This window comes from Pogoniulus pusillus, chromosome 4, assembly GCF_015220805.1.
Source record: "Pogoniulus pusillus isolate bPogPus1 chromosome 4, bPogPus1.pri, whole genome shotgun sequence".
Lineage (NCBI taxonomy): Eukaryota > Metazoa > Chordata > Aves > Piciformes > Lybiidae > Pogoniulus > Pogoniulus pusillus.
Genome location: NC_087267.1, coordinates 48,122,061 through 48,262,357, shown reverse-complemented (window position 1 = coordinate 48,262,357; position 140,297 = coordinate 48,122,061). Strand labels below are relative to the sequence as shown.

The 140,297-nt window shown below is 50.0% G+C and overlaps 1 protein-coding gene across 3 annotated transcripts; it reads left to right on the top strand.

Annotated features, from left to right (window-relative positions):
• Positions 1-19,230: 19,230 nt before the first annotated feature.
• ATXN10 (ataxin 10) lies at positions 19,231-132,167 on the top strand. Of its 3 annotated transcripts, XR_010302180.1 has the most exons (14): positions 19,231-19,335; positions 22,501-22,692; positions 24,364-24,446; positions 49,462-49,558; positions 50,811-50,975; positions 62,528-62,608; positions 64,342-64,507; positions 69,582-69,690; positions 71,244-71,413; positions 84,547-84,658; positions 99,458-99,539; positions 104,134-104,299; positions 115,756-115,911; positions 132,080-132,167. XR_010302180.1 is itself a non-coding variant. In XM_064142826.1 (11 exons), exons 1-11 carry the CDS (start codon positions 19,244-19,246, stop codon positions 96,777-96,779), a joined length of 1,407 nt encoding a protein of 468 aa, XP_063998896.1. In that variant the 5' UTR covers positions 19,231-19,243; the 3' UTR covers positions 96,780-97,124. The 3 variants fall into 3 exon arrangements, 2 of the variants coding, with proteins under 2 accessions (XP_063998896.1, XP_063998897.1); XM_064142826.1 differs by lacking the exons at positions 99,458-99,539; positions 104,134-104,299; positions 115,756-115,911; positions 132,080-132,167 and adding an exon at positions 96,592-97,124 and having other exon boundaries at positions 84,547-84,610; XM_064142827.1 differs by lacking the exons at positions 24,364-24,446; positions 49,462-49,558; positions 99,458-99,539; ... (1 more) ...; positions 115,756-115,911; positions 132,080-132,167 and adding an exon at positions 96,592-97,124 and having other exon boundaries at positions 84,547-84,610.
• Positions 132,168-140,297: the final 8,130 nt, after the last annotated feature.

The following is a 140,297-nucleotide window of genomic DNA, read 5'->3' as shown; positions in this document are numbered from 1 at the left end:
CTACAGCCTCCCTGCAGGCAGCTGCAGGCAGCAATGAGCTCTGCCCTGAGCCTCCTCTGCTGCAGGCTGCACCCCCCCAGCTCCCTCAGCCTCTCCTCACAGGGCTCTGCTCCAGGCCCCTCACAGCTTTGTCGCCCTCCTGTGGACACCTTCCAGCACTGCAACATCTCTGCAATGGAGGAGCCCAGAACTGGACACAGCACTCCAGGGGTGGCCTGAGCAGTGCTGAGCACAGGGGCAGAAGAACCTCCCTTGTCCTGCTGCCCACACTGCTCCTGAGCCAGCCCAGGATGCCACTGGCTCTGCTGCCCACCTCTTGGCCTTTTTGAAACTCATCCCATTAATGCTGGACATTGATCTAGGACTATTCAAGTCCCTTTGCAGAGCCTCTCTACCCTCATTTGAATCAACTCTGCTACCTGACTTGGTACCATCTGCAAGCTCACTGCTGACACTCTCTGTGCCTGAATCACAGTGATCAGTAAAGATGATAAAAAGAAGTGGTCCCAACCCAGATCCCTGAGGAGCACCACTAGTGACCAGCCACCTGCTGGATTTAACTCCATTGCCCACCAGCCTCTGGGCCCTCCTGTCCAGCCAGTGCCATGTAGCTACCCATGCCCATCTTGGGAGCTGTATGAGTACAGCACTGAGCTTTGCCTCAGCTCATGCTGAGATAACGTTTGGGAACGACCAGAAGTGGGTCTTAAGGGTAGGAGGGGCTTGGTGCTGTTCTGCTAACTGGCTGCACCACCCAGCCCTTTCCACCTTCATTACAGAGCTGCTAGTGGCTCCTCCAGCTTCATAGCTTCCACTGAGCCCCCAGCCACGGGGAGCAAGGAGACAGGAACCAGGAGTTCCTCTGCTCTGCAGAGAGAGGAGCAATTGAGACCCTGGACTGGGTTGCCCAGGGAGGTGTTTGAGGCCAGGCTGGCTGAGGCTGTGTGCAGCCTGCTCTAGGGTAGGGTGTCCCTGGGCATGGCAGGGGGTTGGCACTGGCTGCTCCCTGGGGTCCCTTCCAGCCCTGACTGATGCTATGAATTCACCGGCCTGTGTGTGGTGCCTCCCGGGGGTGCACGGTGGGAGCTAACAGCACTCACAGCATCTGAGCTCCCCTAAGGGCACATGTTTAGCTCTGGCTTTGGCATTACTCTGAGGGACTGGATTCCATTGCCCGATTTAAATGAAAAAGGAACCAAATCAAGTCAAACCAGCTGCATCCAAGGGTGGCAAGTGCCTTGCCCTAGCAATTCTCACAGAGGGCCATTTGCAGACCGACCCCAAGGAGAAGATGATTAGCTCTTAGCTGATTGCTCTCACCTGAGTGAGCAGTGGTGTACATCATGCAGTGATGATGGGGGACAGCTGGTGAAAGAGAAACGCTTTTGGCTTTCTCTGCTCAGGCTGCTCTTGGCGAAAGGAAGAGCAACTTTCTCTGAGCCTGCCCTAGCAGTGACCTCAGCTCTCACCAGAGGGACCCCCCGGGCTCTGGATGTGGGGTAAGTGAAATTGCATGCTGCTGAATTGGCCTAATACTGCAAACCTTTTGGGCAGAGGTGGTAAGAGTGATAAAAAGCCCTGCTGTAATGGATACCATCACAGCTCTGCAACTGCACTTTGGGTTTGGGAGTTACCAATATGTGTTTGACTCAGGCTGACCAGAAAGCACTGGATGCTGCCTGCACTGTGGCCAGCTCTCTAGGATTTAGGCATTAGAAGAGAATGCTTTGTTTTGTTTTGTTTTTCCTCCCAAAGTGGAAAAATTGCTCTATGTTTGTATGTACTGAGCTGGTGACTGAGAGGAGAGGGAGCTGGGGGTGTGCAGCCTGCAGCAGAGGAGGCTCAGGGCAGAGCTCATTGCTGCCTGCAGGGAGGCTGTAGCCAGGTGGGGTTGGGCTCTGCTGCCAGGCAGCCAGCGACAGAAGAAGGGGACCCAGGCTGAAGCTGTGCCAGGGCAGGTCTAGGCTGGATGTTAGGAGGAAGTTGTTGGCAGAGAGAGTGATTGGCATTGGAATGGGCTGCCCAGGGAACACATTGACTTTCTAGAGAGGTCTGTAACTGAATTGTGATGGTTTGGGAGTTACCTGCCCACCCCCACCTCCTTTAAAATCACCCAGACTAGACTCAGCCAGCTGCAAGCTAAGGAATGAAGCTTTATATTCACAGCTTAGCACAAGACACAAGCAGAGAGCTACAACATTTACAGCTATAGACAGAAACAGACAAGTTAAAGGTAATACAGAAACACAACAGCCCTGACAGCAACCAGAGTCCCCATGAGGGGCTCCCAACCACCCTGCCACCCCTCTCCCTTATCCCAGAGTTTGCCTTAAGTGCAAGGTGAGTTTGGAGGATCAGTAAGGGGGGGGTTAGGAAGCAGAAGGATTAGTTACACAGACAGCAGGGTAGGGAGAGAAGTCCAGACAGCAGCTGCAACAGAGAGCCATGGTGACTGTTATCTGTGTTAGCTTTTATCCATCTCAGCAAGCCTAAGAGTGCAGCAGATGTCACCATTGGTTCCTTTTCACAGCCCATCACCCAATTTCTCTCCCTAAAATATCCCAGCTAGCCTCCACCTAGCACATGCATCCTCCTAGAGAGGCTGGTGAGTTGGACTGGCTCTGGGTCCCTCCATGGAAGCAGTGTGAGCACCAATGCAAGCCTCTGAGCCGCCCTGTTCTGCTCCATTTCACTGGAATTTGAGGCCTTCGGTAAAAAAATAACGCCCCAGGAACCTGAAAGAAACAAACCCAACCTGCCTGCTGGCAGGTCCCCAGGCTGGGAGGGAGGCTGCAGTCGTGATTGGACAGGAGCAGAGGGAGTTATAAACACCTCCTTCCCTTCACTGCTGCTCCCAGCCGTGGAGGTAAATGCAGAGAGTGCAGTGCTCCTTCTGGGAGAAGAGCTCATAACAACAAGCAGACCTAAACCGCAGCTATGACCCAGCTAACCAGGACTCATCTCCACTGCTGTGCTGGGGACTGTCAGATACAGACAGGCTGAGCAGATCAGCTTCAAACTGCAGGTGCCACACACATGGGTTTATGTCCCACAGGTACCAGATTAAAGGAAATCACAGTATCAGTCAGGGTTGGAAGGGAGCACAAGGAGCAGGCAGTGCCAACCCCCTGCCATGCCCAGGGACACCCTACCCTAGAGCAGGCTGCACACAGCCTCAGCCAGCCTGGCCTCAAACACCTCCAGCCATGGGGCCTCAACCACCTCCCTGGGCAACCCATTCCAGCCTCTCACCACTCTCCTGCTCAACAACTTCCTCCTCACCTCCAGCCTCACTCTCCCCACCTCCAGCTTTGCTCCATTCCCCCCAGGCCTGCTACTCGCTGACAGCCTCAAAAGTCCCTCCCCAGCTTTTTTGTAGCCTACTTCAGATCCTGGAAGGTCACAAGAAGGTACCCTGGGAGCCTCCTCTTTTCCAGCCCCAACTCTTTCAGTCTGTGCTCACAGCAGAGCTGCTGCAGCCTCTGAGCATCCTCCTGGCCCAAGGCAATCCAAGCATGTAGTTATTTGCAGTATGTTAACAGAGTTTAAGACAGATTTTTTGATGGAGGACTTCATAAAAGCAGCTTTACAGGCTAAACACAACCTGGTAATTATCTTCTGCTTATTTAATTCCCTTTGCTACTCTGATTGCACACAGAAGTTATCCTTGTCCCTGCCCTCTACAGCTGTTCTGTACCTACCCTGCTGTTGGAATCGCCTGTAAGCCACTCTGGTGCTGCACACAGGCACTGCCCTCTTCTGCAGTTAATAAATGCTAGAAGAAACTTCATTTGCTCTCGGATAAGGAGCACTCAGGTAGCTGCAGCCCTGGGTCTGCGACGTGGTGGAATAACATGAGCCAGCAGTGTGCCCAGGTGGGCAGCAGAGCCAATGGCCACAACAGCCCCAAGCAGCACCACAGGCTGGGGACAGAGTGTCTGAGAGCAGCCAGGTAAAGAGTGCCCTGGAGGTGCTGACAGAGAGGAGCTGAAGCTGAGGCAGCAGTGCCCAGGTGGGCAGCAGAGCCAGTGGCATCCTGGGCTGGCTCAGGAGCAGTGTGGGCAGCAGGACAAGGGAGGTTCTTGTGCCCCTGTGCTCAGCACTGCTCAGGCCACCCCTGGAGTGCTGTGTCCAGTTCTGGGCTCCTCCATTGCAGAGAGATGTTGAGGTGCTGGAAGGTGTTTGGAGCAGGGCAGCAAGGCTGGGGAGGGGCCTGGAGCAGAGCCCTCTGAGCTGCTCTGCCAAGCTACACTCTGGGACTCAGGAAAGGGCATTTACTTCTGTAAAATATCCTGAACCCAAGGCAATTTTCAGTCTCAAGGTTGCCAGGTCATTGTGGTATGGCAGTCAAGCTGCTCTGTTCCAAGAGCCTATCTTCAGCTGTGTTGCTTGAGGAAGATTAAAGGTGTCCTATCTAGCTGCAGCAGCAGGGGCTGTGACAATCACTCTGTGGTTACTGCAGCTTAAGTGATTATATTCTGCAATTGGAATAATGAGCTGGAGAAAGGTTTGTGGTGACTTTAATAGCTTAGTTCCAGCTGTGTAACTGGATTAAAATGGCACTGCAGAATAGTAGCTCTGTGCCTGACACCCCCAATTTTCTTTCTTAAAAGGGTTTTCTATGCCCTGAGCTGCTTAGTGTTCTTTGCAGTAAGATATACCCAGCCCCTCTGGATGGGCTGGGCATGTGTTTCAGCAGCACCAACAGTGCTTTGTCTTTGCTGAGGTTTTTGTTGTAACAGAATAGCAGGGGTTGGGAGAGACCTCTGGGGATCACCTAGGCCAACTCCCTCTGCTAAAGCAGGGGCTCCCAGAATAAGTTGCCCAGGAATACATCCAGGTAGGTTTTGACAGTCTCTAGAGAAGGAAACTCCACAACCTCTCTGGAGGATGGAGCATCTGTTCTGGTTACTGCAATGCTGTACGTTTGCCTGGATCAAGCCTGATGATATGTAAATTTAGACCCATAGAATCACAGAATCAGCCAGGGCTGGAAGGGACCCCAAGGAGCAGCCAGTGCCAACCCCATTGCCATGCCCAGGGACACCCTACCCTAGAGCAGGCTGCACACAGCTTCAGCCAGCCTGGCCTCAAACACCTCCAGCCATGGGGCCTCAACCACCTCCCTGGGCAACCCATTCCAGCCTCTCACCACTCTCCTGCTCAACAACTTCCTCCTCATGTCCAGTCTGATCATGTACTGTGGTGCTGCACATCTGTGTTCAGGGACCTGAAGGGTTCCCCTCAGGAGCTCCCCTGCAGCCTGTACTCAGAGACAATTATGGTCAGGCAGCAGTGGATTTTCAGCACTGGGCAGCCCAACACTGTGCAAGGAAGAAAAGAATCCTAGTGGATTGCAGAGGGCTTGCCTGGCTAAAACGCTTCCAGCTGTGCACAGAAGCGGGGAGTTTGATTACTGCCAGCAGCAAGGGGAGTAAAATGCCCACTTTGTTAGTTGAGGAGCAGCCAATTTGTAAAGTTGAGCTATAATTTGGGCCAAAGTCCAGGCTTATTGTGATCAAAGCAGTGAGCATAGCTTGATGCAGAGACAAACAATAGCCAGACTGGACGGGCAGAGAGCGAGCTGAAGCTTTCACCCACCAGTTCCTCACTTCTTGGAGAACTCAGCCTGGGATACAGCTGTCCAGGGGTGAATCAGAGCACAAATAAACTGAACTGGGGAGTGCTGAGGCTCTGTTAGGTAGATAAAACACTAAGGAACAGAGCAGACTGCAGCAAGCCAAGGGAACATCTGTTGTGGGGACAGCAGGAGAAACAGAGAGGGGGAAATGTGCACAGGTTTGTTACAGGATTGTCAATGATTTGAACTACTGAATCTCCAGCCAAGTTCTCTCTGTTCAGCCAATGGTCCTTCCTGCTGCTCACTGCTGGCATGGAGCTGTGCCACGGCAGAAGGTGCAAGGAGCATGCACACAATGGGGTCTGCAGTGGAGAAGGCCCAGTTCAGTGGCCACACTTGAAATGGGGAGCTGAGCCAAAGACAGCACTGATGATATTGTAAGGGAAGCATTTGCATTGCTCTGAGTCTTCACTGAATCACTCACCAGCAAAATGAGTTCAACTATGCAAACCTCTCTCGATCATAGAATCAGTCAGGTTGGAAGAGACCTCCAAGCTCATCCAGTCCAACCTAGCACCCAGCCCTGGCCAATCAACTTGATCATCTCATTTATCTCTCTGCTTAGGGAAGCTATAGAGTCTGGAGGTCTTTAAACAAGGGTGCATAGACATCCTTGAGAGATGGCTTACTGGGCATGGTGGTGTTAGGTTGGCAGTCAGGACTGGAGCACTGCCTTATGAGGAGAGGCTGAGAGCCCTGGAGGTTTTTAGTCTGGAGAGGAGAAGGCTGAGAGGACATATAATCAATGTCTGTAAATATCTGAGGGCTGGGGGTCAGGCAGGAAGGGACAGAGCCTCTGCTCACCTGTGCCCTGGGATAGGACAAGGAGAAATGGATGGAAACTACAGCTCAGGAAGTTCCACCTCAACATAAGGAAGAATTTCTTTACTCTAAGGGTCACAGAGCACTGGAACAGGCTCCCCAAGGAGGCTGTGGATGCTCCTTCTCTAGAGACTTTCAAGATCCACCTGGATGCCTTCCCGTGCAACCTGCAATAGATTCTATGGTCCTGCTCTGGCAGGGCAGTTGGACACAAAGATCATAGAACCAACCACATTGGAAGAGACCTGCAAGCTCACCCAGACCATGGCACTAAGTGCCCCAGCCAGGCTTTGCTTCAACACCTCCAGGGACGGTGACTCCACCACCTCCCTGGGCAGCCCATTCCAATGCCAATCACTCTCTCTGCCAGGAACTTCCTCCTCACATCCAGCCTAGACCTGCCCTGGCACAGCTTGAGGCAGTGTCCCCTTGTTCTGTTAATGGTTTGCAGACGTCCCTTCTAACCCCTACCATCCTGTGATTCTCTAACAATTGCACTTGATGGTCTCTGAGGTCTTTTCCAACCTTAATGGTTCTGATTCTCTGTACTTGTGTTCTGAAAGGGAAAAAGAATACAACAACAACAACAACAAACCTTCCCCCCCACCTGGTCCTGACAACCACAGTCATTTAAGGAGATGAAAATGCTCAGCAGCAGACAGCATTTTTGCACTTAGGGTTGCAGAGGCTGCAGAGAGCTCCAAGTGCTGCCTTCCCACTGGGGCTAACATCACCGAGCTACTTCCTAATTTCACCTGCCTCTCACTGACAGATGGGTGCTTACTCTGCTCCCTGCAAAACAGCTCCACACAATAACATAGGTGCAATGAATGCTCCAAAGGTCAAGCAGCTTGAGCATGGGAAAATATTTGTGAATGAGGCCTGAAAAAAAGCCAGTGAAAGAGGTGATCTCTGTCTCGAAGATTAGTCTTCATTTAGAGACTGAGAATTTATTGCTGCCCCAGCCGGCGTTATCAGCTCTCTGTCAGCAGCAATCATCGGGAGTTCCTTTCCCAGTCACCGTGAGCTGCGACCCCATCGCTGCAGAGGTGAAGCCCTGACAGGGATTAAAGGCTAGCAGAGAGAAATGAGGCAGCAGGGCTGAACAAAGGGCAGATTGTGGCGGGGCAGGAGCCGGCGCGGGCAGAGCGCTGCAGCTGAAACGTGACCCACCGAGGCGCAGGGGGGAGACGCAGAGCCTCCGAAAGAGCCTGAGCGGGGCCGCGCTCGGTCTGGCAGCGGAGAAGAACGGCAGCCTGCCCTCCGCGCCTCCAGAGGGGCTGAGGCGCAGGCAGCACAGCCCCCTGGCTTGGCAAGCGGCTGAGTGCAGCTCCGCGGGGGCGCAGCAGCTCCGCGGGGGCGCAGCAGCTCCGCGGGGGCGCAGCAGCTCCGCGGGGGCGCAGCAGCTCCGCGGGGGCGCAGCAGCTCCGCGGGGGCGCAGCAGCTCCGCGGGGGCGCAGCCTGCCGGCGCTGCAAACCCAGCGCGCAGTTGTGCCCCACGCCGCTCCTGTGCTCGCACGCGTTTGGTGCTCTGAAACGGATGCTGAGCCTGGGGAGAGGCTGAGAACATGCGGAGTGGCGAAAGGCAAACCCGTGTCTGAGAGCCACGGAAGCAATTTAACCCATGGCTGCAGAGGGAGAAGAGGTAAAAGTGATTTTATGGTGTTGAGCTCTAAGTGATCAATTTTTTCCCATTCATCCCTTCACTTTCTGGAACCAACAAGAAGTGAGGATAGTTTTTTTTCCCTCGGGGGATTCTTCTCTCTTGAAGGTCATTCTTGGCTGCAGCAATATCTTCACAGACTCACAGAAACATTCCAGTTGGAAAAGACCCCCAGGATCATCCAGTCAAATTGCATCCCTACTCTGCCGAGTTCACCCTTATACCGTGTCCCCAAGCACCACAGCCAAACGACCTCTAACACATCCAGGGGTGGTGACTCAGCCACCTCCCTGAGCAGCCCATTCCAGTGCCTGACCACTCTTGCTGGGTTATAAATCTTCCTAATGCCCAGGCTAAACCCACGCAGTCACAGCTGGAGGCCACTCCCTCTTTTTCTATAGCTCTTTACCTGTGAGATGAGGCCAGCAGCAGCCCCACCACAACATCCTTTCAGGAAGCATCTTAAAGCTTACCACAGGCTTCTTTCAAGTCCCAGTGGCCTCTGGATCAGCCCCTTTGGCAGACTCCAACATACCTCTGTTTTTTCCAGCAAGGTAGACTTGTGAGGTAGCCCAGGTCCAGGTGTTTTGGACATTCATGGCATCTAGGCTGCTTTCTGCACGTTTCTACTACCTTCAGCCCACCAGTGCGAGCTGGCATTCCCTCCTCCTGGGTACTGCATCCCCTTTAAAATCAATGTCAGCTACAGATACAAGGGGAGTCCTCCTCTAGGAAAGCAGCAATTAACTCAAGCAAACTCTTTGATCCTCAGCTCCCAAAAGGTGGAGCTGCAGGAACAGCCTTCAGCTGCTTTTGAGCCTTTCTAAAGCTTGCTCCAAATTTCGAAGTCACATCCAGCCAATCCCCAGCCCAGAGGGGAACACTGAGGTGTAAGGTTCCTATCTGTGCAAGGGAGCTCAGCTGAAGTCTGGTTCCTGATGACAAAAGCCTGCAGCAGCTTTTGGGGACTGGGCATAGCCAGGGCACTTTCTAGGCTGAATTTTGAGTTTGTGGTAGGGCTGAAATGTTTCATTTGAGCACCAAGACATTGGACTGTAAGAAAGCCTGGATGGGGCACTTAGTGCCGTGGTCTGGTTGATTGGGTAGGGTCGGGTGACAGGTTGGGCTGGATGAGCTTGGAGCTATCTTCCAACCTGGCTGATGCAATTCCATGCACCAATCCAGGCTGGGCAGTGCCAGGCTGGAGAGCAGTCCTGAGAGGAGGGACTTGGGGGTGCTGCTGGAGGAGAAGCTCAGCAGGAGCCAGCAGTGTGCACTTGCAGCCCAGAAAGCCAAGCAGAGCCTGGGCTGCAGCAGCAGAAGTTTGGCCAGCAGGGCCAGGGAGGGGATTCTGCCCCTCTGCTGTGCTCTGCTCAGACCCCAGCTGGAGTCCTGCATCCAGCTCTGGAGCCCCTGGGCCAAGAGGGCTGTGGAGATGCTGGAGAGTGTCCAGAGCAGGGCCAGGAGGATGCTGAGAGGCTGCAGCAGCTCTGCTGTGAGCCCAGCCTGAAAGAGTTGGGGCTGTGCAGGCTGCAGCAGAGGAGGCTCCCAGGTGACCTTCTTGTGGCTTCCAGGATCTGAAGGGGGCCACAAAAAGCTGGGGAGACACTTTTGACAAGGTCTTGTAATGACAGGAGGAGGAGGAATGGGTTTAAAGTGGCAGAGGGGAGATTGAAACTGGATGTTAGGAAAGGGTTCTTTGCAGTGAGGGTGGTGAGACACTGGCACAGGTTGAGGGTAGTGACACTCTGGCACAGGTTGCCCAGGGAGGCTGTGGGGCACAGAATCACCCAATGTCATCAAAGATCACATTGGGTGATTCTGTGCTCCACAACCTCCCTGGAGATGTTCAAGACCAGGCTGGGTGAGGCCCTGAGTGACCTGTTTTAGTGAGAGCTGTCCCTGCCTATGGCAGGGGTTGGAACCGGCTGATCCTTGGGGTCCTCTCCAACCTAAACCATTCTATGATCTTGATGTTGCACCAAGAGCCAAAAAGAGGCCTTAACGTTAAGGAGGGCTGAAATATGCCCCAGTAAAATACCAGCAGAGCAGAGCAGAGCTACATTGCTCTTGTTTAAAGCAACATGTGAGAAGCCAGACTGTTGAGAATGAAAGCATTCTCTCAAATAGGGTGAGGAATGACTTAGAAAGGCTCTTTGTGGCCCGTCAGTGTGTACTGATAGGGGAGTAAAGCAACTCCACTCATTTAAGACTGGGAATGTTGTTAAACAGTGAGCACAGTGGCTGAATGTGCCATCATGTTTAAATCTCAGCTACCTCTAATGGGATGGGAACAGGGAGGAAGAATAGACAAAAATGGCCCATTCACAACACAACCAGCCATTATTTGTCACTTTGCAGAGGAGGGGGAGGGAGGGAAGAGTGCTCTTCTCTATGAATTTCCTGAAGAGGGTGTGCTTTAGGTGGAGAATAAACTAAATTCTGTGCGATATTCGGGTTACCAAGGTAACAACGCAGCCTTCTGAACACAAAAGCAAACAGATGTATGACCCAAAGTCAATCATTAATGTGCATCAGTACTGTTGAGAGGGGCTGGAGTGACTTGCATATTGTAGTCCCTCTCTATTCAATATTTCAAAAGTGTTCTTTGATTTAAAAGCAAACACTCAATAAGCCTCTTCTCAGACAATTTACTCCATTTTCAACACAGCACTCCTGGAAGAGACTGGTTATTGATACCCTCTACTAGAACAAACACACAAAGCTGATGGAGCCAAACAGCACAGGGCTCTGGGTGCTGTGGGCAATAAGATTAAGTGTGGGCATCATTTTAAGGTTGCTAATCACCCCAAGGCTGCTCAGCTTCATGCAGCCTTGCATTGGTTTCATCACCCTGCTCAACTCAGGTTCAGTTGGACAACCTGCATGATGGTTTGCTGCAAACCATTTTTGGTAGCAATATCTGTAGCTAAGTTTGTCTATACCAACAAATGAAAGAGCTGGATGTGAAGCATTGGGTGTAAGCATTTCCCAAGCAATGAGCTGGTTTTCCAGGCACTGTTTACCTTGTTTAGTAGAATTAATTCAGTCCAGGAGACCTGTTCATAGCTGCATGATGTGTAACTCCTGAATGGTCAACTGAAGCCATTTCTTACAGGTTCATGACTTAGCCTTGACAGGTACTGAACCTGACTTGTTAATGGTTGCTAATAACGAGGTGGTGGAGTTGCTGTCCCTGGAGGTGGTCAAGCAAAATCTGGATGGGGCACTTAGTGCCATGGTCTGGTTGACTGGACAAGGCTGGGTGCTAGGTTGGACTGCATGAGCTCGGAGGTCTCTTCCAACCTGCTTGATTCTATGGTTCCAGACATAGAGGCCAGGTTACTACTGGGAGAAAGTGGTTTTCCTGCAAAAGCACCACATCAGCCTCTTCCAATCTGATTGATTCTCTGATCAGGATGTGGGACATGGAGCTGACTGTGCTGTGAATCAGTGTGCACATACAGCACAGAGATGGGGACGAGTAGCTGCACAGCTAAGGCTCGGCACAAGCAGGAGAGGGAACCCTGCTGACCTCCACTGGGAAGCTCCCAGCTAGATGATGATGCCACACCACACTGCTGCTGACAGTTCTCTGAGCAGATTCCTTCCATGGGTAATTAGTCTTGGTGAAGCATGAACGGACTAGTTCTCTACTGGGAGACTGAATTTTAGCTGACAAATTAGATGGATTCCCTGAGGCCAGAGTTATGCAGCTTTACCAGTTGCACTAAAGATGTGATTTATAGCAGATTCCTGGGCAGAGGCACTCCTTGCTTCAGGAATGAAGGTGCACACCACACTAAAACATTCTGCCTAACACAATGGCCTTATAAAGCTTTGTCCTCTGCTAGAAAAATATGACTCTGTCACCAGCTTTTGACTTCTCAAGTGACTCCTCTTTCAGCCAGATGAGCATGACAGCTGAGCTGCCCAGGGAAGTGGTGGAGTCACCCACCCTGCTTGTGTTTAAGGGTCGCTTGGATGTGGTGCTCAGGGATATGGTTTGAAGTGACTCTTGTAGAGTAGGGTCACAGGTTGAACTTGGTGATCCTGAGGGGCTTTGCCAGCCTGCATGTTTCTGTGATTTCTGTGATGTGACTTAATGATCTTAAAGGTCTTTTTCAGCCTTAGTGACTTAGGGAGTCTGTAGCCAGGTGGGGTTGGGCTCTGCTGCCAGGCAAGCAGCATCAGAACAAGGGGACACAGCCCCAAGCTGTGCCAGGGCAGGTCTAGACTGGATGTTAGGAGGAAGTTGTTGGCAGAGAGAGTGATTGGCATTGGAATGGGCTGCCCAGGGAGGTGGTGGAGTCTCTGTGCCTGGAGGTGTTCAAGTACAGTCTGGCTGGGGCACTTAGTGCCATGGTCTGGGTGCTTGGACAGGGTACTAGGTTGGGCTGGGTGAGCTTGGAGGGCTCTTCCAACCTGGTTGATTCTATGATTCTATATTCAGAAGTCAGGCATGTGCAGGGGTAAATAACAGGAGGCAAGGTGCACATTAGTTTGGGAAGCTATACCACATGAGCTGGATGGAGCTTCCATCTAGGAAAAAATACCCTCAGTGGGTTTTGTCTGAAACACATCTTTGCCTTTTAGTGACACTGGCATAAAACAGAAGCAGAGAGGAACAGACAGTGGGCTGCAGAGTTCAAGTCTCACATGAGAAACAGCTCATCTTGCAAGTTCCCAGGCAATGAACACTCTGAATCCTGCCGCTTGCTATTGCTGAGCGCAGCCCCCGGGGCTTGTGGTGCCTGCTGTGCCGATTGGCCCTGCAGGCAAGGATGGGCCCTGCAGGCAAGGATGGGCCCTGCAGGCAAGGATGGCCATTTCATCAGTGTGGGCTGAACAGGGGTAAAAGACAAAAAGAAGCCTAGCAGACACAAATGCCAGGTCCTGCTTTACTTCCTTCCTCGGTATACCTCTAAGCCAGACCACACAGCAAGGGAGCCAAACGCTTCCCCAGGACTAATGGGAAGCCCCAGAGTCTTGTGCAGTTGCAGAGTCCGAGGTAACAAAAGTGATGGACAAGCAGAAAGAGAGAAGTCAGGAGGGGCTTCAGACTAACACAATCCCAGAGCCAGTTCTTGCCAACCGAGCTCCACCTCCGACTCAGCACTGGGTTTTCTCCTTATTTACCCCTCCAGTGAAACTGGCATTTGTAGTTGGTGAGTATCAGCAGCTTGCTCAGATCAAAAGGCAGGCTTGCCCATCCCCGACAGTGTCTTGAACATGCCTGTGTCTGCATGCTATTAACTACTAATACTTATTTGAATCACTAATTTATACTGCTGGATAACCACATGTGGTGGTGCTGAGGTGCCAGGCGCATCAGCGGGGAGAGGCTGCTAAAGCACACGTGGTCTGGGGCTAGCAAGTGGGTGATGTGTGGCAGACAGATGCAGGCACAGATTTCGGGCTTAAGGAAGACATTACACAGGTGAGCAGATGAGCAACCCTCTCCTTCAACATTTGCTTTTAGCTCCATCTGTTTTGGGGAACTTAGAGCTCCATAGCATTATTACTGCCAGTGTGATGGTTTGGGTGTTACCTGTCCCCTCACTCTTATGAAATCACCCAGACTAGACTCAGCTGAGCTGGAAGGTAAGGAATGAAGCTTTACATTCACAGCTTAGCACAAGATACAAGCAAATAGTTAACAGTATTTACAGCTACAGACAGAAATAGACAAGTTAAAGGTAACAGAGAATCACAGCAGCCCTGCCAGAAACCAGAGTGCCCAGGAGGGTTTCCAACCACCCTTCCACCTTCTTCCCACCCCTCTACCTCATGGAATCATAGAATCAACCAGATTAGAAGAGACCTCCAAGATCATCCAGTCCAATCTATCACCCAGCCCCATCCAATCAACTAGACCATGTACCTCACCATCCAGCCTGAATAATATTCACCTAAATAATATAGAACACTTATTTTCATGTGAGAATAATGACAGAATCGTGGAATCATACAATTGAGCAGGTAGGAAGAGATCTCCAAGCTCATCCAGCCCAACCTATCACCCTGCCCTGTCCAAACAACGAGACATGTTAGGGCTCAGGGGGTGACAGGATTGGGGGAATGGGGAGAATGAGGCTGGAGGTGAGGAGGAAGTTGTTGAGCAGGAGAGTGGTGAGAGGCTGGACTGGGTTGCCCAGGGAGGTGGTTGAGGCCCTATGGCTGGAGGTGTTTGAGGCCAGGCTGGTTGAGGCTGTGTGCAGCCTGCTCTAGGGTAGGGTGTCCCTGGGCATGGCAGGGGGGTTGGAACTGGCTGCTCCTTGGGGTCCCTTCCAACCCTGACTGATTCTATGGGTCTAAATTTACCTATTATCAGGCCTGATCCAGGCAAATGTACAGCACCATTCAGGTTTGATGCAGCTCTGGGCAACCTCCCCTTGTTGGGTACACCCTTGTCCCTCCCAGCCCGGTGTACTCTGTGATTCCACAATCTCCTGTGATTGCAGCTGACAACAGTTTCACTGATTCAATCTGAAATGATTTCGTAGTTCACAAATGGAACGGAAAAGTTAAACGATCTGAACCTCTGCAGTGAATAATACAAACTGGACACAGTCGAAGAGGATCCCAGGTAGAGCTCTGCAGCCCACGATTTTCCTCCACTAGATGTCAGGCTGCGGACAGGGCTGCAACCATCTCATCTCCCTGGTAAGGAGCATGGTCAGGATCCCAGCCAGCAGTTTTCTTCCAGTTGCCAGTGGTTACCCAAAATAAGAGATACTCTGAGTCACTACACTGATTTCCCTTCTTTGCTCTTCTAGACCCTGTCTCTTCCCTCTACAAAAGTTCTCATCATTGACAAGGTCCACCAGTGCTGATAAATAGGAGCAGTGCGTGGGATTCCTTGTGAGCACTTCCCTTCACCATCCACTCTCAAGAGGCCAGGATGGACACATCTACTCATGAGGGCTACTTAATTTGTGAGTCACACAGTGTCCTGGAGGGCCAATAGGTGCTGGTCGACAGGCGACTGAACACGAGCCAGCAGTGTGCCCAGGTGGCCAAGAAGACCAATGGCATCCTGGCCTGGATCAGGAACAGTGTGGCCAGCAGGACAAGGGAGGTTATTCTGTCCCTGTACTTGGTGCTGGTGAGGCCACACCTTGAATGCTGTGTCCAATTCTGGGCTCCTCCATTCAATAAGGATGTTGAGGTGCTGGAAGGTGTCTGGAGAAGGGCAGCAAGGCTGGGGAAGGGCAACTCCACCTCCCTGGGCAGCCCATTCCAATGCCAATCACTCTCTCTGACAACAACTTCCTCCTCACATCCAGCCTAGACCTGCCCTGGCACAGCTTCAGCCTCTGTCCCCTTCTTCTGGCCCTGGCTGCCTGGCAGCAGAGCCCAACCCCACCTGGCTACAGCCTCCCTGCAGGCAGCTGCAGGCAGCAATGAGCTCTGCCCTGAGCCTCCTCTGCTGCAGGCTGCACCCCCCCAGCTCCCTCAGCCTCTCCTCACAGGGCTCTGCTCCAGGCCCCTCCCCAGCTTTGTCGCCCTCCTGTGGACACCTTCCAGTACTGCAACATCTCTGCAACAGAGGAGCCCAGAACTGGACACGGCACTCCAGGGGTGGCCTGAGCAGTGCTGAGCACAGGGGCACAAGAACCTCCCTTGTCCTGCTGCCCACACTGCTCCTGAGCCAGCCCAGGATGCCATTCGCTCTGCTGCCCACCTGGGCACTGCTGTCTCAGCTTCAGCTCCTCTCTGCCAGTACCCTCAGGTCCCTCCCTGCCTGGCTGCTCTCAGCCACTCTCTTAGCCTGAGGCTGCCGCAGCTGCTCTTTGGGGTTAAGACAGTGTGCAGTATCTGTTTCTTCCTTGCTCTTGAAAAGCTCAAACGTTAGGAGCTGTTTTGAATTCCACCTCTGGTGATCAAGAACATAATAGTGCCCCTCTCGCATTCTAAACACAAGGTGTTTAGAATTCCTTGGCCAATTACTCTACTTGGCTTGGTGTAAATGGGAAGCTGAGGACCGACAGGAGGGTACTATGTGCTCCACAGCTCAGTGCATCTGCTGTGGGACTCACTGCTCAGCAACAAAGGCTAATCAAAAGCACTTTCCCAAGTGCATCAATCAATTTCACTGGGTCCTATTAAATACTGGACCAAAAATAGAAGCTTTGGTCTACAGCTTCAAAGCTCTGTGGTCCAAGTCCTAGTTAATCTAATACAGGTCCAAAATAAGAGACAGAAAACTAATATTTGCCCCGGAAATGCAGCGTGCTATGGGACTTGCTGCCATGGTGTAAAGTGACTTTTTACAGAGCCCAAATTATAGCCTCTGATAGAAGTCACCCCGAATAAAAAAAGGGCAAGGATCAGACCAAGCAGCCAGCTCAGCATCTGAGATGTGAGGGACTCAAACTCCCTCACCTACTTGGTCCCCCTGCAGAGCCAGGATTAGCTGAAATAGGACAACTGTCTGCCTCTGGAGTCTGAGGTGGGCTGGATCTGTTTCTGCATGCAGCTTCAAACACCAGTGCCTCACACAACTGGTCTACCTCTTAATCTGATGCAGAACCCTTAAAAGCAGGTTCTGCATCATTTTATTTATAGTAGTTGACTCTAGGTGAATTGTTTCTATTCTTGTAGCTCTCTAAATCTGCACTAAGAAACCCCAAAGTTACCTAGACAGTAACCTGTTCTGGGGGAACATGGATCTTCCAGGAACCTGTCTGTGCTTACAGAATCTCAGAGTTACAGAATGTCAGGCGCTGGAAGGGACCTCAAAAGCTCCTCCAGCCCAACGCCCCTGCAAGAGCAGGATCTCCTAGACCAGATCACATATAGAATCAACCAGGTTGGAAGAGACAGCTCATCCAACTTAGCACCCAGTCCTAGCCAATCAACCAGACCATGGCACTAAGTGCCCCAGCCAGGCTATTCTTGAATGCCTCCAGGGATGGCGACCCCAGCACCTGCCTGGGCAGCACATTCCAATGCACTGGCAGCAGTGCTCTCTCTGGCAGCAGTGCCCAGGTGGGCAGCAGAGCCAATGGCATCCTGGGCTGGCTCAGGAGCAGTGTGGGCAGCAGGACAAGGGAGGTTCTTGTGCCCCTGTGCTCAGCACTGCTCAGGCCACCCCTGCAGTGCTGTGTCCAGTTCTGGGCTCCTCCATTGCAGAGATGTTGCAGTACTGGAAGGTGTCCACAGGAGGGCGACAAAGCTGTGAGGGGCCTGGAGCAGAGTCCTGTGAGGAGAGGCTGAGGGAGCTGGGGGGGTGCAGCCTGCAGCAGAGGAGGCTCAGGGCAGAGCTCATTGCTGCCTGCAGCTGCCTGCAGGGAGGCTGTAGCCAGGTGGGGTTGGGCTCTGCTGCCAGGCAAGCAGCAACAGAAGAATGGGACAGAGGCTGAAGCTGTCCCAGGGGAGGTCTAAGCTGGATGTGAGGAGGAAGTCGTTGTCAGAGAGAGTGATTGGCATTGGAATGGGCTGCCCAGGGAGGTGGTGGAGTGGCTGTGGCTGGAGGTGTTGCAGCCAAGCCTGTCTGGGGCACTGAGTGCCATGGTCTGGGTGAGTTGATAGTGTTGGAGGATAGGTTGGAGCTTGGAGGTCTCTTCCAACCTAGTTGATTCTATGGTTCTCTGAGGACAAACTAATCACAAGTTGGGTTTTCTGCCACACACTTGCTGTTGGAGGTATTGATTTCATCTTTCTTCAGGTGCCTTTGGTAACTCAGTTTAGCTCCAGCTTAATAAAGCTTCCTGTAGTATTTGGCTACAATCAGTCACCTGTAGGAAACTTTTATCCTCCCTTTCCCTGTCCATGTGTTAATTTTGTATCCATGTGTTTAGCATATACTGCAATGACTGACTGGGGAATGGCTGAGAGCAGCCCTGAGGAACAGGCCCTGGGGGTCTGGGCTGATGCAAAGCTCCACAGGAGCCTGCAGGGTGAGTGCAGCCCAGACACAACCCTGTGCTGGGTGCAGCAAGAGCAGTGTGGGCACAGGGCAAGGGAGGGGATTCTGCCCCTTGGCTCTGCTCTCCTCACACCCCACCTGCAGTCCTGGGGGCAGTTCTGGAGCCCCCAGCACAAGCAGCACATGGAAGTGTTGGAGCCAGCCCAGAGGAGGCCACCAAGATACTGAGAGGGCTGCAGCAGCTCTGCTCTGAGCACAGGCTGAGAGAGCTGGGGCTGTGCAGCCTGGAGAAGAGAAGGCTTGGAGGAGACCTTGGAGTGGCCTTGCAGTGTCTGAAGGGGGCTCCAGGAAGGCTGGGGAGGGACTATTGACATGGTCTGGGAATGGCAGGAGGAGGAGGAATGGGTTTGAAGTGGCAGAGGAGCAATCCAAACCAGATGTTAGGGAAGGATTGTTTGCAGTGAGGGTGGTGAGACACTGGCACAGGTTGCCCAGGGAGGTTGTGGAGCACAGAATCACCCAATGTCATCAAAGATCACATTGGTTGCTTCTGTGCTCCACAACCTCCCTGGAGGTGTTCAAGGCCAGGTTGGATGTGGTCTTGAGTGACCTGTTCTAGTGGGAGATGTCCCTGCCTGTGGCAGGGGGTTGGAACTGGCTGATCCTTGAGGTCCCTTCCAACCCAAACCCTTCTGTGATGCACTCCTATGATTGTTTAGGTAATTTTCCGGCATGCATCACCAGAAGCGATGAAGGGAAAGGGCCTTAAGCTGCACCAGGGCAGGTCTAGGTCGGTTAGGAGAAGAAAGCTCCACAGTGGCACAGGATCCGTGGGGAGGTGGTTGAGTGCCCATGCCTGGAGGTACTTGAAAGCGGCCGAGCCGTCGTGCTGAGAGGCGTGGTTCAGTGCCAGCCTTGGCAGAGACAGGTAACGGTCGGACTGGGTGATGACCTTAAAGGTCTTCTCCAACAGAAACGATCCCGCCTGGACAAGGCTGGCAATCTGCCACGCTCCGCCAGCGTTCACCCAGCGCTCCCGGCTGGAGGCGAGGGGCAGCCCCACCAACCGAGAGAGCCCCGAAGCTGTCCCCTCGGCCGGCTTCTGCGAGGAAAGCAGGCAGCTTTTCCTCCCGTGGATCGGCTCAGGACGGGACTCCTCAGCAGCGCCAGCCCCGCACACCCACCCTGCCGCCATGGCCGCGCCGCGGGGCGGGGCGAGGGCTGCGCCTGCGCCGAGGCGGCCATGGCGGCGGCCGGGGAGCTGCCCGCGGCGGCGGGGGCCCGCCTGGAGAGCGTGCGGGCGCTGGCGGGCCTGCTGCGGGAGGCGCAGCCCAGGTAGAGGGGAGGAGCGGCCGCCCGCCGCCACCTGGGCCGGGGTGTCGGCCGCGGGCAGCGGCGGTGCCGGGAGGGTTGGGCGGCCTGGGAGCCGGTGCCTGCTCTCGCCTGCCGTCTGCCCCCCACGGGGTCCGTCGGCTGCGGGCCGGGGTCTCCACCGTGGCAGGGAACCTCAGTGTCGAGAGGGGGCTAGAGTATAGAAAAGGACCCTCAGTGTAGAGAGGAGGCTACAGTATAGAGGAGAGGGCTAGAGTGTCGGGAGGGCCCTTCAGTACAGAGGAGAGAGTGTAGAGGGGCACCCTCAGTATGGAATGGAGGTCTCCATCCCTGCTGTCGAATCACTGTGTCCTGTCCCGTACCGTCCCCGCCTGAGGCCGTGTGAGTCCTGAGAGTCACCCGTGGGGCTTGATGCGAGTGCGGGGCCCTGTCCGTGCTCTCCTCTCCTCCGTGGGGCAGGCGGTGTGGCCGCGCCGCTGCGGCAGGCTGCAGGCGGGGAGGAGAGCTTCGCGCCCCAGCCGGAGCTGGCGGCGGTTTCTCTCCCAGGCAGGTACGCTCAGCTGGGCTGGAGCTGTGGGAGCAGCCGCTGTGGGGCAGAAAGCCGCAGTGAGCCCCGCGGGATCGCTAAGATGTGCTGAGCGAGAGTTTAATGCCCAGCCGAGGCCTGGGGACTGCTGTGTTGATTGTAGGCAGGACTTGCCTAGGGCATCCTTTGTGCCGCAGGATGGGCTGCAGTGCCTTTGGAGAGGAAAGTTTCAATGCCCCTGAGCCGATTTCAGATAGAGAGAGGAGGCCCAGGCTTGCTGGAGCAGGTAGGAGGCCTGTGCTGGGCTGTGGCTCTGGTGGTGAGGCCGGGGGGACCTGTGTGATACCCCGGCTGAGGCTGGCGTGCAGAGATTCAGCTGCATGGCTGGGTTAGCAGCAGCAGTGTTCCTGGAAGGTCAGAGGCAGCATAGGTAGGTGTGAAGCTTGTCCTCGCACTTCCAAACAGTAGCTGTTTGGAGGTTGTTACATGTAAGAATGAAGGCATCAAACCTTTTTACCCTGTGGTAAATCCCTGGTGGTACTTTGTTCTCTAAAGTGGTGTTCATCTCGGTTTGCCTCACAAGAGAGGAGGCCCTGTGCAGGCCTGCACTGTAGGTGCTTGCGCCACCTGGTTCCTGCCTTCTTCCCCCAAGCCTCTGCCTCTGTCTTTGGCACAGGAGCAGATATTTCCTGAAATATCAGGCCCAGCCTTCATGGCTTTAGGAAGGGCAGGTCCTGCCTGCCCAGCCTGAGCTCCTTTTATGATCAGGTTCCTGCCTGCTGAATGTGGGGCAGGCTGTGGCTGGAGTCTGCCTGGGCTGCAGCAAAGCCTTTGGCACCTCTGCCACAAGCAGCTCCTGGCACAGCTGGCAGCTCCTGGGCAGATGCACTCTGATGTGAGTCACTAATTGGCTGCAGGGCTGGGCCCAGAGAGTGGTGGTGAATGGTGCCACATCCAGTTGGCAGCTGTGGTGTCCTGCAGGGGTCAGTGCTGGGCACAGTCCTGTTCAATATCTTTATTGATGATTGGAGCAGGGGATTGAGTCCAGCATCAGTAGGTTTGCAGATGGCACCAAGCTAGGAGCAGCTATGGAGCTGTTGGAGGGTAGGAGAGCCCTGCGGAGGGACCTGGCCAGGCTGGATGGGTGGGCAGAGGCCAAGGGGATGAGACTGAGCAAGGCCAAGTGCAGGGCTCTGTGCTTTGAAGTTGGAGTTCACTGTGACCTGTCCTCTTTACCATCTTTATCAATGATCTGGCTGAGGGGATTGAGTGCACCCTCAGTAAGTTTGCAGATGGCACCAAGACAAATGGCTGTGCTGATGTGCTAGAGGGTAGGGAGGCTTTACAGTGGGATCTGGAGAGCTTAGGCTGATGAGCTGAGGCTAACTATATGACATTCAGCAAGGCCAAGTCCCAGGCCCTTCACCTGGGTCACAATAACCCCATGCTAAACTGCATATTTGGGGTTGTATGGTGGAAAAGCTGCAACTTGGAGAGAGACTTGGTGATGCTGGTTGATTGTTGACTGTACATGAGTCAGCAGTGTGTCCAGGTGGCCAAGAAAGCCAGTGGTGTCCTGGCTTGTAATAGAAACACTTTGGCCAGCAAAAGTAAAGGGGGATCCCTTTACTCATTGCTGCTCAGGCAACACCTTGAATATTGTGTTCAGTTCTGGGCCCCTCACTTGAGGAATCATATGGAGGTGTTGAAATGTGCCCAGAGAAGGACAGCAAGGCTGGTGAAGGGCCTGGAGCACATGGCCTGTGAGGAGCATCTGAGGGAGCTGGGCTTGTTCAACCTGGAGGAGACTGGAGAGAGACATCATGGCTCTCTGCAACTCCCTGAAGGGGGTTTGGAATGAGGAAGGGGCAGCTTCTTCTTGATGTCAAGCAACAGGACTACGGGAAATGGTTCCAAGCTGGGAACATCCACAACCTCCCTGGGCAACCTGTGCCAGTGTCTCACCACCCTCACTGCAAACAACCCTTTCCTAACATCTGGTTTGGATTGCTCCTCTGCCACTTCAAACCCATTCCTCCTCCTCCTCCTCCTCCTCCTCCTCCTGTCATTCCCAGACCTTGTCAATAGTCCCTCTCCAGCCTTCCTGGAGCCCCCTTCAGACACTGGAAGGCCACTCCAAGGTCTCCTCCAAGCCTTCTCTTCTCCAGGCTGCACAGCCCCAACTCTCTCAGCCTGTGCTCAGAGCAGAGCTGCTGCAGCCCTCTCAGTATCTTGGTGGCCTCCTCTGGGCTGGCTCCAACACTTCCATGTGCTGCTTGTGCTGGGGGCTCCAGAACTGCCCCCAGGACTGCAGGTGGGGTCTGAGGAGAGCAGAGCCAAGGGGCAGAATCCCCTCCCTTGCCCTGTGCCCACACTGCTCTTGCTGCAGCCCAGCACAGGGTTGTGTCTGGGCTGCACTCACACTGCAGGCTCCTGTGGAGCTTTGCATTAGCCCAGATCCCCAGGTCCTATTCCTGAGGGCTGCTCTCAACCATTCCCCAGCCAGCCTGGAGCTGTGCTTGGGAGCACAACAAATGTTGCAGGGGTATTTCCAAGTTTCCAGTAGGAAGGGTAATTGTCATGATAGAAGCTCCTGATAGCATTTTGATGTTTTTTTTTCACTAGACATGTATTTATTTCAGAGCAATGGCAGAAGAAAGTACATTTCGAGGTCTCCTGGAAATCCTGACAAGTGCCTCGGGTGAAATCGAGCAGGCCTGCAAGGACTCTCATGAACTGGTAGATCTAGATGCCTGCCTGCTGCTGCTAACAGAGTGTTTCAGATGTTTGAGGAATGCTTGTGTTGAGTGTGCCAAGAATCAACACCTCCTGAGGTATAGTTGTGATCTGCTTTAACCCATGCGAAAATACAACCTTGTGACATCTGTATGGCTTGGTGTAGGGGTTCTGTGTTCCTTGAATTATTGACTGGTATTTCCTGCTTGATGCAGTCACTCGAAGTGAGATACACAAGAAACTGAAATAATTGACCTCTTTGTAGCTCAGAGTCTGGGGCACTGCTGAGTAATAGGACATAGTGTTTGTCCCCATACTATGAGTTTGTTATGCAAGTTATTTAAGCCTTTTGGAAGTCTGGCTGGAGAACTATTCTTTTTTATCTTTCATTTCTTGAATTTTTTGAATCACATAATGAATAAGTTAATTAGCTCTTCACCATGAGAGTGGGAGAGCCTGGAATGGGTTGCCAGGGAGGTGGTTGAGGCCCCATGGCTGGAGGTGTTTAAGGGCAGGCTGGCTGAGGCTGTGGGCATCCCACTCTAGGGTAGGGTGTCCCTTCCAACTCTGACTGATTCTGTGATAATAAGTAGTCTTAATTATCAGTAATGGGATTAGTATACACTTTTAGACCAGTCTGGCACTCATGTCAAAGTATTGCTTGTGATATTGTGCATATCACAGATCTGTGATATACACATATATGTGTACAGGTAAGCAGATACTAATGGATAGTAACAACTCTGTCTCCTTAAGTGATATATCCTCATTTTGCTTTTTGCTTTGCTGTGTTACAGCGTTGATGGCAGCTGGATATGACCAGCTGTCCTTTCAGTTAGCCTACCTGCTGTTGGTTTTGTTCATTTGATCTTAAAAAACCAAACCAGCTAACAAGAAGAAGCATGTCCAAACAAAACCCCCGAAACTGACCTAACTGATCATTAAGAGCGGCTGTGGAGTACATTAGCTTGGACTGGATGATCTTGGAGGTCTCTTCCAACCTGATTCATTCTATGACATTCTTAACATTTGTTTTCTTGAAACTTGTCAGATTTGCTTTGTGGAACTAAAATTGTGCAGCTGGGAGTTGTTAGGATTTCCCTTTTCAGTGGCATGACAGGTAGAACGTAGTTAGGGATATGTGTGTTCCTCTGGAACTTAATGAAGTTCCACTCAGACATCCAGCCTGCTTCTGAATTAAAATGTGCTCTGGTTGTGTACATTTTTACACAAATAAAGCTTTTTAAATTACAGGAGTAGCCTACTGATTGCTAACATCTAGTATAGAAGAACAGCAAAAAGAGGTGAAGGGATACTGTGCTCTAGAGATACTGTGTCCAGGATTGTTATTGTACAGGCTAACACAGTAAACTTGTTTAGTTTGCTGCTGGTGGTTGTAATCACAGAATCAAAGAATGTTACAGGCTGGGAAGGACCTCCAGAGATCCAGTCCAACCCACCAGCCAAAGCAGGATCACCTATTGTAGTCCAAACAGGAATGCATCCAGGCTGGTCTTGAAAGTCTCCAGAGGAGACTCCACACCTGCCCTGGGCAGCCTGTTCCAGTGTTCCATCACTCTCACTGTGCAGAAGTTTCTCCTGATGTTGAAGTAATGTGGGTAGTCAGCTGAGTAGAAGAAACTGGGTTTTATTTCAGTTTCTGAAGACAGTAGGTGCTTGCTCTTAACTTCACTGAAAAGTCTTCTCATTTTATTTAAGTGTATTTCATGTCAAGTGTCTGTTGTGCTTTCTTTCCAATCTGATAATAGGAACTTGGGTCTCATCTCTGCCTCTGTCCATTTGATCAAATTGCTTCATGGAATTAAAATCAAAGAAGAGCTGTTGCTGACTGGTAAGGCTGTGCATTGTGGTGAAGTACATAGCCTGTGCTGTGGTTTTTGACATGAGAACTCTCTTGGTGCTGTGATGTCACCTCACTCGTGTTTTTTTGTCATAAATAATCTTAAATTGTTTCTTGGATTGCTGTTAGGATTTGGGGAGACCTTTGCTTACACTGCCTGAAAAAAAATCTCAGCTGTTGCCTATGGATTGTTAAGAAAGATGTGTGGAAACTTCTTTAATTAGTCAGAGTGTTTGAATTGCAAAAAGAAGTTGTTCCTGTAATACCTCTACTCAAAATATCCTCTGCTGCTTTGCTGGTTGTTCATATTTGATCTGCAAACATAATCACAGACTCACAGAACTTCTTAGATTGGAAAAGACCTCCAAGATCATGGAGTCCAGTCATTAGCTTCACACTGACAAGTCCTTGACTAAGCCAAATCCCTCAGCACAACATCTAATCACTATGAATCACTATGGTTGGAAAGGACCACCAGGATCATCCAGTGCAACCTTCATCTCTAGACCACAGCCTCAAGCACCACATCCACTCTCCTTTTAAACACCTCCAGGGATGGTGACTCCACCACCTCCCTGGACAGGCTGTTCCAGTGCCTGACCACCCACTCAGTAAAGAACTCCCTCCCAGCATCCAACCTAAACCACCCCTGATGCAACTTGAGGCCATTTCCTCTTGTCCTATCATTAGTAACTGGGGAGAAGAGACCAGCTCCAGCCTCACTACAACCTCCTTTTAGGTAGTTGTAGAGGGCAATAAGGTTCCCTCTCAGCCTCCTCTTCTCCAGACTAAACATCCCCAGCTCCCTCAGCTGCTCCTCATAGGTCATGTTTGCCAGACCTCTCCCCAGCCTCATCACCCTTCTCTGCACTTGCTCCAGCACCTCAATGTCCTTCCTGCACTGTGGTGACCAAAATGGGACACAGTACTTGAGGTGTGGTCTCATGAGTGCTGAGTACAGGGGCATGATCACCTCCCTACTGTCTGATTCTAGGAAACAAATTTTGGCTGTGGCTTCTTTGAAATTAGTTTTTAATGTTCATTTCTGTGCTGTGGTTGCTGGCCAGTCAGGGCAATACCTGCTAGAGCCAAGTACTCATTTGAGTTGTGTTCACATTTTCCTGATGGAAGAGGCTTTTTCTTTTCAGTTTGTGCAATGAGAGAAAAATCTGACTCTGGTATCCTTCCTCTTTAATGGCAGCTATTGTTACCAGTTCCTCCCAAGCTCATTTCAGAGAACAGGAAGGCATTTTCAGGAATTCTCTTTGCAGATTGTGTTTTGCTGGGTGTGCACATGGAGCTTGGTACATGGTGCTGAGCACGTCTTTACCCTCTGTGGTTGCTGAGAGGAGGGAACATTTGGTTTCTCTTGCTGCTTTTGCTTCTTTTCACTCCTGTTGCTTGGATGAGGTTTTTACTGGGTTCCTGCTACTGCTTTTCTATCATTTTGTGAGAGCAGGGAAACTACTGTCATGCAATAGCTTACCCTCAAACACCTTTATTGAGCTAGGAAAAAGCAGAGAAGTCCAGGATACCCTTTTCTTTTTGCTGCTGTATTTGCCTCAAAATGAAGCCACCATAATGCTTAAGCCACACTGACTCCTTCGCCCGTAGCTGGAATCCTTCTCCCAAGGAAGGATCAGCGATGCTAGCGTAGTCCTTCAGTGTAGGAGGACCCAGAACTAAACCCTGTGGGTGGCAAAAAGGAGACCTGCTTGGTGACTGTAAAGAGGAGGAACTGATAGACACAAGGGATGACTTTCAGGCTGTGTCACAAGGTTGAATGGGGAGAAAAAAGGCGTGGAGGGCAAGAATGTCCTACCCCAGAGTTGAGAACCCCTCCACAGATCAATAAGAGAAAAGGAAAAGCAATGGGGACTGAAGCGTTGCTTTTGTCCAGCCATGCATTGTCCCTGCTAGGGTTCTTGACCGCAGTACGCTTGAAAGGCTGTCCTGGAGAAGTGGGCTTCCCACCCTCAGCTTATTCAAAGCGTCGGGAGCTGCGGTGTGAGAGTAACACCTTTCAGTGGTGGCTCCCAGCATCTGCAGGAGACTGAGCAGCCTGTGCTTCATGTTGGTTGCCTGAGGTTTCCCTTTTAGTTTTGTGGCTGCTAACCCCTCCTAGATGCTTGTCTGCTGTTGTGCTGCTGCTGGGATCTGAAGCAGCAACAGTGACTGTTAGCAGAAAGAAAGCAGAGGGTGAAACCCAGTAATTTGATTAACTTCTTCAGGCTCCTTTTCTTATCCAGAGGATGCTGTAAAACCTCTCTTTTATCAGCACTGAAAATTAGGGGGGTACTTTTACCAAGACATTTTTAATGTCTTTTGACTGCTCTACATAGCTGTTCAACAAATTATTTTGAGTTGTAACTAAAAATTGATGTATTGACCCAGGATAGGTAGTTTGTGTGAGACTGTAGGTAGCATTGATCTCATTGGGAAGCATCTTTGAGCGTGACTTAGGTATTCCATTGATGTTATGAAAGGACTTTTTTCTTCTAAACAAGCAAGTATTGCTCATTCTGTGCTGAGTCATCCAATGAACTTGGTTCTAGCTGAAATTCAGGCTACTGCCAAGAGCCACCAGGTCCTGCAGACTGTACCTCAGAGATTAACAGGTACATTCAACTGTGGATTATTAGCCATGCTTTCAAAAGGGAGGCAGCTTGCTAAACAGAGGGTAGCACTGTTGAAAGAAAAGAAATCCATTAAATTAGCAAAGTTGCTGTGTTTATTAACTATATTTCTAATTCATGATTCTCCTCATAATTCATATGGGAATGGAGTCATGGCTAGAGTAGCATGTGTGTTTTGTTCTAGCAGATAATTAGGTGTTAAGTGGAATATTTCATACAATCAAGCAGGTTGGAAGACTTCCAAGCTCACCCAGCCCAACCTATCACCCATCCCTGCCCAATCAACCAGACCATGGCACTAAGTGCCCCAGCCAGGCTTGGCTTCAACACCTCCAGGCACGGCCACTCCACCACCTCTCTGGGCAGCCCATTCCAATGCCAATCACTCTCTCTGCCAGCAACTTCCTCCTCACATCCAGCCTAGACCTGCCCTGGCACAGCTTCAGCCTCTGTCCCCTTATTCTGTTGCTGCTTGCCTGGCAGCAGAGCCCAACCCCACCTGGCTACAGCCTCCCTGCAGGTAGTTGTAGAGAGCAGTGAGCTCTGCCCTGAGCCTCCTCTTCTGCAGGCTGCACACCCCCAGCTCCCTCAGCCTCTCCTCACTGGGCTGTGCAGTGAGAATGCTTAAGTTAGCAGATGGAAAAGTGCTTCAGTCCTGCCCTATGCTGCAGTTTGACAGCTGCTCTGTCTATAAGTTTTGGTGAGTATTGCTGTAGGTGTTCAGTGAACTGTGTTTACAATACCTACAGCAAGGGTTACAGATGTGCAGGCTTCACCTTTCCTACTGATGTCAAGGGGATGCTGCCTTTAGTGGGCAAAGTTCTCTTGATTCTGTGATTCTCATGTCTCTTCTCATAATTGCTTACAATGCAAAATAGTAATTTCTCTGAAGCAGTTCATGTTCTGTTGTGCTATGTGATGGAAACTTGGTCTGAGGGGGTGCTGTAGGATGGGGAAGATTGGTATGTGGCTGGTCAGGCTTAGGGCAACAGGCCAGTAGTTGCCAGGTTACCAGAGATAAGAACAGAGCCTGTGAGGTCTCAAGTGTTAAATCTGAGGAAAACAAGTGCCTGCAAGTACCATCCCTGTAATCAGAGGCCAGAATGTGGTGTTGGCTAAACAGTATGTGGAGCCAGCAGTGACCTCGAAAGGCTCTGCAGAGGATAACCAGCTGCAGAGGGGGTGAATATGGTGAAGGCTCCCCTCACTAGGGGGTCGTGCAACCACCGAAGGCAGCAGTGTGCATGGGCAGTGGGGAAAGTCGTTATGTAGCAGACTGTGAAATAAGAGAGGAGCTTGGTTCGGCCTGCTGGGTCCTACTGGCCAAGGGCACAGAGTTCTGTGCGCAGGTGGCTGAGCTGCGCGCAGCTCCAGGCTCACCAGCGTGGCAGGCGCTGGCCACGGTGTGGCTGCCTGCCTTCTGGACCGGCAGCTGGGTGCCTCTGCTGCCTGTGCATCCAGGAGCTGTGCCAGTGGCACAGGGTGAGCACAGCCTGCCCTTCCGTCTGTACAGCTACTTGGGATTGCTTGTCGTGTCTTACTCAGCATTGTAGCTTCTCCTTTTATGGCTGTAGCATGTGAGCCATAGGTATTGTGTATATCTTTCTCCCTATGGTTTTGATGCTTAAGCTACAATAAAGTATTGACACTCTACCCATGTGTGAGAGCATTCCCTGGTCCCCAAAGAACTCGCTGGAACAGGTGCACAGAGTAGGCCAACAGCTAGGCGAATGCAGGGCTGTGATGCTCAGTGATGTTTAACAAGAGCTTGGCAGTCTGTAGCCTTTTCTCTGAGTGTCATAAAGACTGGTTTCTGTCAGATGGATCACTCTTACTCCTAAGTGTGTTCTGTTGTCCTGTGACTATAGCAGTCCTACCTCCTCCTCTCTGCAAAAGATAGAACATCCCAGTCATGTGGATGAAAATTCAAGTGCTCCTTGGACACTCTCTGAAAACTGAGTTTCACCTCAGTGTTCTCAAACTACACAAGCCGAAGGTCTGGGGAGTAGATGTTTGTGTAAGGAGGTGCTTAACCTTTTAGATTATGAAGCTTGGGTATTCCTGGTGGGAAGACAGAGAAGATGACAAATGCTTTGCCCCTCTCCCCAGTTCAATTTGAATATGGATTGAAGGTGCAGAAGCTCTGCCGGCTCATGTGGAAATGCTGTGTGCATGAAGGTCTGTTGCATTTCTTTGAGACCACATGTGAGACCACAAATAGCTAATAAGATGCTCAGATTTTTCACTTGGAATCTTAGGAAAGAAATCTGAAGTCTCTGCAGAGTATAGATTTGATCAGTTTTTCATAGTATCCTCTTGGTCACTTTTGGTTTACTTATTTCTTTAACTGAAAACCCCCAAAAGGCCTCTTCGAAGCAAGCTTTGTTTGTTTTCTGCTGTGCCTACCCAGAACACTTGCCAGAGGAGCAGGATAATGAAGCTGCCAGATGAACTCTCACTGAACTTAAAGCACACCCAGATCTCTTCAGAGCAAAAAGGAGCTGAGTATGGTAGGGATTGCTGCAGCAACAGGAAATACCCTTGTCAGAAGCCCAAGTAGAAAATCTCCTTCACTTCATAGCATGTGTCTTGGTTTGATTGTGGGCTTGGTTTGTTGTTTTGGTTTGTCTTTTTTTTTCCCCCCTTTCCTATGGCAAATCTTAAGCTTTCCAGCAGAATATAGCAGACTTTTTGGAAGGTATGTTGAGGTTTCTCGAGAAGATGAATCTAGATTCTAGAGTGTGAGGTCAGGATTTATGAATCATCTATGAAATCTGGAAAAGAGCTGATATATTTGTCTTCAGTAAGTTGCAGCGAGGGCACACCTATTTTGAAGCCACCTGATGTTCAGGCTGTGTCCTATTTCGTCCTTTTATTGATCCCCACCCCCACCTCATCCTGTTTGCAAATCGATCTTCTCAAACCTTTCACCACTTCAGAATATTACTGGTGCTGAAAAACTTGCTTTGAATTCCAACGTAATTGCTGAAAAAGCATTTATCTGCCAAAATACTTTCCTCTAGGATGAAAAGGCATTGAGCACCTGATAATGACCCTGCACGGGACAAGTTGTTGCTCAAGTTCTCTCAATGAGATGTTTGTCCTCTCTGAGAACTTCCCTGGATCAGCTGCAGAGCTGTTTGTGCAGATCTCAGAGGTACTTGAGCATTCCTCGGTTCTAGGCTGCTGTTGGTACTCAAGGTAACCTTAAACCAAGTAGCCCAGGGACTGTGATGCTTTGCTGATGGCAAGCCTCTTCAGTTGATAGCGTGCTGAGCCAGCCGAGTTAGGCTCTGTGAAAATGTGTTAAAGGGAGAATGTTAATGGAATATGTTTGTGTCATGGACACTTCTGAAGATCTTAGTCAAAATCAGATATGCTGCTATGCAAAGGTTCAGTGTTATGATAGCAAGAAATGTTGGAGGAAATATGCTGTGTGTGAGGCTTGAATCCTTGAATAGGAATTTGGCTTTGCTTCTGCAAAGTGTTGAGGTGTAGCTGAACTGCTACAGATAACTCTATTGAGAGCAAGAGGTAGAACATTCCTTTAAAAGCAGTGATGAAAGATGGCTGGAATGTTTTTTTAATAGTAACCAGCGTTTTATGTTACGATGTTCAGGAACATAAATGTCCTGTGTCTCACAGCTGCTCACACCTCCTTTCTTGGGGGAGGATGTTTGAGAAAATATGGACTGGTTGAAATGCTTTTCAGATAGTCCAAATGCCATGTGCTTACAAAGCAGCTACAGAGGAATCTTGCTTTTTTCAAGCAGAAGAGGAAAAAGCCTCTCAAGGTGATCACTGTGGATATGAAACTGATTCAGTGCTTTTTTGGACTTTTATGTTTTGTTTGTTAGCAGGTTTTGGTTTGGGTTGTTTTGTTTTCTTTCCCTACCTGCCAAGAGCATTCATAATAACTTGGATTCAGCTTCAGGCCTTTAAGTTCTCAAACCAATGTGAACCTGATGAGGTATTGTGCCCACTGAAAGTGCTGGAATCTGCCATTGTGGAAGACAAGGCAGAGCCTCTTCTGCCAGGCAGCCAGGGAGAGAAGAAGGGGACACAGCCTGAAGCTGTGGCAGGGCAGGTCTAGGCTGGATGTTAGGAGGAAGTTGTTGGCAGAGAGAGTGATTGGCATTGGAATGGGCTGCCCAGGGAGGTGGTGGAGTGGCTGTGCCTGGAGGTGTTGAAGCCAAGCCTGGCTGGGGCACTTAGTGCCATGGTCTGGGTGATTGGGCAGGGCTGGGTGCTAGGTTGGACTGCATGAGGTAGGAAGTCTCTTTCAACCTGCTTGATTCTATGATTCTATTCTGCACAAGAAAAAGCAGTAAACTTCACTTTTATAGAGTTAAAAAAGCATAAGAGTGTGCATGTGCTTCAAAAAAGAAGAGGAATCCAGGCTATATATAGCTTCCAGAGATACTGTCTCTTGTAAAAGCCAGATGGAGTGGAAGCATTTAACCTTTGATGAAATAACCAGACACACTCCTGGGACCTGCAAAAGGAGACCATCACACAGTTGAGCAAAGAAGGATGCTTCATTGCTTTGTAAACTTCTGAAGGTGAAGGCATGCTGTGTTTAAAAAGCCTCTGGATTGCAAGCTGTAGGACTTCATGTAATCTTAGAAAATCATGTTGACCTTTGGTTATGGAATCCCTGAGAAGAAGTGGAGAATAGCAGATCAGGAGCTCCCAGCAGCTGCATTGTGTAGCTCGCCCATTCCAAAGTGTTGTTAATTCAAGATCATTTTCAAGGGTTTACAGAAAAGATGTTTAATCAGAAGCTTTTGTTTCCCTGAAGAAGAATCTGAAAAATCTAAAACAGGGAGCTTTGAGGTTTTGTTTGCAGAAGTATTCATAGAATCAACCAGGTTGGCAGAGCCCTCCAAGCTCATCCAGTGCAGCCTATCCCCAGCCCTTTCCAGTCAACCAGACCATGGCACTAAGTGCCCCAGCCAGGCTTGGCTTCAACACCTCCAGGCACGGCCACTCCACCACCTCCCTGGGCAGCCCATTCCAATGCCAGTCACTCTCTCTGCTAACAACTAACATCCAGCCTAGACCTGCCCTGGCACAGCTTTTAATTCATGAAAAAAAAAAAGTAAGAAACACTAGTTAGGTGATGAAAGTGATATTTTCTTCTTCCTCAAAAAGGAGAGGAGAAATGAGCCTTACAGTTGTGTTGTCAGAGATGTTTCTTTGCTCAAGCCTCTTTCTAGTTCTGTGCTCAGCCACTTGCAAATTGAAATTGCACTGGAAAGTGGAGACTGGCTAATTCTGAGGGTGTGGGAAAACAGGGAAAGGTGACAGTCTCAAACCTGTCAAAGAATGGATTTAATTTATTGTTTGTTTGGTTGGTTTTGTGAGCAGCCATGTGTCCTTAGCCATTTCTTGATTGTCATCAGTAGTAACTTTTCCCTGCATTGAGTTTTGGGCCCTTCACTACAAGAAGGACATTGAGGTGCTGGAGCGTGTCCAGGAGGGCATTGAAGCTGGTAATGGGTCAAGAGAGCAAGAGTTAAGAGAAGTAGCAGGGGGGACTGGGGTTGTTTAGCCTGTAGGAAAAGAGGCTGAAGGAAGATCTTGAGGAGGTTGTAGTAAGATGGGGGTTGGTCTCTTCTCCCAGGTGACAAGTGATAGGACTCAAGTTGTAGCCACGGAGGTTTAGTTTGGCCATCAGGAAAAATCACCCACAGGGTTGATCAGAGTCTGGGACAGGCTGCCCAGGAAAGTGGTGGAGTCATCATCGCCTAAGGAATCTCACAGACGGTTAGACGTGGTGGCCAGGGACATGGTTTGGTGCTGGACTTGGCAGTGTTGAGTTAGTGTTTGAACTCTATGATCTAAAGGTCTTTTCCAACCAAAATGATTCTGTGATTCTATTTATTTTCTTCCCCGGAAGACAATGGCAAGAGCAGCACTGTTATTTTTGGTGCTTTTAAAAGACTTTATCTTGGCAGTGGGAAAAGGAGCTGTAAGAAAATACCCAGACCTTTTCAGACTGCATCTGAGTAGTATCACAGTACCACCAAGGTTGGAAGAGACCTCATAGATCATCAAGTCCAACTCTTTATCACAGAGCTCAAGGCTAGACCATGGCACCAAGTGCCACATCCAATCCTGCCTTGAACAGCCCCAGGGATGGCGACTCCACCACCTCCCCGGGCAGCCCATTCCAGTGTCCAATGACTCTCTCAGAGAAGAACTTTCTCCTCACCTCCAGCCTAAATCTCCCCTGGTGCAGCCTGAGGCTGTGTCCTCTCGTTCTGGTGCTGGCCACCTGAGAGAAGAGAGCAACCTCCTCCTGGCCACAACCTCCCCTCAGGTAGTTGTAGACAGCAATAAGGTCACCCCTGAGCCTCCTCTTCTCCAGGCTAAAACAATCCCAGCTCCCTCAGCCTGCTCATAGGTATCTTTGCAGAAGCAATTGGCTTGAAAGTCAGGGCATGTAGGGCTTGCGTACTGGCATAGCTGCCCAACTGTCTGTGCCCTATTTTTGATACTTTGGGCTTGTTCTGTGTCTTCTCATTTGGAATGATTGGTTACTGAGCAATGTGTTTTAAATGGCTAGAAAATAGAAACAGAGTTTTCAACTATGGATCCTAAGAAGTCTTTAATGGATGCCAATATTGACCAGAGGAATCTGTCTGGTCTCTTTTGTGCTTCTGTTTTATTTCTTGTTCAGTATTTCCCACATTTTTGTTTTATTAATTTTAAAAACATTTACTGCTTTTTGTAATTCTTTAATCACATTTTAGTGAGTGATTCAATTTCCAAATTACTTCTTGTGTTTTCTGTATAAACCCAAAATATTTTAAAATCATAGAATCACCCAGGATGGAAGAGACCTCCAAGATCATCCAGTCCAATCTAGCACCCAGACTTGGCCAATCAACTACACTATGGCACCAAGTGCCCCAGCCAGGCTTTGCTTGAACACCTCCAGGCACAGTGACTCCACCACCTGCCTGGGCAGCCCATTCCAATGCCAATCACTCTCTCTGCCAACAACTTCCTCCTAACATCCAGCCTAGACCTGCCCTGGCACAGCTTCAGGCTGTGTCCCCTTGTTCTGTTGCTGGATGCCTGGCAGCAGAGCCCAACCCCACCTGGCTACAGCCTCCCTGCAAGTTGTTGTAGACAGCAATGAGCTCTGCTCTGAGCCTTCTCTGCTGCAGGCTGCACACCCCCAGCTCCCTCAGCCTCTCCTCATAGGGTTTGTGCTCCAGGCCTTTCACTGGCTTCGTTGCCCTTCTCTGGACACCTTCCAGCACCTCAGCATTTCTCTTGAATTGAGGAGCCCAGCTCCTCAAGTTATAAAAGTTATAAAACCTTTGCCATTTTTTTTTGTCATGGAGTCAAAATATCCTAAACTCTAAATAAGGTAGCATTTGTCAGTTAAATTTCCTATTCATGTTAGAGTTTCTTACCAGGGAGAGGAAGTGGGAGGGAATAGTTCCTGACTAGACCTACAGTCCATGGGGTTAGTTCCCTAAAAGCAGCATGAAAGATGCACTCCTCTGTTGCCTGAGAGAAAAAATAGTTTTAAATCCACACTTTCCTATGCTTTATTTTTGCATTTGGGGTTTCCTTTTGCTTAAATGCTAACATCATTTAACTACTTAACCTTTTACACCTTAAATAAAGCAGGTTATAATTTGAACAGACTTGGATTTTTTTTATCCTTAAGAATAAGGGACAGCTCTGAGCTTAGAAGCTGGCAGCTTCCATGTGTGAGCTTTGCTTTGCCTGTCCGTGTTGTGGGGCGCATTGGAGCCAGTACTTTGCTGCCACTGTTGAAGTATGAACTGTAATTACATTGTCAAAATAATATTTATAGTATTTTCAGGGAGTGATTGTGGCAGTGTGATGAATATATTATGCTCATCAAACGTTTATAGAAACATGAGCAGGAGGGTTTTTTTAATCTGAGTTATTTGTGTTGGTTTTGGCCTTTGTGTTTTTTCCGATCTGTAAAAATAATATTGGGACTCTTCTGGTCTTTGCAGCGTTTGCAGAGTGCATTCCCTAAGAGTCAGGTCGTGTGCTGCTGGTAGCAGTGAGCTGTTATTTGCACTTGTGTTGGGATTTTGGGTTCACGTTTCCACAGCTAAAGCAAAGCTTGTGTTTTCTTGAGTTTTCTTATCCCCTAATTATTATAGCTCAGTTATTGCCAAACAGGGGAATTTTAAGTAATTGTTTGTTCTCTTGGTACCATTTGGGGTTGTTCAGACTGGCTTTTTGTTTGCTCTGTGTTTAGCAGAGTCTCAGTGCTTTTGAGAAGTGCCTGTGGCCATCTCCCAGTACCACGTGCTGGGAAACGAGGAGGAGGTTTTTTAACGGTAGGCAGTTGCTTCCTTGCAAGTTACTGGCACAGGCAGAACTTAGCATCACCCAGCAGTGAGAATGCTTAAGTTAGTAGATGCAAAAGTGCTTCAGTCCTGCCCTGTGCTGCAGTTTGACAGCTGCTCTGTCTATAAGTTTTGGTGAGTATTGCTGTAGGTGTTCAGTGAACTGTGTTTACAATACCTACAGCAAGGGTTACAGATGTGCAGGCTTCACCTTTCCTACTGATGTCAAGGGGATGCTGCCTTTAGTGGGCAAAGTTCTCTTCATGCTCTTAGTTCATAATCCATTAAGGGCTGTGAAATGACTCTGAATTTTGTGGGCCTTGGTTCAGGTCATTGTTTTAGGTATCTTTGGCCTTCCTTCAGAAACTGCAAACAAGGCAATTTTTACACCTCTGTCAGCTGTCTGCAGAAGGAAAAGATCCAAACCTAGACTGAGATTAGCCAAACTGAGAAATTGTCCTGAATTAGCAAACACTCGATTCTCTGTAGCTCTTGTGTGTTGCAGTGTTGCCCCAGTCTATAGTGGTTGACTCTTGCACTGACCCCACACTTTGAATCTTGCACAGTGCATACAGACACAACTAACTGTGCAGGGTTAGTACAGCAAAGCCTTTGGCATTGTCCCACACCACATCCTGGACTCCAAGATGGTACAATAAGGGTTTGCTGGATGGACAACTTGGTGCATAAAAAACTGTCTTGACAGTGCCCGTCAATGGGTCCATATCCAAATGGAGGCCAGGGACAAGTAGGGTCCCCCAAGGATCAGCACTGGGACCAGTCTTGTTCAACATCTTCATTGGTGACATGGACAGTGTCACCGAGTGCACCCTCAGCAAGTTCCCCAATGACACCAAGCTGTGTGGTGCAGCTGCTTGCTGGAGGGAAGAGATCCATCCAGAGGGGCCCTGACAGGCTGGAGAGATGGACCCATGCCTACCTCATGAGGCTCAACAAGACCAAGTGCAGAGTCCAGGCACTGATCAACATGGGCAGGGCTTGAGAGCAGCCCTGAATAAAAGGATTTGGGGGTGCTGTGAATGAGAAGCTCCATATGAGCTGCCAGTGGACACTTGCAGCCAGAGAGCCACTCAGATCCTGGGCTGCAGCAGCAGAAGTGTGGCCAGCAAGATTGAAATTAGACATTAGGAAGAAGTTCTTCACCATAGGGGTGGTGAGACACTGGCACAGGCTGCCCAGGGAGGTGGTGGAAGCCTCATTTGTGGCAGTTTTTAAGGCCAGTCTGGATGTGGCTCTGGGCAACCTGATCTAGTGTGAAGTATCCCAGCCCATGGCAGGGCGTTTGGAACTGGATGGTCCTTGAGGTCCTTTTCAACCTTGACCATTCTGTGAGCTGAGTGACTTCGTTTGCTCGTTTGCTGTGGACTGTGCGTGTAAAAGTGCCTTAGGACAGCAGCATGTTGAGGTACAGCTTGAACTGCAGAGCAGATCCAGCCTGATGAAGTTCGCCTCTCAGATTCTGGTGATGGGGCTGGCATTGGCAGCAGACTTTGATACAGAAAGCTTCTTAAGTCACCACAGTTCAGTACTGCTTGCACTGATGATCAGAACTGTCATTTCTGTGGTGCTCATGGTCGCTGTACTGGGAGACAGGTGGTGAATGCCTCGGAGCCAGTGTAAACCATTTTGCTCCTTCTAGGAAAGAGACTAACCTGAGCTAATATCCTAGAAGTTAAAACAAGCAGCAGGGCAGTAGGCTTCCCTTTTCTTTTTGCTGATACTGCAGTTAGGCAGTGTGTGCAGTTGTTTTGCTCCCTCTTTCTTTCTTTTGCAGTCTGGATGCTTTCTAGTACAGGCTGCCAAGCTGTTGCTGATTTATGACACATGCATCGTGGTTTTATAATGTGGACTGATACCCACTTGGAGCACAAAGGAAATAGGAGTTTGCTGATGTCTATTTAATTAGAATGGTTTCTGGTTACTTTGGTTGGGGCTTGAAATGAACAGTAATGCCTAGATTTCTGTGGACTTTTAAATAACAGTGTTCTATAAGCTCTTTCCTGCCTGCCTTCCTTCCTTCCTTGCTCTTTGCTGTTCCCTACCAGCGAGTAACATCAACAAGATGCATAATGAGGCAGGTTTCAATTTTGCATACATTTATGTGAATGAAAACCTGTGGAAATACCTGTAGATTTAAGATGACTGTTAAGGTGTGAGGAAGAATAAAATAACTAGTTTGTTATAGCTGGAGGATTAGTTCCCTGCCTTTTCCTTACTCTGGAGAGGCTGTGGTGGGTTTTATTTACCCTGATATTGTGTGCTGAGCTGGCAGCTGCACAGGGCAGTGCTGGTGTGAGCAGAGTCATTATGTTTCTGGCCATCTCACCTTGCAGCAGCTGCTCAGTGTCTTTTTCTAGCTTCCTTCTACATGAAAGGCAGGAAGAGGAACCAGTCTTTACCTCAAGCATTTTTCATAAGGTTGGGCCAGAAAAGGGCAGGCATCAGTAGGGGTTGGTAATTTATTTACTGTCCCAAATAGATTGTGTGGCTATCAGCAACGATGGGCATAGTGCAGGTCTTCCCCCTTATCTTGCGGCTGTGATGGAGGAGAAGATAGAAAAGATACATTTCTTGTAAAGATTAATTTATGTTCTTAAAGGTTGTGACCAAATCTAGGCTGATTTTTTTTTCCCCATCAGGATCATAAGGTCAAAGTAGGAAGAATGAGGCAAACAAACCTATTCATGCAGGGGTCTTACTAAAGACAGAGCATCCTAAATATAGCGTAGAAAGAAGCTTAACTGTTTTCATATGTCCTGAAAGGAAATGCCCTAACTGAATTGTCTCCCCCAGATGTCTGAGTGTGCTATACTCTTTCCTTCAAGGGAAGGGAAAGTGGAAAGGAGCTGGAGGAAGATTCAGGCAAAGAAAACCATGTGAGACAGCTGCTTGTCTTCTGGTAAACTGTCATAGTGTCATAGAATCAACCAGGTTGAAAGAGACCTCCAAGCTCACCCAGCCCTGTCCAGTCACCCAGACCACAGCACTAAGTGCCCCAGCCAGGCTTGGCTTCAACACCTCCAGGCACAGCGGCTGCACCATCTCCCTGGGCAGCCCATTCCAGTGCCAATCACTCTCTGTCACCCCTCTGGATAAAAGTCTGAGTAGTTACACTTACTTAAAGTTACCCATTGCATTCTCTCAACTCTTTGGGTGTCATTGCTGTGTCACCACTTCCATTTATTAGCCAGATGCAAAGCATAAGTGATCCAAGGAAAAAAACTGAGTGACAGAAAAAGACCATTCAGCTTTCCTAGGGAAAACAGAAGCATCCGAGTGGAAATTTTGGGCTGAGTTCAATAACATCCATAGCATGCCATCACAAGTAACTGGAGAAATTCCCTCACGCTATGGGTTAGTGTTTTGCATGGTCTTTTTCTTTAGACCTGTGCAAGGTATGGAGTAGTGTGCCATATGGTTAGACACCACAAATAACACACAGTGGGTGGCCAGTCCTCTTTCTTATTTTTCTTGGTTTCCAGGCATGGTTTAAGTCCAGACTGAGACTCCCCAGTACTTCAAACTTGCTGATTTTGCTAGAGCAGGGTCTTTAAAGAGACATTGTCTGATAGATTTAGGCCTCACTGGTTTTGGTTGATACAAGAAAAAAAAATTACGTCCCTAACACATGCAGGAAGCATATAAATGCAGTTCTCAAGCCTGAAAGCACTTAGATGTGTTTCACTTCACAGAGGAGAGTGATCTCGGGCATGTGTGATGGTTTGGGTGTTACCTGCCCCTTCCCCATTTAAAATCACCCAGACTAGGTGATTCATTAAAGAATGAAACTTTATATTCACAGCTTAGCACAATGTACAAGCACTGTGTGTGTATATATCACAATGTACGAGCAGTGTGTGCATATATATGTATATAAATACATTTATATATGTATACAATATACAGGCAATATATATTTACAATCTATACAGCTATAGACAGTAATAGACAAGTTAAAAAGTGATGCAGAAACACAGCAGCCCTCCCAGAAACCAGAGCCCCCAGAAGGAGCTCCCAACCTCCCTTCCACCGCTCTGCCTTATCCCAGACTTTGCCTGATGTTCAAAGTGATTTTGCAGAATTGGCCAGGGGAGTTAGGAAGCAGAAGGATTAGTTACAGACAGTAGGTTAGAAGGAGAAGTGCAGGCAGACAGAGAGCAACTCTGTTATCTATGGTTTTGTTCTTGTTCTTATCCATCTCAGTAAGCCTGTGAGTGCAGCAGCCATCACCACTGGTTCCTTTTCACAGCCTAGCATCTAATTCCTCTCAGCTAGGTTCAAATTAGCACAGCATGTGCTTTTGCTGCTTGTGGGGATGTAACAGGATCCTACTTGTTATGACTCTGGACCTTAATGTGTGGAAGGAATGAACACACTTAGGTCTTCTTTTTAGAAATAACCCAGTGCAAGTGAAATAGCAGAAGATATTCTCTCCCAGGCACCCACAACAGAGCAAGGGGACACAGTCTCAAGCTGTGCCAGGGCAGGTTCAGGCTGGATGTGAGGAGGAAGTTGTTGTCAGAGAGTGATTGGCACTGGAATGGGCTGCCCAGGGAGGTGGTGGAGTCACTGTGCCTGGAGGTGTTGCAGCCAAGCCTGGCTGGGGCACTTAGTGCCATGGTCTGGCTGGTTGGCTAGGGCTGGGTGCTAGGTTGGGCTGGATGAGCTTGGAGGGCTCTTCCAACCTGCTTGAGGCTATGATTCTATGATTATAAGACAAAGAGAATGGTGTTGTTACTATATTTAATAAGCATTGCTAGTGCTGTGTGAATCTGACCTGTATGAAACTGATCTCAGGTGGTGGACTATCAAACTGACTCTCTGGTAAACAGAAATAATTGATGGATGTTTTTGTTTGGGTTTTTGGTTGTTGTGGTTTTTTTTATCTACCATTATGAGACCTCATTAGAACTTAATTTTCATCAGAGGGTAATTTGATGAGTAGTCTGATGGTTCCTTGCAGCTCCTTTCTATTCCCCTTGTAAGTCCACATTTTTAATTGCACAGTGGGAATTTTGTTGCCTTTTTTGCAAGAACAAAGTGTTGATGTTTATTTTCCAGGAACATTGTGGTTGTTCAGTCAGTGCATGGAATGCTCTGTTAATATTAGAATTGACATTTCTGAAGGGGAAGATAAAATATTGAGGGGCATTACTTGCTTCCAGAGGTGGAGGTGAAGAGTGGAAACAGAAAGTTATTAAACACAGCAGTGGTAAAAGTGGGTTAGTGATCTGCAGTGCAGCAAGTGCAGTGTGAAGGCAGGAACAAAACCAGTAGCTGGAGGCTCATTTTATTTACAGAAGTAAAATGCCAAGCACTATTTTAATAGCTGCAAACAACAGAGCCAGTAGAGGTATTGTCCATTCAGCTTGAGTAGTCTAGACAGACTGTTGTCCAAGGAAAATACATTTTCATCAGTATTTGTGGTATGATTCATGGTGGTGAAGAGGCAAATAACTCTTTTTATGACTGGAAGCTGCTTTAACTTGCAGCCACAAGGAAGCAAGTCAGTGGCCGGATGATGGTGGTGGAAAGCAGCGTTTTGTAGTAAAAGAGGTCTACACCTTGTGCTGAGTTGCAGGTTTTGTTGCCATTCAGAGCTGGCAATCTGGCAGAAAACCTTCTGCTGTTGTTTACAAGCAACCAAAGGTGGTCTGTATCCTGGCTTGCAGTCCGCTCTTTAGATTTGCAAAGCTCACAAGCTTACTTAAAAGCTCACAGCCTCACTTCAAAGCTCTTCAGGCTGTCAGGAAAGTCTGATTTGTTATAAATACTTGTACATCTCTCTCTGTGTCCCCAGGGTAGAGGGGACACAGCAGCTCTGTCATAGAATCAGACAGGTTGAAGAGACCTCGAAGCTCAGCCAGTTCAAATAGCACCCAGCCCTACCCAATCAACTGCAATCAGCAGATGGGACACAACTATCACAGAAGGGGAGAAGGACCCTGGCACATGAGCTGGCTGGGCTTGTTGAGAGGGCTTTAAACTAGAATGGAAGGGTGTGCTAGTTTGAAGCAAGCTGGGATGTTTTGGTAACAGAACTAGATAACGGGCAGTGAAATGAAAAACAATTGATGTCAACTTCTCTCACAGTTACGCTGAGAACTCTGGGAAGAAGAAAGACTTTTTCTCCATTTTTGTTTCTCTCTCTTGCTTTGGCCTTAGACCTGGTCACATCTCATTAACCCTGCTCCTACTAACCCTGCTCCCTAACCTCTTGGCTGCACCTCTCTTCTTCCTGAGAACTGGGGTAAGGTTGAGAGGGCCGGGGGGAGGTGTTGGGGTGGTTTGAGAGCCCCTCCTGGGGACCTTGGTTTCTGGGAGGGGAGTTGTGCTTTTGTATTGTTTATCCTTTGTATATTTCTGTATATAATTGTATATAACTGTATATATTGTAAATAGCTGCTTGTAAATTCTGCTAGCTGTAAATAAATTGCTTCATCTATATTCCCAGGGTCCGTCTGAGTTAGCTGGGGCAAATTCAAAAGTGTGGGAGGGGCGGGGTAACCCCCAAACCATCACATTTTTTTAATTGGCTTTCCCAACGTGGGGCTAGATATTTCAGTGAGTGGAAATTAGCTCTGGGAATTAAGATGAAGCTAATCAAGCAGCTATTGTACTTGGTGGGGATTGCTGTGTGGCCTGTTTTCGGGTTTTTTGTGTACAACTGGATCAAAGATCAAATTGGTTATTTCTTGCTTCATGTAGTTTTTAAGAAGGCTAAAGTTAAGCTTTCAAACATGTTCTGGAGCTGGGGTGATTTCATTCTTGGTTATGCTGGTTTTAGTGTCACTGAGAATATTACTAGTGATATTACAAGAGTTTTTGTCAATAATGTTACAATCAATCGAGAGTCTGCTTTATCTACTGCTCTCATGAGGGTCATCCAGCCCCAAACTGAAATGCCAAATCCATGCAAGGATTTCTACTCGAAACAGAGCATGGCAGGGATGCTGGGCATTATACTGGCTCTTGTAGTTTTAAATTTCATATTAATTTTGGCATTATGTGTGAAAAATTCAAAACCAGCTTCTGTAAGAGCTAGGAAAAATTCTGTGTCTCAGAAGCAGTCTCTTTCACAGCAAAACAAGGGAACACAGTCATCGGCTTCCCCCTTGCCAGCCTCTGCCCCTCCTTCTCCAAGTGCTGGGAACACAGCCAGTGTACCCGCCGCTAACGTAAACAATAACAATGATAACAAAAACAACGGAGCACAGGCAAGTACCCAAAATCAGAATGTCCCTAGCAAAAATGAAAACACCTCAGGGTTGGCAGGCATCCCAGGAGGACAGGCAAACAATCCCACTAGTGCTAGTAACGCTAGCCCAGTCAGTCCAAATCCTAATGACACCAGCTCAGCCAATTCGAACCCCCAGCCAGCAGACCAGAACCAAAATCCTCCTGTTAAAAGCAAGGCAGATTTGAACTCACAAGCTCCAGTTCAGACCCCTAAGGATACAAATGCTCCAAGTCAGACCTGCCAGAGAAATTCAGTTTCTGGGAGTGCGGTGGCAGGATGGTCGCCGTTACATTCCTCAGGATGTGATCAACAAAGTCTCTACCATGGCAGTTCCCACCAGTAAGAAGGACACACTTTCTTTTCTTGGTGTGGTGGGATTTTGGAGACTACACATTCCTGGTTTCAGTCAGATTGTCAAACCTCTGCATGATGTGACTCGTAAGAGAAACAATTTCGAGTGGGGACCTGAACAACAAGCAGCCTTTGATCAGATCAAGCGAGAAGTAGTCCATGCAGTGGGCCTGGGACCTGTGAGATCTGGTCCGGACATTAAAAACATTCTGTACACGGCTGCCAGTGACAATGGTCCAACTTGGAGTCTCTGGCAGAGAGCTCCAAATGAGACACGTGGTCGTCCTCTTGGTTTCTGGGGACGTTGTTACAGAGGTTCAGAGACAAATTACACTGCAACTGAGAAAGAGATACTAGCAGCCTATGAGGGAGTGAAAGCAGCTTCTGAAGTGATTGGAACTGAGTCACAATTGCTTTTAGCTCCTAGACTGCCAGTTCTAAACTGGATGTTCAAGGGCAAAGGTTCATCACCACATCATGCCACAGATGCAACCTGGTCTAAATGGATGGCTTTGATAACCCAACGAGCACGAATGGGTAATCTTGACCGACCTGGTCTGGTGGAGGTGATCACCAACTGGCCGGAAGGCACAGACTGTTCCAAACCTCCAGAGGAGAAAATAACTCGTGCTGAGGAAGCTCCTCCCTATGGTGATCTCTCTGATGAGGAAAAGAACTATGCTTTGTTCACAGATGGTTCCTGTCGTCTTGTTGGGAACAAGCGAATATGGAAGTCAGCAGTCTGGAGTCCAACCAGGAGAGTTACCGAAATGAAAGATGGAGAAGGAGAATCCAGTCAGTTCGCTGAGGTAAAAGCTGTTCAACTTGCTCTTGATGTGGCTGAACGTGAGAATTGGCCTATCCTTTACCTCTACACCGACTCGTGGATGGTAGCCAATGCTCTATGGGGTTGGCTAAAGGACTGGAAGAAGAATGGTTGGCAGAGGAAAGGAAAGCCTATCTGGTGTGCTGATCTATGGCAGGACATTGATGCACGGCTGGAGAAAATTCCAGTGAAGGTGCGGCACGTAGATGCACACATGCCTAAGAGCAGAGCCACTGAGGAACATCAACACAACCAGAAGGCAGATCAAGCTGCTAAGATTGCTCAAGTTGATACCAACTCTGATCTTGACATTGACCTTGATTGGAAACACCGAGGTGAGTTGTTCTTAGCTCGGTGGGCCCATGACTCATCTGGACATCAAGGCAGAGATGGAACATACCGATGGGCTCGTGATAGGTCAATTGACTTGTCCATGGACGCTATCACCCAAGTCATCTATGACTGTGACATTTGTGCTGCTATTAAGCAAGCTAAGCGAATCAAGCCCTTATGGTATGGTGATAGATGGTCAAAGTACAAGTATGGTGAAGCCTGGCAGATTGACTACATCACTTTACCTCGATCTCGTTCTGGCAAGCAGTATGTGCTGACAATGGTAGAAGCCAGCACTGGATGGTTGGAAACTTATCCAGTTCCACATGCTACTGCACGTAACACCATTGTTGGTTTGGAGAGACAGATCCTGTGGAGACATGGAACTCCAGAGAGAATTGAGTCAGACAATGGTACTCATTTCAAGAATAATCTTGTGAAAAACTGGGCCAAAGAGCATGGTATTGAATGGATCTATCACATACCCTACTATGCACCAGCTTCAGGGAAGATTGAACGCTACAATGGTTTGCTGAAAACGACCCTAAAAGCCATGGGGGGTGGAACTCTGAAAAACTGGGACAAACATTTAGCACAAGCTACCTGGTTGGTAAATAGTAGAGGTTCAGTAAACAGAGCAGGACCTGCACAATCAGATTTGGTCCAAACAGTAGACGGTGATAAAGTTCCTGTTGTACATGAGAAGAATCTGTTAGGGAAAACTGTTTGGGTATTTTCTCCTTCGGGCGAAGGGAAACCTGTCCGAGGGGTGGTTTCTGCTGAAGGTCCTGGTCATACATACTGGGTAATGCAGGAGAATGGTGAAATTCAGTGTATTCCACAGAGAAATCTAACTTTAGCTGAGAGAGTTTAAATTCAAGCTGTTAGGAGTTTTCTGTTCTAGGTAACATCGGCGCCCAACACTGAGAAAAATCTACAGTATGTGAGCACGAACCCAACATCACCTGGGAGTCCCTGTTCTGAGCTTTTGAATCACCTACATCTGATTGAAGTGTGAACTGAACTTGTATATATTGTTTTAGTGTAAATATTGGTTTAGATTAGATTGGATAATTCTCAGCGATACTCTGAGCGAAGTAGACAGGGGTGGATTGTGCTAGTTTGAAGCAAGCTGGGATGTTTTGGTAACAGAACTAGATAACGGGCAGTGAAATGAAAAACAATTGATGTCAACTTCTCTCACAGTTACGCTGAGAACTCTGGGAAGAAGAAAGACTTTTTCTCCATTTTTGTTTCTCTCTCTTGCTTTGGCCTTAGACCTGGTCACATCTCATTAACCCTGCTCCTACTAACCCTGCTCCCTAACCTCTTGGCTGCACCTCTCTTCTTCCTGAGAACTGGGGTAAGGTTGAGAGGGCCGGGGGGAGGTGTTGGGGTGGTTTGAGAGCCCCTCCTGGGGACCTTGGTTTCTGGGAGGGGAGTTGTGCTTTTGTATTGTTTATCCTTTGTATATTTCTGTATATAATTGTATATAACTGTATATATTGTAAATAGCTGCTTGTAAATTCTGCTAGCTGTAAATAAATTGCTTCATCTATATTCCCAGGGTCCGTCTGAGTTAGCTGGGGCAAATTCAAAAGTGTGGGGGGGCGGGGTAACCCCCAAACCATCACAAAGGGGGAGGGGGTTAAACATGACAGCACCAGAGATAAATCAAAGGAAACTGAGGATGGTAGGCTAGAGCTAGGGGTAAAAGCAGCAGCCCAGCTGAAGTGCATGTACACTAATGCACGCAGTATGGGTAACAAACAAGAGGAGCTGCAAGCTCTGGTGCTGGAGGAAAACTATGATATTGTTGCCATCACTGAAACGTGGTGGGATAGCTCACATGATTGGTGTGCTGTAATCAATGGCTACAGACTCTTCAGGAGAGACAGGCAAGGGAGAAAGGGCGGGGGAGTGGGTCTGTATATTAGGGATGCTCTGGATGTCGTGGAGGTAGAAATCAAAGATGTTCAAGTTGAGTCATTATGGGTGAGACTTAAGGCGAAGGCCAACAAGGCTGATATCCTGGTTGGAGTCTGTTACAGACCACCCAACCAGGAAGAAGAGGTTGATTTATTACTCTTTAAGCAACTGGAGGCTGCCTCAAGATCACCTGCCCTTGTTCTGGTGGGCGACTTTAACCTACCAGACATCTGCTGGGACTTAAACACTGCAGAGAAGAAGCAGTCTAGAAGGTTTCTGCAATGTGTGGAAGACAACTTCTTATCCCAGCTGTTATGTGAGCCTACCAGGGGGGCAGCCCTGCTTGACCTGCTGCTCACAAACAGAGAGGGGCTGGTAGGGGATGTGGTGGTTGGAGGCTGCCTGGGGTCCAGTGACCATGAAATTATAGAGTTTTCAATACATGGAGAAACCAGGAGGGGCATCAACAGAACCTCCACACTGGACTGCCCAAGGGCAGACTGCAGCCTATTTAAGGAACTAATTCAGAAAGTTCCTTGGGAAATAGCCCTTAGAAACAAAGGGGTCCAGGAAGGTTGGACCTGCTTCAAGAAAGAACTCCTGAAGGCACAGGAGCAGGCAGTGCCACTGAGCCGGCAGAGGAGCCGAGGAGGGAGGCAGCCAGGCTGGATGGGCAGGGAGCTGCTGAAGGAATTAAAGATTAAAAAGAGAGTGTATCACCTTTGGAAAAGAGGGGAGGTGTCCCAGGAGAAGTTCAAGGAGGTTGCTAGGTCTTGTAGAGGAAAAATTAGAGAGGCAAAAGCCCACTTGGAGCTCAGGCTGGCCACGGCTGCCAAGGAAAATAAAAAGTGTTTCTTTAAATATCTGAATGGCAGAGAAGGGCCAAGGACAATCTCCAGTCCTTACTAGATAGAGAAGGGAACATAGAGACAAAGGATGAGGAAAAGGCAGAGGTGCTTAACACCTTCTTTGCCTCAATCTTCACTAGTGGGACAGGTTGTCTCCAGGACAGCTGGGCTCCTGAAGTGGTGGATGGAGTCAGGGACCAGTACAGTCCCCCTCTAATCCATGAGGAAGCAGTAAGGGATCTGCTGAGTCACTTGGATCCTCACAAGTCCATGGGACCGGATGGGATCCACCCTAGGGTGCTGAGAGAGCTGGCAGCTGAGCTGGCCAAGCCACTCTCCATCATTTATCAGCAGTCCTGGCTCACTGGAGAGGTCCCCAGAGACTGGAAGCTGGCCAATGTGATTCCCATACACAAGAAGGGTCGTAAGGAGGAGCCAGAAAACTACAGACCTGTGAGCCTGACCTCAGTGCCAGGCAAGGTCATGGAACAGGTCATCTTGGGTGCCATCACAAAGCACCTACAGGATAGCCAAGGGATCAGGCCCAGCCAGCATGGGTTTAGGAAGGGCAGGTCCTGCCTCACCAACCTGATCTCCTTTTATGATCAGGTTACCTGCCTGGTGAATGTGGGGAAGGCTGTGGATGGAGTCTGCTTGGACTTCAGCAAAGCCTTTGACACTGTCTGCCACAAGAAGCTCCTAGCCAAGCTGGCAGCTCATGGTTTGGACAGATTCACTCTGTGCTGGATCAAGAACTGGCTGGATGGCAGAGCTCAGAGAGTGGTGGTGAATGGTGCCACATCCAGTTGGCAGCCAGTCACAAGTGGTGTTCCCCAAGGATCAGTGCTGGGCCCAGTCCTGTTCAATATCTTTATTGATGACCTGGACGAGGGCATTGAGTCCAGCATCAGTAAGTTTGCAGATGACACCAAGCTAGGAGCAGGTGTTGATCTGTTGGAAGGTAGGAGAGCCCTGCAGAGGGACCTGGACAGGCTGGATGGGTGGGCAGAGGCCAATGGGATGAGATTTAACAAGGCCAAGTGCAGGGTTCTGCACTTCGGCCACAACAACCCCAAGCAGCGCTATAGGCTGGGGACTGAGTGGCTGGAGAGCAGCCAGGAGGAAAGGGACCTGGGGGTACTGATAGATAGTAAGCTGAAGATGAGCCAGCAGTGTGCCCAGGTGGCCAAGAGAGCCAATGGCATCCTGGCCTGCATCAGGAACAGTGTGGCCAGTAGGACAAGGGAGGTTATTCTTCCCCTGTACTCAGCACTGGTCAGGCCACACCTTGAGTACTGTGTCCAGTTCTGGGCCCCTCAATTCAAGAAAGATGTTGAGGTGCTGGAACATGTCCAGAGAAGGGCAACGAAGCTGGTGAGGCCTGGAGCACAAATCCTATGAGGAGAGGTTGAGGGAACTGGGGGTGTGCAGCCTGAAGAAGAGGAGGCTCAGGGGTGATCTTATTACTGTCTACAACTACTTGAAGGGACATTGTAGCCAGGTGGGGGTTGGCCTCTTCTCCCAGGCAACCAGCAATAGAACAAGGGGACACAGTCTCAAGTCGTGCCAGGGTAGGTATAGGCTGGATGTTAGGAAGAAGTTCTTCACAGAGAGAGTGATTGGCATTGGAATGGGCTGCCCAGGGAGGTGGTGGAGGCACCGTCCCTGGGGGTCTTCAAGAAAAGACTGAATGAGGCACTTAGTGCCATGGTCTAGTTGACTGGCTGGGGCTGGGTGCTAGGTTGGACTGGATGATCTTGGAGGTCTCTTCCAACCTGGTTGATTCTATGATTCTATGAACTCTTTTCTTGAACGCCTCCCTGGGCAGCCCATTCCAATGCCAGTCACTCTCTCTGGCAAGAGCTTCCTCCTAAAATCCAGCCTAGACCTCCCCCAGCAACCCACCCGGGGTTGTTTAGCCTGGAGAAGAGCAGGCTCAGGTCAGAGCTCATTGCTGCCTGCAGCTGCCTGCAGGGAGGCTGTAGCCAGGTGGGGTTGGGCTCTGCTGCCAGGCAGCCAGCAACAGAAGAAAGGGACAGAGGCTGAAGCTGTGCCAGGGGAGGTGTAGGCTGGCTGTGAGGAGGAAGTTGTTGGCAGAGAGAGTGATTGGCACTGGAATGAGCTGCCCAGGGAGGTGGTGGAGTCACTGTGCCTGGAGGTGTTGAAGCCAATCCTGGCTGGGGCACTTAGTGCCATGGTCTGGGTGATTAGGCAGGGATGGGTGCTAGGTTGGGCTGGCTGAGCTTGGAGGTCTCTTCCAGCCTGCTTGATTCTATGGTTCTAATACTTTGTAAAACTAATTGTGTCAGAAGAGAGAACACAACTCTCAATGTCCAGCACACCTAAAGCTTAATCAGGACAGGTTCCATAATGTGTATCTCTAATGCTGAAGTTTGTCATTTATATGAAGTTTATTACTGTTTATTTGAATTCTTGTTAATGTATTTTCTGTTTGTTTTTTTTTGTCCCAGCTCTTCGTTGCAGTCTCCAGTTTCTTGGCAACATTGCAGCAGGAAATAAGGATTCCCAGCACAGCATTTGGAAGTGTGCTTTCCCAGATCTCTTCTTGTAAGAATGGATGCAAGTTCTTCTTCCAGTGTAACTTCTGTGGTTGTGTTCAGATCCTTAGAACGTTGTAGCTGTGCCTTTTGGTGGGAATGGGACAGTTGAGGCCATCTCCTCTGGATGTGTTTGATTTCTTTGTCAGGACTCAGGACCTTTAAAACACTGCTTGTTCTCAACTAACAGCAAATTGATTTCATTTAATAGAAACCAGAAGAAAGCTTTCAGATTCTGAGCTTGAAATATCAGCTTTGTTTCCGTAGTGTTTTCAAGTGGTTACACTCATTTTGAAGAACGTGGCTCTCTCTTCATTCACTCTGCTGCTGTGCAGACCTCTCACTATCTGTGGGTTGGAATCTACAAAAGCATCTTAGTCTTTGTGACTTCCCTTACCTGTGTCCCCCTCCTAACGTCACCAGCCTGTTTTCCTGGAAGTTTGATGCCCTATGTGTAAGGAAATGCTGCACAATCGATTTTGTGCAAGCACATGACAGTGTTGTTTCACAGAATCACACAACATCGTCTCCAATTCCCCTGCCAAGGCAGAATCCCCTAGGGCAGTTTGCACAGGAATGCATCCAGGCAGGTTTTGAAAGCCTCCAAAGAAGGAGGCTCCACAGCCTCTCTGGGCAGCCTCTTCCATTGCTCCATCACTCTCATGGTAAAGAATTTCTCCACGTGTAGAGTTGAAACCTTCTGTTTTCCCCTTTGTCCCCTTTGCTTCTTGTCATACTGCTGCTGGCCACTGAAAAGAGATTGGCCCCATCCCCTTGACACCCACCCCTCAGATATTTGTAGACCCGATAGCATCTCCTCCCAGTCTTCTCCAGACTAAACAGCCCCAGGGCTCTCAGTCTCTCTCCACACTGAACATAGTCTTTCCTTTCCTGGTGAGCTTAGTAACAAAGGCACATTCCTTCACCTTGATAGTCATTCCAGGTGTGGTTTTGGAGCCTTCTTGAGAGCACTAGATGCAGAAAGGCCTTATGATAATAGAAGCAGGTGGCTGTGATGGTTTCATCCAACTTCTGGGTCTCCATTTAGCTCCACCTTAGCTTTAGTTTCCTAAATTGCCTGCTAAGTTTGACACTCCCCTAGGAACGGGCTGGTTTCCTTTGCAAGTGACATCTGTCCCTCTTAGTGACAAACTCATGGTTCTCTTCAAAGACAGCAAGGATGAACAATTCCAGGAGATGAATTAGCCACTAGCCTATTTTTCTGGGGCCAAGTTTAACTTCCTCTTTGTTTTCTCTTGAAGGACATGCCTAACATACAGTGACAAGAAGGTTGTTGCCTACTGTTGTATGGTCCTGTTCACCTGCCTTGATCCAGAGAAAGTGAGAGAATTCCTGGATCCGGGAAACTTGACTGTGGCTCTTCGTGTCCTGAAAGTCTACAAAGAGCAGTTGGAGTCTGAGTGGTCGTATGTAGCTTTATTTTTCCCCTTCTTCTTTAGGTGCCTTCCAAGTGCAAATCTCTGTGTTAAAATATATCTGTGTTTAGTAATCTTAGTTTAGTAATCATTTTCATCATCCTTTTGCAAACTGTTTTGATTGCTGCTAGAATAAGATGACCTTTTTGCTGAGAATTTAGACAAGTTTTAAAACCATGCTCTTTTCCTCTTAAATTCATTCAATTCTTCCTAATTTTTCCTTTGTGGCTTAGGAAGTTTCATGTGACCATGAGGAGGAATTTGTTCACAGTGAGGGTGACGGAACACTGGAGCAGGCTGCCGGGGGGGGTTGTGGAGTCTCCCCCTCTGGAGATATTCAACACCCACCTGGATGCATTCCTGTGTGATCTGCTGTAGGTGATCCTGCTCTGCAGGAGGATTGGACTGGATGAGCTTTTGAGGTCTGATCCAGCCCCTGACATTCTCTGATTCTGTGATCAGAGGCTGCAGCAGCTCTCCTATGAAGACAGACTGAAAGAGTTGGGGCTGTGCAGTCTGGAGCTGAGGAGACTCCCAGGTGACCTTCTTGTGGCCTTCCAGGATCTGAAGAAGGCTACAAAAAAAGCTGTGGAGGGACTTCTGAGGCTGTGAGGGAGTGGTAGGAGTGGGGGGAATGGAGCAAAGGTGGATGTGGGGAGAGTGAGGCTGGAGGTGAGGAGGAAGTTGTTGAGCAGGAGAGTGGTGAGAGGCTGGACTGGGTTGCCCAGGGAGGTGGTTGAGGCCCCATGGCTGGAGGTGTTTGAGGCCAGGCTGGCTGTGGCTGTGTGCAGCCTGCTCTAGGGTAGGGTGTCCCTGGGCATGGCAGGGGTGTTGGCACTGGCTGCCCCTTGTGGTCCCTTCCAGCCCTGACTGATTCACTGGACATCCATCTGGCCCTGCTCTGGACACTCTCCAGCATCTCCACAGCCCTCTTGTCCCAGGGGCTCCAGAGCTGGATGCAGGACTCCAGCTGGGGTCTCAGCAGAGCAGAGCAGAGGGGCAGAATCCCCTCCCTGGCCCTGCTGGCCACACTGCTGCTGCTGCAGCCCAGGCTCTGCTTGGCTTTCTGGGCTGCAAGTGCACACTGCTGGCTCCTGCTGAGCTTCTCCTCCAGCAGCACCCCCAAGTGCCTCTCCTTAGGGCTGCTCTGCAGCCTGGCACTGCCCAGCCTGGATTTGTGCTTGGCATTGCTTTGCTTGGCTTTTTTTATCTGTTTGCTTTGTTTTGTTTGTTTTATTGTTGTTGGGTTTTTCTTTGTAACAGATCTGTTGTCTAGTGCCACATGCAATCATTTTTATACCAAGAGAGAAGATGTTTTCTTTGAGAGTCTTGCACATGACATACTTCTAAACCACTCTGTCAGTAGTTTTATTCCATTGAGCTTTCATTTGTGTAGCTAAAGGTTGCTCTAGTAAATGTTGTTGTCAGTTATGCATTTAAGAAGTGTTCTGCCCTTCATCAGCAAGGATACATATTCAGTTGTTACATGATGCATTCCCCAGGGGGAAAGTAAAAGAGGTTGTTGTATGGTTCTGTAGCATTCTTTTGAAGGTCATGTTTGAATTCCAAATGTAATGAGGAAAAATGGTCAGGGTTTCCCTAGTCATTTGGAAGGTCTCTAAACAGAGTGAAGATGATTGAATGAGAAGCAAATGTGATTTCATAGTTTGCTGTTGCATTGAAAAAATTGCTTAATTTGCTTGTGGCTGAGCTGTTTTCATAACCACATCAATTTGCTTAGAACAGAAATAGTTTTGAGAAAGCAAATTTAAAAGCTTCAGCATTAGGCAACTAGACTTCTGTTTTGAAAGTGACAAACTGTGTCTTCAGTCCTGTCACCTGTCAATATGAACATGTGTACTAAGATTGCTTTTCAGGTGGTTATCTCGATTATCCTTCTTTTTTGTCTTGTATTGAAGGTACATTGAAATATATATGTCCAGTTCTGGGCTCCTCCATTGCAGAGAGATGTTGAGGTGCTGGAAGGTGCCCAGAGAAGGACAGTGAGGCTGGTGAAGGGCCTGGACCACAGACTTGTGAGGAGAGGCTGAGGGAGCTGGGGGTGTGCAGCCTGCAGAAGAGGAGGCTCAGGGCAGAGCTCATTGCTGTCTGCAGCTCCCTGAAGGGAGGTTGGAGCTCGAAGTGGGCAGCCTCTTCTCTGTGGTGGCAAGTGAAAGGGTTAGAGGCAATGGTTTCAATCTGTGTCAGGGGAGCTTCAGGCTGGATATTAGGAAATATTTCTTCACTGAAAGGGTTCTCAAACGTTGGAATGGTCTGTCCAGGGCAGTGCTGGAGTTGCTGTCCCTGGGGCTGTTCAAGCAGCCTGGTTTATTGTTGACCCTTCAGTGGTGGGTCAAAGGTTGGAATGGATGATCTTTGAAGGTCTCTTTGGCCCAGATATGTTCTCTGATTCTATAATCTTCCTGGTTTGAACCCATTCTTGGTTCATTACCTAAGAACTCTTGTTTTGCTCATTGAAGAGCTAAGTTCCTTTCTGATGTGGAAGATTATGTATGAGATGTAGTCAGGTGGAAGTGCATAACAAGACTTCTGTCTTCTTTACTTACCAAGTCTGGATGACTTTTCTGGCTGGATTGCAGAGAAAACACTTTGTTAGTAATTCACTGTAAATCTGGGGCTGTATTCAGCTCTGACTGCCACTGGGATTGCTGGAATGGGTTTACACAGCCCTGGTGTTTGCACTGGAGCCAGAACTCTGCTGTGAAGATTTGTATCCTTTGTGGCTCAGCTAACAAAGTGCACAGCAACCATTTTAGAGCAGCTGCTAGGGCATTGTATGCCTGAGCTGAAATACAAACTGTGCTTCTTCCAGGAGGTTATGCTCACTGCTAAACTCATAAATTACTGAAATTAAGATGTTCTTGCTTCAAAAAATATTGCTTAATTGTTGTTTACCTTCGTGGCTCCCAGCTGGAGGATCTGCTTTCATATGACTCAAAATAAGAATTAAATGCTCATGTATTTATTCCTCTTGGCTGGGATTTCTGGGTTTAGATATTGAGACTCTTCCTTTGAGCAACCAGGCGAGGCTTGCTTACAAACAAACTGAATTATTCACTGGTTTATTCCCTTTTCTTTTGCTGCCCACTGAAATTTATGACTGAGTGTTCCTCTCAGTCAGTATCCAGTGAATTCCATGAATAAACAATTACGATGCTTGAGTTATTTTTGCAGTTGTTGCCATGAGCATTTAGGCCAGAGAGAGGACATCCAGGACAAATATTTGGGTTTAAGGCCATTGGCTGGGCTGCAGTCTCTCAATATTCCTGTCGTCTAGCACATGTTGGGTGTTCTACTTTTCACCCATCACAGGAGGGCAAGCACTTCTTTAGAGTCCTGTTTTGGTGAGTTGGTAGTTCCTTCTCTCTTCATGAGCTCATGAATGCTCAGAGTCCAGTTTTTCTGTCTCAAGGCTGAAAAAGTCCTTAGGGAAGTTCAGGAGGAACCTCTTCCCCAGTGTGATGCCTTCATTTTCTCCCTCCTGTCTCGCAGCAGTTCTGTAGGGAGATTGGATGAGGAAATTCGAAACGATTCTGAGCGTTCCTCAGAGCTCCTTTTTTAGAGGCAGCTGTTGATAGAGGACCTTTTGCAGTTTCTCTTGTGTGTGTCACAAGCCCCTGTCTCACTTAAAGGCTGTGGAATAAGCATCTTCAAAAGGCAGAATGTAGCTTTCTGGAATTGTCCTGTCATATTTGCATGTGGCATGCTCTGAGCTATGCCATAGCTAATGCATGGAAGAAGGAAGTCAGTTCTGTAAGCTGCGTCCCGGTCAGATGTTGTGTTCAGTCCGTTTGTGATCGTACCTGTTTAATTCAGACCAGATGGTTTGAGAGCTCATTGCACTCAGCTTGTTGTTACTTGTAAGCATCAGAAATGTTTCTATCTCTGAAATCTGTGAAGTTGCAGAATGTAATTCACATGTTTAATGAATACTTTCTTGATTGAAAAACTGATAGGTCCTCCTTTTTCTCTTCTCGGAGCTCTGTTCTGAGTGGCTCCCCGAGTTTACCTTTGCCACCTTTAGTACTAGGTGCTGAGTGGCATTTTAAAATAGTATTAATTAACATATATTAGACAATGTACTTTTAAACTGCCTCTAAACTTCTAGCCAACACAGCTCCTGAACTTGTTTCAGGCTAGCAGGCCTGTAATCTTCAATACTAGGAGCTATTCCGAAGCTGCTGCTGGTCTGACTTCCAAGGGAGATGATCTGAGGAGGCAGATTGTGTATCTCCAAGTGAGGTTCTTCAAAACATTGCCTGACTGGCTGGAAGCCCTTTTGTTTTGTAGCTTTTGGCTAGAAGGTTAGAACAAGAAGGAACTGGAAGCTTTCAGGACTGAAAGCCATTGGAACTTTTACCTGTCTTGTCCTGAATACTTGGATCTGTAGCTGGGCTTGCCGAGTGCCCAGAGCTTGCTGCTCTCAGTAGGGTGAAGGCCTGTGGTGTTCCAGAGTACAGTTCAAAGCATGTGTCTTTGCAGAGGCACTGGCTCTGCAGAAACAAGTTCATTCCTTTGATTTATGGCACACACTAATTAAATGATCCTATCTCCTTGCCAGTTCTTTGCTGTGCACGTTTCCTCTAGAAGCCATGTTCTTTGCAACGTGCAGTGACTGTCTGTTCAGGTTATTAGCTTTGAGAATTAATGCCCTCCAACCCTGGGGAAAAGCTTCCCTGCTGCTATAGCCTGGTTCATGAGTGACCATTCCTGCCCCATCTGTACTCCTGAGACCTTTAGTGCTGGCTCACCATTTCACAGCTTGGTTATGATGGGTTCCTCCTAGCTTCTGCTCGTGGTTAAGTTAGCATGGTAGCATTTAGGATTAGCATTAAAGTTAGCATTGGGATTAGCATTCCTGCCTAAATACTTCCCTACATATGGAAGGGTTTTAAAACTCTTAGCTTCGGTTTTGTTGCTTCTACCCTCTTTATCTTCCTGTGACTTAAAAAAAATATTTGTGTTTCCCCCCTTTTAATATAACTCAGTTCATTGCTATCTGTTGCCTACCAGCAGATCTCAGCCTTAAACTGAGTGAGTCTTTGTGCATTATGCATCTCTTGACCCTGCTTCCTCCACCTCTATGTTCCACCTCTGGTTTCTATTCAAAGAAATGAGCAAGGTTTCCAAGCCCTTATGAGACAACAATTTATTCTGTGTTCCTGATTTCCATATTTCCAGTCTCCCCCTGTAGTGGCAGGCTGATTTATTTCTTCTGAAACATTCACCTGCTGCCTGCATCTTGACCATGTAAGCAAATACACTGAATTCCATAAGCTAACTCTCTTTTTCTAGTGCTGCTCTCTTTCAACACCTGCTACCTACCAAAGGATGCTTTTAGGCAGCTGGACATACTCTTCCTTCAGGAAACAGCTGGAATACACTGTTCAGGAACTGGGAAGCATATCCTAGTCACTCTGTTTCTATACAGTTACTATCAAGGTCTGAAAAGATCTCTCCATCAACTTCCTTTGCAGTTCCAAAGGAAGGATAAATAGTCTACAACTACCTGAAGGGAGGCTGTAGTCAGGTGGGGTTGGGATCTTCTGCCAGGCAAGCAGCAACAGGAAAAGGGAACACAGTCTCAAGTTGTGCTGGGGGAGGTCTAGGCTGGATGTGAGGAGGAAGTTGTTGTCAGAGAGAGAGTGATTGGCATTGGAATGGGCTGCCCAGGGAGGTGATGGAGTCGCCGCCCCTGGAGGTGTTGAAGCCAAGGCTGGCTGGGGCACTTAGTGCCATGGTCTGGGTGACTGGATAGGGATGGGTGAACTTGGAGGTCTCTTCCAACCTGGTTGATTCTATGAATACCTGCTACCTACCAGAGGATGCTTTTAGGTAGCTGGACATACTCTTCCTTCAGGAAACTGCTGGAATAGACTGTTCAGGAACTGTTAAGTGTATCTTAGTCACTCTATTTCTATACAGTTACTATTGAGCTCTGAACTGCCTTGCAGTTCCAAAGGAAGAATAAAGCATAAGCAGTGTCCCCTGTCATATGTGTAGTATGCTGAAAGACTCTCTAAGCACTGCCAGTTTTTTTGCTCATTCATTCATGCATTTATTTGTTTTTGTTAAAAGGTTTCTCTTAAAGCATGCAGGGAGCTGTGCCTTGGGCATTGGGCAATTGTGGCAGCTTTAATCTGAAGTCATTGCCTCAGTACATCCCTTCAGTACATCCACTCGGGTTTGTATTAATCAACAGCAGAAAAGTATGTCACACAGTTTAGAAGCTGCTGGTTTTGGAAGAGAAGCCAGCACAGAATGCCACGAGAACTGCTTTAGAGCACTGAACCTGCAAGCACATGTGTTTTGTGAAGTAGTCAGGAAGAAGTAGCACAAACTGCCCTCATTACTGATCCTAACCGAGACCCCTGTGTGATCTACAGACTGTCTGTTCTGGAAGTGCTGTGGTTGTTCCCTTAGATGAGAGCATAACTCCTGTCCTCAGCTTCTCTAAGGGTGTGCCCTGGGGCAGGGTAGCTACTAGGGAAAGGAAAAGCAGGGGGTGTTTTAGATTCCTGAAGAGCAAGGGCAGAAACTCTCTCTTGTACAGTAAGAAGCACAATCCCCCTTTTGGCTTCAGAGAAGCAGTACTGAGAGTGTGGTCAGCTGTTTGGCACTGAAAGGAAGCTTTTCCTGAACATTTGCTTTCCCTTTTGGAAACCACAGCTCAGTGATGACTGTAGAGATTAGGACGTGGGGCTCCCTCTCCCTATCTTTTGCCTTCGGTTATTTTGTCCCTGCTTATGGGTAGAAGTGTGGACAGAAACCAGAGTTCTGTGGCAAGGGGTCTTGCCTATGGGTAGGGGTTTAAAAGGTAAAGATGAAACTCCTCAGGAGCCCACTTGGTGCTTTGTTGGTAGGAAGGTGGTGGAGAAAACAGAAAATGCAACATTTCCCCTCCACCACCTTGGTTTGCTTGCCTTTATTTTCATTTCTGTCTTATTGTCTCTGACAGTTTAGGCTGTCCTCCTCCCCTGTGATGGCTTGAGTGTTACCCACCCCTCAGCTCTTATGAAGTCACCCAGACTAGACTCAGCCGAGCTGGAAGTTAAGGAATGAAGCTTTACATTCACAGCTTAGCACAAGATACAAGCAGATAGTTAACAGTATTTACAGCTACAACTAGAAACAGACAAGTTAAAAAGTGATACAGAAGCACAGCAGCCCTCCCAGAAGCCAGAGTCCCCAGGAGGGGCTCCCAACCACCCTTCCACCTCCCTTCCACCCCTCCACATTATCCCAGACTTTGCCTTATGTGCGAGGTGAGTTTGGAGGATCATCCGGGGGGGTAGAAAGCAGAAAGATTAAACAGACAGCAGGTTAGGGAGAGAAGTGCAGGCAGCCAGAGCCAGAAAGCAGCTCTGTTATCTGTGTTTGTGTTCTTGTTTTATCCATCTCAGCAAACCTGTGAGTGCAGCAGCCATCACCACTGGTTCCTTTTCACAGCCTAGCAACTAATTTCTCTCACTAAAATTCCTAGTTAGCCTCCAACTAGCACAATCCTCTTCTACTTTCCAGAAAATAATTCTTCTTTCTAATTCCAGGAATGTGGGAGTTACATTGCAGGTTCCAAGTTCAGCTGTGGTTTTAAATTGTACTGACAACTGCAAAAGCTTCCTTCACTGTAGAGATCCATCTGGCTTCTGCTTTCTATTTGCAGTAGCAGTGTATTGGTGCAGATTTCCTCAATCTTCTAAAGCCCAGCCAAACATATTTATTTGTCTTGTCACCTCTTGGATATTTTGTGGAGAGGAGGGAGGAGGAGGTTATTCTGTTGCTACTCATCCTCTGTATTATGTTGGTATCTTCCCAGGAAAAAAACAAACAAAATTCCAAGTTTGAACATAACTGAAGATAAGTCTCTCTCTAGTGCCTTTCAGATGTAGCTGTCAAATGGAGTGGGAGTACTCAGGTGTCCCTCAGGGGTCAGTGCTGACACCAGTGCTGTTTAACATCTTTGTCAGTGATATAGATACAGGAATCAGTGCAGCCTCAGCAAGTCTGCAGATGGCATCAAGGTGTGTGGCACAGTCGACTTGCTAGAGGGCAGGGTGTGCCCAGACCAACCTCCGGACAGTCAACAAAGCCAAATGTCAGGTGCTGCACCTGGGTCGGTGCAACCCCAAGCACAGCTCCAGGCTGGGTGGGGAATGGCTGAGAGCAGCCCTGAGGAACAGGCCCTGGGGGTCTGGGCTGATGCAAAGCTCCACAGGAGCCTGCAGGGTGAGTGCAGCCCAGACAGTAACCCTGTGCTGGGTGCAGCAAGAGCAGTGTGGGCACAGGGCAAGGGAGGGGATTGTGCCCCTTGGCTCTGCTCTCCTCACACCCCACCTGCAGTCCTGGGGGCAGTTCTGGAACCCCCAGCACAAGCAGCACATGGAAGTGTTTGAGCTAGTCCAGAGGAGGCCACCAAGATGCTGAGAGGGCTGAGTTGGGACTCTTTTAGCATGGATAAGAGAAGGCTTGGAGGAGACTTTGGAGTGACCTTGTAGTATCTGAAGTGGGCTCCAGGAGGGCTGTGGAGGGACTATTGCCAAGGTCTTGTACTGACAAGATGAAGGGTAATGCATTTAAACTGGCAGAGGGAAGATTCAAATTAGATGTTAGGAAAGGGTTGTTTGCAGTGAGGGTGGTGAGACACTGGCACAGGTTGTCCAGGGAGGCTGTGGCTGCTCCCTCCCTGGAGGTGTTCAAGGCCAGGTTGCATGAGGCCTTGAGAGACCTGTTCTAGTGGGAGGTGTCCCTGCTTATGGCAGGCGGTTGGAACTGGATGAGCTTTGAGCTCTCTTCCAACCCAAACCATTCTGTGATTCTTTTTTCTGACTCAGAGAAATATTACAGATAGTCTGAACTTGTTCTCCTAGACTGGAGAGCTGACTTGAGAGTCAATATCATGACCTGCAAGGAGGATGCATTCATTGTGGGTAATGACTTTTTGTGCTAGTTTGAAGCAAGCCCCAAACCATCACACTTTTAAAGATGGAAGGAGGTTCACTCCTGTGCTTGATTCAGCTCAGAAGAGGGTTGTTGTGATGCTTGATACTTTTAGTGGAGTCTTGAGTATGGACATGTGCTTCCTTTTCTTTTGGGAGGGAAGTGCAGGTGTTGGAGTGGGATGAATTCCCTAGTTTCTAGAGAGAGTTGTGGTAGCTCCTGTGGCATTTGTTATTGAAGAGCTTTGGACTTGTACTTGCTGGTTTTGAGTAGTATTGCAGAGCCTGCTTGTATTCTTGCACAGGGTCAAAAACCCAAAAGCTGCTTCTAAAATATGTTGTGGTCCCAAACAGCTCCTTGTTACCGGGATGTGGAGGTGCTGGAGTGTGGCCACTGGGATGCTCAGAATCTGCAGCAGCTCTGCTGTGAGCACAGACTGAAAGAGTTGGGGCTGTGCAGGCTGCAGCAGAGGAGGCTCCCAGGTGACTTTCTTGTAGCCTGCCAGGATCTGAAGGGGGCTCCAAAAAAGCTGGGGAGGGACTTTTGAGGCTGTGAGGGAGTGGCAGGCCTGGGGGGAATGGAGCAAAGCTGGAGGTGGGGAGAGTGAGGCTGGAGGTGAGGAGGAAGTTGTTGAGCAGGAGAGTGGTGAGAGGCTGGCAGGGGTTACCCAGGGAGGTGTTTGAGGCCCCATGGCTGGAGGTGTTTGAGGCCAGGCTGGCTGTGGCTGTGTGCAGCCTGCTGTAGGGTAGGGTGTCCCTAGGCATGGCAGGGGGTTGGCACTGGCTGCTCCTTGTGGTCCCTTCCAACCCTGTCTGATTCCATGATTCTATGAAGCATATTGATTCTTTAGCATGTCCAAAGGCTGGCAGTGTGGCTGGGAAAGGTTAGCACTGTAAATGTCCTTCTTTCTTTTTTTCTTCTTCAACACTGGAATGATTTGTTAGGTTTGTGTGTTTAACTGCAGTGGAAAGAGCTATTTTGTTCTGCCTAACTCTTTCAGATAGAGTGGCGTTACTGTAGGGTGATGAAAACTGGGTTTGGTTTTGAGAGCAGAGCAGAGGATTGCCAATCAAATAGGAAATTGCCATGTCTCTCCCTCCTGTATTCTAAAACATTTGTGGGAGTTTTCTTCCTCATCCTCTGAGACCGAGGACACTGTTCTCTGAACTTGCTAATGGGATCAAATCAACTTCATGTGCAGCATGCCATTTGATGATGAAGCTGATTGCTTGCACCCAGCTTTGATTGGAGTGAGCTTAGTGGTCATTTGGAGTGCACTGAGCGCAAATGTAGCTTACACCGCTTCGTCTTGGCTGCTTCTCAAGTTCAGTTCTGGACAAAGCAGCCCTTGTGCTGTTGTGAAGCCTTTGAACTGAACATCTCCTCCTCTATCTACTGTGGAAGCAGTTGATTTTTTCATTTATTTATTTATTTGTAGGGTTTAACCGAACTATTTTTCAGATCAAGGAGAGCGGCATATTCAACACTGCTCATTTGTTGGCTGTGCTACGCTCGCCCAACAACTTCACTTCTCACCATTTCCCTCACTAAATTACAGTGCTCCTCACTGTAGCCCGGTGGTTCTGCCATTGGACCCCAGAGAGAGTTTGAATCTCCTACCAGAGCTTTTTGTGTGCATCTGAAATGCCATAGTCAGTCAGTAACCCAAAACTGAACATCTTTCTGCTTTAGAGCTGCGAAAGGCCTTTTCCTCTTCTTCTTCCCTGCCCCGAATCAAACCCAGAAGAGCTAAGTACTCAAGATATCAGGTTTAATTTTCTGCATCCTTGCTTTGACTACTACCAAGCTTTCTGGGCAGGGCAGCAAGAGCAAAGGTGTCTTACTCCACTCCTTATTCTTTTGTTACCTCTTTGTGATCCTCTTGTAAAATATGCTCATGCTTTATTCTTAATGCTGCAGCACTGCAGGACGTGGGTAAGGGAAGAGGAAAACCAAAATACAGAAGCAGATGTTCCTGAGGTGTCAGGAAGTTTAAAAGAGAAGAAGCACAGCAGTCTGTGCTCAGAAGCTGTGCTCTGAAATTCAAGCTGGACTGGATGATCTTGGAGGTCTCTTCCAACCTGGTTGATTCTATGATAAGTTGTGCCAGGGTTGGTTCAGGCTGGGTGTTAGGAGGAAGTTGTTGGCAGAGAGAGTGATTGGCATTGGAATGGGCTGCCCAGGGAGGTGGTGGAGTGGCCGTGCCTGGAGGTGTTGAAGCCAAGCCTGGCTGGGGCACTTAGTGCCATGGGCTGGGTGACTGGGCAGGGCTGGGTGCTAGGTTGGGCTGGATGACCTTGGAGGCCTCTTCCAACCTGGAGGATTCTATGACTCTACTAATGACAGAAGACTCTAACCAGCTTTCCTTCAGACATTTGAGTAGAAGCTGTGGTGAGGGGATGGCAAATAGGGAAGAATACTGCAGAAGGATGTGCAGTTATTTTGTGACAGTTTGTGTCTGTCAGCAAACAGGAGTGGAAGCATTTCACACTGCCACCTGATATGAGCAGCACCATCTGAAGTAAATGTAGATGCTTTGGTTTTGTAGCACCACTAACATTTGTTGTTTGTTCTGTTTTGTTTAGGTTCTTGATTTTCACAGACCGTTTGCTGAACTCCCCTGAGCTGGTACAAGCCCTTTATGCCAAACTGAGCAATCAAGAAAGGTAACCCCAAAACCCAGTGTGGCTTTTAGTATTTAGCATTCCATATAGAGTATCCTGTTCACATGATTGAAAAACTGTGTGGTTTCCTAGCTGGCACACAATCTCTAAATACATGTTTCTATGTCAGTAATGGTTTTAAATTGGTTGGTTAACATTACAGCTTAGCCACAACTGGCAGTGATTTATGTAGGGTTGCAGAATCCAGGTTGGCGCCGTTGCTCAGGAAAGAAATACTTTTTTTACACACAGGAAAAAAAGAGAAGATCTCATGTCTGAGTCTTGATTTCATAAGAGCACCACACCCTGCAGTGCTTCAGAGCCGTGTTTGAAATGCCCTCAGCTGTTCTTACTCCTGTTGTGATTACAAGAGGCTCAGAAGAAGCCTTCAATGAAGCTAGGAGTGTGTCTGATATGCATTAGAATCACAGAATCAAGCAGGTTGGCAGAGCCCTCCATGCTCACCCAGTCCAAACCAGCACCCAGCCCTGCCCAAGCACCCAAACCATGACCAGTTCCTTTGTTCAGGGTTCTGCTGCCAGGCAGCCAAAAACAGAAGAAGGGGACACAGTCTCAAGGTGTGCCAGGGGAGGTCTAGGCTGAATGTCAGGAGAAAGTTGTTGTCAGAGAGAGTGATTGGCATTGGAATGGGCTGCCCAGGGAGGTGGTGGAGTTGCTGTCCTGGAGGTGTTGCAGCCAAGCCTGGCTGGGGCACTTAGTGCCATGGTTTGGGTGCTTGGGCAGGGCTGGGTGCTAGGTTGGGCTGGGTGAGCTTGGAGGGCTCTGCCAACCTGCTTGGTTCTATTCTATGAAAATTGTGGAACAGCTGCAGAGAACCAAGTGTACATTTAATTTCTTTGTATCCCTCTCTCTGATCAGAGTAGGCTTAGGGCTGGGAAGGAGAATTAGAGAAGGAATTGTGTGCAGGGCAAGGGCTGTGAAAAGCTGATGTTTCCAGCTGGAAGCTGACCAGCAGTCTCTTCATTTTGCTGAACATAACAACAGCTTTTAAGAGCTGTTTTGGTGGAAATTTTAGACAGGGAATATGCAGTCACAGTAATGTTCTGTAGGAACAGTAGACTTAAGAGAAGTAGGGACCTGACTGCCTGGCCAGGTTGTGTTGCTTGAACGCTGGCTGGAATCAGTGCTCTGGAGAAAGAAGCCAGCAAACACAGTGGCCACTGGTCTGAGACTGCTTTACTTTTAAAAGGAAGCTCTGGTGATAGCATGATGATTTGTGTGTTGTTTTTAACACTTTGACCTGCTTACTCTCTAGACAAGTCCATATAGAATCAATCAGGTTGGAAGAGACCTCCAAGCTCACCCAGTCTGACCAGTGTGGCCTGAGCAGTGCTGAGCACAGGGGCAGAAGAACCTCCCTTGTCCTGCTGCCCACACTGCTCCTGAGCCAGCCCAGGATGCCATTGGCTCTGCTGCCCACCTGGGCACTGCTGCCTCAGCTTCAGCTCCTCTCTGCCAGTACCCCCAGGGCCCTCTCTGCCTTCCTGTTCTCAGCCACTCTGGCCCCAGCCTGTAGTGCTGCTTGGGGTTGTTGTAGCCAAAGTCCTTGTTCAGTCTCATCCCCTTGGCCTCTGCCCACCCATCCAGCCTGGCCAGGTCCCTCTGCAGGGCTCTCCTACCCTCCAACAGATCCACTCCTGCTCCTAGCAGGTCATCTGCAAACTTAGTGATGCTGGCTTAGTGAATGTGCCTAACAAGTGGTTTTCTGATTCTAGAGTTCCTCTGTTAGAGCTGATGATGGCCAAAGTAAGTGAGAAGAGCCCAGTTACCAGTGAGGACCCCAATGTGTTCATGAGACATGCTGGCTTCTTGGCAGACTGTTTCCAGGAGACATGTGGAGCTGTGCTCAAGTTAACTTCTGCAGCTGGTGCAGAGGATGAGGTATGTCTGATTAAAAAGGTCATTATAGTGCTAGATCTGAAGGGCTGAATCCTCACTGCTGTTATTAAACCCAGTAACAGTTTCGGCTGCTGCTGCTTTTGCTGCTTCGCTGCCGCTTCACCCCTTCCCCATCTTCCTTAAGGGTACTGTATTTCTGCATGAGTTCATTCTCCTTATGCTGTTATATTTAGTTTAAACTAGAAGAAATATGTAGGCTGGATGTTAGGAGGAAGTTCTTGACAGAGTGATTGGCATTGGAATGGGCTGCTCAGGGACGTGGTGGAGCTGCTGTGCCTGGAGGTGTTGAAGCCAAGCCTGGCTGGGGCACTTAGTGCCATGGTCTGGGTGATTGGGCAGGGCTGGGTGCTAGGTTGGGCTGGCTGAGCTTGGAGGTCTCTTCCAGCCTGCTTGGCTCTATGAAATACGATTTCCTTTTTTCCTGACTTTGCAGCAGTCTGTGTTGCAGTGAAATTACTGTACCAGGGGAGGGATGCAGCTGAACCCAGGACAGTGTTGCATTGAGATAAAAATCAATCTGCTTGCACATCTCTCCTGTGGAGAGAGACTGAGAGACTTGGGACTGTTCAGTCTGGACAAGGGAAGGCTGAGAGGGGATCTTATCAGTGTCTATGAATATCTGAGGGATGGGTGTCAAGATGAAGGTGGTGGTCTCTTTTCAGTGGTGCCCACTGAGAGGACAAGCACCAACAGACACAAGCTAGAACACAGGAAGTTCCACCTCAACTTGAGGGGAACGTCTTTACAGTGGGGATGATGGAGCACTGGAACAGACTGCTCAGAGATGTTGTGGAGTCTCCTTCTCTGGAGACATTCAAACCCTGCCTGCATGCGTTCCTGTGCAGCCTGCCCTAGGTAATCCTGCTTTGGCAGGGGGGTAGGACTCAGTGGTCTCTGGTGGTCCCTTCCAACCCCTCTCATTTCAGTGATTCTGGAATTGTTTAAAGTCTCAAAACTGAAGAACATGTTCAAGTTTTCAAACCTTTGGATGAGTTACTACATTCTTACTAAGGACCATGGCTATAACTTATTTGTGTTGTGAGGTTTGTTTTTCCCAAACAGGAATCAAAACTTAGAATGTATAGGTGGGAAGCAGCATCCCTTCCCCCCCCGACTTAGAATGGGGGTGGAAATGGAGTAAATGCTTTCCTAGCCATACTAAAGTAGGTAAATCTTGAGGGCAGTTTTAAACTTAACTGATTTAGAGAGCAAGTCTTATGAGGAGCAGCTGAGGCAGCTGGGATTGTTTAGAATCATGTTGGAAGAGAGCTCCAAGCTCATCCAGCCCAACCTAGCACCCAGCCCTGCCCAATCACTCAGCCCATGGCACTAAGTGCCCCAGCCAGGCTTGGCTGCAACACCTCCAGGCATGGCCACTCCACCACCTCCCAGGGCAGCCCATTCCAATGCCAATCACTCTGTCTGCCAACAACTTCCTCCTAACATCCAGCCTAGACCTGCCCTGGCACACCTTGAGACTGTGTCCCCTTCTTCTGTTGCTGGGTGCCTGGCAGAAGATCCCAACCTCACCTGGCTACAGCCTCCCTTCAGGTAGTTATAGAGAGCAGTGAGGTCTGACCTGAGCCTCCTCTTCTCCAGGCTATACTGCCCCAGTTGGAGTTTAGTCTGGAGAAGATTGAGGAGACCTCACTGCTCTCTACTACCTGAAAAGGTGATGTAGTGAGGTGGGGATAAGTCTCTCCTCTGTAGTGTCAAGTGATAGAGAGGAAATGCCCTGAAATTGTGCCAGGGGGAGGTTTAGATTGGATTTCAGGAACAATTTCTTTACTGAAAGAGTGGTCAGGCATTGGAACAGGCTGCCCAGGGAGGTGGTGTTCACCATCCCTGGAGGTGTTGAAGAAACATGTGGACATGGCACACTGGGACATGGTCTTTTACAACCATTCCCTGATAATTGCTTCTTTAAATGCATCATTAAGGTCCCAGGTGCTATTTCTTCGCAAGTGTATTTGGCTACTTACAAGGCAGATGTTCTTCATCTGTCTGGGACCTGTAACATCAAGTTCTGATTGTGGAGAGCTGTGGTGCTTGTGTGATTAGCTCTGTGTATGAGAGCTGGCTGGAATGTGTAGCGACCCTCCCTGCAAGCAAGGGCTTTCCTTACTGACCTTTCCTGTTTCCCAGTGGTTGGGGATGCTCTGCTGGACCTCACATGGCTCTGACCAGAGAGCACCCCTGGGGCCAGCTAGCATCCACAGCACCGAGTTGCAGAGCTTGCTGAATGCCAAGTGGCAGAGTTTCTGTCCCTGAGCACTCGGGCACTTGCCCCAACTCTCATCCACTTGGAAGAAATCTCTTACTGCTTCAGATTTGATAAACTGGTTCTGTTGAGGATGGCCACAAGGAAGACCCTTTGCAAGTAATGTAGGAAGGCTTTTATGGGTTGCACTTGGGGAGTCTTGGACGCAGAGCTGAGTCCTGGATGGCTTTGTTTTATTTCCTGCTTCTGATGCATCCAAGAGTTGCTGGCTACTTGCCATAGCAGGAGCTTTAGGTCATCTGAGAGTAGGGGCCTTTTCAAATCACCTGCTGCTCTGTTTCTGCTCTTTACTTTGGAGAAGCTCCTTAAAGCAGCAGCCTTGGGAATGCAGAAAGGAACTTGTACCACAACTTGCAGTGCCCTCGTTGGTGCTGTGCTCAGTCATTGTATGTGAGCAGGCAGTGGCAGTCTTAGAATCAGCCAGGTTGGAAGGGACCTTCTGGTCTCAGTCCTCTCATAAATTTTGAATGTTTTCAGCTGATGTTTGGATGAGTCTCTCTCTCTCCCTCCTATTTTTTTTTAACTAAGACAGCCAGAGAAATAAAAGCTTGAGAGATTGAAAGGGTTTTAATCCAACACAGAATCAGCTAATCATTGATTCTCACCCATTGATGGTATTTGGCTTCAGAAGTGTGGTGAGTGTGATTAACACATTTCCTTCACTAGGTATTTCTAAAGATACTTCTAAAAGTCACATCCCAAGCACAGCTGCAGGCTGCATTCCCCACCCATCTGGGCTGATGCAAAGCTCCACAGGAGCCTGCAGTGTGAGTGCAGCCCAGACACAACCCTGTGCTGGGTTGCAGCAAGAGCAGTGTGGGCACAGGGCAAGGAAGGGGATTCTGCCCCTTCGCTCTGCTCTTCTCAGCCCCCACCTGCAGTCCTGGGGGCAGTTCTGGAGCCCCCAGCACAAGCAGGATATGGAAGTGTTTGAGCCAGTCCAGAGGAGGCCACCAAGATGCTGAGAGGGCTGCAGCAGCTCTGCTGTGAGGACAGGCTGAGAGAGTTGGGGCTGTGCAGGCTGGAGAGGAGAAGGCTTGGAGGAGACCTTGGAGTGGCCTTGCAGTGTCTGAAGGGGGCTACAGGAGGGCTGGGGAGGGACTATTGACAAGGTCTGGTAATGACAGGATGAGGAGGAATGGGTTTGAAGAGGCAGAGGGGAGATTGAAACTGGATGTTAGGATGTGGCCTTGAGTGACCTGTTCTAGTGGGAAGTGTCCCTGCCTAATGGCAGGAGGTTGGAACTGGCTGAGCTTTGAGCTCCTTTCCAACATAACCCATTCAGTGGTTCACAGGCTCACAGGTGTCAGGGGTTGGAAGAGTCCCAAAGAAATCATCCAGTCCAACCCCCCTGCCACAGCAGGACAATCCTATCTAACACAGGTCACACAGGAACACATCCAGACAGGCCTTGAAAGACTCCAGAGAAGGAGACTCCACAACCTCCCTGGGCAGCTTATGCCAGGGCTCTGGGACCCTTACAGTAAAGAAGTTCCCCCTTGTGTTGAGCTGCAATCTGCTGTGCTGCAGCTTCCATCCATTGCTCCTTATCCTATCCCAGGGAGCAGTGAGCAGAGCCTGTCCCCCGCCTCCTGACCCCAGCACTCAGAGGTTTAGAAACATTGATTAAATCCCCTCTCAGTCTTATCTTTTGCAAACTAACAAGCCCCAGGGCCCTCAGCCTCTCCTCTTAACTGCTGAATGCTGCTGTTGGTTGTTTCAGCGTTACCAGGATTATATGGAGCCAGGAATATCGCAGTGCTGCTCAGTGAATGTCTCTCTGTCCTGCACCAGACGGAGCAGGAATAGATGCTCTGACCTATGCCTGAGCCATTTGAGCCTGTTTGCAGTTGACATACCACACCTTGTGTGTACTCATCTTGCAGTCCCAGTCTGGTTCTTCAATGTGTGGTGCTCCAAATTATGCCATCAGCTCTTCAGGTCCCTTCTCTGAGTGCCACATTCTCATTAGAAGCACTTAGCAGCATAGCCTGTGAGGGGAACAGAGAGGTCTTTGGCTGGGTAAATAATATGCAAATAGAATTATGTGCCTCAGACCTACCCAAAAGGCTGCATCTATGATCCTGGTCCTATTTACCCAAGAATGATGTCAGTTCTCACAGCCAAAGTTCATTTGACCACAGAGCTTCACAGAATTCCTGCGGGTAGCAAAGTGCTGTCCTGCAGGCGCTGTTTGTGTCTGTCAAGTGGGACACTGCTACTGAATCCACTCAAAAGAAAACATTTACACAGAAACCATTCTCTCAGCCAGTAATTTGCTGCGTTTCTGCTTCTGGAAGCTGCTGTGGTTTCGTTAAGATTTCATCCCTCATGGCTCTGCTTTGTTTTCTGCCTGATTTTCCAGAGCACACACAATGCTGACAGGAGGAGAGAAATTGCTTCACTGCAGCACTTGCAACGTTCCAGCAATGTTATTGTTGTTGCAGGAAGAAGTCCTCATTCTCTAGAGCATTATTCTTGGCAGTTTAGAAGAGCTGCAAAGAACCTTAGGTCATAGATCATAGAATCAGCCAGGTTGGAGACCTCCAAGCTCTCCCAGCCCAACCTAGCACCCAGCTCTGCCCAGTCAACCAGACCATGGCACTAAGTGCCCCAGCCAGGCTTGGCTGCAACACCTCCAGGGACGGCAACTCCACCACCTCCCTGGGCAGCCCATTCCAATGCCAATCACTCTCTCTGCCAACAGCTTCCTCCTAACACCACTCTGTGATGCCCTTCATAAGCCTTTCTCAGCAATGCCACTTTGTTTTCCAGGAAGCACTGGTCACAATTCGTCTTCTTGATGTTCTTTGTGAGATGACATCCAAGAACAGACATCTGGAACATCTGCAGGCTTTGCCTGGCTTGCTGGAAACAGCCATAGGTGAGTAAAAAGCCACAGGGTTTTGTAACTGCTGGCTTCTTTGCTTTGCAAAGCAAAACGTGTTTTTGACAGCTGCTGGTAATTATCCTTCTGACCTTCTCATGAAATAAATACATTGAGTGAATCTACATTTTCAAATATTTGAGTTGTCCCTGGACTTTTTTCTGTGTCTCTCCTTGCTCTGTTGGCTCCTCTCACCCAACAGAGCCTTGGGTCAAGAGTCAGCAATGCCCTGTTTATACAGTCAGAGCTGTGCAGGGGGTAGCTGCTTGCTGTGTTCTTCCACTGGCTGCATCTGTGTGGAAGAATTAGAAGTAGAAAAAGGACTTTTCCTTTTCCTCCTGTACTCTGCTTCTATACTTCACCTACCTTTACTTTTCCTGTTACCTCCTGCTTCCCAAATTGCTGGAACTAACTGCAGTTTGAGTGTTCTTGACTAAACTGGGTGACTTTTTAAGGCCAGTTTGAAAAAGAAGCTTCTTTCTGCTAATCAACAACAAGTGATGGGCTGCAAACAAAAATTAAGCCAGAGTGAAGGCCCATCCTGCCTGACAAAGGGAGCCTGTAAAAGAGCTGGGGAGGGACTTTTTAGGCTATCAGGTAGTGACTGGGCTAGGGGCAGTGCTCAGAGGCTACAGCAGCTCTGCTGTGAGCACAGACTGAAAGAGTTGGGGCTGTGCAGGCTGCAGCAGAGGAGGCTCCCAGGGGACCTTCTTGTGGCCTTCCAGGATCTGAAGGGGGCTCCAAAAAAGGTGGGGAGGGACTTTTGAGGCTGTGAGGGAGTGCCAGGCCTGGGGGGAATGGAGCAAAGCTGGAGGTGGGGAGAGTGAGGCTGGAGGTGAGGAGGAAGTTGTTGAGCAGGAGAGTGGTGAGAGGCTGGAATGGGTTGCCCAGGGAGGTGGTTGAGGCCCCATGGCTGGAGGTGTTTGAGGCCAGGCTGGCTGAGGCTGTGTGCAGCCTGCTCTAGGGTAGGGTGTCCCTGGGCATGGCAGGGGGGTTGGAAGTGGCTGCTCCTTGGGGTCCCTTCCAACCCTGACTGTTTCTGTTCTGTGATCCAGAGGGACCCTATATGCTCCGAGAGGAGCTGTACAGATACTGAGCTGTGCCTTCCTAAATGTCATGACTGTCTGATGGTTATGCCACTGTCTTCTGAGGAAAATGGAAATTTATGGATTCTAAAGAGAAAGATGTAGTGTTTTGGATAAAAACAAAGGCTAAAGCAGCAGTGGACTGTGACTGTTTTGAGACATTCAGAGGCCTTGCTGCAGAAAACCACCCCAGACCCACTGTTTTTGATGACAGGTTCATAGTTGTATTGCTTACAGTAAGCTGACTAACAACAAGGTCTGTTTTGTGTGCGTGTGTCTGTGTTTGGAGGGAACTCGAAAGTCCCTTCTGGCCCGGGGATGGCCTTTATGGTCGCATTTACACTTCCAAAGTTCTCTCGGTGTGTTGCTGAATACCCGAAATGATGTCCATTAGCCTTGCACCTTTGAGCCAAGTGGTACTGCTGTTCAGGTGTTAATCAACTCAAATACTCTTCTCTTCTCTAGACACCTTGAGATTAACTCACCTGGCTGGTAAACAGGCTGTAAATGTCTTTACTGCCACACATGCCGTGACAGCACAAGAGGAGATTTCGCACCCTGCCGAGGGGTTTAAATCTCATCTCATTCGCCTGATTGGGAATCTCTGTTACAGAAACAAGGGGAACCAAGACAAGGTAGGTTTATACTTCTCTTCTCCTGGCAGTACTCTGGCAGGAGCAGATGTGCCTGACTTGCCTCTTGCAAATGTGCTCTTCGTAGGGTAGAACTGGCCATGCACGGGGGGAAACTGTTTGTGTGTCTCTTCTGGTATGCTTACCTTTAATAGCCTAACGTGGGCCTCTCTCCATCTTTCTTAAGGGCTGCAGAGTGCAAGGTAGTGTTCAGTGCCTCTACTGGTTTCATGTTTGCACATCATAGAATCAGACAGGTTGGCAGAGACCTCCAAGCTCATCCAGTCCAACCTAGCACCCAGCCCTGTCCAGTCAACCAGACCATGGCACTAAGTGCCTCATCCAGGCTTGGCTTCAACACGTCCAGGCACAGCAACTCCTCCACCTGCCTGGGCAGCCCATTCCAGTGCCAGTCACTCTCTATGCCAACCACTTCCTCCTAACACCCAGCCTGTGGCAGAAGGGCATTTTCATAGCTCATTCATAGAGTTTTTCCTGCAGAGTCTGGAGATGGAAGAGCTCAGGAATGCTGCCCTCTCTGTCTGACAGACGCTAATACTGCAGGCAGACGGCTGGGCAGTGCAGAAATGATCCTCCCCTTCCCTCTGTCTAGTGTAGTATGTAATAACAGATTTTCGTGTTCCTGAGAAGTGCTATTAATCATCCTAATCACTCTTGCTCAGCTCTGCCTGACCTCTTTCGATGCAATATGTGCTTGTGGAAGTGAAATTCATTTTTGTGGAATACCTTGTGCCAGTGGAGGGGAGGGAGTTGCTTTCATATTGGAGTGGTTGATTTACTGCTCATTGTTCATTTTCGCTGGGATTTTCAAAGGACCCTGGAGCAATTAGTCATACAGGCTTAGTGTTTTTCATGGAAGTTGGGTATTAACTTGCCTTAAACTGCCTGCAATTATTTTTGCTTTATGCTGGCTTGAAAATGAGTTAGATTCTTGTGTCTGATGTCATGGAAGGCTATTTAAGTGCCGTCGAAGGCATAGAGATGCCAATAGTGTGATATCCTGTCTGTGCCTTCAGACACCTCCTACTAAACCAGCTTGCTTAAGGCTGCATCCAGTCCAGCTTTGAGCACTTCTGAGGCTGGAGGCTCCACTGCTTTCCTGGGCAGCCTGTTCCAGTGGCTCACTCTTCATGGTGAAGAATTTCTGCCTAATATCTAATTTACATCTAGCTCCTTCCTCTTTGAAGATATTCCCCTTGTCCTGTCACTGCATGCCTTTATAAGAGGTCCCCTCCAGCTTTCTTGTATTTAAAGGCCATTATAAGAGGTCCCCTCCAGCTTTCTTGTATTTAAAGGCCATTATAAGAAGCCCCCCTTCAGCTTTCCAGTATTTAAAAGCTGCTTTTAAATGCTGGAAGGCTGCCAGGAGGTCTCCCCAGAACCTTCTCTTCTCCAGGCTGAGCAACCCTGAAGCATAGAATCCAGCAGGTTGGAAGAGACCTCCAACCTCATCCAGTTCAACCTAGCACCCAGCCCTAGCCAAGGCCAGCCCATGGCACTAAGTGCCCCATCCAGGCTTTGCTTCAGCACCTCCAGGGACGGTGACTCCACCACCTCCCTGGGCAGCCCATTCCAAAGCCAATCACTCTCTGCCAACAACTTCCTCCTAACATCCAGCCCAGACCTCCCCTGGCACACCTTGAGACTGTCCTCACAGGGGAAGTGCTCCAGCCCTCTGATCACTTCTGTGGCCCTTCTCAGGACTCACTCCAACAAGTCCATGTCTTCCTTATGGTGGGGGCCCCTGACCTGGACACAGTATTCCAGGCATGGTCTCTTGAGGCTGAGTGATTTTGGGCTACAAGCACACATTGCTGGCTGGTGTTAAACTTCTCCTAAACCAGCATCCCCAGGTTCTCCTCAGGACTGCTCTCCATCCATCCTTCCATCCTCCATTCAGCCTGTGTTTGTGCTTGGGACCACCCTGACCCAGGTACAGAGCCTTGCACTTGGCTTTGTTGGATTTCATGAGGTTGGCATTGGTGCACACTTCAAGCCTGTCAGGGTCCCTCTGACTCAGTCCCTTCTCTCCAGCTGTGTGGTGTGGGTGACCTCAGTACACAGCTTGGTGTCATCAGAAACTTGCTGGAGTTGCTTCAGTCTCACTGTCAGTGCTGCTGACAAAGGATGTTAAGCAGCAGTGGCCCCAGTGGTGCCCCCTTAGGAGCACCACTCTGCACTGCTCCCCACTGGCTGTCGCTCTCGGAGAGTCCCTCAGGGATTTGTGCTGGGGTCAGTGCTGGTCAATATCTTCATCAGTGATTTAGATGCCCTCAGTAAGTCTGCAGATGATACCAAGCTAAGTGGTGTGGTAGTTAAGACTGAAGGCCAGGCTGCTATCCAGAGGGACCTGGACAGACTGGAGAGTCTGGACTGAGGAGAATCATGGAATGGTTTGGGTTGGAAGGGACCTCCAGAGGCCATCTGGTCCAGTGCCCCTGCACTGAGCAGGCACATCCAGGTTGTTGCAGGAACGAGCCCTTTAATCGGGAGGTTTTCTGTTTTGACTGCAAAACTCAGTAATAAAAGTTAAAATGGACTTCCTCCTAGAAGTGCTTTAAAAGCCCAGGTTGTGCCATGGAGATATGACCTCTGCCTGGCCAGCTGAGACACACTGCAAGCAGAAAAATGTCTGTGGTTCAAGAGTACCTTTACAATGTCTGTTGTGACATACTGGGTAATGCCTCTAGTCCTGCTCCCTAATGGGTTTCACGTTGCAATCACAAACCCTTAATGAAGTGCCAAGATTGTCATCAAAGTGCTAGAGAGTGTTCAGCAAGAAAGACCCTGGGATCTCTTAAGTGACAGTGTAATGGAGGCTTGGTGTGGAGTATCTTAGCCCCGAGGTCAGGGATGCTTGTCTAGAGCAGTGCAGTTGGGAAAGCGCCAGATGATTTTGGTAGCCTTGTATTTAGCCTGTTGTTAGAGAATAACAGTTTGATTCTGTTGTCTTGCCTCTTTGAGTTACTGTCCCCTCTGCACCTGTCCCCTGCTACACCAACTTTTTGCCACTTGGCAGAGCTGATCCACTCCTTCCTTATGACTTGTCCATTCTGACCGATGTCACTTGAAACCTTAGTCATACAGTGCATCGAAAGTTCGGTCCTTCGAGGAGCTTAGAGGCTCTTAGGTGCAGCTAAAGGTAGCTTTAGTGGTGCAGAAACTGATGCTTTGCTTTCTCTAGGTTTCATTTTATGGTGGAGAGAGAAGGTAAAAGCAATTAAGAGGTCTTGATCACAGGAGCAGTGGATGTCAGGGGTTGGAAGAGACCCAAGGAGAGCATCCAGTCCAACCCCCCTGCCAGAGCAGGACCACACAATCCAGCACAGATCACAGAGGAACACATCCAGACAGGCCTTGAAAATCTCCAGAGAAGGAGTCTCCACAGCCTCTCTGGGCAGCCTGTGCCAGTGCTCTGGACCCTTACAGTGAAGAAGTTGCCCTTTGTGCTGAGCTGGAACCTCCTGTGCTGCAGCTTCCATCCATTGCTCCTTGCCCTATCCCAGGGGGCAGTGAGCAGAGTCTGTCCCCTCTGCTCCTGACTCCCAGCGCTCAGATATTGATAAACATTGATCAGATCCCCTCTCAGTCTTCCCTTCTCCAGGCTAAGCAGCCCCAGGTCCCTCAGCCTCTCCTCATTAGGCAGTGCTGCAGTCCCCTCATCATCCTCACAGCCCTGTGCTGGACCCTCTCCGGCAGTTCCTGTCCCTCTGCAACTGGGGAGCCCAAAATTGAACACAGTATTCAAGGTGAGGTCTCAGCAGGGCAGAGTAGAGGGAGAGGAGAACCTCCCTTGATCTGCTGAACACACTCCTCCTATTACACCTTAGGATCCCATTGGCCTCCTTGGCCCCAGGGCTCATTGCTGTGCCATGGATGTTCTCCCCCAGCACCCCCAGCTCCCTCTCCTTGGGACTGATCTCCAGCAGTCACCTCCCAGCCTGCACTGCTGCTGCAGTGACTCTGCACTTGTCCTTGTTGCACTCCTCTGGTTCCTCTGTGCCCAGCTCTGTGCCCAGGGCTCTCAGGATGGCTGCACAGCCTGCAACTGTCTCAGCCAAGCCTCCCAGCTTGGTGTCAGCAGCAAACTTGCTGAGCAGACTCTGCTCTCATCAGTGTCATTGATGAAGATGTTGAACAGGCCTGGACCCAGCACTGATCCCTGAAGGACTCCACTGGTTACAGCTCTCCACCTGGACCTGGGAGCATTGATCTCCTCTTGATGCCTTCTACCATTCAAGACTAGAACCAGCTGGCTCTATGTCCATTTCCAAACAGCCAATACCAACTTAGGGGCTTGAAGAGCTCTTCTTAACTCTATCTTTGAACTCTGTTTGGTGCTGAAATATGTTACCACTGCAGCACAGAACAGGACCTGAGGCCTTGCTGAGGGAAAGCTCAGTCCGTTGTTGTCAAACAGCCATTCCCAAACCTCTCCCAAACTCATAAGCACATCTATAGCACTGATATTTATTGTGTCTATTTAAGGTGAGCAGCTCATGTGGAAATACTCATTTTAAGACAGACTGAAATCTAAAAATAATGTATTGACCTTTAAGTGGAAGTATCCTCAGAGGTTCCTGCAACCTCTTGCCTGCTTATTTGGGCTGAGTAGTAGTTAGCATGCACGTGGCAGACAGGAGTTCAAACTGGTGTTTGCCAGGGAGTGTTTGGTACTGTTCCAGGCTCTTCAGACTTGTTGTTTTGCAGAGTGGCCTGATGCAGTGCTTACCTGAGAGGTGTATTGTGTGGCAGTCTCTTGGGTTTAGTCTGTGCTGCATTCAGTATGAGAACATGAAGAAGATTTTGTAAGAAGGCTTGTGGCAGGGTGTGGTGGGAGATCCTTTGTGAGTGATCAGCCAGCAGGGTGCCGAATGCGTGCTACTGAGTCCTGATACTGTGTTTGCCACCAACTCAGAGATCATAGAATCATAGAGTCAAACAGGTTGGCAGAGCCCTCCAAGCTCACCCAGCCCAACCTAGCACCCAGCCCTGCCCAAGCACCCAGCCTGTGGCACTAAGTGCCCCAGCCAGGCTTGGCTTCAACACCTCCAGCCACAGCCACTCCACCACCTCCCTGGGCAGCCCATTCCAATGCCAATCATTCTCTCTGACAACAACTTCCTCCTAACATCTAGCCTAGACCTCCCCTGGCACAGCTTGGGGCTGTGTCCCCTTCATCTGCTGCTGGCTGCCTGGCAGCAGAGCCCAACCCCACCTGGCTACAGCCTCCCTGCAGGCAGCAATGAGCTCTGCCCTGAGCCTCCTCTGCTGCAGGCTGCACCCCCCCAGCTCCCTCAGCCTCTCCTCACAGGGCTCTGCTCCAGGCCCCTCCCCAGCCTTGCTGCCCTTCTCTCAACGCCTTCCAGCACCTCAACATCTCTCTGCAGTGGAGGAGCCCAGAACTGGACACAGCACTGCAGGGGTGGCCTGAGCAGTGCTGAGCACAGGGGCACAAGAACCTCCCTTGTCCTGCTGCCCACACTGCTCCTGAGCCAGCCCAGGATGCCATTGGCTCTGCTGCCCACCTGGGCACTGCTGCCTCAGCTTCAGCTCCTCTCTGCCAACACCCCCAGGGCCCTCTCTGCCTGGCTGCTCTCAGCCACTCTGTCCCCAGCCTGCAGTGCTGCTTGGGGTTGTTGTGGACAAAGTGCAGAACCTGCCCTGGGCCTTGTTCAGTCTCATGCCCTTGGCCTCTGCCCACCCATGCAGCCTGGCCAGGTCCCTCTGCAGGGCTCTGCTACCCTCCAGCAGATGCAAACATCACACTAGACAGAGGTTTACAGAGGTGCCTACAGAAGTCTCATGTCCAGTTTCTCTTTCATCACAGCAGGGTTGAGTTACTTAAGGCCTTGCACTGCTGTGGCAGCCTGGTATCAGGTTCAGTGGAGATGCAATGTGTTGCAGGCTTCAGCCTGGCTTTGCCTCATCAAGAAAGCAGCTGTGAGCCTTTGGTTCTGCTTGCCTGCATGCCTTCAAGCCAAGGTAACCTCTGTTGCCAGTGGAACTTCTGCTGCTAGAACTCCTCTTGAAGCACTCGAGGCCACATGGGAGCACCTGGTCCTCAGGCCGAGACTTAGCGTTTGGGTTGCTTTGGTATTTTCCCTCTTCCTGCTGTTCCCGTGGGTGTTTTTGGAAGCGTGGTGATGGTCACCTGCAGTTGTGCATTTCTGCCGTTGGGTGATGCTCTTTGTTCTGAGTTGCAGACCTGCAGTACTCTGCTCCTTCCCGCTCAGCGAGTCAGTGCTTCAGCGAGGTTCGGTCATGCCCGTGCCCAAGGGGAACCAAGAGGGACCCAAAGTACCTGAGCAGTCTCACCTGTAAAGGCTGAAGCAAGGAGACAGAGGATACATGGCCATGTAGACAAGGTTTTTACCTGTTCAGCTCCTGTTTGCAGGGTTCCACTCAGTTCTGTTTCCTGCTTGCAAGGCAGGTCTCTCTGAAGAGCACTGATAGTGCTGCAGTAATATCAAAGGAAATGGGGATCACTTCTGCCTCCTTTTATTTAGGTCAGCTCATCTCCTTCCTATCAACAGCCAGTGGCTGGGGCAGCCTGTCTGCATGTCACACCTCCTTTCATCTGTGCAGCCTTAGGACAGATGAGGAAGAGAATTTCTGCTAATATTTAAAGATATGTTGGAAAATTGTCCTGGTTCTCACACTGAGGGCAGTTCTGGGCTCTTAATTCCAGCGAGATGTTGAGAGCTGGAAGTGTTCAGAGAAGGGCAGCAAGGCTGGGGAGGGGCCTGGAGCAGAGCCCTGTGAGGAGAGGCTGAGGGAGCTGGGGGGGTGCAGCCTGCAGCAGAGGAGGCTCAGGGCAGAGCTCATTGCTGCCTGCAGCTGCCTGCAGGGAGGCTGTAGCCAGGTGGGGTTGGGCTCTGCTGCCAGGCAGCCAGGGACAGAAGAAGGGGACAGAGGCTGAAGCTGTGCCAGGGCAGGTTCAGGCTGGATGTTAGGAGGAAGTTGTTGTCAGAGAGAGTGATTGGCATTGGAATGGGCTGCCCAAGGAGGTGGTGGAGTGGCTGTGCCTGGAGGTGTTCACAAGCACAGCCTGGCTGGGGCACTTAGTGCCATGGTCTGGGTGATTGGGCAGGGCTGGGTGCTAGATTGGGCTGGGTGAGCTTGGAGCTCTCTTCCAACCTGCTTAATTCTATGATTAACAGTGAGACTCTCCTGTCTGTGTTTTGAGGAGAGCAGACAGGAATATTCCCTTGACAGTCTACTGATATCTTTATTTTGGCAATTCAGCTTAGCTGTGTGCATTGAAAATTTGATATTCTGTAATCAAAACCTTCCATATTTCCACAAGGAAGTGGCCAGGATAAAACTTGCCTCATCAGTCAGAGTTTAAGTGTTTAGGACTTCATACCTTCAAGTTCACACATTGTAATTGCAGTCGATCAGACCTGCTCAGATTGTTCTGGCAGCAGTGGTTTGCTGGGAGAGTTTTGAAGGGCCTTTGGGTAGAGCCACAGTAAAGAGTCTGGAATAACAGCTGGGGTTAGTTTGTGTTCCTTGAGTGGCTCACTGCCTGGGACTTTAGATACTGTAGCAGTGGGAGCAGCATCGAAGTACCATGTCAGATGGCCTCAGGCTGGAAGCTGGAGCACCAAGGTGATGTGGAGTTAATCCTCTGCTGTCTGTGGAACACAGAATGAGCTAATTTTGCAGAAGGCAAGATGATGGCTGAAGTCCCCAGCACAAGAGACCTGGATTAAGTGGGTCCAGAGAAGGCCACCAACATGGTCAGAGGGCTGCTGCATCTGTCCTGTGAGGACAGGCTGAGAGCAGCTTTGGAGAGACCTGTTGTGGCTTTTCAAACTTCAAAGGGGTCTCAAAAAAGCTGAAGAGAAAGTGTAGTGAAAGGGCTGTGGCCAACAGTTTTAAACTGAAAGAAAGCTTGGGCATAGGGAAGAAACTTTTTACAGGTGAGGAGGGCAAGACACTGCCAAGGGTTACCCAGAGAAGCTGTGCATGCCCCATCCAGGCCAGGCTGGATGGGCTTTTGAGCAGTCCCAGCACCCCCAGGGCCCTCTCTGCCTGGCTGCTCTCCAGCCAGGAAGCAAGGGGGCTGTGGCCTTAGGTCACATCTGTTGTGGGGGGTGGTGTAAGGTGCTGCTCTTAGATACAGGCATGCTTGTAGATACCTGCATGAAGGGGCCAAGTACTGAGCTCTGACAGCAGTGTGCCCTGGGTTGTAGCTTGGGCTGCTTTCTGAAACCTCCTCTGCTTTGGCCATTTGGGACTTTCCAGAACTAGAGTGGAAAAGTTATGAAAAGTTCATGCTGCCAGAGTCACATTTCTCAGTGACTGTCAGAGGGAAAATTCTCTGGCAGCTGTTTTCAACTGCAGTTCCATTAACAGGAGAGGTTGTAAGTATCAAGAACGATGAGCAGTCATTCAAAGATCAAGTGTGCTTTAATTGTTCAGCTAAATGTTCAGCACCATTGCTGGCCAAATCCTGCAACTGCTGAGCATACTTTTCTGTGTCTAAAAGCTCTAAAAAAGATCTCAATCCAAAGTTAAACTCTTCCTTCTGCAGTATGAGGAGCATTGAATGCTTGAATGGCATCTGTGCACAGGGATTTCCCCCATTTAGCTGATAATTAACACTGTTTAGTGCAGTGATAGCCATTTACAAACCTTAGGTCAGTGGTTTTCTCTCAGAAAAGGCTGGCTTGTCATTCTTGCAGTCCTGGGGGCAGTTCTGGAGCCCTCAGCACAAGGACATTAAACTGTTGGAGCCAGTCCAGAAGAGGCCACCAAGATGCTGAGAGGGCTGCAGCAGCTCTGCTGTGAGGACAGGCTGAGAGAGTTGGGGCTGTGCAGCCTGGAGAAGAGAAGACCTTGGAGTGGCCTTCCAGTACCTGAAAGAGGCCTACAGGAGGGCTGTGGAGGGACTATTGACAAGGTCCTGCAATGCCAACACGAGGAGGAATGGGTTTAGACTGACAGAGGGGAGATTGAAAGTGGATGTTAGGAAAGGGTTGTTTACAGTGAGGGTGGTGAGACGCTGGCACAGGTTGCCCAGGGAGGTTGTGCAGCACAGAATCACCCAGTATGATCTTTGATCACATTGGGTGATTCTGTGCCCCACGACCTCCCTGGAAGTGTTCGAGGCCAGGTTGGATGAGGCCCTGAGTGACCTGTTCCAGTGGGAGCTGTCCCTGCCTATGGCAGGGGGTTGGAACTGGCTGATCCTTGAGCTTCCTTCCAACCTACACCATTCTTGCCCCCATACATCAAGCTTCAGATGGGCATGCAGTGCTTCTGGGCACTCCACAAGGCTGGCAGTTCAAACCGCCTCCATCAGTACTCCTCTTTAAGTGCCTGGTTTGTGAGACACAGCTGATGAGAAACCTGCTTTTAAAAGGTCACATTCACACAATGACACTGCTGCAGTGGCCACTGTTTGGCACAGGGTGCCACGAATGGGCACATCGTGGTGCTGAGTGCTGCCTTGAATGAAGCCTCTCCTAGATGGGGCACTTAGTGCCATGGTCTGGGTGCTTGGGCAGGGCTGGGAGCTGGGTTGGACTGGGTGAGCTTGGAGGGCTCTGCCAACCTGCTTGGCTCTGTGAAATTCACTGGAAAATGTTCCAGTTTCCCTTGCATTAATACTCTGAAGGCTTTTCAATTCTTGACTGAAAGACTTCTGTTTGCTTTTATTATTCAGTTTCAGCATGTGAGAAATGATTTAGTCTGCACTGGCACAGGCTGCACAGAGAGGCTGTGGAGTCTCCTTCTCTGGAGCCTTTCCAGGCCTGTCTGGATGTGTTCCTCTGTGATCTGTGTTAGATAGGATTGTCCTGCTCTGGCAGGGGAGTTGGACTGGATGATCTCCTTGGGTGTCTCCCAACTCCTAACATCCTGTGAGCCTGTGTGATCCTCTGTGATCCTGCCTGGGAGGCTGTGCTCTCAAAAGAGTTCAGGCAAAGTTCTTAGCCACCAGGACTGCTTATTCATAAAACATGTGCCTGGAGTTGTCTCGCTGTGAAGACTGCTGAAGGAGTTGGTGGCATTGGTGCAGTTGTAGAACCAGGAGAGTGGTTTGGATTGGAGAGAACCTTAAAGCTCATTGTTCCAACCCTCCTGCCATGGGCAGGGACACCTTTCACTGGAATCACAGCATCAGTCAGGGCTGGAAGGGACCCCAAGGAGCAGCCAGTTCCAGCCCCCCTGCCATGCCCTGGCACACCCTACCCTAGAGCAGGCTGCACACAGCCTCAGCCAGCCTGGCCTCAAACACCTCCAGCCGTGGGGCCTCAACCACCTCCCTGGGCAACCCATTCCAGCCTCTCACCACTCTCCTGCTCAACAACTTCCTCCTCACCTCCAGCCTCACTCTCCCCACCTCCAGCTTTGCTCCATTCCCCCCAGTGCTGTCACTCCCTGAGAGCCTAAAGAGTCCCTCCCCAGCTCTTTTGTAGCCTCCTTTCAGATCCTGGAAGGCCACAGGAAGGTCACCTGGGAGCCTCCTCTGCTCCAGACTGACCCCACCTGGCACTGAGGTCAAGCTGCCAGGTCTGGAACCTCCTTGTTCCTTCTTTGGCCCTTCTTGTGGATGGGATCACATTGGCATCTTCCAGTCTCCAGGGACTTCTCCAGTGAGCCAGGACTGTTGATAGATGGTGGAGAGCAGCTTGGCCTGCTCAGCTGCCAGCTCTCTCAGCACCCTGGGATGGATCTTACTGCTGCTGCCAGCATAGGTGAAGACCACACTAGCAGATGTGCATTTCAGGTGACCTCCATCTTGAATCATAGGCTCAAGCAGGTTGGCAGAGCCCTCCAAGCTCATCCAGCCCAACCTAGCACCCAGCCCTGCCCAATCACCCAGACCATGGCACTAAGTGCCCCAGCCAGGCTTGGCTTCAACACCTCCAGCCACAGCCACTCCACCACCTCCCTGGGCAGCCCATTCCAGTGCCAATCACTCTCTCTGCCAGCAACTTCCTCCTCACATCCAGCCTAGACCTGCCCTGGCACAGCTTCAGCTTCTGGCCCCTTCTTCTGTCCCTGGCTGTCTGGCAGCAGAGCCCAACCCCACCTGGCTACAGCCTCCCTGCAGGCAGCTGCAGGCAGCAATGAGCTCTGCCCTGAGCCTCCTCTGCTGCAGGCTGCACCCCCCCAGCTCCCTCAGCCTCTCCTCACAGGGCTGTGCTCCAGGCCCCTCCCCAGCCTTGCTGCCCTTCTCTCAACGCCTTCCAGCACCTCAGCATCTCTCCTGTGTTGGACCTTACTTTAGCCTTGTTAGGTAGCAGTGCTAAAGCCTAAAAGTAGTTAAGAGCCTTCTCCTCATAGCAGCTTTTGCTTGCTACTGAAAAGGGGCTTCTGTGTCAGGAACTGTAACTAGGTGAAGGATGAAAGCTGAACTGTTTCAAAAGCAAGGGAGCCATTTGTGTTGCTGTCTCTTGCAGGAACCTACTCTGAATTCTCAAGTGTTTGTTATCATCTCAATGGCTTGGAAACTCCTGTGCTTTGCTCTTGGAAAGACTAGAGGAAAACACTGCTCAGAGCTGAGATGGCTTCTTGCCCTCTGCTAGTAGCTGGACGCGTGAGCTCCTGTTTGCTTTGGCTCAGTTCTGATTGTGTGCTTGGTACCTTTGTGTTCCCTGCCCTTTCAGTAGGGCCAAAGCCATCCTCTTCTAAGCCAGTTCTCTTTGGAGACTTCTAGAACATCTCCAAGGAGTTCTGCTTCTGGTCTCTAACATTTTTGGTTTGGTTTAATTCTTTAAAATCCCAGCGAGAAGCAAGGGTCACCTCTTTTGAGTGAGCTGAAATGGACCTCACATCACTCTGGGAAAGAAGGCTGAAAGTGAGAGAAATCAAAGTAGCAGGAGCCAGCAGTTTTGCTGCCCTGAGTCCTGCATTTCAAACATGAACATGTTCATCTGTGCAGGCTGCAGCAGAGGAGGCTCCCAGGTGACCTTCTTGTGGCCTGCCAGGATCTGAAGGGGGCTACAAAAAAGCTGGGGAGGGACTTTTGAGGCTGTGAGGGAGTGGCAGGAGTGGGAGGAATGGAGCAAAGCTGGAGGTGGTGAGAGTGAGGCTGGAAGTGAGGAGGAAGTTGTTGAGCAGGAGTGGTGAGAGGCTGGAATGGGTTGCCCAGGGAGGTGGTTGAGGCCCCATGGCTGGAGGTGTTTGAGGCCAGGCTGGCTGAGGCTGTGTGCAGCCTGCTCTAGGGTAGGGTGTCCCTGGGCATGGCAGGGGGTTGGAACTGGCTGCTCCTTGGGGTCCCTTCCAGCCCTGACTGATTCTGTGATTCTATGGTCTGTCTGCATACCTGAACAGTGTGGTAGGTGGAAGAGTATAGTGGGGACACTGCCTTGACTGAAATGGGCATAAAGATCTCTCTCTGCTCCCAGAAGTGACTCATGCTGGTGCAAGGAGCTCTGAGACTAGCTGAGCAAGTCTGCTGTGATGTCCTGCAGAAAGGAACCTCTGTCCACAAGTATTTCAGTAGATCTGCAGGATGTGGTGAGCTCCAATAATAGACTTGATTGCCACAAGCCACAGCTGCCTCTATTCTGAGCCAAAGTGCCTGCAGTCTGCAGTGGACCTAGGAACTCAGTAGTGCTGAGGCACTGATGTGTCCTTTTGTCCCTTGAAGTAGAGTGTCCTGTGCATCTCCTGGCACTTCTGCTCTTTGGAGAACAAAAGAAATCCCAAGATAGGCTCCCAAATGAAGAGAAATGAAGTAACATTTTCCAGTGCCATCACAGCTGGTGAGAAGGCAGTTTGTGACTCTAGTGCTGGAGTCTCCCACATGTCTAATTACCTGTCCTGTGGAGCAGGTTATGGAAGCGTAGAGTAGAATCATTACTGCAACATTACTGGTGCTGGACTCAATCTCCTGGTCCAGACCATCAATAAAGATATTGAGCAGGCCTGTGCCCAGCACTGATCCCTGGAGCACAGCACTGGTGGCTGGATATGTATTTAGAATCATGTGTTAGCATTTCCCACTATCACAGAGCAGATTTCCTCTGCAAGTCCTGCTGCATGTTTAACATTCTTGCCAAGTCAACCATCCCTGGTATGTTTTTACTTGTTTGTTGCATGCAGCATGAGTGTTGTTGAGATCTGTTAAACTCAACCTGTGGGTTTCTGTTTAGGTGTATGAGTTAGATGGCATTCCCTTGATCCTGGACAACTGCAGCATCGATGACAACAATCCCTGTATCCTTTACAAAAGAATCCTCATTATTGGATGTGGCTCTAGAAAAGGTATTGAGAGTTAATATATTTGTGCCAGCGTTGCTGTTTCTTGGTGTCTGAGTCTAACTCACCTCCTGAGTTCCTGGGCTGTATTTAAATGATTGATTTCTGAAGTGAGCCAAGTCATGAATATGCTCCCAGGAACATGATTCTACGTTGGAGTGTGCTTGTAGTCTGCTTCCTGAAACAGTGAATGCCACTGACCTGCCAATGCTGATTGATAGAGCTGACTGTGATAGAAGTGTGAACTGTGTTTGGTCTGTGTCAGACCTTGGAGCCATTGCTTTAACTGGAATCTAGGCAGCAGACTGGAGTAAGTGCCTCATGAATCCCATGTGCTTAGAAAACTTGTCTGGAGAGCTCATGCTAAGCACACAGACAAGGCTGACAAGCTGTGGTGAAGGTGCATATGACTGAGTGAATTCATGATGCAGCTCACTGAAACGTTGGGGAGAGCTACACAAAATTGGCATTGGGCTGTGTGTTTGGGAAGGTTTTGCTTGCCTGTTTTCCTGAGGTTCAAGAGCTGAGACTTTCCAAGGGAGATTGCTGGTAGAAGGAAAGAGCTTCTACAGACTTCATCTCTTCATCCTGCTGCTGTATTCAGTGGCTGAGCTATTATTTTCTCCCATCTCATCATGGGGTCCTTTTAAGAATCTGATAAAACATCTGGAAGTCAAATGCCTCTCCTGTCCAGAGTAATGTTGGCTGGGGAGGGACTTTTGAGGCTGTGAGGGAGTGCCAGGACTGGGGGAATAGAGCAAAGCTGGAGGTGGGGAGAGTGAGGCTGGAGGTGAGGAGGAAGTTGTTGAGCAGGAGAGTGGTGAGAGGCTGGAAGGGGTTGCCCAGGGAGGTGGTTGAGGCCCCATGGCTGGAGGTGTTTGAGGCCAGGCTGGCTGAGGCTGTGTGCAGCCTGCTCTAGGGTAGGGTGTCCCTGGGCATGGCAGGGGGGCTGGAACTGGCTGCTCCCTGGGGTCCCTTCCAGCCCTGCCTGATTCTATGATTTCACAGTATCACAGCAGGTGAAATGGGTGTTTCAAATTAATGTGGCTGGAAAAAGCTTACTTTTTAACAGGCAGCCTTAAAAAAGAAAACAACTTGTGAAATGTGCAGATATTCTGAGACTTTTGTGCTGTAGAATATCAGCTATAAAATGATTTGTAGCTGTAGAATATCAGCAATAAAATGATTTGTAGCTGTAGAATATCAGCAATAAAATGATTTGTGCTGTAGAATATCAGCAGTAAAATTGGGGGTTGGACTCAATGATCTCCTTGGATCCCTTCCAACCCCTAATGCCCTGTGTGATCCTGTGATCTTGTGAGGACTGTGCAACATTAATAATCTGTATTAATTTTGATGCCCAGGTGGTGATTGTTAATAACTATGAAAACTGTTTTTTCACATTAAGACTCACCAGAAACTTATTCACAGGTTCAGAACTGCACCGGTTGGAGATGTGTGCAGGCAGGGCACAGGCAGAGCCTCAGCACTTACTTCTTACAGTGGCAAACACAAATGTGATACTGGAAGAGGCTTTTAAGTATTTACTCACGAAGTATTGATCAGAGAGTATCCAAAGCAGGTGGAACTCTGACTTGTTGCCCACTGAGACTTGATCCTGGGGAAGGGAGGCAGGCACTCTCTGGCCTTGTGTCCTGGCTCCTCTGGAGGCCGATCTGTGTATCTCCAGGACTTCTCATCTTAGCAGCAGACGTTCAGGGGCAGGCAGGATGTCCTGCGATGTGCAGTCTCAGCACAGTGTCACGCTGGGGGCTATGCAAGCCACCCGTGTGCAGGCATTTGGAGCCTGTTCTGGTAAGCTCCTCAGGCAAATTCTGCATGCAAATGAGGCAGCAGCAGCACTGTGCTGCCTGCTTATCCCTTTTACCAATATTCTGCCTGTGGCTAGTGGGGCACTGGGCATAGCTTAGCCAATCAGAGTGGCACTTTGCCAGGCCTCACCAGATTAGGTGATGCCAGGGCTTTCGCCCTCCTCTCCCATGCTTGCTCCCCCAGCACAGGAGGAGCAGGGGAACATGTCTGGGCAGTCCAGCCTGGGTAAGCCCATGTTTGCCTCATCAAGCCTACCAGCACAGACCTACATGCATTTATGCCTTCAAAGGATGAAATGATGTAGGGACAATGACAGCAAAATGTTCAGAAGCTGGGCAGGGGAGCAGTGGGTTGCCCTCTGAGTTACTTTATCTGCTGGGTTTCCAGGTTGATCAGTGCTCTGTAGCTGGAGCACTGATTGTGTGTCTCTTGGCAGTGCCTGGAGCAGCAGGGTTGTACTTCACATAGTCTGACTCTGGCAAGGGATGCTGTTGGATGTGCTGAGAAGGGCAGAGAAAGTTACATCTCTCTAAGCCCAAGAGCAACCCTGGGTAAAGCGAGTGAGGAGTTGTGATCCCAAGTTACTCTTGGCTGTGCTACAACTTCCACACAGTCTTTCTAGCATTAATCTTTCACTTCAGCTGTTAGTAAAAGAGGATAAAGTTTGAGGCCTTCAAGAGGCAGAGGTGGAATTTACAGTCTTGCGTGAAAGGAAAATGAAACACCATGGGAGCCTTTCCTGCATCTTAAGCAGTGTGGAACTTCTTACACCTCTTGTGACATTTTATGGCTGTACTCTAAACTTCTGATCAGAGGCTAAAACTTTGCTTACTTGGTTTTTGAAGAGACTTAGCAGGCATTATGATACCTCTTCATGTGAGTTTTCACCACTGATCCATACAACACAGTATTCAAGTGTAGGCAAAATGAAGGAGCAGTTAGGCAGAAGCAGGGTACAGCCTGCTGTGACAAAGTTTGTTCCTCAGCTTTTGGAGCACAGCTTCTGGCTACTACTGCTAGGCCCAACCTAGCACCCAGCCCTGTCCAGTCACCCAGGCCATGGCACTAAGTGCCCCATTCAGGCTTAGCTTCAACACCTCCAGCCACAGCGACTCCACCACCTCCCTGGGCAGCCCATTCCAATGCCAATCACTATCTCTGACAACAGCTTCCTCCTAACACCCAGCCTAGACCTGCCCCAGGTATAATAATTTCCTTAAGGAAATAATATAATAATTTAATACAACCCTTAATATAATAATTTCCTTAAGGTATGCAATTCATCAGGAGAAACTGGGCTGCCCTGTTGGGTGTTGGGAGAGCTCTGGGTAACCTGCAAGAGGAGAAATCCTTTGCAAAATCCTTTTATTTGAGATGCATGGCAGGATACTGGGAGCAGAAGTGGCTCTGCTCTTACCCTGAAGTGAATTTCCTTCTAAACCTGTCACTGCCTGAAAGTTGCATCATTTGAGATCCTGAACAGTTCTGTGGTGGGCGTAGAGATATCAGGAGATTATTTACTTACAAGATTGCCAGCTAAGGGGACACAGTCTCAAGCTGTGCCAGGGCAGGTCTAGGCTGGATGTTAGGAGGAAATTCTGCACAGAGAAAGTGATTGGCATTGGAATGGGCTGCCCAGGGAGGTGGTGGAGTGGCCGTGCCTGGAGGTGTTGAAGCCAAGCCTGGCTGGGGCACTTAGTGCCATGGGCTGGGTGCTGGGCAGGGCTGGGTGCTAGGTTGGGCTGGGCGAGCTTGAAGGGCTCTGCCAAGCTGCTTGGTTCTGTGATTCAGTACTCAGTGTCTCCATAGCTCCTTGGCAACACAGAATTAGACTTGGAGTATCTCATCATCCATTGCTTCCTGCAGTGCCTGGGGGTCATTTCCAACCTGCTTGTTTCTAATCCTGTGACTTCCATAATTTCCATTTTACAGCACCTTTGGAAAGCTGTTTCTTTCTAGATGCATGAGTATAAATGCCCACGAATATATTCCTGTGCCAAGGTGGAGATTTATTCTTTACATGTCCAAAGAAGTTTAAAATGAGTACAGTCTGCCTGATACTGCTCAATTCCTGACCATCCTTCTGTGCTTTAGTGCCTTGCATATCAGTGTTTGTGGTTGGGTTTAATAGTCATTTGATAGATGAATTTCAACTTAGTGCAATTCTGCCTCTTTTTTTTTGTACCTGAGTGAAGAAGATAAGCTAAGGCATTGCTAACAGGTAGGTAACAGCAATTGAAGCTCTTTAATGTAGTAATCTTCTGGCTCTCTGGTGCTTCTGGTAGATAACTGCCACATTTAGTTGTCATGAATTCTTAAAGTGGGATTAGTCTAATAGAAAGGACCTTTAAGAGCATAATACTGTAACTGTGGAGCATTAGCTTGAAATTGGTGGAGAGTGTGATTCTTTCTGTTGCAGAAGCAGATGATTTATAGTTACTCATAAATTATGGGTTGCTGTTAAGAGCCCCAACACAGTCAGTCATCATTTCAAAATCTGGCAGCCTGAGCAGCAAGAATCAATGTGTCATGTTCATGCTTTTAAGCTAGCATCACAGACTCATGGCATCACACAATCAGTCAGGGCTGGAAGGGACCCCAAGGAGCAGCCAGTGCCAACACCCCTGCCATGCCCTGGCACACCCTACCCTAGAGCAGGCTGCACACAGCCTCAGCCAGCCTGGCCTCAAACACCTCCAGCCATGGGGCCTCAACCACCTCCCTGGGCAACCCATTCCAGCCTCTCACCACTCTCCTGCTCAACAACTTCCTCCTCACCTCCAGCCTCACTCTCCCCACCTCCAGCTTTGCTCCATTCCCCCCACTCCTGCCACTCCCTCACAGCCTCAAAAGTCCCTCCCCAGCTTTTTTGTAGCCTCCTTCAGATCCTGGAAGGCCACAAGAAGGTCACCTGGGAGCCTCCTCTGCTGCAGCCTGCACAGCCCCAACTCTTTCAGGCTGTGCTCACAGCAGAGCTGCTGCAGCCTCTCAGCATCCTCCTGGCCCTGCTCTGGACACTCTCCAGCATCTCCACATCCCTCTTGTCCCAGGGGCTCCAGAGCTGGATGCAGGACTCCAGGTGGGGTCTCAGCAGAGCAGATTAGAGTGTAGGAAAAGTACTGCACAAGCCTGAGTGTAGAAAAAAGTGAAACTAGAAATTATGGCTTAATTTTTTGCTAAAGTTGTGCAAGTTTTGGCGTAAGAGACATTCTAATGAAAACAGCCTCCTACAGCTAAATGTCTGCTATGGCTTTAGCAGTCCTGGAGTCCTTGATGAAAACTTTGTGTTTGATTTCCTAGTATACTAAGGTGTGTTAGCACTGTGCTTTTAAATGTCCCAGAGCACGAAGGCAGGCACATAAAATGCAGGTTAAGTGTTGGTTAGCTACTAAAGGCATTAAAGACTACCTGAGTGGATATGACTGGAGCACAGCCCTATGAGGAGAGGCTGTGGGAGCTGAGGATGTGCAGCCTGCAGCAGAGGAGGCTCAGGGCAGAGCTTATTGCTCTCTACAACTACCTGAAGGGAAGCTGTAGGCAGGTGGGGTTGGGCTCTGCTGCCACACAACCAGCAGCAGTACAAGGGGGTGCAGTCTCAAGTTATGCCAGGGCAGGTCTAGGCTGGATGTTAGGGGAAAGTTGTTGTCAGAGAGAGTGATTGGCATTGGAGTGGGCTGCCCAGGGAGGTGGTGGAGTGGCTGTGCCTGGAGGTGTTGCAGCCAAGCCTGGCTGGGGCACTTAGTGCCATGGGCTGGGTGCTTGGGCAGGGCTGGGTGCTAGGTTGGGCTGGGTGAGCTTGGAGGGCTCAGCCAACCTGCTTGATTCTATGATTTGCTGTTCAGTGATGTCTTCTGTGATCTGTTAACCTAGAAATAGTACCTGTCTGGGAAGAAAAAAAATCCCCACTTTGCTCTAGATAAGAAATATCTTAGTCTTGTAATGCCAGGACAAGGGGTAATGGGTTTGAACTGGCAGAGGGGAGATGAAACTAGATGTTAGGAAAGGATTCTCTGCAGTGAGGGTGGTGAGACTCTGGCACAGGTTGCCCAGGGAGGTTATGGAGCACAGAATCACCCAATGTGGTCTTTGATGTGGTTGATTCTGTGATTCTAAATCATGGCTGTGATGAGAATTTTCCCCCTGGAAGAGGTTATTTAGGGTCACAGAGAAATTTTCTGGTCAGCACTGGCTGCCTTTCACAAAAAGACATGAAAATGCCCTGCACCTGAAACAGATCAGACAGGCCTAGTTGCAAGAGTGCCGGATGTGTGGTCATCTCTACTCTCTGTGGAGGTGTTGGGCAGAGTCTAATCAGCCATTCTAGTCTTAAAATCCATTTGTTGGGCACAGGAAATGACAGAAGTGACCTTTGAGTGAGAGCCCTACATGAGAGAACATGCCTGGCTGCTGGCTGGACAGAAGAGATCAGTCCTGCTTCAAAGAGACCTCTGTCACACTAGGCACATTTTAAGAGATGGAGCCATCCCTACAGGTTCAGGGAGTGATGTAAGTACAGGGAGCCAGAAAGATGGCCTTGATTTGCTAGAGGGGGAGGTAGCCACTGTTTAGCTGGGGAACTGAAAAATAATCTTACTCTAATGCAGAGTTGTTTTCCACTGTGGGTGTTTGATGGTTTGTACAGGCTGTGGCTTATGGAGAATGTGCCTCAGCACTGAACTCTTTGATGACTTGAAGCTGTGTGGTTTTCCCTGCTTCATAGAATCAGGCAGGTTGGAAGAGACCTCCAAACTCATCCAGTCCAACCTAGCACCCAGCCCTGTCCAATCAGTCCAGGCAGACTCCATCCACAGCCTGCCCCACATGTACCAGGCAGTAACCTGATCATAAAAGGAGCTCAGGTTGGTCAGGCAGGACCTGCCCTTTCTAAACCCATGCTGGCTGGGCCTGATCCCTTGGCCATCCTGTAGGTGCTCTGTGGTGGCACTCAAGATGAGCTGTTCCATGGCCCTTGCCTGGCACTGAGGTCAGGCTGACAGGTCTGGAATTTCCTGGTTCCTCCCTCCAGCCCTTATTGTGGATGGGATCACATTGGCAGCTTCCAGACTTTGGGAGCCTCTCCAGTGTGGCAGGACTGTTGATAAATGATGGAGAGCAGCTTGGGCAGCTCAGCTGCCAGCTCTCTCAGCACCCTGGGATGGATCCCATTGTTCTTTAACAAAGCAGATTCCTCCTACAGGGTGGCACTAAAGCTGCAGAGCATGGGTCTGGGTTTGGGTGAGAGGCTTTCTGTCTTTACTGAGATGTTTCACTGAAGCCAGTTGGTATGAGGAGTGCTTGCAGGCTGCACCAGCTGGGCAGACCAGGCTGGGCACTGGCCTTCCTGTCCCACTAAGAAGTAGGAAAGGACTGGCTGCAGGCATCTTCATGCATTTGCAGTGAAGCTTTGCTGCCACGTAGTGGTGGAGATGGGAGCTTGTTTGGCTATGAATGGGCCAACCCTCCTGGTGAGCTCTTGGACCAGGTGGGAGTTACCTGCAGCAGAAATGACCTCTGCTTTAGGTATCAACAGGGTTACAAATCATAGAATCAAGCAGGTTGGAAGAGAGCTCCAAGGTCATCCAGCCCAACCTAGCACCCAGCCCTGCCCAAGCACCCAGCCCATGGCACTAAGTGCCCCAGCCAGGCTTGGCTGCAACACCTCCAGGCACAGCCACTCCACCACCTCCCTGGGCAGCCCATTCCAATGCCAATCACTCTCTCTGCCAACAACTTCCTCCTAACATCCAGCCTAGACCTGTCCTGGCATAACTTGAGACTGGGTCCCTTTCTTCTGTTGCTGGTTGCCTGGCAGCAGAGCCCAACCCCACCTGGCTACAGCTTCCCTTCAGGTAGTTGTAGAGAGCCATGGGATGCATTACTGATGAGGAGGACTTAAAAACCATTGCCCAAAGAGAGCATTCCAGTTTTTCATTCTCATATGAGAAGGTCCAACTTGAACTAAATATTGTTAGTAGGTCTACAGCAGGCATCAGGACCCTTATGGATTGTTAAGGCTGGGTGTGGAATGGCTGAGAGCAGCCCTGAGGGACAGGACCTGGGGGTATTGGGTAGTGACTCCTGACAATATGTGCTTGTGTTTTCATACACCATTCCACTTACAAATCCATCACTGTGTTATTGCTGGCTTGCACTCCAGCAACCTCCTCTAGCAGAATCCATAGGAAAAGAAACAAGAGGACTGTGACAAGTTCCCAGTGCAGACACTGGCAAAACTTCCATGGGAGTCAGTGGCAGAGATTGTCATGCTTCAGTCTAGCTGGTAGCATTGCTCTCCATCTAGGACAAGCTGACAGCACATTTTCTCTACTTCTCCTCTCCCTGTGTGTCCCACTCCCTGGTGTGCAAAGTTACAGCCCCAGAAGGGTTCAGGTGATGGATTTTAAATTGCTGTATGAGGAGGTCACAGAAGGAGTAGAGGGAGTCAATTCGCTCTTGTTACTGCTTGTGTACATGAGAATAACATAGGAGTCCAGGGAGAGAAAGCTGCTGTAAAGGTGTGTGTGTGTTTGCTTTCATTGCCTACACACAGGTAGCCTTTTAATGCAGCTCCTGCAACACTTCTTCCTTTCTCCCACTCTCTCCTGCTCTCTCTCTCTGTCTCTCCCTTCCTTCCCTATTGCCACGATGCCAGAGCTATTGCAGCCTTCACGTTGCTGTGGTGTTCCTCAGTTTGAGGGTGCAGTGTGCCCTGCTGGACAGATCTGGAGGAGCCCAGGCAGTCAGCTCTTCTGTGCTTACTGCAGGCACTTTCTGTTATCCAGCCTCCCAACAAACAGGCTCATGCTCTTATTTGTAGTAACTATGGAAACTTTAGAAGCTCTCTTTCTAAAGCTGACCATACAATAAAGTGCTTAAAGTGTTGGTAGGATTAGAGCCTCCAGAATATGTCTAATTTTCTTTGGAGAGGAGCAAGAGGGTAATGTGAATATTAGCTGGAGACTAGCTTTAATCTCTGCTGACACTTAAGTCTGTCTAGGTCTGCACACAGCCATGCAAAGGTCTTAGCCTCTCACAGCATGTGAACAAGGGAAGCCATGCATATTCATGGCTGCAGTGACAATGGGAACCCCACGTACAGAAAAGGGGGTTTGAATGAGTGAAAACGTTATTGAAACCATTTTGCAGCTTCAGCTACAGTAGTCAATAATGATAAATGCCATAATGATGCTGGGGTCCATAAGATAATGGGGATGTCTCAGATATTATGTCAGCATGAATGGCTATGATAATAGCAAACCATCGTTTGCTGTGGGCTTTGGCACTGGTTTTGTGCCCAAGGACATCAAGATGATGGTAACAGGATTATTCCCAAGACTGATACACAACAAAAAGAAGTAAACTGGAGAGGACTTTTTTTCCTCTGTGTGGCATTTTGCATGATGGAGAACTGCCACTCTGGGGTTTTTTTTAAGAGGTATCCTTTTGTGCAAGTGCTTTTGTTTTATGCAGAGCTGTGTTTTAGGAGCACAGCAAGAGAAGTCTGCTCCTCGTCCCAGGAGCAGAGCCAGGGAGGCTGGCAGCATGTTTCTCACAGGCCGTTGGGAGGATTTGGTGTTACTTATTGGCACTCATGAAATCAGGCCTCAGAAGGACCTGCTGAGTACCAGCCTTTGGCTATCTGCATTTGTTGACTTCTGTACTGTACAACTCCGAAACTTATTCTCACCTACTGGAGCTGATGAGGGAGATTCTACTCCTAAATGATTGCATTTCTTTGCTGTTTTATATACTCAAGCATTCCATTTGTGTATCTTAGACATAATTTGGCCCTTGGCTTTTCACTGGATTGTAGCAGTGATACACTCACAGGAGGGTGCACACTGACAGTCTGTGTCGTGTCCACCTGTTGGGGATTTGATGGAATAGGCAATGATTTGGTTTTCCTGCTTTCTACCCTGTGAGAGATCAGGAATTCTAAAGTGAAGGTGGTGTGCAGCGTGTGTCCTGACTGCCTGAGGAACTCTGCCAGAGAAAAGCCCCAGACTGTGACTGCTTTGCCATTGTTGACTTTGGGTTCTGGGCTGCTTGAACGTGAAAATAAGTGGGAAGTGCTGCTAGACAGCAGGGAGCTGTTTCAGTGTTGCAGGCAAGTGCAGGGTTGTTCCCTACCATGCATGTTTCCTGGGATGTTTGTCCAAGCTGCTTGCTTTAAACTCTTTCTCTCTCTGTTGACAGTTCACAGAATGTTGTTAGAGGCTGGAAGGGACCTGGAAAGGTCATCTGGTCCAACCCCCCCTGCCAGAGCGGGATCACCCAGAACAGATTACACTGGAATGCATCCAGGCAGGTCCCTCTCCAGAGAGGGAGACTCCACAACCCCCCTAGGCAGCCTGTGCCAGGGCTCTGTCACCCTCACAGTTCCTCATGTGCTTTTTATTGCAGTGCCTTCTCAGTGCTCTCTTGGCATATAAGCAGTGTTGTGGTTAGATGCAGTCGTAAACTTCTCTTTTTTGGTCCCTTGTGTTCGTATTTTATCACTTCCTCTCTCCTAACATGTGAGGCAGGATCAGGTCGTATGTAGCAAAGCTGCTTCTGCTGCATGCTTTTGTTCACCCACGTTGCCTGTTGCATCCAGCAGCCCAGCTTGAGAAACTGCCTCTGCTCAAAGCGTGTCATCCTGAGGGGTAGCTGGAAGCAGAGGCAACAGCCACTGCAGGGGGCACGGCGAGAGTGGTAGCAGTGTCAGTGTGAGAGTGTGCAGTGATACTGCCCTGTGCAAATGCTGTCCTGGTAGACTGGGGGAGAAAGCCCAGCTCCCCTGCTTTATTCTTTTGGCCACAACTGCAGTTTCCCCCTCCAGCCAACCCCTGGCAAATGCCCACAGGAACACTCTCTTATCTCTGTGCTTAGGCACTGTCCAACCCAAAAGACGTCAAGGAGATGAGTAAATTATGCATGTTCTTATGCTGGATGTGAAGCTACATGTAGTAAATAATTGGTGCCCTGCAGGCAAACCACTCTTGTGTGATTCAGAATGCCTTGCCTCCCATATGGGTAACCTGGGGAAGATTTTATCATAGCATAGCTTTCAGCTGCAGAATTGGGACTAACATCTCTGACACATCATAAAACGAACACTGTAGTTCACGTGGGAGATTCCTGACTGATAATCCTGGGAATTTAAATCCTTTGTCTATAACCCTGACATGTGCCTCAATCCTGGCCTCAAGGGACCACCTTAGAAGGTGAATGAGTTGCAGCTTGTGCCCATTTAAACATGATCAGGAGCTACCTGCTGGTGATGTTAGTATCTGTTCTGTTTGTGAAAGCACCCAGGCACGAGGAGCAGAGTTCAGAAGTTAAATACTTTGAGTGTCCCCCATCTTATTTGTGCTATGTTCAGTTGTTAACCCTGATAAGATATGGTTCTCTTTGTGCTTCTTCAGCTCTTACACTGGAAATAGAATAGTTGTGGATTTTCTTGTACCTGGTCTATAGCTCACTTTGTTTGCCAGTTCTTGGAAGTGCAGCATTGACCTGTTTGAACTGTAAATGCAGTGACTGACTTCTTCAAGAGAAATGATTCTTTTTTGGAAGGCTCACAAGGAAGACTGTTGGAGTATTTTAATTAACTATAATTTTGGTTTAAAACAATATGTTCTTTTAATTCCTGCAGCTCATTCCTGGTTTGTTGTGTTGTGCTGTTGAATTCAAGCTGTAGCCTGGCAGAGTTGCCTGTTGTGCTATTGAATTCGAGGTGTAGCCTGGCAGAGTTGCCTGTTGTGCTGTTGTTGAATTCGAGGTGTAGCCTGGCAAAGTTGCCTGTTGTGCTGTTGTTGAATTCAGGGTGTAGCCTGGCAGAGTTGCCTGTTGTGCTGTTGTTGAATTCGAGGTGTAGCCTGGCAGAGTTGCCTGAAGTCCATGGTCGTAGCTCATTTAAGCTGACAGTTGCCTCCTGTGCCGTACTTTGAGGTTCAGAGGCATTGCCTCCAAAGGCCTGTCGTTTTCTAATCCTTGCTTTCTGCTCTCTTGCTGGGTTTCTGGGATCTGGGGGAAGGAGGGTGGGAGGGGAATGCAGTAGTAAGAGAGAATTAAGTGTTGTTTTGTCTTTAAACAAAGAACTGGTCCTTAACTTCACCCAACAGTTGTGAAGCAGTGGGCAGTGTTTGCCATCCGAAATCTCACTGAGCAGAACGAGAGAAACCAGGAGTTTATTGCCCAGCTGGAGCACAAGAGGCTGGCAGACAGCTCTGCCCTGGAGAGCATGGGTTTAGAGATAGAGAAACGAGACGACAAGTTAATTCTGAGCTCTGCCAGGAAAAAGCCCTCCTGAAGGAAAAAGAATGAAGAGCAAATCAGTAGAAGAGGATTTCCCTTGGAAAATATTTTTCCCTGCTCAGGCAGTCAAGATTTCTTCAGCTCTGGTCCCAGTCTGCTGGGAGTGCTGCTTTCATTCTGGGAAATGCTGCCAAATTGTAGTTTCTGCCTGGCTGTTGTAAAGAAAGGGACACCTACAGGTTTGCTAAACACCTGAGTAAGTTAACCCCTGGGAAAGGGTCCAAAAGGAATGATGTTTCTCCCTCCTTTTGCTAGTCGAAGGATGCTGTGTGTGGAGTTGTGAGCATTGCTGTTTCCGAACCTGGAGGTAACTCTCATTAAAAACGCCACAAAGAAATGACTCCTTTGCAGTCTGCCTGCTCTGTCTGGAAGCTTGGTGCTGAGTCAGGGCTGAACAATGGAAGTTATTCATTTTCAGTCACGGTGCTTGAGTATCTCTACTTGCAGAAGGGTCTGTGGGACATAAATACTGGGTGCACATAAATGTTCAGTGAAGGAAACACACCATGCCTTCCATCTACTTCAATTAGCAGTAAATTGTCTTTTCTACCTCGTTACCTTTCAGCCTCCATGACAAGTGTATTAAAAACAAAGCTGAAGCTGTTGTGGCAACAGATGCTACATTCCTTTGCGCTGGGGCATGTCTCTGTTTTGGAGACTTGGGTGTTTGTTTGAATGTTATTTGTTCCTTTGGATGGTAAGTCAGCCCACTTTCCTTTTATTTTGCACTTCTCATGGGTTTTCTGAACTCTGGCAGACTGCTGAAGAGGTAGTTTCTCACTGTGATTAATTCTAGCAGTTTCTTTTCACCCCTCTGCCTTTCCAAAACATTGACAAAACTCATTTCCAGTTAATTAATTCAAGAGAGGAAGAAGAATGGAAGGCCCTGCCTCTTCATTTTGGGTACCCTCCTATATTGTTGTTGGACCCTGCCACTGTGGAATGTGGCATGAATGAGATGGGGGAGAAAGAGGGGGGTGAAGAAAAGGAGGGGGGCATGGTTAACTCTGTGCGTGCCATAGCTTTGCCCTAGTAGCCAAGAAACTTAATCCTCCATGCATAAGCAAAGGAGGAATTTGAGGTGAATGTTACTAACACTTCTCTGTCATTGCTGTCCTGTGGCTCTCTTGGGTGGTGTCTGACAGGAAGGTCTGAGACAAGTGAAACTGCTCATCACCATCTCATCATTTAATCCCATTCTTGGCCAGAAAAGCAAGACTGCCCTGAAGCTGCATTCAGCCTCCTGTTCCTTCAGCTTGCATTTTGATTTCAAAATGGGAAAGCCCTCACATGGTACTGGGAACTGTGAACAATCTGTTCTCGTGCTTACAACAGCCAAGATCTTTTCCAGTTAACTTTTCTGGTCTCTACTGCGCTCTGCTGAGACCCCAGCTGGAGTCCTGCATCCAGCTCTGGTGCCCCTGGGACAAGAGGGCTGTGGAGATGCTGGAGAGTGTCCAGAGCAGGGCCAGGAGGATGCTGAGAGGCTGCAGCAGCTCTGCTGTGAGCACAGCCTGAAAGAGTTGGGGCTGTGCAGGCTGCAGCAGAGGAGGCTCCCAGGGGACCTTCTTGTGGCTTGCCAGGATCTGAAGGGGGCTCCAAAAAAGCTGGGGAGGGACTTTTGAGGCTGTGAGGGAGTGGCAGGAGTGGGGGGAATGGAGCAAAGCTGGAGGTGGGGAGAGTGAGGCTGGAAGTGAGGAGGAAGTTGTTGAGCAGGAGAGTGGTGAGAGGCTGGCAGGGGTTACCCAGGGAGGTGTTTGAGGCCCCATGGCTGGAGGTGTTTGAGGCCAGGCTGGCTGAGTCTGTGTGCAGCCTGCTCTAGGGTAGGGTGTGCCAGGGCATGGCAGGGAGGTTGGCACTGGCTGCTCCTTGGGGTCCCTTCCAACCCTGCATGATTCTATGATTCTAACCATAAGGTTTTGTTGTCTATACCATGCCCACCGGGTGGAACTGTGGAGTTGACCCTGTCAGGTTTTAATCCCCAGCTGGTTTCGAAGACAAGGATGCTACTGTCTTTAAGTTAAGGATGCAGAGGAAGGGGTAATGGCAGTAGGAACAAAGACTCTTAACTTCTGTTGCTCCTTACTTTAAAAACGAGTGGGAGAGAAAAGTGTTCTTTTGTGTTAGTGGGGAATAAGTGTTCATAGAAACAAAGTGCTTCAGTTGCTTTAAAACAAAATTGATTTGAGAGGAACATTTCAGTGGCTATTAAAAGCTGCTGAGTTTCACTGCTGATTGCACTAAGGTGCCTTTCACTGGCTGGGTGGAAAAGGGTGTCTGCTTTTCTTGAGGACATGATCTATCAGCTTGTGGTTTCTCAGTGGTTTCCATTGGCCCTTCATTTTTATGTTTAGGCCAGCACTCGTTTAGCAGTTTAATTGCTGTGTCACTTAAGATTTACAGCTGGTGGCGTTCAGTTGTTGTAATCTTTATCTCCGTAGCACAATGGAAAATTAATACTTGTAGCACATAGATTGGGGGGGGGGGGGAAGTAAAGAATTCTACTTATAAAATACGTGTATTTCATGTGGAGGACTACATCATTCAACTTCAAAATGCAGGAACTACATCTTTGCTACAACAAAGGAGCACTAAATAGGTAATCACACAGTGAAGTTATTTTGAATTGAGCAATGATGAAACCCCAAATGTTTTGTGTTTTTTTTATTGTAGCCCTGAGGAGAAAGAAGAAAAGAGGAGAAAGGAGGAAGAAAAAACCAGCATCAATTCCCTGAACAGAAAATTAACTTTCTGTGTAAGGAAAAAAAAATGCAAAGAATTTCCTTTTACTTAGGGTCATAAAGAGTTAAAATCCTGTTCACAAAGCAAATCCAGAAAGAACTTTGCTGGTGGAAAAAAAAAAAGCAGTAGGAGTCCCTTTTTTCCCTTTTAAGCAGCTGGAAATAGGGTTGGTTTTTTTTTTGGGGGGGGGGGAGGGTGTTTAATTTGGTGGATGTGTACCCACCAATGGAACAGGCACAAACCCCTGAACAGCAGCCATATAATAACACAAATAAATAAAAGGGGGTTGTGTGTTTCAGTGCATAATGGAGCAATAATTGTGTCTTCTAAATGGGAAGCGGAGGCCTTTCACACTGGGGAACATGCTGATTACTGTATTGTGAGGGGCTGGCTTTTGATTTTCCTAGATGGATTAATTCCTGGAACACAACAGCTTCCCTGTCTTCCCCCAGTGGAGTCCCAGTCTCCAATAGGCTTGTTTTATATGCTGGGGGGATTAATACAGCGCAGCAATCAGTCATAAAAAGCAAGCTTTATTGAGTTTGTAAAGGGCTGGAGCAGTCAGATCAAGTCCTGTGACCATCTTATTGCTTTCGAGTGCTTTCAGACAATAGTGATCAGATCTTGCTTTTTTACTTCCCTCCCCCCCCCTTTTTTTTAGGTCTATTTTTTATTAAAAGAGAGCAGGGAGTTGGTTTGTTTTTTTTTTTTCTTCTGGGAGTGGATAGATTTTTTTTGAGGAGGCTTCTTGCAAATTGTGGGAAATCAGTTTGGAAAGCTCTGAATTTATACTGCTTCTATAAGGACAGGCTCATAATTTCAGGATGTTTTGCCTAAAGTGCTTGTAAAATACATTTTTATGTGCAACTAACAGCAACAAAAGAAAATCCTAGGCAGTTAATGGCATTGTTGTAGCCTTTAGGCTATGGCAGCAGTCGTGTCTTGTATTTTGAGGCTGCTCTGAGTGCTTAGTAAAGGCTCAAAAGAATTCCCCTCTTGTTGCAAGAGAAAAAGTGCTAAAAACATGAGGCTGTACCCAAAAGTAGCATCAACCTCATAATATAATAGAATACAATATATATTTATATTAGATAGCTAGATATGGCTATAGATATGGATAGATACAGATATATAGAACCAAGTAACCATAAATCTTTGTGCCTGACCTATGCAATTGTTATTCCGTCCTCTTGTTTGCTGTCTTCTGACAGTGCTCTAAGCTGCCTTACTCGTCGGATCGAGTGTTGGAGGGTGACGAAGCAGAGGGCTGCGTTTTACCTTGCCTTTTCACTGCCTCCCTAAAGTCCCTACCGCTTCCCTACGCCGTACCCGCCTGGCTGGCGCGTTCGAGGGCGGCGCTGGCAGCCGGTGCGGCGGGCAGTGCGCGGGGCTGCGGGGGGCCGGGCGCGGCGGCCGCGCTGGGTGGCGGCGGCGGCCCCGCAGGTGCTGTCCAGGGTGCTGACGGCACCGCCCCTGCCTGCGCGGGGGGAGCGCTGCGAGCCGCCGCTGCCCTCCGCGGGGGAAGCCGTCAAGAGTTCGTGTGCTGCTCTTCTCCCAGGGCCCTGCGGAGTTCAGCTGCCATGTGCTGAGCTCACAGCCTGGACGTGGGGAGGATGTTGAGCAGGAGAGTGGTGAGAGGCTGGAATGGGTTGCCCAGGGAGGTGGTTGAGGCCCCATGGCTGGAGGTGTTTGAGGCCAGGCTGGCTGAGGCTGTGTGCAGCCTGCTCTAGGGTAGGGTGTGCCAGGGCATGGCAGGGGGTTGGAACTGGCTGCTCCTTGTGGTCCCTTCCAACCCTGTCTGATTCTGTGATTCATGATAGTGGACTTTCTTGTAGCTCATCACTTACATCAGCTCAACTCTAAGCGGTAAGTCATGGAATCACAGCATCGTAGAATGGTTTACGTTGGAGGGGACTTTAGAGCTCAACTAGTTCCAACCCACTGCTATTAGCAGGGACACCTCTCACTAGAATAGGTTGCTCAAGGCCTTATCCAACCTGGCCTTGAACACCTCTAGGGAGGGTTAGGGTTTGTAGATGACAGCAAGTTTGGAGCAGTGGTGGAGCTGTTGGAGGGTAGCAGAGCCCTGCAGGGGGACCTGGCCAGGCTGCGTGGGTGGGCAGAGGCCAAGGGGATGAGACTGAACAAGGCCAAGGGCAGGTTCTGCACTTTGGCCACAACAACCCCAAGCAGCACTGCAGGCTGGGGCCAGAGTGGCTGAGAGCAGGCAGGCAGAGAGGGCCCTGGGGGTGCTGGGGGAGAGGAGCTGAAGCTGAGGCAGCAGTGCCCAGGTGGGCAGCAGAGCCAATGGCATCCTGGGCTGGCTCAGGAGCAGTGTGGGCAGCAGGACAAGGGAAGTTCTTGTGCCCACCCCTGTGCTCAGCACTGCTCAGGCCACCCCTGGAGTGCTGTGTCCAGTTCTGGGCTCCTCAATTCCAGAGAGATGTTGAGGTGCTGGAGAAGAGCAGTGTAGAGAAGAGGAGGCTCCTGAGCCAGCCCAGGATGCCATTGGCTCTGCTGCCCACCTGGGCACTCTGCTGCCTCATCTTCAGCCACTATCTACCACTACCTCCAGGTCCCTCTCTGCCTGGCTGCTCTCAGCCACTCTGTCCCCAGCCTGTAGTGCTGCTTGGGGCTGTTGTGGTTTTTTGGGGGGTTTGGGTTTTTTCACCCATTGTTAACAGGAGTTAGTTGTTCATTACTGCATTTAGGCAGCGCTGGCACCCAGGCTCTACTCTCAACTGCTCTCTGGGCCACAATTCACTTATTTTAACCTCATGTTTTGTTGTTTTCCTACCTCTGGTCCCTGCCCATGTCTATGTAGTGATACCAAGATGTGTCTGAAGAGTGCTCTGCTCCATTCTCTTTTTCATTCATTCTGAATTACATCCCTCTGCCACGAGCCTGCACTCCAAGGGTTAAACTGCATTTTGATATCAGAACATCCCTTCATTATCCTTTCCCTCATTGATTAATATATGCATCTCTCTGCCATGAGCCTGCACTCCGTGGCTTAAAAGTGTATGTTGATATCAGAACAAGCTTTCATTATTCTTTTCCTCACTGATTAATGAATGCATCTCTCTGCCATGAGCCTGCACTCTGTGGCTTAAAAGTATGTTGATATCAGAAGAAGCTTTCATTATCATCTCCCTCATCAATTAATAAATGCATCTTGGAGGTCTCTTCCAACCTGGTTGATTCTATGTTTCTATCTGCCACGAGCCTGCACTCCATGGGTTAAAGTGTACGTTGATATCAGAACAGGCTTTCATTCTCTTTTCCTTCTTCTCCACCTCCCCCAGTTTGGAGCTTACAGCTTCCCAGTTAAGCTATTATGGTGGCCCTAACCAGGTGCACGCTTTACAGAGGGTCTCATTCTGTGCTCTCCTTGGCCTCCTGAACTCCCCTTTGCTACCTCCTTCCCCCTCAGTCATTTTTTTTATGAATGACAGCTTTTCAGTGCCCTGGGAACAGCTTGCTGGGAAGAAAACCCATGGGGTGCAGCCCAATCCTACACATCTCTTCCAGGCAGCTTTATGAAAGGCAGGGCAGTGTGCTGCAGGTATGACGTATGCACGGACCCCCTCCCCTGCCCTGCCACTAGCTGTGATCAGTGTTCAGCAGCCTCTCTCTCCACAGGTGCTTCTCAATTAAAAGCCACTTTGTTTCAAAAGCTGCAGGCTTGTTTAACCCAGCCCCTGGTGGGAGTTTGTCAGATCCCAGGAGAGGTGACAAAAACAGATTGGTGGCCCTCTGGGGCTGCATTCAGCAGACTCTGTAGCCGGGTACCAGAGGGCAGCGTCGCTCTTCACACAGCGCTGCACGTTTGAGAAGCCCTGGGTGGGGATCCCCGGGAGCTGTTTTTCAGCCTGAGGAGGTTCTCTGCTTTAGGTCCATCTTTCAGCATTTTGCTTTGTTGGGTTACCCTTCCCACACCCCCACCTTCCCTTCTGCTACAGACTGGGCTGCTTAGAAAATACAGTGGTAAAAAGGAGCACTGTTGTTAGAGTCATAGAATCAGCCAGGGTGGACGAGACCTCCAAGCTCACCCAGCCCAACCTAGCACCCAGCCCTGCCCAAGCACCCAGCCCATGGCACTCAGTGCCCCAGCCAGGCTTGGCTGCAACACCTCCAGGCACAGCCACTCCACCACCTCCCTGGGCAGCCCATTCCAATGCCAATCACTCTCTCTGGCAACAACTTCCTAACAACATCCAGCCTAGACCTGCCCTGGCACAGCTTCAGCCTGGGTCCCCTTCTTCTGTTGCTGGGTGCCTGGCAGCAGAGCCCAACCCCACCTGGCTACAGCCTCCCTGCAGGCAGCTGCAGGCAGCAATGAGCTCTCTGCCTGGCTGCTCTCAGCCACTCTGGCCCCAGCCTGCAGTGCTGCTTGGGGTTGTTGTGGCCACAGTGTAGAACCCTGCACTTGGCCTTGTTCAGTCTCACCCCCCTTGGCCTCTGCCCACCCATCCAGCCTGGCCAGGTCACTCTGCAGGGTTCTCCTACCCTCCAACAGATCCACACTGCTCCTAGCTTGGTGCCATCTGCAAACTTAGTGATGCTGGCTTAGTGAATGTGCCTAACAAGTGGTTTTCTGATTCTAGAGTTCCTCTGTTAGAGCTGATGATGGCCAAAGTAAGTGAGAAGAGCCCAGTTACCAGTGAGGACCCCAATGTGTTCATGAGACATGCTGGCTTCTTGGCAGACTGTTTCCAGGAGACATGTGGAGCTGTGCTCAAGTTAACTTCTGCAGCTGGTGCAGAGGATGAGGTATGTCTGATTAAAAAGATCCTACTGCTTGGGGTTGTTGTGATTTCATTCCAAGCACAACCTCTCTTGCTTCATATTTTAGAGTTTTATTTAATGAATAAAACAAATATAAATAAAATATAAATAAATATTTAATAGATAAATATGACTTACATAAAAATATATAGAATTAGATAGTGTACAAATATGTGACATTGTGTGTAGATTACCAGTGAATATATATTGTGTCATTATATGGTATAGAAATGTGTATGAAATATGCATTAAATATATAACACAGAGAGAAATACATTTATATAGAGATATGTAAATGATAAATAAATATTTTCAACTACTTTATAAAATATTACATAATTTTGGGGGTAAGAAATTAATTGGAATGGCAAAGTGGAGCAGGGGAGGGCCTTTAATATCTTTTAGAGCAAACAAACAAGCTTAAAGTGTCAGAGTTGGGGTTTAATTGCTGGGTTGGTTTTTCCCCCTCCCCCTCCCCTTTTATTTTCTTTCTCAGAGTTAACTTTTGGGTGATCTGCTCCTTTCCCTGCCTGCTTAGATGTATATTTTTAGCCTCCTGAACACATGTAATGTCCCCAGATATTGCTTACCAAAGCACTTAGAAGTAACTGTAGAGGGTGGCTGGGATGACTCAGGGCAGTGGTAATTGAACATGGAGCCTTTTCACCTCCAAGTCACTAGTTTGAATCCTACCCAAGTTGCTAGCGACCAAGTGGTTACCCTCAGATGGCTGTTTCGTGGCCTGTCTGAAGTGAGTTGGTGGTCTCAGTCCAGCTTTTCACTAGCAGCTGTCCACATCACACAAACCACTGTCACAGTTAGTACTAATTAGCAGCCTGGTTGGCAGTGTGGGTTAAGCGAGGCGAAGGACGGGCTGAGCCATCCAGCTGCCTTCTGCTGCTGGAGGTGGTCTTGCTTGAAACAGAGCCAAGGCATCCTGCTCTTGCAGCCCTGCACCTCGGGTTTGGCACTAGCTGGATGCTGTGCATGTGGATTTTCTTCCTCTAAGGAGACTGCAGCTTCTCCTGTGCTTCTGCAACACCAAGCTGCGCCACCCCCTCCCTGTTCTCACAGAATCGTGGAAGGGTTTAGGGTGGAAGAGAGCTGAAAGATCGTCCAGTTCCAACCCCCTGCACAGGCAGGGACACCTCCCACTAGAACAAGTTACTCAAGGCCTCACCCAGCCTGGCCTTGAACACCTCCAGGGAGGTTGTGGAGCAGCAAGGCTGGTGAGGGCTTTGGATCACAGCCCTGTGAGGAGAGGCTGAGGGAGCTGGAGGTGTACAGCCTGCAGCAGAGGAGGCTCAGGGCAGAGCTCATTGCTGCCTGCAGCTGCCTGCAGGGAGGCTGTAGCCAGGTGGGGTTGGGCTCTGCTGCCAGGCACCCAGCAACAGAAGAAGGGGACCCAGGCTGAAGCTGTGCCAGGGCAGGTCTAGGCTGGATGTTGTTAGGAAGTTGTTGCCAGAGAGAGTGATTGGCATTGGAATGGGCTGCCCAGGGAGGTGGTGGAGTGGCCATGCCTGGAAGTGTTGCAGCCAAGCCTGGCTGGGGCACTGAGTGCCATGGTCTGGTTGCTTGGGCAGGGCTGGGTGCTAGGTTGGGCTGGATGAGCTTGGAGGTCTCTGCCAACCTGCTTGGTTCTTTGGTCTGGTTGATTGGGCAGGGCTGGGTGCTAGGTTGGACTGGCTGAGCTTGAAGATCTCTTCCAGCCTGCTTGATTCTCTGATTCTGAAACTTGGGCAAGAAGAGGGCCCTGCAGAGCACAGCCCTGGGCATGTGTCTTCAAGTAGCTGTTGGCAGAAGTGCTGCAAGTCTGGAGGAGATGGAGGCTCTGAATGGTGCTGGGTTTGTGGAGGAGGAGGTCATGCTCTCCTCTCACAAAGGAAGGAGGTGAAAAGGACCGAAATGGAAACAAGTGGCAAGGTCAGGCTGTTGTCAGAGGAGTGGCAGGAAGGAGGCCTCCACAGAGAGCAGAGCTCCGGGAATGAGGCACTCAGCCTTTCCTCCAGCTCACATCAGGTTCTGTGCAAGGCATTGCCAAATAAGGGTTAGGACTGAGCGCTGTAACCGCAAGATGACAGTGCAGTGCTGGTAAAGCCCAGGCTCCTTTCCCTTCTGCTTCAGATCCTGTGTCCAGCCAGCAATCAAAGTGCCTCTGCAACCTGCAGTGCTGGAAAAGAGGCTGGCAGAAACACAAACCCCACTGAAAAAATAAACCGGGGGGGAAAAAGGCTTTACCTGGCGGTAGCAGGGTAGGGATAGTCTGCAGCTTGTCCTGGATCATCAGCAGCTTGTCCTGGCCTCTTAACATGCTTTTAATCACATGCTGCTGGTTGTTAACCTCAAGGGAAAATAAGCCCTGCTGTGTCTCTTGTGTGAGCACAAGGCACACAAACATTCCTTCTTGTGGCCTTCCAGGATCTGAAGGGGGCTACAAAAAAAGCTGGGGAAGGACTTTTGAGGCTGTGAGGGAGTGGCAGGCCTGGGGGGAATGGAGCAAAGCTGGAGGTGGGGAGAGTGAAGCTGGAGGTGAGGAGGAAGTTGTTGAGCAGGAGAGTGGTGAGAGGCTGGAATGGGTTGCCCAGGGAGGTGGTTGAGGCCCCATGGCTGGAGGTGTTTGAGGCCAGGCTGGCTGAGGCTGTGTGCAGCCTGCTCTAGGGTAGAGTGTCCCTGGGCATGGCAGGGGGGTTGGCACTGGCTGCTCCTTGGGGTCCCTTCCAACCCTGACTGATTCTATGATTTATCATTCAAGCTGAGGGCAGAGCTGTCAGGGCCAGAGCAGCTTTGAAGTTGCCAGTCCTTGAGCCCACTTTGACTTTGTCTGATCTTTTAAGCATTTGGGAAACCTTTCAGTGATGTTTTGATTCCAAAAGCTCTATGGTGGCTTAAATGTCCATACCCAACAATTAAATCAATCAATTCAGAGGCCCAGTCTTTAAAGTTCTGAGTTTCAAGCCCTGCCACTGGTGCATTATTCATGGATCTGGGTTTTTGCCTTTGATATCTCTCTCTGGTGTGATCTATATAGCAGAGAAGAACCCACATCTGTCTGTTTACACCACCCTGGAAATTCCTGTGGGCAACCAAAGAAGTCAACCACAAATAACTGCTGGGCTACCAGCAAACAGTATCTGGAGTGCCTCCACCCACCTGCCACTGGGCAGATTCCTAGAATTTATTTGGAAGTGGGAAAAAATTAGATGAGGGAGGTGGGAGGAGCAGAGGGAGGGCTGGGGGGGAAAGAACCCATGTGAAAAACTAACCTGAAATTAGCTGAGCTGGGATGATCTTGGGGCTTGGGGTTTATTTAAGGGTGCAGTGGTTACATGAATCACAGAATCATTGAATCAAGCAGGTTGGCAGAGCCCTCCAAGCTCATCCAGCCCAGCCTAGCACCCAGCCCTGCCCAGTCACCCAGACCATGGCACTAAGTGCCCCATCCAGGCTTGGCTTCAACACCTCCAGGCATGGCCACTCCACCACCTCCCTGGGCAGCCCATTCCAATGCCAATCACTCTCTCTGTGCAGAATTTCCTCCTAACATCCAGACTAGACCTGCCCTGGCACAGCTTGAGACTGGGGAGCCATCCTGGCCTGGCTCAGGAGCAGTGTGGGCAGCAGGACGAGGAAGGTTCTTCTTCCCTTGTACTCAGCACTGCTCAGGCCACATCTGCAGTGCTGTGTCCAGTTCTGGGCTCCTCCATTGCAGAGAGATGTTGAGGTGCTGGAGAAGAGCAGCCTGCAGAAGAGGAGGCGCAGGGCAGAGCTCATTGCTGCCTGCACCTGCCTGCAGGGATGCTGTAGCCAGGTGGGGTTGGGCTCTGCTGCCAGGCAGGCAGCAACAGAAGAAGGGGACCCAGGCTGAAGCTGTGCCAGGGCAGGTCTAGGCTGGATGTTGTTAGGAAGTTGTTGGCAGAGAGAGTGATTGGCATTGGAATGGGCTGCCCAGGGAGGTGGTGGAGTTGCTGTGCCAGGAGGTGTTGCAGCCAAGCCTGGCTGGGGCACTCAGTGCCATGGTCTGGGTTACTGGGCAGGGCTGGGTGCTAGGTTGGACTGGATGAGCTTGGAGGTCTCTGCCAACCTGCTTGAGTCTATGATTCTATGATTCTGTCTTTGAGCCTTGAGCTGTGCTGGAGTACACCACACTGACATTGACTTCTCTCCTCAGAAGTTTGTTGTTCTTCCAGCTGTTGTTTTCTCCATCTAGGTAGCAGTTTCTTCCCATTCTGGCTGTGTTCAACTTTCTGATAAGTCTTTTTTCCTCCTTTTGTTTTTGTACAGTAGCATGGCACAACCAGTTCTTAGGAGGAGGCATTTGCATTTGCTAGGCTCTTGTGGCTAGGTGGTAACATTCTCCACATCCTACACCCTTTAGAGAGAAAGAAAATGGTAACTTAACTTCTTTTCTTTTCTCTTCTCTCTTCTCTCTTCTCTCTTCTCTCTTCTCTCTTCTCTCTTCTCTCTTCTCTCTTCTCTCTTCTCTCTTCTCTCTTCTCTCTTCTCTCTTCTCTCTTCTCTCTTCTCTCTTCTCTCTTCTCTCTTCTCTCTTCTCTCTTCTCTCTTCTCTCTTCTCTCTTCTCTCTTCTCTCTTCTCTCTTCTCTCTTCTCTCTTCTCTCTTCTCTCTTCTCTCTTCTCTCTTCTCTCTTCTCTCTTCTCTCTTCTCTCTTCTCTCTTTTCTCTTCTTGTATTTTTTTCTTAGCCTTTCTCTTAAATCAGAAACTTAAAACCTAATTATTCTTTTCTTAATCACAAAATCTCCCATGTATTGATGTCAAACTGAAAGCCTCACCAGTTCCTGGACTTCCAGTGCCCTTTTGGCTCGTCCTTTCTTCCTCCTCCTGTTTATCCTTCTGGCAGCAGATGGCCACAATTCCTCCCTTCCGTGCAAACTGGAGGCAGTGCTGGGGTTCCTGGCAAGTGCCCAGGCCAGGTCTCAGATGACTTAAACCCTTCCCATGGGTACATCGACACATTATTGAGCAATTACATTCTCTTGTGGCAGTCATCTGTGGAGTAAGTAAACTCCCTCTATTAGCCACACAATGATATCATGCACCATAAATGCATGCTTGGCCTCCATTGTGTCAACAAGCAGTTACATTCTCCAAGGAAGAAATGTGAGTATAACTCTGGAACTGCACTGACTGGGAAACAGGTAACTTTTACTGCTTGCTTCTGCCTCCCAGAGAAAGATTAGATTTAATTGAAGAGGCTACCATGGATGGAGAAGGCAAACACAGGGCATGAAGTTGTTCAGTGTTCTCTATGTGTGTGTGTGTATATAGGCAACCAGCAGCAGAAGAAGGGGATGCAGCCTGAAGCTGTGCCAGGGCAGCTCTAGGCTGGATGTTAGGAGGAAGTTGTTGTCAGAGAGAGTGATTGGCATTGGAATGGGCTGCCCAGGCAGGTGGTGGAGTTCACCGTGCCTGGAGGTGTTGAAGCCAAGCCTAGCTGGGGCACTTAGTGCCATGGGCTGGTTGGTTGGCCAGGGCTGGGTGCTAGGTTGGGCTGGCTGAGCTTGGAGGTCTCTGCCAACCTGCTTGATTCTGTGATTCTATGATATATTATTAATTTAGGGGCTGGAGGGTGGAAAAGGAGGCTAAAAGAGGAAAACTGCTTCCATTTAGATGTATTTTTCCCCTGGCTGCCTAACCCAGCCCAGTCATTAAGATAATTTGCTGCTCAGTGACTTTAGCAAGACTGTGACGTATGCGATGGAGATTTGGGGATCTGCCTGCACGCAGCAAGGTGTCAGGGAGTGCTCTCTTGGAAATGAGCTCTCTGGTGACGCAGAGCAGTGTACAGTCAATGTTGTAATGAGCCTTTCCTCCCCCCTCCTTTTAAAAACCTGTGTGTAAACACCTTGTAAAGCTTTGCAAACCACCAGGGGCAGAGTGTGGCTGAAGAGGTGGCCTGGCTTTCTGCAGTCCCCACAGGGGAATTTAGTTTCAGATGGAAAAGAGCTCTAAGCTCATTGAGCCCAATTGTCAGTCTAATACCACCATGGCCATTAAGTCATGCCCCAAGGTGTCAGGTCATAGAATCATAGACTCAAGCAGGTTGGAAGAGACCTCCAAGCTCATCCAGCCCAACCTAGCACCCAGCCCTGCCCAATCACCCAGACCACAGAATCATGGAATCAACCAGGCTGCAAGAAGGAAGCTGGAGATGGGTAGGTTCAAACTGGAGGTGAGGAGAAGGGTGTTGAGCATGAGAGTGGTGAGAGGCTGGAATGGGTTGCCCAGGGAGGTGGGCTGGAGGTGTTTGAGGCCAGGCTGGCTGAGGCTGTGGGCAGCCTGCTCTAGGGTGGGGTGTCCCTGGGCATGGCAGGGGGTTTGGCACTGGCTGATCCTTGGGGTCCCTTCCAACCATGACTGATTCTATGATTCTATGATCATCCAGTCCAAACTATCCCCCAGCCCTATCCAATCAACCAGACCATAGAATCATAGACTCAAGCAGGTTGGAAGAGACCTCCAAGCTCATCCAGTCCCACCTATCCCCCAGCCCTGTCCAGTCACCCAGACCATGGCACTAACATCTTTCCCCATGGCTCAGTTACAGACTGAAGTCATGGCACTAAGTGCCCCATCCAGTCTTTTCTTGAGTGCCTCCCAGGAGGGTGACTCCACCACCTCTCTGGACAGTCCCTTCCAATGCCAGTCACTCTTCCTGTGAAGGAATTTTTCCTGATCTCTAATCTAGACCTCCCCTGGTGCCAGTAGAGGCCATTTCAGAGACTGGATGAGGCTCTCAGTGCCATGGTCTAGGACACATTCCAGCCAGGAGCTGCTTCCCCATGGAGGTTATGTTCTGCCTGGGCATGAAGCAGGGACCCTGGGATGCCTCTCAGGATTTTCACAGCAGTACTGTGGTGGGTGAGTGGCTCCCTTTGCTCTGTCACCAGAGGACATTTCTGGCTGTCAGAGCAAGGCTGAGCTGCTGGAGGCAGGGTAAGGCCTGGCTTCTGCAGCCAGACAGAGAGTTCCTTGCGGTGGTCACACCAATGTTTTTTCATACTCCCACGGACACCACAACTTTTTTGGATAAGGAAGAAGATGATGGAACACAGATGAGGGAAAGAAGTGGCCTCAGAGAACTTGGATACGTGGGGGTATTTTTACCCTTTTGGGTTGGGTGTTTTTTTTTTTCCCCTTCCTGAATTTCAATGAGTGACTTATTGGAAACTTCTTTGGGCTGGAAGTGTTTTGTTCTCGTTCCACACACACTGCTCTGGGGTCAGTTTGTTTGTCTTTGTTTATAATACAGCTGAGATAGGGAGAGTTGGTGCCTTTAGAACAGACAGCCCATGCCTTTTGAGGGAGTGAGGGGACCAGAGCAGGGCTGCATGAACTGGGAACGGGGACCAGGGCAAGGACAACTTGTTGCTGTGAAGGAGGTGTTGGAGATGGAGGGGAAGGTTGTATGGAAGCTGGTATGGGGGGAAGAGCAATGCTGCTTAGAATCATAGATCACAGAATCAAGTAGGTTGGAAGAGCCCTCCAAGCTTGCCCTGCCCGAGCACCCAGCCCATGGCACTAAGTGCCCCAGCCAGGCTTGGCTGCAACACCTCCAGGCACAGCCACTCCACCACCTCCCTGGGCAGCCCATTCCAATGCCAATCACTCTCTCTGACAACAACTTCCTCCTAACATCCAGCATAGACCTGCCCTGCCACAGCTTCAGGCTGTGTCCCCTTCTTCTGTCCCTGGCTGCCTGCTGTCCCTGGCAGCAGAGCCCAACCCCAGCTGGCTACAGCCTCCCTGCAGGCAGCTGCAGGCAGCAATGAGCTCTGCCCTGAGCCTCCTCTGCTGCAGGCTGCACCCCCCCAGCTCCCTCAGCCTCTCCTCACAGGGCTGTGCTCCAGGCCCCTCCCCAGCCTTGCTGCCCTGCTCTGGACACTTCCAGCACCTCAAAGATCACATTGGGTGATTCTATGCTCCACAACCTCCCTGGAGGTATTCAAGGCCAGGTTAGATGAGGCCTTGAGTGACCTAGTGGGAGGTGTCTCTGCCTATGTTGTGTGGTTGGAACTGGCTGATCCTTGAGGTCCTTTCCAACCTAGACCATTCTGTGATTCTTCCAGTCTGGAAGGGGAAGCTTCCCAACAGCATACAAATACCACCCAAATGTAAGCAACTTCTTCCACTTCCTGCTAATTGGCTGAGGTGGTGAGGGGTTGGAGAAAAGGTGGAGGTGGGGAGAGTGAGGCTGGAGGTGAGGAGGAAGTTGTTGAGCAGGAGAGTGGTGAGAGGCTGGAATGGGTTGCCCAGGGAGGTGGTTGAGGCCCCATGGCTGGAGGTATTTGAGGCCAGGCTGGCTGAGGCTGTGTGCAGCCTGCTCTAGGGTAGGGTGTCCCTGGGCATGGCAGGGGGTTGGAACTGGCTGCTCCTTGGGGTCCCTTCCAGCCCTGACTGAGTTTATGATTGATTCTATGACCACCTGCTCAGTAAAGAACTTCCTCCAAACATCCAACCTAAACCTCCCCTGAGGGAACCTGAGGCCATGATATGGCTGCATAGTTTGTAACTATCTGCTTGTCTACTGTGCTAGGCTGTAAATATGAAGCTGCACTGAATTTGCAGCTCAACTGAGTCTAGTCTGGGTGATTTTATTGAGGGGAGGTGGAGGTAACACCCAAACTATCAGGCGAGTCTGTTTGTATTGCTCAGGAGCTCGTGTCCAAGTGTAGGCACTTCTCACCCACTCCTCAACAGCCAAGCTGCTCCCAGCCCCTTGTTCAAGCTTCCATTAATGCTCCCTGTCAGGGGAGGGAAATAACTGAGGGAAAGATCAGTCTAAAAACCTGTTCCCTCAGGAAGGATCCGGGAGAGTAATCCTGAAAACTTCCTCCTGGCATGTAAAAATCCTCACCTCTGGGAAAAATGAAGGAGCTGCAGAGTGAGGGGTGGAAAATGTCACTGCATTGGCAGGACAGGTGAGTTTGCTTGCCAGGCTTGGCCTACTCCAGACTTTGGGGTTGCCTTTGGATTTGTGTGGGGACTTTGCTGAGAGGTGCAGGTGTAGGAAGCAGTGGCAGGAGGTGCAGGTGTAGGAAGCAGTGGCAGGAGGTGCAGGTGTAGGCAGGACTGGCAGGAGGTGCAGGTGTAGGCAGGACTGGCAGGAGGTGCAGGTGTAGGCAGGACTGGCAGGAGGTGCAGGTGTAGGCAGGACTGGCAGGAGGTGCAGGTGTAGGAAGCAGTGGCAGGAGGTGCAGGTGTAGGCAGGACTGGCAGGAGGTGCAGGTGTAGGCAGGACTGGCAGGAGGTGCAGGTGTAGGAAGCAGTGGCAGGAGGTGCAGGTGTAGGCAGGACTGGCAGGAGGTGCAGGTGTAGGCAGGACTGGCAGGAGGTGCAGGTGTAGGAAGCAGTGGCAGGAGGTGCAGGTGTAGGCAGGACTGGCAGGAGGTGCAGGTGTAGGCAGGACTGGCAGGAGGTGCAGGTGTAGGCAGGACTGGCAGGAGGTGCAGGTGTAGGAAGCAGTGGCAGGAGGTGCAGGTGTAGGCAGGACTGGCAGGAGGTGCAGGTGTAGGAAGCAGTGGCAGGAGGTGCAGGTGTAGGCAGGACTGGCAGGAGGTGCAGGTGTAGGAAGCAGTGGCAGGAGGTGCAGGTGTAGGAAGCAGTGGCAGGAGGTGCAGGTGTAGGCAGGGCTGATGGATGTCAAAGCAATCTGTGCTGCTCACCTTAGGAACCATGGAAGCCTGCTGTGACAGGTAGCAATTTGTCCATGTGAGGGAGATGCTGATAAAGCCTTTTCTGAAGGGCAGCCTGAGTTCAGCTCTGTTGTTAGTGTTCCATAACCCTGTGGCAGGTGGGATATTGCCTAGCAGAAGACAGAGGCTGAGGTGGCATCTGTAGCACAGTTATGTGCTCTGGCTGGCAGGACAGAGGACACAGTGAGGCCGCTCAAAGTTAGGGCTTGGACCAAGCCAAGCTCTGTCAGTGTCTTTGTTCTAACTGCTAAGAAATTTGACAGCATAAAGATGCCTTCCAGAGGGTACAGCCCTGAAAAGCACTTCTCATCTCCTCCTCTCAGCCCTAACCTAGCAGTGAGAGAGAATAATCATGGGAGTAACTGTGGGAATGCCAAGTGAAGGAGGATAATAACAGGGGGACGCTGACCTTGGTTCCCACCAGCTGCTGGCTGCCTTATCTCAGACAGGACAGATAAAGGACACCTTGTTAATGAGGAGAACAGGGCATGGTCGATGCAGATGGAGTGGGTTGTCCTTGCCTAATTATGCTAATGTGTAGGGGTGTGCCCTGTGCTCTGAGGCGACATAACGAGAGCTGAAATGATCAGTGAAGGTCTCTGGCACAACTCACGTGGAATGCTCTGGAGTCCACTGGTGCTGCCTCTGATCACACTGACCTCGACCAGGTTCCCGTGGCAAGCCAGCAGGTTTTCTGCAGCCAGTAATAGTAATAACAGTAATAATAATTGTAAGCCACCTACAGCCTTGCACAGCATTCCAAACATTTCACCTGTGCTGTGTCTGTGTTGTCACATGCAGTGATGCATCATCCCTCAGGCATTCCTGTCACCAGGTCAAACAGCCTGCCCCAGCTGCCTCAGCTTGCTCGCTGCAGGTCCTGCCCTCTGCTGTGAAACAGCCTTTAGGTAAAAGCATTGTGCTCCAGTATGGGCCACAGACTCTGTCAGACTTGGATCCCCAGGGATCAGTGCTGGGCACAGGCCTGTTCAGCATCCTGATTGATGATCTGGATGAGAGGATTGAGTCCAGCAGCAGTATGTTTGCAGATGACATCAATCTAGGAGCAGGTGACCTCTTGGAAGGTAGCAGAGCCCTGCAGAGGGACCTGGCCAGGCTGGATGGGTGGGCAGAGGCCAAGGGGATCAGATTGAATAAGGCCAAGGGCAGGGTTCTACACTTTGGTTGGGCTCTTCTCTGAGACACCCAGCAACAGAAGAAGGGGACACAGCCCCAAGCTGTGCCAGGGCAGGTCTAGACTGGCTGTGAGGAGGAAGTTGTTGTCAGAGAGAGTGATTGGCATTGGAATGGGCTGCCCAGGGAGGTGTTGAAGCCGAGCCTGGATGGGGCACTTAGTGCCATGGTCTGGGTGCTTGGGCAGGGCTGGGTGCTAGGTTGGGCTGGATGATCTTGGAGGTCTCTTCCAACCTATTTGATTCTATGATTCTATGATTGTCCAAAGCAACTATGGTGTGAGGCTGGGTTTGCTGCAAAGGACAGCATTATGTCAGCAGAAAGGAAGGTGCTGCTCAGCCACTAAAACCTTCTCAAAGCATTTCCTCTGAGTGGAGTTTTTGCTAATTGCCCTGTGGAAATGTAAGAGTAGAGATTCAGTTTCTCCATCACCCCAAGCTGCCTGCCTGTGACTCTGGCTGAGCCTTGGAGTGGGGCTGAAGTGCAACTCTCCCAGGAAATTTGTTTTTAACACAATCTCATTTTTTTCCCTAGTTAAACATTTCAAAGGAAATAGACTGAGCCAGAAAAAGAGGCCTACTTTGGAGGACTCTTTGGGCAGAAGATTGCCTGAGGACTTCCTTATTGAATGTACTTTGCCTCCTTATCTCGCTGCGTATCCAGTAACAGACTGCGCTGGAGTGACCTGAGGTACCTCAAGCTCCGTTTTGTTTTCTTCCCCATTTTTTGTCGTGTTGTTCTGTCTCCTCCTACATGGGTGAGAGCTGTTCAGATGTTGGCCTAAGTCAGAAGAGGCTGCAGGCCGGAAGTGCTCCACTTCAGCAGCTGGGTTTGAAGTTAGCTGAAGGCAAACATCTCTTATTGAGGCACTGTGCCAACTGTGCCTTCAGCTGAGTTCCTTCCCTCGCTGGCTGTCGTTTTCCTCTGGCCAGTGGTTGCTTTGTCTCCCTAAGCAGAGCTCCACAGACTCCCTGATCCCTTCCTGCTCTCAGTGACCTGAGTCATCTTTCTCTTCCCTGGGCTTGGTTCTCTTTATCATTTGGTGTTTCTTTAATCATCCTTCTCATGCTTCCGGAGCAACGCAGCCGTGGGGTTGCGGCAGCTCTGCTGTCACCTTCTGCCTGCTTGGCTTGGGCTTTGCACCTCAAAATGGGTGTGTTTGGTACCAGAGTCAGCAGAACACCAGAGATTCATGGAATCATGGGCTGGAGGCTGCCAACACGAGCTGCATCCATCGCAACCGAAGCTGCGGTGTGATGAGCAGCTGCAGTGCTGAGACAAGGCTTGCCCAGGGAAACAGAGCTGTCACTGCTGCCCAGGGCCAGCACTTGGCCAAAGCTCTCTGCTTCCTTTCATGCCAATCAAGAGTTTTGGGTATTGAGTGTTAATTGCCTGAGTAGACTGGCAGAGATTTTCTACAAGAGTTGTTTTCATAGAACCATAGACTCAATCAGGCTGGCGGCTCCAGGCCCCTCCCCAGCCTTGCTGCCCTTCTCTCAACACCTTCCAGCACCTCAACATCTCTCTTGCATTGAGAAGCCCAGAACTGGACACAGCACTCCAGGGGTGGCCTGAGCAGCGCTGAGCACAGGGGCACAAGAACCTCCCTTGTCCTGCTGCCCACACTGCCAGAGCAGGAGCTCCTATAGCAGATCACACAGGAACACATCCAGGCAGGGTTTGACTATCTCCAGAGAGGGAGACTCCACAGCCCCCCTGGGCAGCCTGTGCCAGGGCTCTGTCACCCCCACAGGGAAAAAAATTCCTCCTCAGGTTCACAGGGATCCTAGCATGCTTCAAGTTCCACCCATTGTCTCTTGCCCTGTCACTGGGCAACTAAGGGGAGTGTGGCCAACAGATCAAGGGAGGTTCTCCCTCCCCCTCTGCTCTGCCCTGCTGAGACCTCACCTGGAATATTGCCTTCAGTTTTGGGCTCCCCAGTTCAGGAGGGATCTGCTCAAAAGAGTCCAACGGGGAGCTACAAAGACAGCTGCCTGCTGAGGGGAGGCTGAGGGACCTGGGCTTTTTGGTCTGGTGAAGGCTTAGAGGGGATCTAATCCATGCTCATAAATACCTGGGGGCTGGGGGCCAAGAGCTGGGGATAAACTCTTCTCAGTTGTGCCCTGTCATTGTTAGGTCTCCTTGGGGCCCTCTGCTCTCCAGGCTGAGCCACCCCAGCTCCCTCAGCCTGTCCTCATCGCAGAGCTTCCCCTGTTGGAGACTTTTTCCACTCATTGCTTACCTTCAGGGCCTTATCTGCCTCCCAGTGCAGGGCTCACTTTTTGTAGTGGCTGTTTCTGCCCCTGTTCCTGTCACAGAGAGGTCAGAGTGTGATTCCAACAGCCCCTCTTTCTTCACAGAATCACACAAAACATCCAGGTGGAGGATACCTCAATTATCATCCAGCCCAAACCTCGACCCAGCTTAGAGTCAACACTAAACCACGTCCCTGAGCGCCAGGTCCACAGGCTGCTTGAACACTTCCAGGGATGGCAACCCCACCACTGCCCAGGGCAGACCATTCCCAGTGTTTGATAATCCTCTCTTTGAAGAAATATTTCCTAACATCCAGCCTGAACCTTCCCTGGGGGAGCTTGAAACCATTTCCTCTGGCCCTGTTGCTTGCCACCCAGGAGAAGAGGCTGCCCCCTTCTCGCTCAGGTAGCTGTAGAGAGCAATGAGGTCTCCCCTCAGCCTCCTCTTCTCCAGGCTGAACAACCCCAGCTGCCTCAGATGCCCTTGGTGGGCCATGTGCTCCAGACTCTCCTCCAGCCTCTTTGCCCTGAACTCATAGAATCAGAATCAAGCAGGTTGGAAGAGACCTCCAAGCTCACCCAGTCCAACCTGCCTGCACACCAGGATATGTCTTAGAATCATAGAATCAAGCAGGTTGTCAGAGACCTCCAAGCTCATCCAGCCCAACCTATCCCCCAGCCCTGTCCAGTCAACCAGACCAAGGCACTAAGTGCCTCATTCAGTCTTTTCTTGAACACCTCCAGGCACGGCCACTCCACCACCTCCCTGGGCAGCCCATTCCAATGCCAATCACTCTCTCTGTGAAGAACTTCCTCCTAACATCCAGCCTGAACCTCCTCTGCCACATCTTGAGACTTCTTTTGTGTGGTGGTTGTTCAAAGCCAAGAGGAGGAGAGCAGGTAAGTACTGAGGGTGCACTCACTGCCTAATACAGGCATAGAATCAAGCAGGTTGGAGGAGACCTCCAAGCTTCCCCAGTCCAGCCTATCCCCCAGCCTTGCTCAGTCAACCAGACCATGGCACTAAGTGCCCCAGCCAGGCTTGGCTTGAACTCCATCTCCCTCATGCTGCTGCTTTGAACAGGCGCTCTGAGAAATCCTTGCCCTTTCCCCCATGCCTTTCTCACTGCACAGCACAGCATTATCGCTCCACAGCACTATCAGCAGGCTCCTGATAACAGAGCCCTGTGTGTTTGCTCTAGAGGAAGAAATTAGCATTTGCTGCTTTTTATTGCTGCAAGCAGTTCTGGAATAGGTCTTGGCACTCTTAACTGTTTTGCTACTGCGAAGGCAAACCTGGCCTTGGATTTACCTTTCTCCTACCTTATTAAAAACAGGTTGTCCACAGGGAGTGGAGGGCTGGGCTTGGCTCCAGGAATCTCTGTTCCTGGTGGTGCTGTCTAGGCCGCATGAAATCCAGCCTGACTTCAGCCAGGGCCCAGGCTAGAATCATAGAATTACAGAATCAGTCAGGGTTGGAAGGGAGCACAAGGAGCAGCCAGTGCCAACCCCCTGCCATGCCCAGGGACACCCTACCCTAGAGCAGGCTGCACACAGCCTCAGCCAGCCTGGCCTCAAACACCTCCAGCCATGGGGCCTCAACCACCTCCCTGGGCAACCCATTCCAGCCTCTCACCACTCTCCTGCTCAACAACTTCCTCCTCACCTCCAGCCTCACTCTCCCCACCTCCACCTTTGCTCCATTCCCCCCAGGCCTGCCACTCCCTCACAGCCTCAAAAGTCCCTCCCCAGCTTTTTTGTAGCCCCCTTCAGATGCTGGCAGGCCACAAGAAGGTCACCTGGGAGCCTCTTCTGCTGCAGCCTGCACAGCCCCAACTCTTTCAGTCTGTGCTCACAGCAGAGCTGCTGCAGCCTCTGAGCATCCTCCTGGCCCTGCTCTGGACACTCTCCAGCATCTCCACATCCCTCTTGTCCCAGGGGCTCCAGAGCTGGATGCAGTATCATCCTGGCACTCCCTGATAGCCTAAAAAGTCCCTCCCCAGCTTTTTTGTACCCCCCTGAGATCCTGGAAGGTGGTGGAGTCGCCACAAGAAGGTCTCCTGGGCACCTCCTCTTCTCTGCTGCACAGCAGTTCCACAGTTCAGTACCCCCTATTTCCACCTCAAGGCATTTGAAAGCAAGGGGAATCTGGAGGGGCTGCAGCAGCAGTCTGCACCTAGGTGCAGTCTGAGAATCACATGAAGCTACCACTGCTTTTAAGAGCTGTCCCAAAACTCTGGCTGTATTAATTTGCCAGCTGATGGCCTTTGAAAAGCCTGATCCTCAGTGCCAGTCATATGGAACAAATGGGGTCAGCACTCCAGTTCTGTGGCCCTTTTGTGTTGTGCTTTTTCTACATGATGTAAGGGACACTGCCCACTGCTTCCTGGCCTTCCTGCATAGGAATATTGATGCATTTCCAGTTAGGCTGAGGCAACAATTCCCTTTTTTTCTTTTTTGGTGGCATTTGTGCAGTTTCCTCTGCCAAAGTTGTGCAGCTGCTTTGCATTTCATCTCAGGAACAGCATTTGCTTGAAACCAGCCTTCAGGAATCCTGTGTGTAACTTGGAGGGGGTGAGGGTATCCTCGGTTTCATTAAAATCATATCCAGGGGGGTTTGTGGAGGAGAAGGCTTGGAGAGAGGAAAGCAGCCAGCCTGCTAGTAAGGAAAACATTAGGCTCCTTGCAGAACACCACTTCCCTCCCAAGGCAAACACCCATTCGTGGGTCTCTGATTTGCTGTGGCCCTTCAGAGCCGCCTCGCAGCCGTGAGAGAGGTGCCAATACCTTTGTATTGCTTGGCGCAGAGAGGGTCACCTTCTAACTCATCCTGTCTGCCCATGGCCTGGCACCGCAGCAGCACCGGGCTGATGGCAGGCTGGCAGCTCTGAGAGAATACCCTGGCATTTTATGAGCAGGGAAGTTATTACACTTGAAAGGAAGTGAAAACAAACCCCGAAGCCCTGCGTTTGTCACTTTTATGGCAGAGAGGCAGTAAAAAGCCCTGGCAGCCTCCTCAGCCAATCCCTGCAGCGAGTCAGTGAGCTGCACTGATTGCGAAATCAGAGCCGAATGTACATGGGCGTCTGTGCTCCTCTCGCCCTGCTCCTGCAGTGTGTCAGGGCTCCCAAGAGCCAGCCCCCCCTGCCCCTCGCAGTTAAAATTAGTTTATGGCCTCGATTTAGATGTGTGGCAGCAAGAAGGCAGCGTGGAAAGAAAAGAAGAGCATGGGAAGGGATGGGACCTCCTGGGTCACTGGCTCCAGTCCCTCCCAGCCTCAGGAAATGGCATTGTGTTACCCCTTTCAGGCTGTGTGACAATCTTGACATACCATTAGATGATACAAAAGATGGGGATTTGGATTTACAGATTTGTCCCAGGCCAGCAGAGCTTCCCTCGGCCTCTGTGAGGGACAAGTATCTGCCGGTGGCCTGGATTTACAGGGGGGCTGTGTGCCAGGGGGCTGGGGACTGTGGCACTACCATACGTGAGCAGGGAGCGAGGAACAGGGAGGCTTCAGAGTAGCTCTTCTAGCAACCAGCAGGAGAGTGGAGTTGGAAAATAAGGCTTCCAAACGTGGCTTCTCTTTCTGTTGGCAGCCTGCTGTCAGAGGAGTGAAGGTGGATCTCTTCCCCAGGGTGTGCCCACCCTGAAGTGCAGCGTGGGGTGTGCCAAAGAGCTTGCTCTGGTGAGGACAAAGTGAACTGATGCCCGGCCAGCCCCACGCTGAACTGTCTGGGTGGGTTCCATTCTCACACTAGCTTGAGTGTGAAACAGAACAAGGGGACACAGCCTGAAGCTGTGCCAGGGCAGGTCTAGGCTGGATGTTAGGAGGAAGTTGTTGGCAGAGAGAGTGATTGGCATTGGAATGGGCTGCCCAGGGAGGTGGTAGAGTCACTGTGCCTGGAGGTGTTGCAGCTAAGCCTGGCTGGGGCACTTAGTGCCATGGTCTAGTTGATTGGATAGGGCTGGGTGCTAGGTTGGACTGGATGATCTTGGAGGTCTCTTCCAACCTGGTTGATTCTATGATTCTATGGTCTGGTTGACTGGACAGGGCTGGATGAGTTTGGAGGTTGCTGCCAAACTGGTTGATTCTATGATCCTAAGTGGATGAGGCCAATCTCTTTTCGCTGATCAACAGCACTAAGCCAAGGAGCAATGGCTACAAATTAGAGCACAGAAGGAAGGTTTCAGCTCATCATGAAGAGAAACTTCTTTGCAGTGAGTGTGACAGAGCCCTGGAGCAGGCTGCCCAGAGAGGCTGTGGAGTCTCCTTCTCTGCAGACTCTCAAACCCTCCCTGGATGCATTCCTGTGCCAACTAGCCTAGGGGATGCTGCTTTGGCAGGGGGGTTGGACTGGGTGATCTCTGGAGGTCCCTCCCAACCTGTAAGGTTCTGTGATTCTCTGGTTCTGCAGTTGCCATCCCTGGAGATGTTAAAAAAAGAGAGCCTGGATGGGGCACTTAGTGCCAGGGTCTGGTTGATCATATAATCAACCAGGTTGGAAGAGACCTCCAAGCTCATGGAGCCTAACCTAACACCCAGCCCTGACCAGTCACTAAATGCCCCATCCAGGCTTTTCTTAAACACCTCCAGGGACAGTGACTCCACCACCTCCCTGGGCAGCCCATTCCAATGCCAATCACTCTCTCTGCCAACAACTTCCTCCTAATATCAAGCCCCACACAACTTGAGGCTGTGTCCCCTTGTTCTATTGCTGGTTGCCTGATTGGACAGGTCTGGGTGCTAGGTTGGACTGGATGAGCTTGGTGGTCTCTTCCAAGCTGCCTGATTCTCTGGTTCTCAGTGTGCCTGCACTGTGCACTGCACCATCCTTGGAAACTCTCATGCCATATTTCAAAACCCTTCAGTCTTCACCTTCACACTCATGTATGAGTTCAGTGTATCAAATGCATAAGGCATACAAAGAAGGGCTCCTTGGTGAGTGCCACAGCCTCAAAATCAGTTATGAATGATTTTGCTTTGTCAGTCAGAACTGTAAACTGCAACCGTATGGATTTAGCTCCAGAGGGCTGAGTGGAGTTCCTAGCATTAGGGCATGTTTTCACTCAGGCAACCTAGCCAAAGCAAACGATGAAACCAGACTTCTTCTTGTGGTCAGAAAGAAACAAACAATTTGTTTTGATTGAAGGCTGGGAGCTGTGGAGAGGCCTGGAGTTAGGAGCAGCTGCATAGGAAGCGCAGTGATATGGGCTGGAGGCTGCCAACACGAGCTGCATCCATCGCAACCGAAGCTGCGGTGTGATGAGCAGCTGCAGTGCTGAGACAAGGCTTGCCCAGGGAAACAGAGCTGTCACTGCTGCCCAGGGCCAGCACTTGGCCAAAGCTCTCTGCTTCCTTTTGTGCCAATCAAGAGTTTTGGGTATTGAGTGTTAATTGCCTGAGTAGACTGGCAGAGATTTTCTACAAGAGTTGTTTTCATAGAACCATAGACTCAATCAGGTTGGCAGAGCCCTACAAGCTCCAGCCAGCATTCCAAGAGCCAAAGCCATGTCCTGCCACAGCTCATCCAGCCCAACCTAGCACCCAGCCCTGGCCAATCAACTAGACCATGGCAATAAGTGCCCCATTCAGCCTTGATTTTGACACCTCCAGGCACGATGACTCCACCACCTCCCTGGGCAGCCCATTCCAATGCCAATCACTCTCTCTGCCAACAACTTCCTCCTAACATCCAGCCTAGACCTGCCCTGGCACAGCTTCAGGCTGTGTCCCCTTGTTCTGCTGCTGGGTACCTGGGAGAAGGCAGAGAGTGAGATGTTGATGTGCTGCTGTTGGAAAGAGAAGGTCAAGAAAAGAACTCCTCCACCCATTATATGAAGCAGAACTTTGCTGAGCAGTGTTCAGTTGCTTGCTGAGAGCATGCAGCATTAGCACCGCGATGCGCAGAAAGGCACTCACTGGATTCACTGCTTGTGCCCTAACCCTCCAGATGGCCATAAAGTGACTGTTTAGTCACTGTGTTAAGGAGGGTTTGTTTTTTCAGGCATAGTTCTGGCTGATTTTGTTACAATGTGTTTCACACTTCACTCCAGAGGTCTTTAATGCTGGCAGAGTGGCTTCAAAAAGAGGGAAAAGGAGCAATGCATCAGGGAGTGAGTCCAACCCTGAGCCTCAGGAATGACATCAAGGAGTCCCCGAGCTGACAGAGCAGGCAAGAGAACATTTGCATAGTCGTACTTGAAAAACTTGTCTTCTGGAAGTTTGAGAAGGAATATCTTTGTTAATGATCTGGAGGGCATTGAGTCCAGCAGCAGTAAGCTTGCAGATGCCAGCAAGCTAGGACCAGCTGTGGAGCTGTTGGAGGGTAGCAGAGCCCTGCAGAGGGACCTGGCCAGGCTGGATGGGTGGGCAGAGGCCAAGGGGATGAGACTGAACAAGGCCAAGTGCAGAGTTCTGCACTTTGGCCACAACAACCCCAAGCAGCACTACAGGCTGGGGCCAGAGTGGCTGAGAGCAGGCAGGCAGAGAGGGCCCTGGGGGTGTTGGCAGAGAGGAGCTGAAGCTGAGGCAGCAGTGCCCAGGTGGGCAGCAGAGCCAATGGCATCCTGGGCTGGCTCAGGAGCTGTGTGGGCAGCAGGACAAGGGAGGTTCTTGTGCCCCTGTGCTCAGCACTGCTCAGGCCACCCCTGGAGTGCTGTGTCCAGTTCTGGGCTCCTCCATTGCAGAGAGCTGTTGAGGTGCTGGAAGGTGTTTGGAGCAGGGCAGCAAGGCTGGGGAGGGGCCTGGAGCAGAGCCCTGTGAGGAGAGGCTGAGGGAGCTGGGGGGGTGCAGCCTGCAGCAGAGGAGGCTCAGGGCAGAGCTCATTGCTGCCTGCAGGGAGGCTGGAGCCAGGTGGGGTTGGGCTCTGCTGCCAGGCAAGCAGCAACAGAAGAAGGGGACCCAGGCTGAAGCTGTGGCAGGGCAGGTCTAGGCTGGCTGTGAGGAGGAAGTTGTTGTCAGAGAGAGTGATTGGCATTGGAATGGGCTGCCCAGGGAGGTGGTGGAGTGGCTGTGCCTGGAGGTGTTGCAGCCAAGGCTGGCTGGGGCACTTAGTGCCATGGGCTGGGTGCTTGGGCAGGGCTGGGTGCTGGGCTGGGCAAGCTTGGAGGGCTCTGCCAGCTTGCTTGATTCTGTGATTCTGTAACACCACCTTCCTGTGTTCCCCAAGCGTGGAATCATTAAGGTTAGAAGCTGTTCTATGGTTCTGTGACTCTGCTTTTCTTCCTGATGACGCAGTGCTGCTGCCACATCCAGGTCCTTTGCTGTGTGTGCTTCGAGGGTGATCCATGTGACACTGTGCCCAAGAAGGTATGAGATCATACTCTAACCTCATGCCATCTGCTTAACAGATGGATTTGTATGGTAAGGCTAACAGTTAAAAACCTGGCTCCACTTAGGTCAGTGGTATCAAGGTTTTACCCATGATTGAAGGGGAAGGAGGAAACAAAACAAAATAACAGAGTCCAAATGTAGGTTTCCTAAAGTCACTGCTGGGAAAGTTTTTAGGCTTCAGAACCTCACTTATTTGCTGTTCTGTCATTTGTCTGATAGTTATTTCTGTTTTGCTCTTGGTACAGTATTTGATCTTCAGATCATTTGTTGAATTGCTGGAAGATGCCCAGAGAAGGGCAGCAAGGCTGGGGGGGGTCTGGAGCACAGACCTGTGAGGAGAGGCTGAGGGCTGAGTGCCATGGTCTGATTGGTTGGACAGGACTGGGTGCTGGGTTGGGCTGGATGAGCTGTGGCAGGACATGGCTTTGGCTCTTGGAATGCTGGCTGAATGGATGCAATTAGATGTATGGCATCTGCAAGCCCTGTTGGTTGGACTGGATGATCTCGGAGGTCTCTTCCAACCTGGTTGATTCTGTGATTCTGTGATTATCTCTCAGTCCCTGCATTGCTGCAGGCTGCTAATATAGATGGGGTTGGGCTCTGCTGCCAGGCAGCCAGGGACAGAACAAGGGGACACAGTCTCAAGATGTGCCAGGGCAGGTCTAGGCTGGATGTTAGGAAGAAGCTGTTGGCATTGGAATGGGCTGCCCAGGGAGGTGGTGGAGTGGCCATGGCTGGAGGTGTTGCAGCCAAGCCTGGCTGGGGCACTTAGTGCCATGGTCTGGGTGCTTGGGCAGGGCTAGGGCTGGGCTGGGCTGGATGAGCTTGGAGCTCTCTTCCAGTCTGGTTGGTTCTGTGATTCTATGAACTGTTGAAAGTGATGGGGAAAGTACACCTCTCCCTTTCTTATGGAGCTGTGACTGCTCTAAACTTAGCTGGAGTGGGTCAGAGCCCTGTCTGTACACCCCCTCTGTACCACACAGACATCCATCAGGCTGACAGCTGAGTTTAGAGGGTCTGTTTGCTGCGCTAGAGCGAAGGGCTGGGCGGTTTCCTTGTCAGCTGGATTTGCCTGTTTTCATCTCTTCTCCTGAAACCCCCAACAACACATCAATCATCCTTGGGTTGCTCTAACCCACAGAGTACAATTGTTCTACCCTCTCTGAAACCTTAGAAGTAGTTTGTGGGGTGGAACATGGCTGGGTGGGGCACGGTGCAGTCCCCAGGCTACAATCCGGTGATGGCTTCTAAAATACACTCCTGGAGAGATTAAATCCAGCAGGAGCACAGGTGCACAGAGGCAGCAAGGATGTGTACCCTCTTAGGAACTTCTGCCTGTGTGGGTCCTTATACCATGATATTTTTGGTTCTCAAATATATACTTAGAATCATAGACTGGTTTAGGTTGGAAGGGACCTGAAGGATCAGCCAGTTCCAACCCCCTGCCATAGGCAGGGACACCTCCCACTAGAACAGGTCACTCAGGGCCTCATCCAGCCTGGCCTTGAACACCTCCAGGGAGGTTGTGGAGCACAGAATCACACCATGTGCCATGGTCTAGATGACTGGATAGGGCTGGGTGCTAGGTTGGGCTGGGTGAGCTTGGAGGTCTCTTCCAACCTGGTTGATTCTATGGTTCACCTATGATTCATCTGCCAGCTCTCTGGGCACCCAAGGGTGGATCTCGTTGGGCTACAGGCATTTGTGCTCCTTCCTGTTCTTTAGATGGCTTAGAACCTGATCTTCACTTAGAGTGGGCAGATCTTCCTTTCCCCACTGCCTGCCTTTACCCTCTGGAACTTAGGCAGTGCAGATAGAGCCCTTGGTGAAGGCTGAGGCAGAGAAGCCATGGAGTACCTCAGCCTTCTCCGTATCCCCTGGTGATCAGGTCTCTGTTTTATTTTTGGAGAGGCATCTCCCTAGCCTTGCTTTTGTCATCTGAAGAAATTCTTCTTCTTCCCCTGTATGTCCTTACCCAAATTTAATTGTCTTGTGCTTCGGCTTTCCTAACCTTATCCCAGGCCAATTGACTCTGTGCAGGAGTTGTGGTGAACAGAGGCAAGTCCATCTGGTGAATGGTCACAAGCACTGAACCTGGGGCTCGGTATTTGGGCCAGCTCTGTTTAACATCTTTACCAATGAGCAAGGGAGGTGATTCTATGACCTCCAAGCTCACCCAATCCAGCCCAGCACCCAGCCCTAGCCAATCAACCAGACCATGGCACTAGGTGCCCCAGCCAGGCTTGGCTGCAACACCTCCAGGCACAGCAACTCCACCACCTCTCTGGGCAGCCCATTCCAATGCCAATCACTCTCTCTGCCAACAACTTCCTCCTCACATCCAGCCTAGACCTGCCCTGGCACAGCTTGGGGCTGTGTCTCCTTCTGTTGCTGGCTGCCTGGCAGCAGAGCCCAACCCCACCTGGCTCCAGCCTCCCTGCAGGCAGCTGCAGGCAGCAATGAGCTCTGCCCTGAGCCTCCTCTGCTGCAGGCTGCACACCCCCAGCTCCCTCAGTCTCTCCTATCTATGACCTGTAACTGCTGGTCAGATTTTAACTCCACAGTAGTGGTTTCATGGAATCATAGAAATCATAGAGTGGTTTGGGCTGGAAGGGTCCTCCAAAGGGCATCTAATCCAACCCCCCTTGCAATGAGCAGGGACATCCTCAGGTTGCCCAGAGCCTTGTCAAGCCTCACCTTGAATATCTCCATAAATGGGGCCTCAACCACCCCCCTAAGCAACCTGGTCCAACGTTCCACCACTCTCATGGTGCAGAACTTGTTCCTAACGTCCAATCTAAATCTGTTCCCTCTTGTTTGAAGCCATTGTCCCTTGTCCTATCACTACAGCCCCTAGTAAACAGTCTCTCTCCATTCCTCTTGTAGGCTTCCTTGGAGTACTGGAAGGTCATTGTTAGGTCTCCTTGGAGCCCTCTGTTCTCCAGGCCGAGCCACCCCAGCTCCCTCAGCCTGTCCTCATTGCAGAGCTTCCCATTGGAGACCTTTTCCTGCCCATTGCTTACCTTCAGGCTTCATAAAGTGTCTCTCTCCATCCTCCTTTGTTTTGCCTACTGGGATGTATGGAGTCTTCCTGCTTCCCTTATTCTTGATACTTGAAAGCTGAAATGCACATGGGAGAGAGATGCAGAGGGAGAGCAGATGGTGTCAGATGTACCAGAGAGGACTACCAGAGACAGCGGTTCCGGTAGGTACCCACTCAGATAATAGATGTGACTCAGCTGGCACTCATGTGCTAACGAGGCAAAAGGCAAATTTGCTCTGAGCCACTGCTCTTAAATTTTCTACATCAACATCATGATGCACCAGGATACATCTAAAAATATCTTCTCCTCCCCCTCATGGATGTATCCACAAACCTTCAGCAAAACCACTGCTGCTTCTCCAGCATGAGTGCCCTGCTGGGAGGCTGGGCACGAGTCACTGGGCTCAGAGGAGAGGGATTTTAATCAAACTTCAGCTAAAGATGAGGAAAAGAAAAATTATTTATGGAATTCAGATTCCAAAAGGGGAGGAAGGAGCTGAATTTGCCTCCATGGCTGCTTCTGCAGAAGAGGAGGCTCAGGGCAGAGCTCATTGCTGCCTGCAGCTGCCTGCAAGGAGGCTGTAGCCAGGTGGGGTTGGGCTCTGCTGCCAGGCAGCCAGCAACAGAAGAAAGGGACAGAGGCTGAAGATGTGCCAGGGCAGGTCTAGGCTGGATGTTAGGAGGAAGTTGTTGTCAGAGAGAGTGATTGGCATTGGAATGGGCTGCCCAGGGAGGTGGTGGAGTGGCCGTGCCTGGAGGTGCTGAAGCCAAGCCTGGCTGGGGCACTTAGTGCCATGGTCTGGGTGATTGGGCAGGGCCGGGTGCTAGGTTGGGCTGAATGATTTTGGAGGTCTCTGCCAACCTGCTTGAGTCTATGATTCTGTGATTCTCACCACTATTTAAATCCAACTGTGTCAGGTCTCACACTGTTCATTGCTGTGATGTATTTCTGTGAGCTGTCTGGTTTTGCTAGTTCCCAGTAGTGCTGCATCCCTCTTAGCACTGCTGTTTGGCTTTCCAAGAACTCCTAAAACTGCTCCTTGTCTGAGCTGGGTAGTTGCACACTAAAACTTAATTCAGCTGAATCAGTGCCTGTCTCTAAGATCACAGGACAGATTACTTGTGCTCTGGTCAGCTGTGGTGGGAGGTAGGTGAAAGGAGACTGGCAGACAGTCTGTGGAGCTGAATGTGATAGAGGGAAAGTGATGCAATGCTGGGAAGCAGGGAGCAGGCTGGTTTTCACACTTCTGCTTTTGCTAATTAGTGACCCACCTGTAAACGTGTGTGCATCTAGTAGCCATAGAATCATAGGGTCAGCCAGGTTGGAAGAGACCTCCAAGCTCATCCAGCCCAACCTAGCACCCAGCCCATGGCACTAAGTGCCCCAGCCAGCCTTGGCTGCAACACCTCCAGGCACAGCCACTCCAGCACCTCCCTGGGCAGCCCATTCCAATGCCAATCACTCTCTCTGACAACAACTTCCTAACAACATCCAGTCCAGACCTGCCCTGTCACAGCTTCAGGCTGTGTCCCCTTGTTCCGGCCCTGGCTGCCTGGCAGCAGAGCCCAACCCCACCTGGCTCCAGCCTCCCTGCAGGCAGCTGCAGGCAGCAATGAGCTCTGCCCTGAGCCTCCTCTGCTGCAGGCTGCACCCCCCCAGCTCCCTCAGCCTCTCCTCACAGGGCTCTGCTCCAGGACCCTCCCCAGCCTTGCTGCCCTGCTCTGGACACCTTCTTCAAAAGGGATTAAAAAAACCCAACCAAACAAAACCAAAAAGCCATTTGTGGTGTGACTTCATCAGGTCCTGTAGTTCCCTGCAAACAGGCATTTGTGGGATGTGCACTGTGCCCAGAAGACAACTTCAGCATTAAAACCTGAAGGGTTCATGTCCTCTTTAACCAATTAACAACTATACCTTTGCTGGCTGGGCCCTTGGAAGCAGCTCTTAAAGCTTTGGATATGAGGTAGTAAGTGTTGCATGGATTTTATTTTCCATTGAGTGCATAATCCTTGCAGGAAATTTTTGTGCTAAATCCCCTGTGACCAGAAGTATTCCTTTAAGCTCCAGGGATTCCACCAGCTCTGCCTCTGTTTTGTGCCAGCCAGCCAGATGTATTTAAAAGAAAGAAACTTCTATGCTAAGTAAAATAAATTCAAATCTCTTTACCATGAAGTTTCAAATACAAAGCTAAAAACCAACACAGATTTTATTCCCACAAAGGCACAGAATAAATATGGGGAGGGAAAAAAAATACCCACCAAAACCCAACATGTCAGATGGGATCAGAGATGATGTTTATGCAGTGAGGGGCATGGCTGCAGTGAGGACCAGTTGCATTGTCTAGACCCATGGAGGAAATGAGCTGCTGCAGGCATTTTATGGTTGATAGAGACATCTCCTCTCATGTGTAACACTGGATCCTTCTTCTGGTCAGGAAACTGAAAGTTTTGCAAGTTCCAGTGCTTGGCTGCATTTCAAGAAGCTCTTGTTTGACCAAAATAACCCCCAAAAAAGAGCACAAGGCTTGGCAGAGTCTGAGCTTGACTGCAGTGAAGCTGATGAGAACATCTTACCTGACCTGGCTGGGCCTGGAATCATAGAATCAGTCAGGGCTGGAAGGGACCCCAAGGGTCAGCCAGTTCCAACCCTAGAGCAGGCTGCCCACAGCCTCAGCCAGCCTGGCCTCAAACACCTCCAGCCATGGAGCCTCAACCACCTCCCTGGGCAACCCATTCCAGCCTCTCACCACTCTCCTGCTCAACAACTTCCTCCTCACCTCCAGCCTCACTCTCCCCACCTCCAGCTTTGCTCCATTCCTCCAGTCCTGGCACTCCCTCACAGCCTCAAAAGTCTCTCCCCAGCTTTTTTGTAGCCCACTTCAGATGCTGGAAGGCCACAAGAAGGTTCCCTGGGAGCCTCCTCTTCTCCAGCCTGCACAGCCCCAACTCTTTCAGGCTGTGCTCACAGCAGAGCTGCTGCAGCCTCTCAGCATCCTCCTGGCCCTGCTCTGGACACTCTCCAGCATCTCCACAGCCCTCTTGGCCCAGGGGCTCCAGAGCAGGATGCAGTCACCGTTGAGATCTACACACACAGCTGACTGTGATTTACAATCAGGAGTTTAGAATTGTTCTGAATTTACAACCTCACCTGTATGGTGGACCCAGCTTGTCCAGAACAAGGGGACACAGCCTCAAGCTGTGCCAGGGCAGGTCTAGGCTGGATGTGAGGAGGAAGCTGTTGTCAGAGAGAGTGATTGGCATTGGAATGGGCTGCCCAGGGAGGTGGTGGAGTGGCCGTGCCTGGAGGTGTTGCAGCCAAGCCTGGCTGGGGCACTTAGTGCCATGGGCTGGGTGCTTGGGCAGGGCTGGGTGCTAGGTTGGGCTGGGTGAGCTTGGAGCTCTCTTCCAGCCTGGTTGATTCTGTGATTCTGTGAAATATCTGAGGAGTGGGTGTCAAGGGGATGAGGCCAATCTCTTTTCAGTGCTCAGCAGCAACAAGAAAGGAGCAATGGCTACAAACTGGAACAGAGAAGGTTTCAGCTCAACATGAGCAGAAAGTTCTTTACAGTGAGGTTGGCAGAGCCCTGGAGCAGGCTGCCCAGAGAGGCTGTGGAGTCTCCTCTGCAGGCTTTCTAAAGCCCCTGGATGCATTTCTGTGTGAACTCCCCTCAGGGATGCTGCCTTGGTGGAGGGGTTGGACTGGGTGATCTCTGGAGGTCCCTTCCAGCCTCTGAGGTTCCATGGTTTGGAGTGCATCTACAGGCACGGTAGGGGCGATCTCATCGTGCCCCACCCATGGTGACTGATCCCAAGCGATCTCATTCCACATCCTCAGCGCAGTTTTCTGCACCTTCTCCTGTGTGGATGGGGAAGCAGAGAATGACCCTCCTCTGAAATCTTAGCTGTATTTACATGAGGGCCTGCCAAATGCATTAACAAGTGGTGGAGTGAAACCCCGAGTGAGCAAACATGGTCAGCCAAGCACATGTAAGCAGATCTGCGATGGCAGGGGCTGTCAGGCCGGCTTTGGGTCGCACCGCAAACTGCAGGAGGAAATGTCAGCCCAGAGACTCTGCTCCAGTCACTGATCCTTAATTGCTGTTTTGTCGTGGCATAAGGCACCAAGCTCCTGGGGAACTGTTTTCCCTCCTCTGTGCACAGCAGATTTGGCCCAGATGCCAGCCCTCTTTTGTTGTGACTAATGTGGTGTTTCCTTGCATGCAGCTGTAGCTTCCCAAACTGCGGCGTTCGAGCATCTCCCCTACAAAGAGAAACCTGGAGACTGAGAGGAGATCTGATCAATGTGTACAAATATCTGAGGGGTGAGTGTCAACTGGGTGGAGCAAATCTCTTTTTTCACTGGTCCACAGCAACAAGCCAAGGAGCAACAGCTACAAACTGGAACAGAGAAGGTTTCAGCTCAACAGAGTGGGAGGTAGAAACGTGAACGATGCAGGGAGTCAGGCTGAAGCTTCCCAAACTGGGGGGCTTGAGCATCTGCCCTATGGAGAGAAACTGAGAGCCCTGAGGCTGTTTAGTCTGGAGAAGAGGAGACTGAGATCTGATCAGTGTGTACAAATACCTGAGGGGTGGGTGTCCAATGGATGGAGCAGATCTCTTTTCACTGCTCCGTAGCAACAAGCCAAGGAGCAACAGCTACAAACTGGAACAGAGAAGGTTTCAGCTCAGCATAAGGAGGAACTTCTTTACTGTGAGGGTGCAGAGCCCTGCAACAGGCTGCCCAGAGAGGTTGTGGAGTCTCCTCTGGAGATTTCAAACCCCCCTGGATGCATTCCTGTGCCAACTAGCCTAGGGGATGCTGCCTTGGCAGGAGGGTTGGACTGGGTGATCTCTGGAGTCCCTTCCAACCTCTGAAGTTCTGTGATTCTGGCAGTGGATGTTTGGGATGTTGAACTCACTCCACACTTCTCTCTCACCTCAGCTGCTGCACCCCCCAGAGAAAGAAGGAAGGCAGCTGCTACCAAGCTGGAAGCAGATATTTGGCTGAGTGCTTCCCTGGTTTTGGAAGGGTGCTGCTACTTCTAGCAGCATGCCTAGGCTGGGAGAGGTCCCTCATGATGAGTGAACAGCTGGGTGAGGAGCTCTCAGGCTGTAAGAACAGCTGGGTGAGGAGCTCTGAAGCTTCAAGAACAGCTGGGTGAGGAGCTCTGAAGCTTCAAGAACAGCTAGGTGAGGAACTCTCAAGCTCTAAGAGCAGCTAGATGAGGAGCTTTCAAACTCCAAATCCTATCCAAGGAACCTCTGGTAATAAGGGGCTTCAGCTTCTCCCCACAAGTGGTCCTGAGGGAAAAGTGGTCTTGGGCTTGTGTTTCCTGAAGGGAAGGATTGCCTGGCAGCGCTGGGGCTGCGGGGTCTGTGCAATCAGGGCTCGGCACGATGCGTTTGGTGTGCTGGCATCTGCTCTGTGTGCTTTGTAAGGCTTCCAGTAAAGTATGGGAGAGAAAAGAAATTTGCTTCGTGAGCCTCTGTAGGACATGTGGCAGTTCAAGCTTCGGATGGGGCAGCTAAAGCTGCTGCAGTCAAGAGGGAGATGTCAGAGCACGTAGCAGTGGCACAGCTCTTGCGAAGCCAGAACGGCAGGGGGAATTTAGGGAGGCGATCAAGGCAGACCTGACAGGCCTTTTTTGGGGGGGGAGGGGGAGCAAGAGGTGGCTTCAGGCTTGACTGCACCTTTGAACCCTCCGAAGCTCCAGCCAGCCTCATGTTACCGTATACAATCCTTCAAAGAGGGCAGGGTGTGAAAACAGGCCGTTAAATGTCTAAGGGGTGAAGGAAGAGTTTTGCAGATCAGAGTCAAGGTTGCCAGCTTTCCCCCACCACAAAACCCCAACGTCCCTCTCCAGGAACTCAGCCCAGAATATTGCTTTTGGATGACTGCCTCTGCAACTCAGTGTAGCACAGATGAGGTCCCTCCCCCACCCCCCCCCAATCGACTTCCAAGCCCCACTGTGAGTGCAGAAAAGGCAAAGATAAAGGACAAAATAAAGGCTGGAGTTTGAGTGGGTTTAGCCTGTGGTGCATTTTCCAGCACTGTCAATGTGCTCTGCCTTTCCAGAATGAAGATGTGAGGTGTGATTAGGTGAATCAGGTAGCTCTTATCTTGCCTCTGCATTTGCTCAGAGCAAAGCCAAAGAGCAGCTTTTTTGTTCCTCATCCTTTGTTCTGCAGCTGCTTCCCCAGGCTGCTCCTCAGGACTTTTCATAGACTCATAGAATCAGGCAGGGTTGGAAGGGAGCACAAGGAGCAGCCAGTGCCAACCCCCCTGCCATGCCCAGGGACACCCTACCCTAGAGCAGGCTGCACACAGCCTCAGCCAGCCTTTTCCATCAGCGCTCCAGGCCAGTTCTGATGTGCAGCAGACACCAACAAAAGGGCCACGGTGGCAGCCTCACCAGGAACCTTCCTGTCTTGCTCAGAGGTCTCATCTCAGCCCAGCCCCTCCACCTTGGCCCTGCAGCTGCAGAACCAGTCTGAACGTTACTACAAACTCCACAGAGCCCTGAGTGGGAGCAGGGAGGGGGAGTTTTGGCCACCCCTCTGAGGAAAAAGCCCTTTGAAATGTTGAGGCCAGACCTGTAAAGCAAAGGGTTGTGTTCTGCAAGAGAAGCCTCCAGATGCCAATGGTAGGTTTCTGAAGGAGTTAACAGAGAGAGCTGAACAAGAGAGAGCCTTTCCCCCTGGAAGGGGTCCAGGGGAATAGTTGTGGAAGCTACTTCACAAGCAGTGGGTAGCTTATGAATCCCCTGCTCCAGAAATGGTGGAGACCAATTGGACACAAGATGAAATGCTTTCAAACATGGCTTGGTTCCAGTCATTCAAGCTGATCAGGAGCTGCCCACTACTCAGCCTGGCTGCTTGCAAGAGCCAAACTGCACCCTTTAGCAGTACTCAATCAGTGCACTGGTCTGGCAGAAAGCAGCTTGTCATCAACCTGTGCCTGCCCACTGGAGAGCATCCTCTGGACACAGCCCCATGCAGTCTCCTCCACACGGTGTGAGCTCCTGCTCTTGATCTTTCCTTCAAACCTGTGAAGCATCCAGGCCTATTCTGCCTGACTTCTGGCCCAGCATCATCCTTTCCTGCAATGCCCTTGGAGCATGACTCACCAGGGGGCCAAGAGGGCCAGTGGCATCCTGGGCTGGCTCGGCAGCAGGACGAGGAAGGTTCTTCTTCCCTTGTACTCAGCACTGCTCAGGCCACCCCTGGAGTGCTGTGTCCAGTTCTGGGCTCCTCAATTCAAGGGAGATGTTGAGGTGCTGGAAGGTGCCCAGAGCAGGGCAGCAAGGCTGGGGAGGGGCCTGGAGCAGAGCCCTGTGAGGAGAGGCTGAGGGAGCTGGGGGGGTGCAGCCTGCAGCAGAGGAGGCTCAGGGCAGAGCTCACTGCTGGCTCTGATTCTATCTGTGATGTATGTTAGAGGTTTTGAATGCCTGTCAGAGGCCTCTGGCTGCTGCTGCAGTGCACACACATGCAGTGTCCATTCCTTCCACGGGGACAGCTCTCCTCTCTGCAACCATCCTGCAAGAGGCTACAGCACCAATGACTCTTGGCCTTGCTGGTCACAGCTCAGTATCATGTATGTCCAATGCCATGAAACCAAAACATGCTCTCAAAGAGCTCCTGTGCTCCTGGGCTTCCCCTTCAGGAAGGATATTAGATTTCAAAGCCTATTTACATATTTACTCTAACACTTCCAAGAGCAGGTTTTTTAAGGAGGTTATAGCAACATCTGTTTGCCTTTGATGGGGACAGTTCCTCTTGCTGGTGCTCCTTAGACTGCTGAGCTCCTGAATCTTACAGCACTCTTAAGCATTCTAAACTGCCTCAAGATTTCCTTCTCTTTTCCCTTCTCTTTTTTTTCTTTTGTTGTTATTTTTGTGTTTAAGAGCTTAGAAGCAAATTGGCTGCAGAGTGTTTATAGATGGAGCTAATTTGTCCTGCCTGACAAAGCTGGTGGCCGTCTATGAGCAGGTCACAACATGAATAGATGAGGGACGAGCAACTGATGGCGTTTAGCTGGACATGAGCAAGGCTTTGCCACTGTCCCACACCACATTCTGGGCTCCAGGCTGGTGCCACATGGGCTTGAGGGTGGAGCACTGATGGATAAAGAAGTGGCTTGGTGGCTGCACCCAAAGAGTGGCTGTCAATCGCTCCATTGACAGAGTCAAGCAGAATCCCTCAGGGATCAGTGCTGGGACCAGTCTTGTTCAACAGCCTTGTGGGTGCCATGGACAGAGGCACTGAGTGCAGCCTCAGCAAGTTTGCTGCCCACACCAAGCTGTGTGCCAGGCCTGGGGGGAATGGAGCAAAGCTGGAGGTGGGGAGAGTGAGGCCGGAGGTGGGGAGGAAGTTGTTGAGCAGGAGAGTGGTGAGAGGCTGGAATGGGTTGCCCAGGGAGGTGGTTGAGGCCCCATGGCTGGAGGTGTTTGAGGCCAGGCTGGCTGAGGCTGTGTGCAGCCTGCTCTAGGGTAGGGTGTCCCTGGGCATGGCAGGGGGGTTGGCACTGGCTGCTCCTTGTGCTCCCTTCCAACCCTGACTGATTCTATGATTCTTTTTTGCTCTGTGTTTGCAGAACCATTCTCAAAGGAGCAAATGATGCTGATCCTCTCTGGTTTGTAGAACTCAAGGCAGAGAGTGGTGCTGTTCCTCTCTGGTTTGTAGAACTCAAGGCAGAGAGTGGTGCTGTTCCTCTCTGGTTTGTAGAACTCAAGGCAGAGAGTGGTGCTGTTCCTCTCTGGTTTGTAGAACTCAAGGCAGAGAGTGGTGCTGTTCCTCTCTGGTTTGTAGAACTCAAGGCAGAGAGTGGTGCTGTTCCTCTCTGGTTTGTAGAACTCAAGGCAGAGAGTGGTGCTGTTCCTCTCTGGTTTGATAAAACAGGATAATAAATCTCCCACTACAAAATGCTGAGATGGGAACTGGATGAGGCACAAGAGGGGCTAAGTGATAGGTTGGACCTGATGATCTCAAAGGTCTTTTCCAACCTGGTTAATTCTGATTCTGTGCTGCTGAGCTTGATTTGTGTATTTTCCTCTCCCTCCTCCACTTTGGTCTTCTTCACCCCCACCTTATTTGTAGCATATCCCTTTACCAGAGTTCTCAAAGATCCCCATCTGAGTTTGGTTCCTTTGGAACAGAGCCCTGCACATCTAAAAGCAATCTTCCTTTTATTCTAATACTGACATTCCTAATCCTCCAAGGACTTCAAGGAAAAAAAGAAGGAGTAATATCAATTATGGGAAAAAGGCTTTTCTAAGCTGAAAGGAGGTTTTGATCTGTTAAAATAAAGTAATAATAATATAAAAAACCAAAATTAGCCATTCCTGTAACATTTCCCAGGCTCATCTCTGTCCTCACAGCAGAGCTGCTGCAGCCTCTGAGCATCCTCCTGGCCCTGCTGGCCACACTGCTGCTGCTGCAGCCCAGGCTCTGCTTGGCTTTCTGGGCTGCAAGTGCACACTGCTGGCTCCTGCTGAGCTTCTCCTCCAGCAGCACCCCCAGGTCCCTCTCCTCAGGGCTGCTCTCCAGCCTGGCACTGCCCAGCTTGGATTGGTGCTTGGCATTGCCTCGACCCAGCTGCAGGACCTCAAGGATCATCCAGTTGCAACTCCCTCCATAGGCAGGGACACCTCTCACTAGCAGAGGTTTAGAAGATGGGAGAAACCAAGGCACCAGCACAGCACCTGGCGTCAGTTAGGCTGCAACAACTTGAAGCAGCTTGTGAAGGAGCTTGGTTCCTATTGCAGGTTTGCAGCCTGTGTGGATAGATTCTGGTTGCCTCAAGTACTCCTGCACTTGAAGGCATGTGTAATTAGTCACTAATCACAGAACTTTAGAGGTTGAAAGGGACCTTCAGAGACTGAGTCCAAACCCCTGCCAAGGCAGCATCCCCTAGGCTAGTTGGCACAGGAATGCATCCGGGGGTGGGGTGTTGAAAGTCTCCAGAGAAGGAGACTCCACAGCCTCTCTGGGCAGCCTGCTCCAGGGCTCTGTCATCCTCACTATGAAGAAGTTTCTCCTCATGTAGTGCTGAAACCTTCTCTGTTCCAGTTTGTAGCTGTTGCTCCTTGTCTGATTGCTGCTGAGCACTGAAAAGAGCTTGGCCTCATCCACCTGACACCCACCCCTCAGATAGTTATAGACTATAGTTACAGACCAGATCAGATCTCCTCTCAGCCTTCTCTCCTCCAGACTGAACAGCACCAGGGCTCTCAGTCTCTCTTCATAAGGGAGATGATCAAGTCCCCTCGTGGCTCTCTGTTGGACTCTCTCCATCAGGTCCCTGTCTCTCCTGAACTGGGCAGCCCAAAACTGGACACAGTATTCCAGATGTGACCTCACCAGGGCAGAGTAGAGGGGGAGAAGAACCTCCCTAGCCCTGCTGCACCCTGGGATGCCATTGGCTTTATTGGCCACGAAAGCACTTTCACAGAATCCTGGAACCATAGAATCAGCCAGGTTGGAAGAGCCCTCCAAGCTCATCCAGTCCAGCTGTGCTTTTAACAATGCTTAACTGGGCATTAGTGGCAGAGGGCAGAGAGGTGCAGCCCTGGGGGCTGATAAAGCATACCTCATTCTATTTTCTGGTCCTCTTGCCTGAAATAGCCTCCTATTTCCAGGTCAGCTATGGCCAAGAAAAACACAAGTCAGCCCAAAGCCCACAGGAAAACAGTCACAGCCCTAAGAAAGGGCAGCAAATGTAGGGTGTAGGAAAATCACTGTGCATGATGTCATTGGCTCCTGGCAGTGGGAACCTGAGGGCTCGAAGCTGCTCATGAAGAGGGAGTGGGGGACTGAAAGGATAAAATATTCTGTGTTCTGATTTATTTGTCTTCTGTTTTCTAGGAATCCTGGGAAGAAAATAACTTTGTTTTGATTGCCACCCATGGCTTTCTGACTTCTCCAAGGTCCCAGGGATGTGATTGAGGCCTTTCAGTTGCTATGGGTACGGAGGATGGAATCCACTGCTGGCCTTGCTGCAGTTGCTGGGAGTTCTGCCTTTCAGGAGGGGAACAGATCCCACCAGAGATTTCAGTGGCAAAACCTTAACCTCTCACAAAGGCAGAGTAAGTCTCTTACTTACTAGTCTGGGAATTCTGCCTCCCAAGGAGGTAGTGGAGTCACTGCCCCTGGAGGTGTTCAAAAGGAGACTGGATGAGGCACTTGGTGCCATGGTCTGGTTGACTGGATAGGGCTGGGTGACAGGTTGGGCTGGGTGAGCTTGGAGGTCTCCTCCAAGCTGGTTGACTCTATGATTCTATGAGCAAAGGCAGAATAAGTCACTCACTCCAGTTGCTGGGAATTGTGCCATTCAGGAGGGGAACAGATCCCAGCAGAGATTTTCACAGGCAAAACCTTAACTCCTAACATAGCAGAATAAGTCACAGCACTGCCTCTTCAAAGAGAAACAGTCTGCAAAGGAAGTGAACTCAAGTTTAACTGGTTGTGGCTTTCCATCACTTCTTTTACTCTCTCAGCAGAGTGTGAGAGCAGCACAAGGAATGAGCATTTGCATGCTTAGTTACAAGAGGCTTTCTCTCAGATGCAGAGATGAATCTAATGCCAGAAAGCAAAAGTGAGTAAGCAGAGAGGTGAATTCGTAGGATCAGGCAGGTTGGCAGAGCCCTCCAAGCTCACCCAGCCCAACCTAGCACCCAGCCCTGCCTTTACCAATACTCAAATAACTCACTGCAACTTTCCCCATCAAGTTCCTTTTAACTTTTCTTGTTTCTCTTAATTTCTCTTTGGGGAATTTTTGAATTTCATTACCTATATGTAAGTTGAATCTGTACAATGAAATGATTTCAGCTGCTTCCTCTTGCTCCATCAACAAAGTTCTAAGCACTATGGAATCACTTGGGAGACATTTGAACAGAAAAATCAGCTGATGGGAATGTTTCTGTGATTGTGAGTTTTTAAGATATCACAGAATCAACCAGGTTGGAAGAGACCTCCAGGATCATCCAGTCCAACCTAGCCCTATCTAATCAACTAGCACCCAGCCCTATCTAATCACCCAGCCCATGGCACTAAGTGCCCCAGCCAGGCTTGGCTGCAGCACCTCCAGGCACAGCCACTCCACCACCTCCCTGGGCAGCCCATTCCAATGCCAATCACTCTCTCTGACAACAACTTCCTCCTAACATCCAGCCCAGACCTCCCCCAGCACCTTGAATTGTGAATGCTTCAAGTGGATATTGAGCTGGACTCCTCAGATCGCAATCACCCTCTGGTGACACAGAAGGGCTTTGTGTACAAGTGTTTTTTTAGGGCTGGCTGTGGTCCTTTGTTCATGCAGCTGAGTGCCCTGGCTTGTGGGCTGGGGTTAGATTGCTGTCCCCTGCTGCCTTCTGGAAACTCGATGTCGTTTGTGTGGCAGACTCCATTTTAACACACAGCTTGTACCACAGATCACCTTTCCCAT

Coding starts and splice junctions, on each gene's coding strand:
- ATXN10 (XM_064142826.1), top strand. CDS start 19,244: ATGGCGGCGGCCGGGGAGCTGCCCGCGGCGGCGGGGGCCCGCCTGGAG. Junction 19,336..22,500: donor CTGCGGGAGGCGCAGCCCAG/GTAGAGGGGAGG, acceptor TATTTATTTCAG/AGCAATGGCAGAAGAAAGTA. Junction 50,976..62,527: donor CAGTTGGAGTCTGAGTGGTC/GTATGTAGCTTT, acceptor TGTTTTGTTTAG/GTTCTTGATTTTCACAGACC.